General features: G+C 32.2%; 5 protein-coding genes across 6 annotated transcripts; all 5 read left to right on the top strand.

Annotated features, from left to right (window-relative positions):
• Window positions 1-8639: 8639 nt before the first annotated feature.
• Window positions 8640-81303, top strand: LOC134687092 (uncharacterized). 2 transcript variants are annotated; one of them, XR_010101725.1, is made up of 3 exons: window positions 8640-8694; window positions 12423-14759; window positions 81148-81303. XR_010101725.1 is itself a non-coding variant. In XM_063547070.1 (2 exons), the coding sequence occupies exon 2, from the start codon at window positions 12427-12429 to the stop codon at window positions 14107-14109; it is 1683 nt and encodes a 560-aa protein (XP_063403140.1). In that variant the 5' UTR covers window positions 8640-8694; window positions 12423-12426; the 3' UTR covers window positions 14110-14799. The 2 variants fall into 2 exon arrangements, 1 of the variants encoding a protein (XP_063403140.1); XM_063547070.1 differs by lacking the exon at window positions 81148-81303 and having other exon boundaries at window positions 12423-14799.
• LOC134687787 (uncharacterized) lies at window positions 27266-28537 on the top strand. The gene has a single exon (XM_063548244.1). The coding sequence runs from the start codon at window positions 27266-27268 to the stop codon at window positions 28535-28537; it is 1272 nt and encodes a 423-aa protein (XP_063404314.1).
• Window positions 37669-49281, top strand: LOC134686116 (charged multivesicular body protein 2a-like). Its single transcript, XM_063545791.1, has 5 exons — window positions 37669-37844; window positions 38952-39131; window positions 44656-44768; window positions 47168-47202; window positions 48832-49281. Exons 1-5 carry the CDS (start codon window positions 37671-37673, stop codon window positions 48927-48929), a joined length of 600 nt encoding a protein of 199 aa, XP_063401861.1. The 5' UTR covers window positions 37669-37670; the 3' UTR covers window positions 48930-49281.
• Window positions 56086-57765, top strand: LOC134687786 (uncharacterized). The gene has a single exon (XM_063548243.1). The coding sequence runs from the start codon at window positions 56086-56088 to the stop codon at window positions 57763-57765; it is 1680 nt and encodes a 559-aa protein (XP_063404313.1).
• LOC134687785 (uncharacterized) lies at window positions 73690-84227 on the top strand. Its single transcript, XM_063548242.1, has 3 exons — window positions 73690-73773; window positions 78879-79109; window positions 83415-84227. Exons 1-3 carry the CDS (start codon window positions 73690-73692, stop codon window positions 84225-84227), a joined length of 1128 nt encoding a protein of 375 aa, XP_063404312.1.
• The last annotated feature ends 29110 nt before the right edge of the window (window positions 84228-113337 follow it).

Below are 113337 nucleotides of genomic sequence, written 5' to 3'. Positions count from 1 at the left end.
CAAACATGGTGTTTACACGTCAGGAATATGGCAGTTGTTTTCAAATATTTGGTTGCAATGTTTGTTGGCAGTTGATTTTGTTGCACTTCATTGTTCCTGTTTTTGAATTGATTTCCTCTCACAGTTGAAGTGTTTCCCTCGGTTTTGGTTTGTAACACAGATTTGTTTACTCTCAATCGATTTATGACTTTTGGACACCGGGATACTACTATTGCCTTTTTTTACAAAGAAAGACTGAGAGGTATATCAATAAAAAAATATTGATATGTGAGAATAAACAATTATGTATTTTATATAGATCTCTCAATCAATACTGGTATCAGCTGTATTTTTAATAAAGCGATGAATAAATTCAATATCCATTATTATAGACGATTATTCATTTGAAACAAGAACAAAAACCATAAAGTTAATACGATTTCCGTTCCGGTTGATTGATCATTTTGACAGCGTTTGTCAGTTTTGATGGTCTCCACCTTTTAAAATTTACTTTGGAATTTGGCACTTGTTTCTTTGCCTGTTTTATGGTGCAAACGTTGTTTCTATATTTGACAAAATGGCAGTTTAATGTATGTGCAATCGTCCACACAGGTAGAATTGAAAAGCACTCTTATGCTTTACTTTCATCTATTGAATGATCTTTTCGATTCACACTTTTTTCATTACAAATATTTGAATTACTGTCATTATCCCATCACCTTTGAGGTATTTAAATACCTATTGCCTGACCAGAATAAAAAATTGTCAACACAATTTGTCCATTTAAATTGTACAACAGGTAATGTGAGAGCTCATCAACAGGTGGTCATTTACAGTGCTTATCCAGTGACCTTTGGGGTATCACATTTGCAAAGACCAAAACAGTTTACCAAATTGAAGTCAGATTTCTACTCCATTACCAACTAACTGATCAACTGGTAAAATATTTTAGCAGATTGCTCAAGTGAAATGTATTTAGTATGAAGTGAGTGCTGTAAAATAAAAAGTTATACTTACCATCCAGATCCAGTCAATTGATACCTTTGTCAATCATTTCTAACACAAATAATATCTTACTATAGTATGAGTCACTGAAAATTACTTGTAAATTTGTAAATTTGTGTGTTGAACTAGAAAGGCGATGGTAAATCCCGTTTTTTTATGCAATTGAAAATTGATAATTTATATATGTGTAAAAAATATAAACGATATGAAAGGGTAGTTGACTACAAATGAAACATTTTAAAAATAAACTGTATAAGTTGAAGAACAAAGCTTACAGAAAAAAACGACAAAAATAAAACCCATTATCCAGAAACTAATATAATAATTGAGCACTATGACATTTATCAGAATAAATAAATTCTATTTCATGAAATTTAATATCCAAATATCAGTTCTCAAGGAGCAAAAAAAGAGCAGGTGTCTAATATTCTGTCCGCAATTTTTTTTCAAGGAAAGAACCATGAGTAAAAGTTAAACTATAGGTGTAGAATAAAAATAAAACATGCAGTTTTTTCTTGATCGAATTCCAATTTCGAAAGTACAGCTTACTTTTTCTTCTTGTGTGATGCTTTTGTGTATCATTCATAATTACGAGAATACAATTTTGAAGTACATTTTTCTTCTCAGGTCTAAACATTGAAGATTATTATAGAATTGAAGAGTACAAGGTATAGAGAAGAAGGAAATACTGATGAGTGAAATAATAGAACAATGTCGGGGCTTTTGATGAACAAATAAACGTTATGGATTTTTTTCATGTTGGTGGCCTAATGTTTTTTTTAATTGATTATATCCATTTCATGCAATAAGGCAACTGCATGGGGTGTCACATTTTTTTCAGCGATGGGGTTTTCTTAAGCTTCTGTAAAACACTTCTTGGTCAAAGTCATTTAAATTTCAATATAAAAACTAGCGATCATGGACCTGGATTTTTTTTTCGTAATAAAACATTTAAATTCACGACATCAAGAGTATTTTATTTGAAATGGGAAAAAAAATTATTCCTTGTTGAAGAAACATTTTTTATGTAACAATAGAATTGTCTAAAATTCGACGATATAATTGCTTTTCGTTAATTAATACTTTTGACATATATTTAAAAAAAATAAAAAAAGCGGTGACTAGTTCATTATACTATATAACTATACACACAGCTATATAATTACACTTTACAATACGGCTATAGTATGACAATATACGCAACGTTTAGGAATAACACAGTCGATGATCTATGCATCGGAAAGTAACATAAATAAAACCCAAACCGATCTGTTTTATTTTGCTGGAATTCATATGTGGGTTCTGCTTCTGCCCTTATTTCACCCTATGCATTTGCATATTTCTTATTTTTTAATAGTCGTACATGTGGAAACTAAACAAAAAATGATACAAGAAATATATTTTCTTTATACCTAAATATCCAGCAAACATTATATCATGCGTTATCGTGTAGTAAATAAAAGAGGGTAAAGCGATCAAGACAGGGTATCTTCAAGTAAATTTTTAGAAACACGTGTACGTGTGTGAACCTAACAAAAAGAATGGGTTGAGTATGCAATACATCGAATAGCACCGAAGGATGAATAAACGCAATTCCAATATTATAAACGAATTTTGAAATATATATAGGATCAATCTGGTATTATCTAGACAGCTCGATATTTGATTTAATAATCATAAGTATAAGAACAATACACACATTAAAAAAAGATGTGGAAACCTGTCTTATCAAGAAAAGATGGCGTCAAAGTCTATACAGTAACTTTCTATCATTTGCAGTATATTTATTTACAAATTTGCATTTTTCGTTTGGCAGCGGGAATTCCCTTCAACATTTGTTTTACGATTTTCTTTTCAGCCATTTTCAATAATTAGGAAAATGCGTTACCCACACTCACGATTTGTATTACGATACTGTACGGTACAATGGGTATAAAATAACATAAGAGCAGAATTTGTGGTGACATTTAAGAACACATCAATTAGGTCGTCGAATATTTCTAAATTCCCGCAAAAAATCAAACCTCAAGAGGATATATCTTAAAAGTAGCACGGATAATCTTTGCACTAATGGATTCGTCGTTTATTTTTGAATCGCATTTCGATTAAAAAGAATTGTTGACCAACAAATTAGAAAATTATGATAAAGTAATAATATCCGCCGTTTTTCTTATGGTTTTCCCAATATACCCTTTGGATTTCTGTCGTATCATATTGTAAGTTTCAACAGCGTGTATCTGTAAACGAAAACAGTTAACCCTTTTTTATATTCTGATGTATTCTTACAAGCAGAATTCACACGCAACTTTTTAAGTCAATTTTTTACACTTCGCCTTAAGGACAAATAAATGATATAGTACTGTATATAGAGACGACCACTTAGGATGGTCCCAAATTATTGCAAGTTAGAATTGTTGGATAGTTAATATTGATTGTTTTTAAAATATTAATCCAAATCTGACCTTGAATTTAACAAAATCTCTTGGAGTATGCCAGTCTTCTGTTTAAGCTGAGGTCCTTTAATGTTTTTATACTGTAATAAGTTATGCAACAATTGTATCTTGATTAATCCTCGATGTCATCGTTAATTAGTTTTAATTGCTTGGAAATTATTATAAAATAATAAAATGAACCTATTTTTAGGTAATTGATATAAGAAGATGTGGTATGTGTGCAAATCAGACAACTCTCCATTCAAGTCACAATTTGTAAAAGTATACCATTACAGGTCAAAATACGGTATTCAACACGGAGCCATGTCTCACACCGAACAGCAAGATATAAAGGGCCTAAAAAATGTCAAGTGTAAAACAATTCAAAAGGGAAAACCAACAGGCTAATCTATATAAAAAAACGAGAACAAGAAACACGTATGAACCACATCAACAAAACGACAACTACGGAATATCAGATGTCCCACTTAGAATAGGTTCAATACAAATGCAGCAGTTTAAAACGTTTTAATATATACCAACCTTCATCTTAATCTGAAGCAATATTGTAATTTCACAACATAGGAAGACACATTATTAAATATCAATTGAAGTGGCTTAACTCGATCAAAAAGCATATTGACACAAGTGGACATACACTGAACAAATGTCTATGATATAATGTAAATACAAAATCAATAAAATAAGGGGTAAATAGATAAGGGCCACAGCCACCATATACAATTATATACACAGGTAAATGAAATATTTTTTTCGTAAGGTATACAGTTTAAATAGAGAATAGAAATAAAAAAAATGTGTTGTTAGGAAGAAGTGAAACACTTCTCAAATCTGATATATAGACGAGATATAACCCTGAATAAGTAAACATTAGATAACACAATAAAAAACATTGAGAATAGTATAAACAGGTCAAATACGTTAAGAAATTGTTATGATATAAAAAAAATACACTAAAAAGACCCCAACATTAACGAGATTTCTGACTTGGAAACGTGGAAGGAATTTTATTTAGTTATTTTTCCTTTAGAGTTTAACCATACACTATCTTAAGGTGCACAAGACTTCCGTATATACTTTTCTTTTCTTTCGGATAACGGATGACAAAATATCATAAGCAGAAAACAAACAAAAGTACAATTAGCAATTGTGTGCCGCATTTAAGAAAGCTCATAGTTATCGTAAACGACCCCAAAGTTATTCAACTATTCATAAAAATCCTCCAGTCTATGCATTCAGTTGTAGCAGTTTTCAATTTTTCTGTTGTTTTGTTGTTTTTCTTTGATAGTTGATGTGTTTCCCTCGGTTTTGGTTATTGACCCGGAGCTTTCATGTTTAGATAGATCAATTGATGACTTTCAAACAGCAGCATAGTACTATTCCCTTTATCTTATATTGACGATGCTGTACATAGAGAATTCAATACAGAAACGTAATAAACTGTACAGGGAAGTCGTTTACATACTTTAAAAATAAAAAGGAAAGGAACGTTTGTTGCAAAAGATCAGGTATTTAACAGTTAATCCTTAACAAATCTGATGCAGTGATTAAAAAACAACTGTATGACTATCAATTCTTCCAAGCAGAATATTAAGTCAAAGTGTATTTATTTAGGACAATGTTTTGTGAACTACATTTTTGTACCACCGTGAAAAATGTTTACTAGTTAACATCAGAACGTGAGAAAAATAATTCAGAGCTTTATATATATTCATAGAGTACACTTTGAATTAATTATGATAGTTTAACATCAAACAATATCTATATGACATCTAAAATACTTAATTCAATCTACCTGTAATGCTTTATGGCATGTTAGGTCATTTACACTTAATATAGCATACTACTTATCAATGTATTTTTGTAGTAAAATCTTAGTGTTTTAAATGATGTCTTCTTCTAAAAATAGGTTTATCTACCACATTCTTTTTTCTTTCAATTATCATTCCTTGTCCATGTTTTCACGGTTTGTCATTTTTGTTTTACCAGCTTTTGAACAGTTGTTTTTTTATTTGGAGTATCAACTAATTTGGCGGTCGAGCCTTATTGAAGAGACATTGGTTGTCAAAATTTACCTCCGGTGCTGTTAAACTGTCCCGTTAATGTTATAGCTTTCACAAGAAAAATAACTATATCTGATGATTGATTCCTAGGTATTACAAACCAGGTAGATAGTACTTCTGCACTGGTTTGAAAATACGGATAATATTGAATTGTAATTTGCTGTTATGAATTTTGAATATCGTTTCAGATGAAAGAATGTATCTCGCCTATGCACTGATCTGATTCCTAATCTTGGTTTGATCTAACATTTGGTTCTCTCAGCTCTTAATATAATTTTAGATATTCAAAAAATTTCAAAAATGTCGTTTTGAATCATCACTAAAGAGGAAATCAATGTCGAAATGCATTAAAACATTTTCAACAAAAAATAAAGTCGAGCATCTAGACGATGTGAAAGGTTATAATTCAACGATCGTGGTTCTTGTCTTCTTTTTGAAATAGTTAACATGTAAAGGATCTATTTCTTTGTCGGTTTGTAATTCAGACATTCGAATTCTCAACAAGTTGATGAAAAATTTTCAACTTTTGCAATCACTTGCCAAGTGTGGTGCTTGATCTACATACCATTCCAGGCCACCTGAGTCTTTAGTTTATATACTGTTTGTTGTGTACTGTTGTTTGCCTTTTCGTCTGTGTTAGTCTACTTTCGACATATATGCGTTTGAATGTCCCTTCTGCTAAACGGAACAATAAAACAATTGATAAGTGAGTACCATAGAAGAGGGACGAAAGACACCAAAGGGACAGTCAAACTCGTAAATCTAAAACAAACTGACAACGCCATGGCTAAAAATGAAAAAGACAAACAGAAAAACAATAGTACACATGACACAACATAGAAAACTAAAGAATAAACAACACGAACCCCACCAAAAACTAGGGGTGATCTCAGGTGCACCGGAAGGGTAAGCAGATCCTGCTCCACATGCGGCACCCGTCGTGTTGCTTATGTGATTACAAATCCGGTAAATAGTCTAATTCGGTAGGTCAAATTCATGAAAGGGAAGGGGATTGTAGTTACGACGTAAGGAACATATCCGATATCATTTGTGAAACGGTTATTCCATAACGGTCAACCAACTCGTGATGGCGTCCGTAAAATTTACGAAGGGATGATTTCAACTTCACCATTTGGAACTCTTGGTTTAATAGCTTCCTTGTGAGCAGTAACCCTCTATCAAGAAAATCATGATAGGAAATGCAAGCACGGGAATATCGTATCAATTGGGAGATATATACCCCGTATGCAGGTGCTGCTGGAATGTTGCTACTTAGAAATGGAAAGTTCACAATTGGAAAGCTGAAATCATCTCTTTTGTCGTAAAGTTTTGTCTTCAACCGACCCTCATTGTCAATTTCTAGATGTAAGTCAAGATATGAAGCCGACTTAACTGTATCTGTAGTATCCTTTATCTCCAATTCGATGGGATAGATGCGATCCACATAGTCACCAAATTTTGAATTGTTTAGTGAAAGAACGTCATCTATATAGCAGAAAGTAGAGTTAAAGGATATTGCTAACTTCTTATCTTTCTTCCTAAGAAGTTCCTGCATGAAGTCAGCCTCATAATAACAAAGAAACAAGTCAGCAAGTAGAGGGGCACAGTTTGTTCCCATTGGGATGCCGACAGTCTGTTGAAAAACACGTCCTCCGAACGTAACAAATATGTTGTCAATCAAGAAATCAAGCATCTTGATAATATCGGTTTCAGAGAATTTTTTGTTTGAATCAGAATGGTTCTTTACAAAGTATGATTTATCCCTCCCTAAGACAAGATACACCGTTTTGGATAATATTGATGGACTCATATACAGCCAGGAGATAATTATTACTCTCAGAATTCAGATTCTTTTCAATGACTAGAACCATGAACTGTTAATATTCTGGAGAGTTAAGAGACACCGATTACTTGTGAACCATCTCCTATCATTTGTACTTCTAAACAGGAGCATCTGTAAGATTATGCTGGTATTTGTTGTAGAATTATAAGAATTTCACCAAAAAAAATGTTTAAAAAATACAACCCGCATAAAAATTAGTTTATTTGAAAATTGACACATCCAAGACAAAAACCAAAAATGATAATTTGACAAACATAGTCTTCATAACACTATATGACTGAGCAACCTGAAACCCGCAAACCCGAGGTTGATTTGGAATAGTAAGCAGATTCTGCTTCACCTTACAGTCATTTCTTATTATTTAATTCTTAATTCCATTTTAAACCGTAGCAAACCATAAAAAAACCCGATGACGTCACGGTCACATGACTGAATTATGTCTTTAGGCTCATAACAAAATAACGTCAGCCAATCAGGAGACGCGTTACATCCAAAATTTAATTATTTAGAAATAATCACTTTCTTAATATCAGAACGTGAAGTGTTTTCGGAAATTGCATGTACCCCTTTGTGATATTTTTAGTGTGCTATCGAGTTGAAGGTCAGCTCAGTTTAAGGCACATCACGCGGAGATAACATAATCACATGCAAAATATGAAATAATATCACAAAAAGGAAAGATAACATATTCGAAACAAAGGAAGAATTGGGAGAAAAAAAGGTTCTTAAATATTGAATAGCATATAAAAATTGTCTGCACAAATAAAAATGATATGAAACAATGGACTAAAATATAAAAAATAGGAAATAATGGGCTAAAATATAAAGAATATAAAGAATAAGAAATAATTGGTTAAAATATGAAGAATAAGAAATAATGTGCTAAAATTTAATGAATAGGAAACAATTGACTGCAATAAAAAGAATAAGAAATAATGGGCTTAAACATAAACATGATAAATTAAAGTAAAAGGAAAAAAATCATAAAAGCTAAACAATATAGAAATGGCAGACATATACACATTCAGACCATCGTTTATATTTTCAATCATATGCAATAAATTATTGAAAATATATGTCACCTAAGTGATAATACATCTATATAAAATAATGATACGAATTTTAAAAGAAATTAGGTCAATTAGTTGTAAGAGTTTGTTTTTGCACTAGTATATAATACATACATTTGTACATAATATCTTTATTTAGTTTATTTTTAAAATCATTAAATGTCTCCACTGGCTTACTAAGTTTATTTATAGAATCATCTCACCTGACTTACAAACATTAAATCACGTGACCATTTACCTTCCTTATCAACAGACGTGTTTTATTTATAAGTCTTATCAAGGTATTTGATTTGTATCATTATTTCGGTGCTTATTACAATTACAATTTACACAGAAATCAACACAAACATGCACGCACACAATTGAACTTAAAATGTAGTAAGAATTGTTTATTTTTTGCGTTTTATTTGGAATAACGTTCGTTTCATTTCTTCATGAGATATGTCCAAACACGTTGAACTGTTTAATTTATTAATGTTATTGTTCGATTTGATTTTAGCGCTCTCACATTTTCATTTCGACTAAACGCCATTATTATGGCAAACCATTAGTCTGACAGGTCATTAGTCCGACGACTCATTGGTCCGAAAACCCATTATTACGTTAACCCTATAACCCAAAAATCCGACAACCCATTACTCCGACAGTACAATTAGTCCGAAACCTTGAACAAATTATTGCGCAGTATCAATATAAAATGAATTGTCTGTTTTATAACTATATGTTATGTCTGGTCTGGTTATACCGACCCTACAAGGGCTGTTTATACTACAAAAGTAAAAAAGTTTGAAAAGACCAGCTTTTGTCTGAATTTGTCTGAATTTTTACTCGACATTCTTAATTTGTCTGAATAATTTTTTGAATTTTTTGACATAGTATTAATTTGTCTAATAATTTTTGAATTTTCTTGACAAGTGTCTTGACAGTATGAACGTTGTCTTAAAAACTCTCGACACTTCCTGCATGTCCTGCATCATACCATCTGATCAGAGTCTTGATTAGTCTTGACCAATTTTTTACTGTCTTCACATATTCTTGACATTCTTAATAATGTCTGAATGTGTCTTGACATATTCTTGACATTCTAAGTAATGCCTGAATATGTCTCGACACATTCTTGACAGTCTTAAATATGGCTTGACACTATCTCAACCGTATCTATTTCGCCTGAAATGTGTACAGACTTATTCTGCACTGTTTATGCCATTCTATTGCTGTTATATACTCCTTTTTATTATGACTAAACTAAACTTTGAAGAACCATTAAGGATTAATTTGGTATAGTAAGATACTTTTTTTGTGCACCTAAGATGGAGTACCCTAAAGTAGTTAATTTTTGATTATTTTTATTAAACGTTTAATTAAATGTTTTCACTTGGAATATAAGTCAAAGTTACTGACAAACAGTTTTAAAATGTGACATGTGTCTCTTTGGGCTCCACAATTCATCTCTTGGGTTTGTGTGGCTAAAAAATGAGGAAAAGGGGGGGGGGGGGTTTGTGTAGGTCAAAGAATTTGTTTTCATCTTGATTCAAAAACTTTATTCATTTTTTAGAACAACACAAAAACATTTTTTATTCAAATTGGAGTGTAATTTATAATTTTACCAAAAAACATTTCTGATAACTCCTTTCTGAAAAAAATCTTTGGAATGGTCAACTGATAAGTTGTACGACTGCTTACAGGTAAATCAATGATTTCTACTTGACATATGCGTGTATTCTGGTGTGTGGAATACTTTCATTTAATTAGGAACATTCTTTCCATATGTAAAACTTAATATATATTCCAACAGATGACATTACACAATTTACACAAAAACTGGTCTTTTCAGACTTTTTGACTTTTGTAGTGAAATCCAGTCAAGGTCGTTAATATCTTCTATATGTTTAACTATATGCTATATACCATTTGTACAGAAAAAATTCCGTATATATATATAAGTAGTTCAGATACTTTTTATATACTCAATTTCGAAATCTGTATACTAGCATTCGTAAGAACAATTTATGTATAGGGTTAGATAATTCAATTATGAATGTTCGTGACTTTTGTATATACAGAAATCGTTTATGTATTTAAAGAGTTACATAAATGGATGTACATAAAAAGTAAAATCACAAAAATACTGAACTCAGAGGCAAATCAATTTGGAAAGTCCATAATCACATGGCAAAATCAAAAAACAAAACGCATCAAAAACGAATGGACAAGAACTGTCATATTCCTGACTTGGTACAGGCATTTTCAAATGTAGAAAATGGCGGATTAAACCTGGTTCTATAGCGCTAACCCTCTCACTTTAATAACAGTCTCATCAAATTCCGCTACATTTTATATCCGCTTATCCATACATAACTGTTTATGTATGGATAAGGACCGTGCAGTTACAATAAACATTTGTTTAACTCAAAGACACTGAGACACATATCCCGCATGAGAGAAGTTGGGTATTTTAGGAGAATATTTACCCATAAACTTCTGTCAGATGCATTGTCGGAATAATGGGATGTCGAAATAATGGGCTTTCAGAATAAAAGGATGTCAGAGTAATGGAATGTCGGAAAAAATGACTTTTAGACTATCTGGATGTACTCTACAATTCATGGCCAGAATTATATCAAAATAATAACATAGTTTTACATCAGCAGATTACGTAAGTTTATAATAGCAATATTTTAGTCGAGTTTGAATATCAATGCAAATCATTGCTCTTTCAAAGAGGAATGCACATTGGTATGTAAGTTTTTTAGAAAATTGCTTTTTGAACCTTTTAATGCATATCACGGGTACAAATCGTGCAGAAAACTGATAACATTTGCATCATGAGCATAGTCTGAACCATTTATTACCATAAAAAATTAGTTAAAGTGTTAAAGATAAATATAATCAACATCACCGTCACAATCACAATCATCATCACCATAACAATAACAATTACAATTACCATCACCATCACCATCACCATCACCATCACCATCACAATTACTAGTACCATTACTATCACCGTCACCGTCACCATAACCATCACAATCACCATCATCATCACCGTCATCACACTTACCATAACTACTACCATCACCATAACCATTACAATTACCATTACCATTATCATGACAATACACTTACCATAACTACTACCATCACCACCACCATCACCATCACCATCACAATTCAAATTACCATTACTATCCCCATCATCACAATAACCATCACAATCACCATCATCATCACCGTAATCACACTTACTATTACTACTATCATTACCATAACCATTACAATTACCGTTACCGTTACCATTATCATGACAATAACCATCACCATGAGAGCCGTGGTGTAGTGGTTAGTGCATCGGACTACTAACACAAAGGTTCCTGGTTCGATTCCTGTTTGGGATGAAAATTTCAGGAACTCAATTTTCGGCTCTCCCTTGACACCATCTGCGAGTATGGTCTTGAGGAAACGATGATAGTCCGTCGGAAAGGGACGATAAATGGCTGACCCGTGTTAAGAGAGAGCCACATCTCTTGCACGTTAAAGACACCCTTGTAGATTTCGAAAAAGAGTAGGCTAATGCCGCTACAAGGCAGCACTCGCACCCGCAAAGTGGAAAGGGATTTATATAAGTTGCAAAACTTGTTTCCCAATCCACTATAAATAAATATGTTTAAACTAAAACTAAACCATCACCATCAACATTACCATAACCATAACTAACATCATCATCATCACCGTTATCACACTTACCATCACCATCACAATCATCATCATAATCACCATCACAATGACCATTATCATTACCATTACAATCAACATCCCCATCACCATCACAATCACCATCACAATCGCCATCACAATTACCATTACCATTACCATCATCATCACAATCACCAATACCATCATCATCATCACCGTCATCATAACCATCCTAGTAGCACCCGCATTAGCCACAGCCGACAACGATTTGAATATGTAAAGTATGCACTTTTTTACATATAATCTATTGTAGGAGTATGGCAACCAATTCCAGTTATTGTGATTTTTGTGACAATCTTCAGATTAATGAACATTCAGTAGTATGGTGTTCTGAATGTGATGAAGGGCCCAATGAAGAGTGTAAGAATCATAACTCTGATTCCAAGGCGTCAAAAAGCCATGAAACCGTTTCTATTTCCGAATACAAAAAAATACCCACCGAAGTCATAAACATCGTCCAGACCTGCAAACTTCATAATGAGAAATTCGAACTTTTCTGTAGAGACCACGATTGTCCATGCTGTCAGAAATGTGTGAATTCTCACATCGATTGTAAAAGTTTAACAGACTTAAATGAACTCACAAAGAACATCAACACTTCAAACTCCTTTTACGAATTCGAACAAACCCTGCTGGAAGTCGTCGATAATATTAAACAACTCGGCATCAACCGGAAAGAAAATTTGAAATCTCTGGAAAACAAGAAAAAAGAAATTGAAGCAGTAATAAAACAAACTAGGAAAAATATAAATGACCACCTTGATAGACTTCAGGATGATTTGATTAAAGAATTAAAGACAGTTGAACAAAATGAAAGCAGGAAAATTGAAAAGTTATTGACTACTCTAAAAAAGAAGGAAAAAGAGATAAATAAAGTAATACATAACTTTGCCTGTATCAAACAACATGCGTCTGAACTTCAAATATTTTTAACCATGAAGGATATCGAAAAAGATATTGCAGTCGAAGAAATTTTTTTTCAATCGATTACCACAGGTGAATCCACAAAACATGTCAATATTTCATTCCAGATTACTCGGTCTTTACAGCAAATCTATGCAGGCGTACAGAAGTTTGGAGAAATAATTGTCAGTTTTAATCAAAGTGATTTTTCCATTAAAAAACGAAAGGACAGACAAGCCCAGATTATGGTAGCTCTTCCAACCAAAAATATTAACAACATGACTCTAACGTTCCGGAAACGTATCAGTACAAAGTTGACTAGTATCTATGGTTGTTCACTGCTTCCTGGTGATCGGATGGTATTCTCTTGTAATAAGCAAAATAAAATAAGGGTACTCAAGTCTGACGGATCGAAAGATTTCGAAAAAAAGAACGATGGTGACACGTTGGATGTGGTATTTATTGGAGGTGATTCTATTGCTGTAACATACCGCTATTCACGTCACCTTAACATTAATATAATCGACCTGAAGAAGCACAAATTGAAAAAATCGATCAACTTAAATGCATACTATATTGGAGTAGTATACAAAGACGGACATTTGCTGTATTGTAACGGGACAGAAGGAATAAAGATGATCAATTTGAATGACGAAACTATTACCAATATAGGCACTACCATACTTACAGATTTAGCGTACGTTACAACATTCGGTGACAGACTGATCTACACAAACTTTAAAAATCACAGTGTTACCTGTTGTGATTATCAAAGTAACATACTGTGGAAGTTTTGTGAGAGAAGTGTTCTTCGGACTCCACAAGGTATCTCTGTAGACAATGACGGCAATGTGTATGTAGCAGGGCATGACACTGACAATGTGGTCGTTATATCTACGAATGGACAATGCTACAGACAACTCAAATTAAGTGAAGATGGACTAATTAGTCCAAGCGCGGTGCATTACGACACGTCTAACAATAAATTGTTAGTTGCAAGTGTTTTCGGTGAAGCGTTTTTGTATGATTTTAAATGATTTGAAATAATTCCGACTTACCTTTTTTAATATTTTACATGAGTTGGATCAATAACAAAATTTAAAATGAATTATTTGATATAAGTGTGATTTGATATTTTTATTCTACAATGTATATGTTAATTTAGGATCTTCTTACCTTTCTGGAGCTCCTGATAGCGCAAAGTGCGGCCCCAATTGGTAATTTAAAGAAAATTTTGCCTTTTTTGTTATTATCTTGAATATTATTATACTTAGAGATAAACTGTAAACATCAATAATGTTAAACAAAATAAGATCTACAAAAAAGTCATCATGAACAAAATGGTCAGTTGATCCCTTAAGGGGTTATGACCCTTTTTAGTCATTTGTTTACATTTTTCATAATTTATGACAAATTTAACAAAATCATTTCCACTGTTACTACTGGTCCAAGTTCATTATAGATATAGATAATTGTAAGCAGCAAGAACGTTCAGTATAGTAACACTATTCTGTTATCAATCCATATGTGTATTTTGTTTAATATGCACATATACCAAGGTGAGCCACACAGGCTCTTTAGAACCTCTAGTTCTATGTTGCATTTACAATTATTTGATTTTTGATTTTATTGTTGTTTTGTTTTGCCATGGCGCTGTCAGTTAATTTATTTGATTTTATTTATTTAGGTATCTTTGCCTCCGTTACCAAAACAATCGTAATGCTTAAAATACTTAAGAAATAATTCATGGGGGCTTGAATATATCGTGATTTTACCACGGGTTGGCCCTTTATGACAAATATTTTACCCTGAGCGATAGCGAGGGGTAAAATATCGGCATAAAGGGACAACCCGTGGTAAAATCTAGATATATTCAAGCCCCCATGAATTATTTCGATTCTAATAGGTCAAATACGGCAATTCTTTTGGATCGAAGCGCTCTAGGTAGAGGCTGATATTTGCCGTTCCCATAAATAAACGCACCATTCAATTGGCGTAAAAGAACGGAACAAACTGAATTAATGACATGCTAAACTATTTACAATAATGCTTTTAGTTAGTTTTTGGGTGAATTTAATGATAATTTACTTATATGTCCTATATATTATTTAAAAAATTGGCTTATATCACATTTTTGCATCGTTTGTTTACGTTTTCTAGTTGTGATGATTTTTCGGTTTCACAAGCGTGTATTTTCCCATAAAATGCTTAAATTCTGACGTCGTTGTTCTATGACGTCACATAGCTCATTCATTAAAATACATATGACGTGGGAGAACAATAGGAACAGCCCTATCAATATATTCATATATTACCACGGGTGTGTACTCAAAGCGTTTGTAGGACGTCATGTTAGAATATTACTTTGAATCACAATATTTGTATTAGGTTGAAGGTCAAAAGAGATAAAAAGATCCTCTACACATAGCATATTAAAGCCAAACTGTTATGAATGCAAATAAAGATAACGATGAGAACCAAGATAAAAGTCTTTTTGTTGTGCCTGTATTAGTTTTGTTCATGTATTGATACCCATATCCTTAAGTATAAATAAAAAAGTGCACAAAATACAATTATACAATAGAAATACAGGGATTCCGAAACAATAAGAACTTATATAAATTCGTTTTCCTTAAAAAAACATGACAAAATTAGGAACATAATATAGTACATGAATTGATACTCCATATCCTGTTTTTCTATTAAAGTAATTATCATTTCTCCAAGGGAGAAATAAAAAATTTGCAAAACACATACTAACATTTTCTTTCCAATCAGATGACATACACAGGGAAACTTTAAAGTATGAAAATAGCAATCAGATCTTATACTGGATACTGGTACAAATGAAGTACAGTCTCATCATAATATATGGTATGAAGAAATTGAAATTTGGGATATACGTCAAAGAGACAAGAATCAAAGATACACCAATGACAATCAATTACAAACAAGATTAGATTCCAATGCTACGTGAGTGATGCAACAATCCATTAACAAAAGTACCGTAACAATGATAGGTGTTAGGTATATGTATATAAGACTGAACCATATAGACAAAATTTATTAAAAGAATGTTCACTTTTAATTAAAAGGTATCAGTTACGTATGTTAAGACAAAAAAGGCAAAAAGACAGATTAATATAATTGATAAATTGTCCAGTTTACGTAAACGAAATAACAATCCATCAAAACATAAATCAAAAGACATTTTAATGTAAAAAAAAACATATCAGCCATACGTATCGGAGACAGCAATTCATCTACAAAATTAATCAATTGACATATATAAAAAAGACGCCACTAGGTCATGTTTGTTTTAGAGTTGTGTTGTTGTGGTTATTGCTTCGGAATATTATCTCAAACGGTCCTGGTTTGATCCCCGCTCCGGTAGAAAATTTCAGGAACTCAATTTTTAGCTCTCCTTTCACACCATTTACGAGGATGGTCTTGAGAAAACGATGATAGTCCGTCGGAAGGGGACGATTAAAGGCTGACTTAAGTTAAGAGAGAGACATATCTCTGGCACGTTCAAGGCATCCTTGTAGATTTCGAAAATTAACAGGCTAATAACTTTTTCCCAATCCATTATAACAAAATATGTTGAAGCTAAGGTCATGGTTTTCTCTGACTGTTTGAGACGTCTTAAACTAAATCCATTGGCTCCTGGGTGTGTACTAATTGATTATGTAGTCTTGGTTGCATGATATTTTTATTAGTTATTAATGGGTTTGAACTAGCTGTCAAGAACTGTGAGTACTCTCAGATCAGTACGTGTCTTTTGTTGTTGTGATATACAAGTACCCGGCCACGTACACTCTATATGTTTTTGTTTTCTGTATTTCTATTTGATCCATCTGATGCGAGTCTTAGATTGTATGTAATATAAAAGTGCTTTGGATTTTTAAAGTATCCACACCTGATTCACGCCACCTCTAGAATAGTCAGTTTCCCAATAACTGTGGAGTCCGACTTTGATTGCTGATGAAATAGAGGTTAATAGTTTAGAAAGAGGTTTCGTGGAAGAATCAACAATATATAGTTGTTTGTAAGGACACTTAATATATAGTTTAGGTATATAATACAGTAATGGAAGATCCAGTTCATCATTTTTGGTTGAAATTCCAAAGGGAGATAGAACAGACCAATTATTAACAATGATTTCCTCTTTGGTTAGTGTTGTGAGGTAAATGTTGAGTTACCAAGTGAATTGTAAATACCTAATTCATTTATCAAGCAGTTTATGTAAAGATATTTACACACAAAAACGAGATTTTTTAAGCTTTATCTGCGGGGACTACAACATAATGTCATGGAGGTAGGACAAGTGTATTGCAACATTTGGGTCTTGAAAAATTGACGTAGCGTGGATATTGATAGACGCATTCAGTTTCTTATTTCGGATTTGTATCAACAATCTCAAAGTCGTAATCCATTCAGAAAGAGTATCTAAGTCTTCTTTCTTGCATTTAGCATTTACCAGTACAATACTATAAGAACGAACAAAAAAACACTCGTCAGATGGAGAAAACACATATACAAGTGGACATGGTAGCATCCAATCGACACCTCAAATCCAATGAGTATTATTTTTGAACAAAACGAGATGATGGATATAATTGTATGATATAGCAACAGATCTTTAAAATAAACATTGAGACAGTTCAATTATAACAAAAGAATATGTCCTTTATACTTAGGTGAGACAACAATCCATTGACAAAACATATCACAAGACTGTTCAATGTTATCATAGATAACGGGTTGACGTACAGGTATAGGAGATCCTTCAAAAACGTTATTATTCCTGAACAAAGTCCGATATCGTCAGAAATTGCCGTTTTGCGAGTAAGAAATATTGACAGTAGTTAACATGTAACGTTCTCAAATCAATAATATCGTTAGTAGTTGCCAAATGCCGATACAATTGAAAGTTATAAACAATGTCAATTTTGCCGTATTACGGTTTTTAGTTAGGCATATTATTATTGTCAATAATTGCTTAACGGGGGTCGCATATCAGCAACACCGTCAGTAAACGACCTTAGCTGGTCCTTAGTCAGGAATATCGCCAGCTGTTGATGGATGCCCGTACAAATCAAAGTCAGCAACTATTCTAAAAATTGTAGTATGCCGACCCGTAAGTAACGAATATTAACTGTAATTGCATTTTCCTGTCCAAAATCAGAAACTTTGCAAGTAGCATGCCGTTTACCGGTCCTTAATCAGAATCAACGTCGGAAAATGTTGCATGCTTGTCCAATGTATTCTGGTCACAAGTCAGTAATCTGTCGGTAATTGCCGTATACCGTATGTCGGTCCTAATTCAAAAACCAGCGTCGGGTTTTATCATAAAAGATACATTAATGAATATATAGATATAGGAAGATGTGGTGTGATTGCAGATGCATGAGACAACTCTGCATCCAAAAAAAATCATAAAAGTAAACCATTAGGTCAATGTACGGCATTCTACACGAAGCCGTAGCTCACACCGAACAACAAGCTATAAAGTGTCCCAAAATTACTAGTGTAAAACCATTCAAACGGGAAAATCAACGTTCTAGTGAGACTGTTAGAATATGTTTGTATTTAGAGTTTTTATGTTTTACGCAAAACTATGCATAGTCTTTTTAAAATCAGATCAGAACATCTCTTTAAAACATAATGATTAAGAGCTTGATATTTGACCTTGACATTCTGTATATTGATATGTTGACTTTTAAAAGTTTAAAACATATATATCTTACGTTTTAGATTGCGGTCTCAACCACGTTCATTCCAGCTGCTATTCATTCTCAAACCAACGATGTCCTAAAAATGACAAACTATTTCCAGGACCAGATGGATCTTACATGGGTTGACACAATAGATCACATAAAGATCAGAAAAATAAAGAAATGATAATTTACCTTAGTGATAAAATAAAGCAAAGGGAAGATGAACCCAAAAAACTAAAGAATAGATTTGTTTATTTAAAAAATGATCTGACTGACGGCGAGAAGGGGACAACAAAGGTTCTATAACCCGAACATCCAAGTATTACGGGATGCTAAATATTACAGAAAAATGGCGTAAAAATAACGAATGTTCCTCCAAATGACAAAGACCACTATCCAAAACCTTGTTTATATATTGAAAATGCACTCACTGCATAGCAAAGAATGCTGTCTCAAATCGTCTAATAAAAAATTATATAGAACCATAATACGGAACGGATAGAAAACAATGTCGACACATAGAGGACCATAGAGTGGATTGGTAGAATAAAATAAAATGAGAAAATCTATCGGAAGATATAAAAAGAATAGAATAATAAACGGGCTTACAAAGAAGAATAGGGAAAAGGTACCAAACTATTGAATATAGAAATAAGGGACCTCTACACATTTAGACTCTCATTTATATCTTTTATTTAAGTAACAAGTTAAAAGTAACAAGGTCAAGAATATGTGTGCAAGTATGTGTGTGCATTAGCATATATCAGTACTTGAGGAAACAGTATCTCTATTCATATAAAAAAGAAAATTTGGTATGATTGCCAATGAGACGAACACGTTGCTTTCTTATTTTTTTTTACTAATTTACTACTCGTTGGTCGGATTGTTGTCTCTTTGACACATTCCTTAATTCCATTCGCAATTTTGTATGTTGATAAAACTAAGAGTGGAGGAAGTCCAATAATTATAAAAGATTTGCTTTTAGAACCTAAAATAGCGTAGAAAGTAGTCTCTTATGGTTGTGGTCCGTTATTTATTTTTTCTATGAAGACATATTTCTGATGTCACACTGTACGAAGTGAGACGTATCGCACTGCATGGAGTGTGATATGAAAATGTGATACGAAAATCTGCGTTAATTTGAATGATTGTTTTAACCAGCTTCATTAGAAGATATTACTACATTTCCTTTGACAATAATTTTGGTCATTTTGACTTTAAAAGGTTCAAATGATGTATATTTTCTCCATAGCAAAAGACATTTGTCATGTCTTCAATTATATACAAAACACTCTTCCATCTAAATGATCTTCTCTTTGTCAAATATCATTATATTCTGAAGCATACACAAAGTCCAAAATGTCCATTATAAAGATCGTTTGACGTCATAAAGGCATGTACAAAAGACGCAATATCAACAATTGGCGGAATTCGTTTTTTTAAAACTGAGTAAGATTGTTGATCATAAGAGAATTAGGTTTAACTGTCTTCTTTTAATGTAAATAGTAATAATAATCTCTACGAAGGCGAAGTCGTTTTTATTATATTGAAATTAAATAACTCTAGTTGATATTAATCGAAATACCATGAACCGTCCTTAATTAGGGAACCTACAATTATGGGATAATACAACATATATTAAGTTTTAAAATAAGTACAGTGATGTCAAATCAAAGATGCTCTTTCAAAACAAATTTTTTTCTAAAACAAAAAAATATACTAACGTTTGCATGTCGTGTCAAAATCGTTTGTCACATCAAATTAGATAGATTTAATTATTGGTAAATATTTTTAAAACTTCTTTTTTTAATTTCTGCTTAATAGAAGACGTATAGAAGTAAAACAATTAAACGTTTACAATGTATACACTGGTCTTAAAAAGCCGTAAACAGATTATGACAGGCTGTAAAGACATTATATTTATTTACATTTCACATCGCTATATAAGTTTAAAATTTAAAAGGTCATAATTAATAATACATGAACTACTAGCCTTTTGAAACCTGCGAAGTAAACTGGTGTTTCTTCTCAACAAAATGTTGTTGCAGGTTTTGGCAATTCAAGTAACATTTTAAACGAAGGGATAAAATATCACCTAACTAATAGTAAGTTAAAACATTTATTGAAACATATATATAGCTTAATGTATTCAAGTTTTCATATTCTGAACATTTTCTAATGCCACGAAGTTATTAAAACCTCTAATAGAAGAATTACTGTTAAAACAAGTCCTCTAATTCTTTTTTTTTCTTTCTTTCATTACTTCTATAGTTCCTGATTATGTAATTTGATAAGTCACAATTTCTATATAAAACTAAACATTTTAGTGCTTGCCATTTGACATGATTCCTATTGTTTCCTGCAAGAATAAGAAGATATGGGATGATACTCATTAGAACAACTACCAATCAGCGATCCAATAATATAGAAGTTAACAACCTTAGGTTAGTAAACGGCCTACAAAAATGACCGAATCCATACCATATATTCATCTGATAACGGCCCTTAAATGACAAATTGAAACAATTCAAATCAGCAAATAACGGCTTGATTCAAGCACAAAACAATGAAAGAAAAGAAATATGATATGCAGCAAAGTATAACAACCACTGAATTATTACAGGATCTAGACTTGAGACAGGCACATGCAGTATGAGGCATGATTGAACGTGTGCTGGCGCTGGATACTCCCTTATCCTGAGACAGAGCTGTAACAACACACTATATGGCTGTGTTGCCCTCTGTCAGTTTTTCATTTTACATAACTTCGGATTAGACGTACTGTTTCCTGGAAGGTGTACTTATTAAGCACATCTTCTAGTTGAATTGTTTCTGTACTTGTATGCAGCAGAATGCATCCAGAACCTTCTCAAAGACAAATAGAAAAAAAAACACCTTTAAAAATTGATTTTAAAGGGCAATAATTCCTAAAGGGGTCAATTGACCATTTTGGTAATGTTGAATTATTTGTAGATCTATTTTTGCTTAACAATTTTGCTTTTTATAGTTTATCTCTATCTTTAATCAAAAACTTCAAAATTTCATTTAAGTCACCAATTTAGTGGGAGCAACCCAAACATTTTCGGGCAGAAAGAAAACCTGGTAGAGATTAACTCCAGATTTGGTTGGTATTAAATATTATTCATTACCCCAAATAATTATTTTATAAACAACTAGTAGTAAAATAGGCTACACGTATGACAATGTATGAGTTTAGTAATGTACACATGGTGTCTTTAATTTATAACAGATTTTTCTTAAAAACAAGTATCAAGTTCCAAATGCAACGCGCGTACACTGCTCAGCAGTAAAGCGGAGCGTTAACCTGCATAACGGGTAATAACAGTATATGAGCCCGACCGGAAATCGCTTGAATACCCGAAAGAGTCTTCTCATAGTACCTCTGGCAATAATTCTTTAAACATGCTGATGGTCAAGTTCGGAAATCAAATCAAAGTATTATTTAAAGGCTTGGACATACACAGATTTTATATTGCATAAATATTCCAGATAAAAAGTTATGAACAAATTATATTATTGGAATTTTTTTACACGAAACACCGCTAGTTAATAATAAAACATTTAAAAACAATCAAAAGGAAAACATGTTCCACACATAAAATAACTGTTCCATTTAGAAGAAAAAGTGTTCCCATAGGAGGACAATATTTCCTATAAAAAAAAATCCATGGCAAGACAAATCGTTCCCATCAAAATTTCGTAGGAACCTTTTATGATGTTGGAAAAGAAGAACAACACGTCGTATATTAGGTTTGTCAAATTTGTTATCTTTAGCCGGTAAAATCTTTCCAGCATGTTGAATGAATCTCCTTTTTAGCAATTTTGTTTACATAAAGAAGTAAACCTCTTACTAGCCTACTGCCTGTCGATACCTTTATCATAAAGTTTATGTTTGGCATTGCACAAGTCATGTCTTCTTTAACAGTCCATGACGTCAAAATAATAAATCCCGGGGATGTGTTTTAGTTGGTATTCGTGCACGATGCATTGATTTTACAAAATGGTGTATAAAGTTTAACTATCTGTCAGTACTTTTTTGTAATGTTTTTTGTGTATTAAAGGTTACTTATTCATGGTTATAATATCTATATATCTATATAAGTGTTTGAAATTATGAAAAATGATCACTTCTTCGTACTTTGAACACACAAGTTATTTATTTTGTGAAAAACATTTCTATTCCCCATTTAAACTTTATACCTTATCACAAAAATATTTTCATTTACATTATAATATCATGAATATTGTAAAGGTAAGTAAGTAAGTAAATTATTTATTATAATAAAATGTGTAAATATGTACAGATTATAAACATATATAATATATGATAAATAATAATACATCCGGCCTTATGATCCTTTAAGCCACACCACATGAAATCTATGTAAATGGCGACAAGTTTATTGTTTGTTTTAAATTGTATAACATCACACAGCGGTACACTGATGTTGCCGTTATGTATTCACTTTAATGATTTCGTATTTACATTGTATCATCGATCAAAGATATGCGTTAAGTTTATGTTCACTTGTGTTAATATGTATTTTGATTAAGTGAAGCAATTTTTATTGATATTTGACAGTGTGTCTTTGAATGTGATATATACTCATGGTTTAGAATAGGGTGAAGATTGGAACTTATTGAAACGTTTGACCTGTTGCATTTGTTTGCACCTGTCCAAAGTCAGAAAATTGATGTTCAGTAGTTGACGATTTTAAAAGGGTTCTTAAGTGTTTCTCTTTCTGTTTTTCATATATACTAGAACGTTGGTTTTCCCATTTGAATGGTTTTACATTAGTAATAGCTTGCTGTTCGTTTTGTGTCAATGCTCCGTGTTGAAGACTTTTACAAATTATGACTTGGATTGAGATTTGTCTCCTTGACATTCATAACACATTTATCCAAATAATACAAAAAAAACCTTCTATTTGAATTCTATCAGTATTAGTCCGGCGGCTACAAGCATATTTCAGACGAATTGTGCACACCCTGTTACAAGCATGAAATTTGGCATAGACCTTCCTCAACTATTCCTCTTTTATTTCAAATAGGGAGGCATTTGAAAAAAATGTGACACTTCCGGTAAAATTCCAAATGGCGGAGAGCTGATTTCCAACATTTACAAAGACTGTGGTATTGTTTCTCACATTCATAAATTCTGCAAAAACATATATTTTCTTGCCTTGTTAACCTAATCTGTTTCTTTTTTTCGATCTTCCAACAAAACCACGTATCGTTTCAATGACATTAAACATCAAATCCATATGGTGATGTTGGTTGGTCAATCATCATTCTAAATGCTAAAGTCACATCTTCAAACTCCTTTAATGTCACCAACGCAGTTCCTTTTCCAGCAAACGTGTTATCTTTTAATGCCTAGTGCATTTGAAAGGTCATTGTTTGATATATATCTTATACTTTCCCCCTTCCAAATGCAAACCAAAGTTTGTCTGCCCCTATGTCACGGAATAGCGTAACAGAAATGACATCAGTATCGACTGTTTGAGTCATAACTCAGTTAAGTCTATGTTTCACTGCATCAGACACATCTATCTTGATTCTAGTGTCAGTCTCTTCGTGTAAACATGGTGCTAAACTTGAAACATCATCAAGTGGTGGATAACACTGAACATCCTGAGCATTTGTTGCTTCAACTACCTTGTACTCAAAATTGTATTGAGCAAGCTACTGTGAATGAAAACTTAAAAGTTCTTTTTAATCCTGGGTTCGTCTGTGTATTCCCTTTTCCCTAATTGTTGCCCTTGCTTCTTTTAGCAGCTTTCAAACTACCAGTATTTTCTATGTTCACATCCAACACTACATCCACTGTTGTTACAGTTTCAAGGTGTTTCTTAACGAGTATGATGATTGGATATTATGTCCTTACCTTAATAAAATACCTTGAGACTGTAACAAGAGTGGATGAAGTCTTTGATGAGTATGGTAGTTGTAGCAACAAATGCTCAGGATATTCTATCTTTTTCACCATGTGATGTATTTTAAATGTAGCACCATGTTAACATAAAGAGACTGGCACTTAAATCATGGTGCATGTGTCTGATGCAGTGAAACACGCACTTAAACGAGTCATGATTAACAGTCACTGATGATGCTGTCAATACTATTTCGCTATTCCGTGACATAGGGGCAGACGAACTATGGATTGTATTTGGGGAGGCAAAAATTAATCTCTATCAATGGCCTTTCAAATGCACAAGGCAATGAGTGATCACACACGTTTATTTCTGACCCATACCTTATGACGGATTGTGATACTGTTCTCTCTTTGCTTGAAAAGGGAAAAAAATGACTGCGTCGGAGACATTGATGGTATTTGAAGATGTGACTTTAACATAAAGAATGATGATTGATCAGCCTAAATCACCGGGGTTGTACTGTACAAACTCATCAGTTCTAACATGATTAACGAAGCAAGAAAGTCAATTTTTGCACAAAAAGAAAACTCATTTTAAGTGAGGCTATTCCCACGACTTGTTCTAGTCTTTTCAAGCTTCATGTTGACTCTTATGCTACCTAGTCTTGTCACTCATGGATTGCGAAGGGACAAATAGGGTCCCTTTTAAAAAAACTCTTTCTGAGACCTCATCATTTTTTCAGAAGCTTGTACATTATGGATTTAAGAAAGGATGCCGTGATTATTTTTAATGTGCAAAATCGGGTCTCCCGTGCGCTGCCTTGTGTGCATGTGGTGGTGACTGCGAATAAGCATGTATTATTGGCCAAATAGTAATAATTTTAAATAATTTTTAGTATTATAGTGATTTTTGTTTGTTTAAATCAATCTATCCAAAACTCTACATCAAAGAAATAGATTGAGGACTCATCTTTGAAATTTACGTCATATTTTTACTGGAAGTGTAAACTTTATATCTAAACATTTACAACATGCTAGAATAAGTTGTTTTGGGGGTAACTTAAAGCCAAAAGTTTAATGACCAACACAAAATAAAATCATTTTCTTTACATTTTGAAAAAATTTGAAAATTTGAATAAAAAATTGATATTTCTCTGTCCGCCATTTTGGATACTTTCGGAAGTAAGGGTTTTTAAGACATATGTTTCATATATTGTCTCCGTCAGAAGCACCAAAGAAAGGTTCATACAAATTGTTATTATAGTAGCAATACGTTAAAACACATTTCAATTACCCACCCTAAAAAATAAGCTTATTTAAGTACGATTTTAAGCGGAAGTGGGGTTTCTGAAGTCATCTAATCTATTTAATTTATCAAAAAGTAGTAAAACACAAGGTCTGTACCAAATATTATGATAGTAGCATGATAACAGGACATTTCTACACGCTAGCCTTCGATATTGGGCTGAATTAAGTATGACGTCCGCCATTTTGGATTTTACCGGAAGTGAGACATTTTTTTCAAATGCCTCCCTATCTGAAATAAAAGAGTAATAGTTAAGGAAGGTCTATGCCAAATTTCATGCTTGTAACAGGATGTGCACAATTTTTCTCAAAGCCGCCGGACTATATCAATAAAGTATGCGAGATATTCTAATTGCAATACAGTTGTTGCAAAATACCAAATAGAAACATTTGATTAAAAAACATATCCAATATTTTGTACCAGCTTCAATGACTTGATACTTACTCCAAAATTAAGTAAAGCGTTTTGCAAATAATGATCTATATAACACTATACTGTATAGGTATATGAAAACCTATACTTCTCCCTTTTGCCTAAAATACCTGTGTTCAGGGGGAAATACGTGCGGGATGTTTAATACAAAACCACACTCGATCGAAACGGGTAGTCTAATACAATGAGAGCATATCATGGGCAGTTTAAAGAATCATATCACCAATTATTGGATGGTCTGAAGGTGACCTGTTGCGAAGCTATTTTAACGCCGTTTTAGATAAACATTAAGTTTTAGGCTTGACAATCCTATCCATCTACTTTACAGAAAGTACATTTTTCCTGTACTATTAAATTGTGCTTGTCCTGCACAAGCAAATGATAGAAATACATGTGTATTTCCTGCTCGATTGGAAGTTGTCATTCGTCAAACTGTTAGTTACACGCGAATTTCTCGTTATCTGATCATTATAACATTTGAATATAATAAAATATTCATTTGAGTACATGTAATCTATTGTAGGATTATGGCCACCAATTGGAGTATCTGTGGTGTTTGTGATAATCTACATGTTACCAAGCATTCAGTAGAATGGTGTTCCGAATGTGACAAAGGTCTTTGTGAAGAATGTAGGAATCATCACGCTCTTTCCAAGGGATCAAAAAGCCATGAAACTATCTCAATCGCCGAATATAAAAATATACCGCCCCAAATCGCCCAGAACTGCGAACTTCATAATGAGAAATACGAGTTGTTCTGTAAAAAACATGATTGTCCATGCTGTAAGGAATGTTCAAAATCTCACAACGATTGTAAAGCTTTAACAGACATAAATGACATGATTAAAAACGTTAAAACTTCAAACGCCTTTTATGAAATTGAGCAAAATCTGTTGGAAGTCGTAAAGAATATTAAACGTCTGAGTTCTAACCGGAAAGAAAATTTAATATCTCTAGAAAACAAGAAAAGAGAAATCGAAGCAGAAATAAAACAAACCAGGATTAATGTTAATCATCACCTTGATAAGCTTCAGGATGACATGATTGAAGAATTGATAAGGGTTGAACAAAACGAAAAACACAAAATAAAACAATTGTTTACTACTCTGAAGAAGGAAGGAAAAGAGATCACTGAAGTATTAGAAAACTTCGCCAGTATTAAACAACATGCGACCGAACTTCAATTTTTTGTAACCATGAAAGATACCGAAAAAAATATTGCAGGTACAGAACAATTTATCCAATCAATTATCACAAGTAACTCCACAAATCAAGTCAATATTTCATTCAAGATTAACAAGCCTTTACAGCAAATATCTGCCAACGTAAAGAACTTTGGAGACATAATTGTCAGTTCTTATCCATGTGATTTTTCAATTCAGAAACGGAAGGACAGACAAGCCCAGATGATGCTAGTTCTTCCAAACAAAAATATCGAAAATCTGACGCCGACATTACAGAAACGTATCAACACAAAGTTGTCAAATATACCAAAAAATGGTAGGATGGTGTTGTCCTGTTATAGGAGAGATAAAATAATATCACACAAGTCTGACGGATCGAAAGATTTCGAAATACAGACACTGGGTCCAACGTTTGATGTGGTATTTATCGGTGATGATTCTATTGCTGTTACATCTGGCAGTTCAAATCAGATTTATATAATTGACATAAGGAGGCGCATACTGAAGGAGTCGATAAAAGTAAATTCAAACAATGGTGGAGTAGTATGCAAATATGGACATTTGATATATTGTGTCCAGGAGAAAGGTCTGCAGATGATCAGTTTGAACGATAGAATCATTACGAAAATTTCCAATACCAAACTCCCAATATTTGCGTACGTTACAGCATTCGGCGACAAACTGTTCTACACAGATTATACAAAAAACAATGTAATCTGCTGTGATTACCATGGTAACACAATTTGGACGTTCTGTGATAGAAGTGTTCTGATGTCTCCATTAGGTATCTCTGTAGACAATGATGGTAACGTGTATGTAGCAGGACATTCAACTAACAATGTGGTCATTATCTCTCCTGATGGACATTGCTACAGACAACTCTTATCAAGTGATGATGGACTAAAAGACATACGTGCTCCATTATGACACGTCTACCAATGAATTGTTAGTTGCAAATCGATTGAATGACTTGTTTGTGTTTGATGTTGCATGATAAGAAATAAAGCTTGACTTTTCCAGCATTCCTCTCATCTCATTTAGGTTGACCTTTTTTAAACATTTAATTGATCTGGTGATGTTAAATAATTAGAAATGAAGGATTACTATTACAGAATTCGACAAACTTTTTTATGTTTACTATTTTTCAACATTTTTTGGGGGATTACTAAACTGATTTTAAATGAATGATTTTAATTTTGCAACTAGACATATACTGCATGTCACTATGAATATAAGGATATGTGGTATGATTAACAATGGGACAACTATCTTCCAAAGTTCAAATGAAGTGGTTGTGAGTAATCATAGGATATCGTACGACAATCAATGTTCAAAGAAAAACATCTATACCGGATAGTCGGCTATAAAAGGTTCCAACACGAAAATAGTTTATTTAAAAAAACTAGAGGCACTATTCATAACAAATTAAATTACAAAAATCAAATAAGACAGACATGAACTACAAGCTTCTGATTAAGGAAAAGCACATACAGAATTTTGTAGGGTTAAACATGTCTAAGAGCACTAACCCTAACAGCGTTGTTACAGTCAATGTAAGAACAAACTATAAAATCAATTAAAAAGGGCTAAACTCATTGAATCAATACAAAGACGAAAAACATGGACCGGGCTTAGCAGGGTATTTAGACATTCTTATAAGCAAAAAGACGTTATTACACATGCAGTTATTTCTTGAGTACATTGTTTAACTATAATATGTGCTATGAAGGCATAAGATGCCGGATAAACATCAATGAGTTAAAATCCCAACACAAAAACCACCAAAAAACAGTTTAATATGAATAAAAGAAGATTGCGGTTCTACGTAAACAATCCATCATCAAAATTAACGTAACGACATTTCACCATGAACAATATAAGGTGTCAGGTATACATTTATAGGACAGAAACCAAGCGACACCTTGAACCAAAAGACAGGTCAAAGTAGTTAAAGGAAGATGTCGGATATCCGTATATGAGACAGCAACACATCGATGAAATAAATGAAAAAAACATTTCAATACGAATAAAACAAGATGTGTGGTATACGTATCTGTGACAGCATCCCTTCGTAAAGTTTACCCCAATATAGTCCAATATGAATACAATATGTGTCAGTTATACGTTTTGAGGAGGCTACCGACATACAATATAACTATAAACATGATAAAGACAGTTCAAATTGAACTAAATAAGATATCGGATATAGGTAAATGAGAGAGATATATACCCATCGACAAAATTAACAAATTTGTACCTAAAGTATGTATCTCTGACCATTACAAGCCTATTCTTTAATTATGCTTGGGACACACATTTAACCTTCGTCAATTTTGAGATTAACAACATTCAATTACCTTAATTACAAATCATTATCAGATATAAAGCCGCACCAATTCAATTTATTGCTTTACGAAGTTTTTCACTCCTGAAATCGGGCTTTGGACGAGCGATCGATTTAACATTTGAATAAAAAAAACCCTACAATTTGCCATTTTGAGGCGAAGATTGAAAAGAAAAGGCGAGAGATTGTAGCTTTATTTGTCATAGATTCTTGCAATATAAATCAAAACAAGATGATATGAAACGTGATTTACCACTTCTACTTAGACATTTCTTTAAATAATCATATGTCGTAGGTCTAAAATATGTTTTCCCTTGTTAATCAAGACATCATACGCCCACTTTTTTTGCAGCATATCAATGACTTTTTATATTACTGTTACTTTGTGAGGACATCATATTTTGAACTTAATCATTATTCCAACTGCTTAACATGATCTCCAAAGAATTGTCAATGATGTCTTTCCTCCTTTACCAGACATGAATTATAAGTAGCAACACTACGAGTGTCTTAAAAGAAGGAACAGCGTAGTTCACAGCTAGTTTCGTGGGGTCTGTGCTTTTCGTTGATGTGTGTTCTTTTGTTTTGTTGTGTTAAATTGGTTGGTTGTATGTGTCTCTTACCTTTATGTGGTCTCTTTTTGTTCTTTGTCTTGTTGCCACTTTTAAATGAATAAGATGTGGTATGAGTGCCACTGAAACAACTCTTCATCTCCGACCCTATGTATTTCTAGTTAACAATTATAGGTCAAAGTACCGTAATCCAAACCATGCTGACCTTGAGGGAGGAAGTCGGATGGGTTGTAAATACATGTGTATTAAGCACCAAATTGTTCGATATTTTTCAACAAATTGGAGATATATACAAGACACCACAACTTTAAAAACAACATTACCTGTAGGGTTTGATAGACATTTCAACATGTGATATTATTGAAAAAAAGTTTTATGAGCACTCAAAAGAAAGAGAGAGAGCTTAATATTAAACCTAGGTATATTCATATTACAGGAGTCATACAAAACAAAAGTACATTTGATTTTATATATTTGTACTAGGTTGAAATGTTAAAAAAAACTGTTGGCAGTTACAAAAGGGATGTAATGTCATTTTCTGTTTTCGAAATTCTGTCTGATAAAAGCATCTTTTAATGATAAATTTAAGCGTGAAGTAAATGAAACCATTAACACAAATATCCCAGTGGTCGTTGTAAGATACATGGATATGTTTCAAAAACGAAAGGCTTTCTGTACACTCATGGCATAAAATACGCACATTTATCATATAAATCTAAATTGTGGTCAATAAGCATGTTAATTGACGAAAGAAAAGTACTTATATTTGTACTGCCTCAAAGTTTAAAAATAAAGTTCATGTACAGCAAAACATATATTATGTAAGTAATCTTAGAGTTCATACGTTACAATCGGTACAACTCGGTCATTCTCGACACACGTATTGTTGGCGTAGTGAGAATGGTCGAGAAGTTACAATTATAACGTTAATCAAATCATTGTCTTTTTTCAGGCCTCAAAATGTCGAAAGTTAGTTTTATACATTTTCCACTTCCGTCTTTTTTTTTTCCTGTGATCATGAACTTCATTCAATTTATAACTTTTGTTCGTTTATGCAAACACCACAGTTACTTTTAGAAGTAGACATTAGGATCCATCAACATGGGAACAAGATGTTATTGACATCATTGTATAAGCTTTAATTTTTACAAATGAAACATATGACACGGGTTATGTTCTTCTCATATATGTTATGATGGTATGATACTAAACCCCTAACGGGATGGATTGTGCCTGAAATTCATATCATGAAATCATAATCTTTCAATCAATTTAATTTAACTGGCATGTCAGTTAACTGCTTGTAGTCTGCTGTTATTTATGTATAATTGTCATTTTGTGTATTTTCTTTGGTTACATCTTCTGACATCAGACTCGGACTTCTCTTGAAATGAATTTTAAATGTACGTATTGTTATGCGTTTACTTTTCTACATTGGCTAGAGGTATAGGGGGAGGGTTGAGATCTCATAAACATGTTTAACCCCGCCGCATTTTTGCGCCTGTCCCAAGTCTGCTGTTGCGTTTTCTATGGTCGGGTTGTTGTCTCTTTGATACATTCCCCATTTCCATTCTCAATTTTATAATATAAAAATGAAGATGTGGTATGATTGTCAATGAGACAACTATCTACAAAAGACCAAAATGACACAGACATTAACAACTATAAGATCATCGCACGGCCTTTAACAACTATATTTGACTCAATGTACTTTTATATGAAATAAATTCAGATTCAGGCCACAGCAATTCAAAATTAAAAAAATTAAAAAGAATTAAAATGAATACAAGGCGTTGTATGATTGTCCATACAGAGGTGTGTAATGATTGTTAACACACACATGTTGTTTGATTGTCAATAACTATACGTGGAATGATCTTCTAAAAGGGTATGTGATGTGATCATCAATAATTAAAAACGTGTACATGGTATGATTGTCAATAAAGGGCTGTTGTAAGATTGTCAATTCGAAAATGTGGTATGATTATCAATAAAGGGCTATGGTAAGATTGTGAATAAGGAGCTGGGTATGATTGTCAACAAACATGACAAAGGAGGTGTCGTATGATCGTCTATGTGGAGATGTGGTAAGATTGTCAATAAGGAAATGTGGTATGATTGTCAATAAACAGACGTAGTAAAAAAAGAGCTGTGCGTGGTATTATCGTCAATGTGGAGATGTGGTAAGATTGTCAAAAAGGAAATGTAATATGATTGTCAATAGTACGTAGTAAAAAAATAAATGTTCGTGGTATGATCGTCAATGTGGAGATGTGGTAAGATTGTCAATAAGGAAATGCAGTATGATTGTCAATAAACAGACGTAGTAAAACAAAAGATGTGCGTGGTATGATTGTTCATAAAGAGTTTTTGCATTATCGTAAAAAAAGAGATGTTCATGGTTTGATTTTCAATAAAGAGACGTTCTAGGATTATCAATTAAGAAATATTTAATGATTGTTAATAAGGCGATATAATCTTATTGTCAAAAAGGAGATCTGGACTTGAAAAGAAAGTTATATGATGAAAATACTAAACTCCGAGGAAAATTCAAATGGACAGTCCCAAATCAAATGGCAAAATCCAACGCATAAACACATCAAACGAAAATATACAATTATCATATTCCTGACTTATAACAGGCTTTTTTATATGTTGAAAATTGTGGATTAAACCTGGTTGTATAGCTAACTTAACCTCTTACTTACATGACAGTCGCATTAAATTCCCTTATAGTGACAACGATTCGTGAACAAAACAGTATATATGGTGTAAATGTCAAAACTAGGGATGCATCAGTCAACATAGTGTTATAATCTTTATCACTGAAAACAAACAAATATTGAAAAAAGAAGCACACGAAGTCATATAGACAAAACACATTAGTAGAAATGAAAGACAAGAATACGAAAATTTCCATTATAGATCAAAGTTCTGTCGTCAACACAGAGCCTTACTTATCACCGAATGTTAAGCTATAAAGGACCCTAACATATGACTAGCATCTGATTACAATAAATTTGCTGAGGTTAAAGCAGATACAAAGAACATTTTGTGACATCAAGCAATTATAGCATGATTACCAGGAGTATGCAATTCGCCACAAATTCCGGTTTCGAGGTTAACAAATTTCCTTCGCCTTACTGCTCTGGGAACTTGTCTACCTCTTAATCTATATTTATTACATTAACTCCTAATATTAACTTCTTTAAAATTCTCTGAAAATAGGAAATCGTTAAATTTGTCAAATATAGATCTATGAGTGTATACGGAAACTGAGAGACTTCGTAATCAGAAATTACTAATTAAACAAATAATAATACCACGGACGGAAAACATATCAATCTATCAGTTCAGTAATTTCGTGTCTGCCTTTCCATTATGTGACTCAAGAAAATAAATCCAAATAATGAGTAACAATAGTATCGAAAGGAGAAAATCGAGTGCATCTTTTTATGTTAGGGCGTGTTTGAGTTGAATATTTTGTCTTGATATCGTACAAACCAAGCATATTTCATACATCGTCTCGCTTCATATTCTATTATCAATATATATCAAAGCTACAGGTTACTTTATAACATAAAAAAATCACAATACTTAAAGATGCAATATATGGGTCAAGTGAAATGCCTATCTAATGAATCACAAAACAGATTAGTTGGGTTCAAAAAGCCATTTTATTAATGAAAGTACTTGACGACAGTCTTTCAAGTTGGATGATGAAAATGCATATCTTCGAGAAAAAAAATATTTTTATAGTCTACAACCATTAAAAAAATCTAGTCTACCCTTCCACAAAATATTTAATAAGAATTTTTTTAAATGTTAATGAATTTTTGAAAATTCCACCTGACAACCGATCAGACAATAGTTTTAAGTTGAATCAATGCATAAAAGATCATTGACTGATGCTCATTAGATAGTTGATATATTTGTCTTTCAAAATACAACTGACATATGAGGATCGCAATGGTGCAATGTGGATAAATTTATCGGTTTCAAAGAGCAAAATTGGTAGCGCTTCATCCCTACAATGGCTTCCATTTCTACTATTGTGAAAATGAACTGGCGGAGATAGGGAGATAATTTTGACGAAGTAGAATCCTGACTGAGCAGGAGTACCCAGAGTGACAATCCTAGTCAATTGAAATTTTAGTCGAGTGCACCTGCCTTGTGCGGTATTCTGATGACTGGCTGGTGATACAATATTTCGACTACTTAGACCACTCGGACTATGAAGTCCCCAAGCATGACGTAGTTGTCTCAATAATACATTATGTTCATTTGTAACAGATATATTCCATAACTGATAACCAACTTTAGCACCAGGAACCCTTTGTTCAATAGATTACTTTTTAGCAACAACACTAATTTTCCATTCTCCCTGTAAAGATCATGTATAAAATCTGCATGATATGATTGTTTATTGAAAAAAAAAACATGAAGTCATCAATGAGATTTTTCTACTGAATCCGATATGTTTACAAAGAATGATTTATCATCCCTAAAAGAAGATATGTGTTTCTACGTTTGCCATTCTTTCATGTATTTATATTTGAACAAAGTAGAACAAATTCTTTTAGTCTTTAAGTTTAAATTCACCTGCAATGCTTCAGGAAAATCACTGTGAATCCCAAATTGAAAACAAAATCAAATTATTAATGTATTTTAAAGTATTAACGTCATATAATTTCCAGTTGATATGAGGTTCACTAGCAATCATACCAAATCTCTAAATTTTAATACAGAAAAATTAAATCGTTTGAGACATAAGGGGATACACTTATGTTCGCCGAAAACGGAAATTAATGATAGCCAACATTTTTATATTAGATATAAGATTTAATAAAAAAAAAACTTTCACATAAAATAAAACTATACCACTATCAACCGGACGTTCCACTTGTAATTTCCTTGAAAAAGATCAAAGTTTTTTTTATTGTAAGTGAATTGTGTACAGTTATATTGATATGTCTTCACAGTTTTATCGCAATTAAACGTATCCTTGAATGTGCATTATTGGAAGAAGGATCAACATAATTTATTATTAAGGTAATATTACATTATTTCTTATCGCCTGCAACAATATATATCCCACAAGGAAAGGGAGTCGATGGAATATCTGTCAATCAAATACGAACGACACATGTGTTCAAGCTGAATTTTTACATTGGGAAAAAGGGGAAAAAATTTCATGTTTTTATTTGTACCTCTGATGGTACCTTTGATGGTATTTTATATTGTATATATTTAAGAATTTTTAAGCCCTCAGTGGATAATTGATTTGAAACAAAATTAATAAAATAATATGTACTACAATGAGTGTTTCCATTCTTCTTTAGGTTTTCGTGCCTGTTGATCCATCTGTGTATGTTTTTGAACAGACGAAAAGCAGAATTTAGTTTAAAAAGCAAATACACAAAGTTTACAAAACAGTTATGTACTACGAAAAATCTCACAATAAACGGTAATACGTCATGTAAACAATGTATCTGCCTTGAACTTTAGCTGAATACCGCAAACATACATGTACGTACAGTTAATGCTTGATTTTGTATATCATGTGCAATCTTAGGTCATAAGTGGGTTCACCTATAGAAAATTCCCACGTCATGTCATAAAACAAACCAATATTTTGAAAAAATGTGAAAAACTAGTTTGAAGTCTGATTTTGATGAAACTTTTAATGTTAAACTAATAACTGTGTGCAGTTTTTTTTTGTTATCATGAATCAGTTTTTAGAACATGTCAATAATGAAAAATCATTATAAGTATATAAATATTGAATTTTAATGTCTATTTTCCCCATGTAGTCACATATTTTTTGTCGTTTAGAAATTTATATATGTCCTTTAATTATTATTATTAAAAATTCATATTTGTACTTTAGCTATTAATCCCCTAAGAAATATGAATCATAAATATATTTAAAAAAAAAGCAAGAAACTTGTATTTATTATAAATAAACTCATCATAGATACCATGAATTTCCTGGCAGTACATGGTGTCACAAAAAGACAGTAACATGTAGTCAGTCGAAACAATATCAATTCAATAAAAGTTTATTTGTTGGTAATCAACAAGTTGTTTGTAAAACTATTTAGTCCATTTTCACACCAAAATCCATGTATAGTGACATGTTTACATTTAGTTTAATGTAATGTACACTGGTTTCGCATTAAATGTACTCGCATGTATATACCTTGTTTAATTACCTGTACATAAGATTTGTTCACACTTGTGAACTATATATCATTTAAATGTTAATTACGTAGAACCGAGAGGATATTTTTTTCGGACAAATTTTCTAGTTCTAGCAATTGGACTATTTTTGGTTGTTGTTCAAAATCAACCCTTGATCTCCTACCCTAGAGGCAAACACTATTTTGATCAATGGTAAAATTTCAGAAAAAAATGTCTTCCTGTCATTAAATAAAAATAGATTACACTTAACCAACACAAGGCCTACATTGACTATCGACTGCATGAAGACAAATCATGATTTATAAAATTGAGAATGGAAATGGGGAATGTGTCAAAGAGACAACAACCCGACCAAATAAAAAAACCAACAGCAGAAGGTCACCAACAGGTCTTCAATGCAGCGAGAAATTCCCGCACCCGGAGGCGTCCTTCAGCTGGCCCTTCAACAAATATATACTAGTTCAGTGATAATGAAACTATATGTAAACATTGAGTTAAATCAATGGGAACGTAATTGTGTTTAGTTTAGGTGTAAGTTATACTAACACAACACCGAGTTTAGATCAATGTGAACACGCCCTTAGGCAACTCGGCCACCGATAGATGAGAATTAGTTTGCCTCTCTTTTCGTAGGTGTGACAACTAAATATTCAAATGAAACATGTCTAACAAAATACAGATTGGTCCTGTCTTTCATTTTACCATTTCCATTTATTTTTATTGCCCCTTAAAACAATATTTGACAAACCTTTGCTGAAGTGGTTGTCTTACAATGCCAATTGGTCAAGTGTTGTAGAAATCCCAGCCAAGACTTTGTGATATCTTCATTCAATTGAAATATGAGGGACTCTATTATGAACGACTACTCTCATTTCATAGGCTTACAATAAATCTGTTTTCTTTTTAATTTACTATGACTTTTCTTTTCCAGTGTTTTAAGATGTCGATGAAATGGTCATTTAAAAAGAAAAAGACGTCAGAGGAAAGGCTTTCAATTTACAAAAAAAATCTAAACGAAGCTGTGAGAGCTCTGGATAAGGAAATTTCAAGAAAAGAACACCAAGAGAAGAGAGTTATTGCTGATATTTTCAGAACTGCAAAGAAAGGACACATGGTTTGTCGAAATCATTGATATTATTTCATTTAATAATTACATGGTCCATTGGTTTACTAAGTATAATTTCAAATTGATGACAGGATGCGAATTTTTTGAAAATTTCCCATTTATGAAAATAGTGCTTGCCTCCAGGGTAGGAGATGGGTTGAAATTGAACACCAACCAAAACATTGACATTGGCATGCATTTCTGTCATCACAATTGACATATTGCCAACTTCGTGTAAACAGGAGACAATATTTGTATATACTTACTGAAGAAAAAACTAGTGGCCAGATAATCTCAAAATGTAAGAAGAAAAAGTACTACCAACCCATTTGACAAAATTTGTATGTAATAGTTAAACCAATCAAAATTGTTCTTGTATGTACTTTTCCAACTAATATACCATACAACTAATTATAGTTCACATTGATTAAGAAATAATTCATGGGGGCTTGAATATATCGTGATTTTACCACGGGTTGGCCCTTTATGACAAATATTTTACCCTGAGCGTTAGCGAGGGGTAAAATATCGGCATAAAGGGACAACCCGTGGTAAAATCTTGATATATTCAAGCCCCCATGAATTATTTCGATTCTAATAGGACAAAAACGGCAATTCTTTTGGATCAAAGCGCTCTAGGTGGAGGCTAATATTTGCCGTTCTCATAAATAAACGCACTATTAAATTGACGTAAAACAACGGTGCAAACTAAATTAGTGACATGTTTAAACTATTTAAAATAACGTTTTTAGATAGTTTGGGATGAATTTAAATCATAATTTACTTATATGTCTAAAATGTATAACAAAAATGGCTTATACCACATTTTAGCATCGTTTGTTTACGTTTCTTTGTAATGATGATTTTGGGATTCACAAGCGTGAATTTCCCCGTAAAATGCTTATATTCTTACGTCATCGTTCTATGACGTCGGATTCCTCATTCATTAAAAAACATATGACGTGGGGTACAATGGGAACAGCCCATGAAATATATTCATATTTTACCACGGGTGTGTACTCAAAGCGTTTGAAGGACGTCATGTTAGAATTAAGAATAAACCGCATTTTGTTTTATGAAATAAATGTCTATATGTTTTTTCTTTCTTTCTTTAAGGATGCTGTAAAGATTGTTGTGAAAGATTTAGTTCTAACAAGACGTTATGTAAGGAAAACTATTGTGATGAAGGCTAAACTCAAGTCTGTGTCCCTTCATATAGAATCATTACTATCAAATGATGCTATGGTCATTGCAATGAGGGGGCTAGGTATAACCATGCAAAGTATGGACACACAGGTAAGCCGACGTGTGTCCAATACCCAATGTTTTGATTTCCGATATTGTCAACATTACAATGTCTACTATATCGTGTCATTATTATGTTTACAGTGGCTCGTAGCTATACCCTGTGTTTTCATTGTATCGTATGCATACCTTATGATTACATTGCAGACGTTGCGATATTGACAACATCGAGTCAATATCGTGTTAACATCATGTACATTGTATAACAAGTCTAAACCTTTGTGTGTATATCGTTCACGTCGTAGACATCGTAGACATCGCGATATTGACAATAGCGAGTCAACCTCGTGTTAATAGTGTATACTAAGTATTTACCATTGTGTTTACATCGTAGACATTGCGTTGATAATGACGAGTCAACGTTGAGTTCAAATTGCATGCTTAGTCTATTCCTTTTTAATTACATAGATAGTAAACATCGTGTTTTATTTGTTTACTGAGTCTATACCTTTCTATTTACACCTTTAACATCGTAGACATAGAGATGTTCACAATACCAAGTTTACATCGTTCACATCGTCAACATTGCGAAATTCCAATTACAGATGGGTGCGATCCTAATCTTGACAAAAGTTAACTTGGAGCAGACTTTTTGATTGCTTTCTAAGTTAACTTGAGAATTTGAAAGCAGACAAGCACGTTAACTTCGTGGTTGTTGGACAAGACCTACGGTCTGCTTTTTTAGGACTGCTGCAGACCTTTCGTCAGGTCTGCTCCAGACCATACCTTTGGGCAAGTCTGCTTCTGACCAGTCCTGAGTTTTACTTTATGCGTTTATACGGTTGTATGAATCTTTTATTGTTTTTCAACTTGTTGGCATTGGATTTACTATTCTATTTTCCGCAGAATATTCTTACAAAAATTGTACAGTGTCCGGATATATACTGGCACCCTAATTTATGCGAACAACAAAATGATGTTATTGTATTGCAGTTTTGCTGTCCATTGAATTATACATTGAATTCTGACATAAAAAATATGGGTGATTAACTTTGCGGGTATATAAATTTACAAATTAAAGTGCACATATGGTCAGTTTTGGTTGATGCGGTCAAATACTTTTGTTGTACAAGTCAGCATGAGGTATCAAAACTACTGAAATTTTGTTACGTATAAATATTTTGAATAAAATGATGACATAATGGCACCCTAAATTTATGCGAACACAATTTGTTGTTATTGTATTGCAATATTGCTTTCCATTGTATTATATATTGAATCCTGACATGAACAATATTGCTGATATACTATGCGGTTATAAAGATTTACAAATTAGAGTGCACATATGGTCAGTTTTGGTTGATGCGGTCAAATACTTTTGTTGTACAAGTCAACATGAGGTATCAAAACTACTGAAATTTTGTTACGTATAAATATTTTGAATAAAATGATGACGATAATGGCACCCTAAATTTATGCGAACAAAAATTTGTTTTATTGTATTGCAATATTGCTGTCAATTGTATTATACATTGAATCCTGACATAAAAAATATGGCTGATTTACTAAGACGATATTTTTTTTTATAAAGATTTACAAATTAAAGTGCACATATGGTCAGTTTTGGTCGATGCGGTCAAAAAAATTGTATATGTCTGCATGAGGTATCTAAACTACTGAAATTTTGTAACGTATCAATATTTTGAATAAAAGGAGGACATGCTGGCACCTTAAATTTATGCAAACAAAAATTTGTAGTTATGTGTTTAAATGATGCTTTTGTTTTGTATAATAAATTCTATACTGAAATTAAAATATTGCTAATAGTGGCTACATAGATCAAGGATGTATAACTAACATATAATATACGTCCTTTCATATATATATGTTGTGTACAAGTTATCATTTTGTACAAGTTATCATTTTGTACAAATTATAATTTGAGGTATTTGTTTTTTTATTCAGAAACTTTGCAAACGTTTTATGAATGTGCATAACACTTAACAGAAATCTGTTGAGACAATCTTATTACTTTAAAAACAAAATAAAATTAGTTGGTGCAGTATTATAAAATCATCAAACCCAATGGCATTGAACCATCTATCATTTCACAAACAAAAGTGAAGCGGAACAAGTCATGTAAATCCAATTTTTTGATGTACCAATTACAAATATAAATTATCACTTGCTTAAGGTTTCACTAAAGTCAAAATATAGGACACTTCATAAACATCTTAACTTTGCCTGTATTTTTCAACCTATAATGAATAAAGTCATAAACTATGAGAACATATGTTCATTTAAACATACTTTATATATACACATTGTGTAAATTGTAAATAAACTTGAAATTGTTATGTTGTGGCCAAACTGGTTCTTGGGGTGAACACTAAATTTTCAAAAAAATCTACAGGCCTGCAAGACGACTTAATTTGCTTAAAATTGGTATGGACGAATTCTGTTACATGTAATGCAGGGCAAGCGGATGCTGATTTGTCACATACATATGTTTTAATGGCATATTTGTCCAATTTCTGTATTGTACCTTCGATATTCGTTCACTTAGATACATAAAATTAACTGAAACTCGAAAATCAATACATTTTATAAATAATCAACATGCGCTTGCTCTGCATTCCATGTAATAGTATTCGTTCATACCAATTTTAAGCAAATTAAGTCGTCTTGCAGGCCTCCAGATTTTTTTGAAAATTTATTGTTTACCCCAAGAACCAGTTTGGCCACAACATAACAATTTCAAGTTTATTTACAATTTATACAGTGTGTATATGTAAAGTATGTTTAAATGAACATATGCTCTCATAGTTTATGACTTTATTCCTTATAGGTGGAAAAATACAGGCAAAGTTTAGATGTTTATGAAGTGTCCTATATTTTGACTTTAGTGGAACCTTAAAGAAAGATTTGATTGTTTTCATGGACTTTTAGAAATAAGTGGCAACAAATCTTTTAAGATCCTTTTCACGATCATCAAAACGCTGTTCAAGATCTTTCAAGATACAAAATATGAAATTTTACAAATATAAATAATAATCGTTTGCAAAGTTTCTGAATAAAAAAACATATACTTCAAAATAACGATAAGATTAATCAAGCAGTACTATTGAATGATATTCATTTTAAAGAAAAAGACGTTTATGTATTAAAAATTTGAAAAGAAATCCTATTTGTATACTTTTATTATCTCTCAAAAAATTCGAAGATCAACCTGCCTTTTGAAGTTGTGTATAAACGGTGTATTATGTTAATAAGGTTTAGTGTGTGGTCAGTTAATTACAATTCTATAGTGTGAATCATTGCATTTTTCACCAAAATTCGTATTTAAAACTGTTGTACAAGTTATAAGTGAATTTTGGTCAAATGTTTTACAAATTGTAATTTGTACAGGCACGTTTTGTACAAATTATAATTTGTACAAAGTCAAAATACAAATTATAATTTGTACAATATTTTTGTAATGAATATTCAGTGCCCGTTATTATTGTAACCAAGATCGTTTTTTTATTTACAGATTGTCAGATTACACATAAATTTGTGTCACAAGCAAGGTTTTATGCTACTTTTACTGTTATTTTCGATGTTTATACTACGAAACAAAACTATTAAATTTTTTTTTTTTTTTAAATCGATGTAGAGCGGTCCTGGCAACAAGTTAACTTAGTGTTGAGCAGACCAGTCTAAGTTAACTTGGAAACAGGTATGGTATCGTCAGATTTGTCAAAGCAAAAGTTAACTTATGTTAACTTTGTAGCAGGACTGGTTTCGACGTTAACTTCTGTTTACTTATGACAGAACTGGTTCGAAGTTAACCTATATCAATAGAGGACCTGTTTCATAATTAAATTTTTGGCAGATATAAATACAAGTCTGCTTTTCAAGTTAACTTGATTTTGGTCCTATGACTGGTCAGAGCAGTCCTAAATCCGGTCACAGGTTATCTCTGACCAGTCCAAATGACTGGTCATCAAATTAACTTGCTGTACAGGGTAGGACTACACTCATCTGTAATTGCGAAATATATATATGTCACAAGACATACGTTACATTGAAAATACGATTTGTTAATGATTAAGGTTTCTGACATGTTTAACGGGGATCGACTTATAAGGAATCAGCAACAATCCCTTGACTAAATATTGATTCAATGGTTTAATCAATAATAATTTATTTATGATGTTGTACATGTACTTTTGAATTTAATTGTGTTCATTAGCTTTTGAACTGTAAAAGTTGTTTGCATAAGAAAGTAAAAAAATATCTTTTTATGCAGATGGGCGTTATGTTTTCTGGTCTATGTGTTCGTTAGTCCGTCCGATCGTCCGTTCGTCCGATCGTCCGTTCGTCCGATCGTCTGTCCATTCGTTCGTCCGTCTGTCCCTCTTCAGGTTAAAATTTTTGGTCGAGGTAGGTTTTGATGAAATTAAAGTCCTATTTACTTTAAACCAACTTTACAGGTTCCCTATGATAGAATCTTCTAATGTAAATGCCAAATTATGATTTGTATTAAATTTTTACGGTCAATTGAACATAGAAAATGATAAAGCGGATTGGTCATCCGTGTAGTAGGACACATTCTTGTTATGGTTATGTTTTGATTTGAAAGACAATCTATTGAATTTGCAACCCTTGTTTCCATGTGTACAAGCTTAAGTAACCATGAAATTTTAAGTTTACATAATAATCTATAGAAACACCAAATTCGAATTCAATGGTGCTTGGAAACACCCAAGATATATTTTTATGATTCAGTTTTTTTTTACTACAATGAACATGATGAAATGTAGGATTAATTTCATACAACTGTCGAATTCAAGGGAACATTTTTGTTCGACCCTTCTTCGTGCAACCGGATGTGACGTACCATAATTGGTTGAATAAAACCTTCACAAATATTACATAATGTCTACCTTATACTATTTTGGACTTTAAAGGACACAATGAAAAAAGGAATTGATTATAACTATGATTTCTGTTTACATTTTTATTGTATTAAAGATCAGTTGCAACACGCTGCCTAATCCAGATTTGCAGTTACACATCGTTAACTTTTATTAAGTCCTGTAAGTCGTGAATCAATTGAAAGCTACATGTTCGAGGTGTTAGAAGAGTTCTTTTGGTGGGCTTTCGAAGTAGAATTAATGACTGGTCAAAGATGTGGGTGACACTGCCATTCATCGAATCGATTATCAACGATCACAAAATTTACAACCTGTGGGTATTGAATGATCATACCCTACAAACTGCAAAATGTTAATGACTCATTTTTGGGAAACTTTGTAGAAGAAAGGTTAAAGATGCCAAACGGACATTCAAACTCATAAGTTGAAAATGAACTGACAACGACATGGCAAAAAAAAAAGACTAACAAACAAAGGTTCACAAAACATAACACAGAAAACAAAAGACTGAGCAACAAGACTCTACCAACAACTGGTGGTACAAATGAGTAAATACAATATACTTGTATTTGCAAATAAATTATCAACCAATGGAAATTGCTGTAAGAGAGTTTAATTGCAACTAAAGCAATATAAAATGTGTATCAATTTTGTAGTTAATGCTTACACATCTGAAAAAGATAATAATAGTGTTTGAGCAACAATTTAAGATGAAAGAAAAAGAAGAAGAAAGTATTAATGAAGATGACGAAGATGAAATGAATGTAAGGTATGTTGACATCAAAAGTATTTTTTATTTTACACTACGAATTTATAAAAAAGATTAAATAAAATAAACTTGAGAATGGAAATAGGGAATGTGGCAGAGGACATAACTCGACTTAGGAGCAGTTGACGGCCGCCAATGGTTTGTTTTTGTTTTTATAGAATATCAAATGCTCAGAAAATTACGACTTGCTTTGAAGACTCGACATTTACAATCAGAACACAGAACTACATAAAGATACTTTCAATATGTTCGAAAAAAATCCCCAAAACAACATTAGAAACCATTTGACAGAACGTTGCATATAATACTTATTGGGATTGTTTGTCATCACATTCTGTTAAATATACTATACCATCATTTTGATTTGATTATAATTTTTTGTTCGTAATTTGACAATTACTACTTGTAACCATTTTACAGAAAGCTCTTATACTTTGTAAGATTGTTTGCCCTCATGTGTAGTTGACAATGATATGCACCATTTTGATTGAACTATTTTTACAGTGATTATGGGACACTGTTTTTTTGGAGAATTAAAACCTTGTGAACACAACTTCTTTTATTTGCATAAGATTTAGTCACCTTTTTTTTAGTGTTGAAAAAGTTCATTGTCTGTATACCCCACAGCAAATTAAAAAGTCAAACTTCCATTAAAATATAGTATATACTCTTTGCAGATTCCATTGTACATCCATATCAAAATTAACTAATTGAAAAATGATATAAAAAAGGAGATATAAAAATTTCACTACACTTTCTAACATTGAAACAGTACGAAAATGGTCCGACCAGCTGAAATATGGCTTGATCCCAGTTCCAAAAATGCATTGTTAATGTTTGTGTCATTTTGTTCTCTTGTGGACAGTTGTCTCATCATTGGCAATCATGCCACATCTTCTTTCTTATATTGATTCGGAGATTCATGCGACAATGACACCTTGTGATTGCAACTCCTCTAAAACAGCAAGTTATCATGCTTGTTGAAAAAGTTATTATGATTGGACCATTTTTACCGGAGTTTTGAGACTTTGTTCAATCTCGGAAGTATTTACAGAATGAATACAACTACACTTATACCAATTGACAGAAATCTCACATACTTGATAAGGTTGTTTGCCACTATATGTTATTGGCCATATTGTACTTCCGTTTTGATAGTTATAGGACTTCGTTAATTTTTTATACTATAATACCACAATGTTACATTGCGAGCACAGCTCTTGATGATAGACTTTCGGACTTTGGATCGACTTTTTTTTATTGGAGTTCTAGAGAATAATTTTGTTTACTATCATTCTATATTGACACCTTCCAAAAGCAACTCCTCTAAGACCCTGTCGTCATGATTTCACAATTTTATGATAGAAAATTGGACTTTTGACTACTTATTTTTGTATTGTAGTGTATCACAATTCAGTTACACCATTTCTCCGCATGTTCTGTCTTTTTGGAGAATAGAAACCATACGAAAGCTCGAAACACACTTTTACAAGTACTGTTATTTTCCTTCCGTTTGAAGTTTTTGACCTTTTGTTTTGCCAACTATTAAGGAACTTTCTCCGTTTTGAATTTTCATTGGAGTTCGGTATTTTTGTATTTTTTTCAACCTTTTATACGCCCGTTTATAGGTCGTATTTTGGCACACCGTTGTCCCTCCGTCCGTGTCGGACATTGTCAACATGTCGAACAATTACTCAAAAACGCTGTAACAAATAAGCATGAAACGTTGGTGAATTGTTTATATATATTGACGTGAGCTTCATTAAGTTCTTAATACTTTTTGAGTTTCTGAATTATGGGGTTCTATTCATTGAAATAGAGGGATTTTCCAGTGATCAACCAATAAAATAAAAAATGCTTTTACCAATTTGCCAAAAGAATTGGTGAATTGTTTATATCATTTGATGTGAGCTTCAATTTGATTTTTATAAGTTTAAGATTTTTATACGTTTCCGAGTTTTCATTTACGAAAAGGGAGTGATTTTCCAGTATTCAGACAATATCTTAAAAGTGCTTTGTGCTGTGTTCATGAAACTTTGGTGACTGGTTCATATCTAATAAGACAACATCCCTCTAGTTTTGTCCATAAATTTCTGAAATGAAATTGAGAAGGTATTGAACTTTATTCCCTAGAAAGGCGATGAATGTTTCAGGCGCTCATGGCGCAGCTGTTTATTTTTATAATGTAATCTAGTATGTTCCTGTTGTATAACTCTATACTGCACACACAACTATATTCCTCAATTACACAGTAATGGGGAACATTCAGGATAGATATCTTGTTTAGATCTGTATATAAATCTTTGAGATACATCTTTTTTTCAAAAAGATCTAAGGCTGGTAGACTACACTACTAAATACTATTGTTCTAAACTATCAATGTCTTAACTTTCTTTCAGTGATGCCATAGTTTCTCAAGTTTTAGTTGAATTAGGTAAGTTATTTTAACAAAAATAGGTTATACAACTGACACAATTATTATAAGGTAAGTTCTATTGCAACGTTCCGGGTTTGTTTGTCAGGCTATACATTCTTAGTTAATTTTGTGTGCCTCCGGTGAAGGAACTTATTCACAACAGATACAGTAGTTCATTAAACACATGAATAAAGTTATCTTCATCATGATCATATAAACGAAGATACATTTTTATTCATAACTGCTATATTATAATTTCTATTGAACTTGGTGCAAGGAAATCTAGTCGGTCCAAGAAATTTAGTCGGTGCAAGGAAATCTACTTGATGCACACTGAGCAAATAATTTCAAATACTACTTCGTGCATGTTAAATGAATTTACCCTCATAATTTTATAAGGATCATAAAAGACTAATATTTAAATATTTAAAAGCTTTCAATTAAAGAAAAATACTTTTCACCAAGTTATTCCACTTGGTGCAGCACCGAGTTAATCTGTTTGACACATCGATTAAATAGAATCATTAGATAGGTTTAAGTACATGTAAACCACTCCTCGCATAAAGATACCATACGAGACGTACTCAGGGACGTCTGCATGGGGAAGAGGGAAACAGAGGCCACAAATTATACACGATGAAAAATACACGTTTAAGTTTATTAAATAAGGCCAAGGGCCAGAGCGTCACAATATAAATGAATTTGACAAAAAGAAATTTTGCGGGCGAAAAGTTTGAGTGGTTTTGATATTATTCAAGTAAACATATGTCTGTTGCCATGGAATACATTTAAATAGTCTGAACCTCTGAACGTCATCAATGACCTAACAAATAGCCAATTTAAATGTCCAAATATCATTGATATTTCCGATATGACTACCTCCTATTATAATGATACTGGTCAATGCACACATCAGCATTATTCTTAATGCCAAAATTAACTAAAAATTTGTCTTCTACTATCCAGAACATTGATGTAATTTGCCGCAAAGGTGGCCTATTGGCAACTTACATACTATTCTGCTCTAACTGGCGCATCTGGCTGTCCTTAAGGTACAGACAAGTTTTAGCGTTTACCTCAAGGTCTCACTTTGACTTTGTGATATAGAACAGCAGTGTCAGTTTCCATTTTACTGTCGGATTCTATTTAAGTGCATTTTTAGACAATTTTAAAAGCTTAGATTTAGAGATGTTTTAATGAAACAGTAAGAACGTCTTTACAAGGAAATACATCCACTAATAGTACACATAGGGTATTTGGTTGGAAATGACTACATGTCTCTATGGCAGCAACTGTGTTCTTTAAACAAAATCACCTTGTGTTAATAGTATGTGTTTTACTTTAAGGGACTTTTATAGACTAGTAAGACTGGTTTCTTTGACATAATGTATCTACCTAATAAAAATAATAAAACCATTTGGACAGGATATATCCATATTTGGTGGAACTCGACACATTTTACTGGACCATATTTCTATCTCAATAAATGACAAGTTTTCTTTATTTTAAGCAGAAAATAGGAACATACATTGTAATATATGGATTGTTCAAGTTGAAGATAAAATGAAAATAGAAATTCAGATTTAATGACATTTTGAAATAATTAACACATTGTTTATCATTAAAAATGCTATCTTTTTTTTACAGGTGTACCATCAACAGGGGGAACATTAGTCGCTGGAGAAACAAAGCACCACAAGCAAAGGCTACCGGCGGGCGACCTAACGATGCAAAACCTAATCTAGAAGCATGATAAAAAAAACTCACGAAGACAGTAAAACTTGGATAATAAATAGGCTGTGGTGTATGCAGTATATTATGTTTATTTGGTTTTGTGGTAGTTAGTCATTAGTAATAGACATTATTATAGTTTCCTTTCTTTTTCTTTTTAGACTCCTGTAATCATGAATGATGGTTTGGATTTAAGTTGATATATTAATCATGTATCTACTTGAGAACTCTTTTTAATAATTATTAACTACACTACAGTGTACATGAACAAGACATTTGTGTAGAACGAGACAGCTGTTCGTTTGAAAAAGGGAACACTTTTTCATTCATTATTCTTTCACATGCCCATTGTGTATTCTTAGCATGTATGGAAGAAGCTTTTCAAATGCATATAATATGTACTTGTCAGTTATATATGCAGATTGTATACAGTATACTTCCAGTCATTTCAAATATCTCCGCATAATTTGAAATAGCACTACTTCCCAAAAAATTATGAAATTACATTTTTGATACATGTAGAATAATAGGTAGTTTCGTTTTTGATACTTACTATATCATGTGGAATATCTAGACGAGCCCGTTAGGGAGAGATAAGATATTTTACATGATATAGTCAGTATCAAAAACGAAACTACCTGTTATTCTGATTATCGGTAATTATGACCTCACACAATGTATTGCCTAATATTTTCAATGATACAGCCAGTACGTTGATACTCTAAAATATTAGGGCAATAAGATCAAAGGGAAAATATACGAATTACCGATAAATGATATTATTAAATCTATTTAGATACCTCCATTGTAAAACATATAGCACCATGGTGATAGGAAGCCCAGAGGAAAACACTGCCATAAATCAAAACAGTGAAAAATTAGTATGGTAACCTGAATGTTCCTATGTTATTGAATTACATCTTTTCCTTCATATTTTGTGAATATGGTATGAAAAAGTAAAATCACAAAAATACTGAACTTAGAGAAAAATCAATTCGGAAAGTCCATAATCACATGGCAAAATCAAATACAAAAACGCATCAAAACGCATCCCTTTCACATTTAATACATGTCCAAAGCCATAACATTGATTGAATTTAAATAAAATACATTCTGTAATTACTGCAAACCTAGTTGTTGTACTTTTACTGTTTAATTAACATTTTGATGTTAATCGTATTGTTTATATATGACGTTAGTCTGCATTATTCTACAGAATGAAAACTTATCTTGTTCCTGTTATTTCTAACATGAGAAATAATGGGATAATAAATTTGATACATTCACCAATTTTGGTACTTGTCCATCTTCGGATCTCAAATGTTTGGCTTTGAACGTTCCAAATGAAGGTAAATCAAGAAAAGTATACCAAAATAAAACCTAGATCGTTTTTAAGGCTGTTTCTCTGCTGTAAACGGTTCTATGATCTTCTATTATATATGGTTACTGATAGATTGCCGCAAGTCATGTTCCAGGTGGCCTTTTGTCTTCCTTGTAGTTATTTAGGTTTATGCAATCTCTTAAACTTTGTTTACTGGGTACTTTATGTAAGTTCTATCAGTTAATTTATAAATACTCTTGGTGTTGATTCACTCTTTGTTTATATTTTCGTCATTTATAAAAAAAAAAAAAAAAAAAGGTGTGCGTAGACACTGGCTGAAAAATATTTATAGTAGGATCAAGTATTAGCAATCTTATCGTCATTTATCCTGATGGACAAATGGTATGTACGTAGACACTGACTGGAATATATATGTAATTATATATAGTACTACCAATCTAGTCGTCATCAATGCTATTGGACAAGGGGTATCTGTGAAGACACTGTCTGATCAAATATTTGTAGTGGGATCGAGTACTAGCAATCTAGTCGTCATCTATCCTTTTGGACAAGGGGTATCTGTATAGATGCTGGCTGAACAAATATTTGTAGTTGGATCGAGTATTAGCAATCTAGTCGTCATTCATTCTAATGGACAAGGGGTATATGTGTAGACACTGACTGAAATAGATATGTAATTGGATATAGTACTAGCAATCTAGTCGTCATCTATCCTATTGGACAAGGGGTATCTGTGAATAAACTGGCTGAACTAGAATCATATTCAAAACAGTGTGGTCCTGGCCATTGATTGACGATCTAAATTATCCCATTGACTGTGACAGATTAGGTGAACGTTTGTCGGTTACAATCACTGCTCACTATGTACTTGTTAAAGACACTGAATCTGTGGGGTCACCAAAGGTTCTCAACACCTAAATAAAGCAATTCGAAAAACGAATCCGGAATATTACGATGTGTTGATTCATATCAATAATATAAATCAAAACATAAAGGTTATTCCTGAATAATTTTTCGAATTATTTTATTATTAAAAGGCTTTAAGAACCTTTGGTGACCCCACAGTTTAAATTCTATAATATGTAAGAAGTGAGCAATGGTCATTACAGACAAACGTTCACCTAATCTGTCCCAGTCAATGGGATAATTAAGGTCGTCAATCAATGGCCAGGACCACACTGTTTTGAATATGATTCTAATATTTGTAGTGGCATCGAGTACTAGCAATCTGGTCGTCATGTATTTAAATGAACAAGGCGTATCAGTGTAGACGCTGGCTGAATTTATTTTTGTAGTAGTATCGAGTACTTGCAATTTAGTAGTCATTGATCCTAATGGACATGGCTGTAGACAACTTGTATCTAGTAAGTATGGACATCTCAGTCCGACGGTTTAGCGCTATTGCACATCTACGAATATCTATATGGATTGCTCTAAATTACCTAACCAGGTTTCTTTAGGGAAAAAGTTAATGCGTTTATCAAGATAAAAAAATGAAATGTTCAGTTGATGAAGAAGATTGAAGGACAGAAGTCATACAATTAGTATATGTTAGAGAATAACATGAAATTGTAGATTTTGAGGTTTCTTAATTATGAAGAATACATGTAAATCGATTTCATTGGGCAAGAGCTCTCTACTATATTTAAATCAACAAATGGAAGTTTTTAACGACCTTGACTGGCTATACAGCCCTTGCACGGTCGGTAATATTTAAATCCCCAAGAGATATCAAACTATAATCAACATTTTTAATACAATTATCATTAAAGTAATACTTAAGTGGGTTGAGAACACATAAGGGAAGTAAATCTTTAAAGATCAACTAAACGTTTTAATCGAACGTTATAACTAAAGAGACATCAAATTTCCCAACGATCAAATAAAGTGTGACAAATTAAACTGCTGTATATCCAGTGAAATTATTCCTGTAAATTGGGAGGTTACAAATTTCTTGATTTTTTTTTATATTTTTGTCATCAGTAAATATTTTGTAAATATTTTATAAAAATGAAACGTCCTAAATCTATCTTAAATCAAAGAATCATTAAAACTATGGGGAAAAAACTAATCCCCAGTTCGGATTTATAGTTATACAGTGTATTCATCCTTAAAACTTTGAATAATGAATATATTCATAAAAATAAAAAGAAAACGTTTTGTCTGTTTTGTAGATCTTAAAAAGGCTTTTGATTCCCTTTGGAGAATTGGAATGCGTTATAAATTAGCTAAAATGGGTGTAGGGAAACATATGTTTGAAATAATAAAACAACAGTTTATTCATACTGAAGCAACTTTAAAATATAATGATAAGCATTCTAGGTCCTTTCCCATTGACCGAGGAGTAAAACAAGGGGACAGTATTAGTCCCACACTCTTCAATTTATCTATTAATGACCCTAAAGGTTAATAAACCTTGAGAATATTAAATTCTGATATAGGAAGTCTTTTGTTTGCCGATGACCTTATAATTTTATCCGAAAGTAAAGAAGGTCTTCAAAATAGCATAAATAACTTCTCAAATTACTGTGACAAATGGCAGTTATGTCTAAATACAAAAAAAACAAAAAAACAAAAAAAAACAATGATCATTGAACAAATAACTACAAAACTGGAACCATACATTGTAAGGCTCAATAATGAAAAATGATAACGTCACTGAGTATAAATTTTTGGGCACTTTGATAAAAAATAATGGAAATCTAAATGCAAGTTTTACAGATTTAGCCAAAAAAGCTAGGAAAGCTCTGTTTTCATTAAAAACACATAAAATCTCAAAACAAAGATATAAGATAATTTCCAATATTTTGGTTAAGACTCCATTCGAAAAGGTTCATGTTAATTTCTGTAAATATATTCTAGGTACTAATAAAATTCTGCTAATTTAGGTGTTAAAGCAGAACTTGGAAGACAACCAATAGAAAAATATAAAAAAAACACAAGCAAATCGTTATTGGGCTAGATTAAATAGCTCCGCATAATTTGAAATAGCACTGCTAACCAAAAATTATGAAATTACATTTTTGATATATGTAGAATAATAGGTAGTTTCGTTTTTGATACTGACTATACTAAATTTCTTTTCAACTGTAAATGTTTACTGAAAACATAAACCCGATACTAAAAGAAAGTTATACATTAAGTAAACACCTTGATTCACAAGTAGTTTATACTTGGTCTACTTTTATAAAAGAATCAACACAAGAAATGAATATTGATATACAAAAATGTCCAAATATGGAACAAGTTAACAATCTAAAGACTTGGATTAAGAATATTACAAGTAAATTTTATTCAGAACTACTGGAAAATAAAATAAATAGTTTGAACGAAAATAACAAACTTTTTCTTTACCAAAATATTAAAGTCAAACAAGACTAAGAATTTTATCTAAAATATCAAAATTTTTAAACTAAACGTTTATTTACACAAATTAAAATTATAATTTGCTCATTGAGAAGGACAGATATCTAAAAATACCCCGAGACAATAGAACATGTCCAACTTGTAAAACCTTAGAAGATGAAAATCACTTTCTCCTCCACTGTCAAATTAATAATGTTTTACGTATAAAACTTTTTAATGACATGACAATAGATAATCCTATGTATCAAAATCTATTTGATACACAAAAACTAGTAATCCTACTATACCTTCTTATATAAACCAAGTGAAAAAAAAACCAGTTTCTTTTATAAAACAGTATATGACAAATAAAGATTATTATTTTAGTCAAAAGTAAAAACACAAAAATACCGAACTCCGAGGAAAATTCAAAAAGGAAAATCAAAAATCAAGAGGCAAAATCAAAAGTCCAAACACATCAAACGAATGGGTAACAACTGTCATATTCCTGACTTGGTACAGGCATTTTCTAATGTAGAAAATGGTGGATTGAACCTGGTTTTATAGCTAGCTAAACCTCTCACTTATATGACAGTCGCATCAAATTCCATTAAATTGTCAAAGTGTTAGGAACTCCCTTCCGTTTATAATAAAGTAATACGTGTAGTAGGACATTGACGAAACATATGTGAATTTTGAAAAATAGAATATTGTATGGGTTTGTAAGATAACATGAAAGATGGAAAACACAGATTGCCACAGTTTTCATAAATGAGTTCGTTGATTTTTTTCGTTTGAATTGATTCACATGTTTTTATGTCAGGGCTTTTAAAAGATTTACTATAATGAAAGAATTTCCGCCATTGTCGAAGGTCATACGGTAAAATAATTGCTTTTATCCACGTCAAAAATATAACATTGGCAATTATACCACATCTCTAAATTTTAGTACAGAGAAATTATGACAACTTGTTAGAAACATTAATAAGACACTTATATTCGTCGGAAACGGGAAAGAAGATATTGGATATGAAAATAAAACTTTTAATATTTTAACCGGAATTTCTATATATATGTATTTCCTAGAAAATATTGATTCATTTTTCCAAAGTAATTGTGTACAGTTATGATGATTTGTCTTCTTGTTTTTATCGCGATTACAAATATCATTGAATGTGCATTATTGGAATAAGGATCAACACACTTTATTGTGATTTGCTGAACATTCTTTCTTTAGGTAAGAAATATACAAATTTTGAGATATGTATGTAACTTCAATTGAAAATTTTATGGTTTATTTTTTTTAAACGGGTTTTTAATGTAACAGATACAGATAATATTTTGTTTCCAATTTATTCTGGACTGAACACTTTCGCTATACAAGTACAGGGTCGAGTTCTATATCTTAGCAGCTATATAGCGGTTACGTACATGTAGCTACTATCGATATCTATGGTTCAACTAGTATATAGCTTCACGTTCAATAGTCAGTAGCCGCTACGACATTGAACGCATCCCTGGTGTATAGAAAACGCGTTCAACTTAAATTGTTTGTATCTTGGCATTTAACAAAAGAAATGAAACGATTTGAAGGAAACAAAAATACTGTTTAGCCTAAATATTAAATGCAGGATTAACACTAAATCATATACTAAATTTAGTCCTGGTATCTATGATGAGTTTATTATATATTCATACATTGTAAGAAAATATAAAATTTTATTTTACTCGCTACAGAACAGGAAAAAACTCATAAGCTTGTACAAATGGGTTTTATATTTTCCTACACTGTACGAATATTGCATATTTTACTTTTAATTTTGAAATTAAATTAAACGAGCTATCTTTTCGTATTTTCCTTTTTCCTTTGCCTTTTATTGTTTTTGTTTTTCCCTTTTCACGCTTAAGTATTGTTTCCATAAAAAAAATAGCAAAAAAGATCTGTGACCCATATGTTTTTAAAAAATATTTTTTAGAGAATGGTATAATCAACTTATTGGAAATTTATTTAAAACATTTGATTGTTTAGTTTTATTCACTTACCTCACGTTTTTCATGTATTATTTTTATCTGTATATGAACCGTTTGTAATCAGAAAATTCTATTGCATTTGTAGATTCAGGGTGATCTAGACATTTGTAGTTTCTAGGTGATTAAGACATTTTAGTCTCTGTGTGATTAAGACATTTTTAGTCTCTGTGTGATTAAGACAGTTGTAGTCTCGGGGTTATTATCTTCTGGCATGCCATGAAACCAGGATAAGAAATAGGCAGTGTCTCTCCTATGCACAGTACAATGATATCCTAGATCCGTATGATTCAGAGAGCATAGTTAAGGGAGAAACCAGGTGATTAGATATACTCTTTTGGGTTAAGCGTAAATGATGCGGTGCATACATGTCACGTCACATGAAATATTAGACTTTCAATTATAAATAGAAAAAGTTCATAAACAGTAATCTATATGCAATCTGTTGTAGGTTAATGGCAACCAATTGGAATATTTGTGGTGTTTGTGATAATCTTCATATTACCAAACAGTCAGTAGTATGGTGTTCCGAATGTGACGAAGGACTTTGCGAAAAATGTAAGGAGCATCACGCTGTTTCGAAGTCATCAAAAAGCCATGAAACCGTTTCTATCTCGGAATATAAGAAGTTGCCGACCAAGGTCCTGGAAATTGCTCAGACCTGCAAACTTCATAATGAGAAGTTCGAACTTTTCTGTAAAAAACACGATTGTCCATGCTGTAAGAAATGTGTTGAATCTCACAACGATTGTAAAAGTTTAATTGACATAAATGAACTCATAAAGAATATCAAAACTTCAAATGCCTTTTACGAGTTCGAACAAAACCTGCTGGAAATCGTCGAGAATATAAAACGACTCAATACTAACCGAAAAGAAAATTTAACATCACTAGAAGACAAGAAAAGAAAAATTGAAACAAAAATAGCACAAACCAGAACAAACTTTAATATCCACCTTGATAAACTCCAGGATGGTTTAATTAAAGAATTAACAGCAATAGAAGAAAAAGAAAAAAGAAAAATACAAACTTTGTTGACTTTCCTGAAAGGTAAGAAAAAAGATATCAATGAATTTCAAGAAAACATTGCAAGTATCAAAAAACATGCGTCAGAACTTCAAACATTTTTGGCTATGAAACATATCGAAAAAGACATTGATGTCGAAGAAAAGATTATTCAATCGATTACCAAAACGGACACAACAAACCAAGTGAATATTTCCTGCCAAATAAACGAGTCGTTAAAGCAAATCACAGATAGCGTGCATGAGTTTGGAGAAATTAATGTCACTTCTTATCCATGTGATTTTTCGATTCAGAAACGGAAGGAAAGACAGGCCCAGATTATGGTATCTCTTCCAACCAGAAATATCGAAAATCTTATTCTGTCGTTGGATAAACGTATCAATACAAAGTTGTCAAATGTCCGAGGATGTTCAATTCTTCCAGATGGTATGATGGTATTCTCCTGTTATCTCCAACAAAAAATAAGAACACTCAAATCGAACGGATCAAAAGACTTTGTAATAAAAAGAATCGGTCAAACGTTTAATGTGGTAAACATTGATGATGGTTCTTTTGCTGTAACATCTGGTGGTTCAAATATCATTAATTTAATCGACACAAAGACTAAAAAACTGAAGAAAACAATTCAAGTACATTCAAACAATGATGGGGCAGTGTACAAAGATGGACATTTGATTTATTGTGCTAGGGAGAAAGGACTTCAAATGATCAGTCTTAGTGATGAATCCATTACCAATATTACTTATAACAAACTTTCTATTTTTGCGTACGTTACAGCTTTTGGGGACAGACTGTTCTACACAAATTATGACCATCACACCGTAACCTGCTGTGATTACCATGGTAAGATACTGTGGACGTTCCATGATACCACTTTTCTGCTGTCTCCATTAGGTATATCTGTAGACAATGATGGTTTTGTGTATGTAGTGGGAGGTGATACTCACAGTGTGGTCGTTATCTCTCCTAATGGAAAAAGCTGTAGACAACTATTATCCAGTGATGATGGACTGAACCTACCGCATGTTCTGCACTACGACCAATCAACTAACAAACTTTTAGTTGCTAATCACCTTGATACAGCGTTCTTGTTTGATGTTAGACGATAAGTAGTGGTGTTAAATATTGCTAGCATACATCTTAACGCTAGTTAGTCCAATCGGGGGAAAACAGTCACTTAGACAACGTCCTGTTTGCCAATTGCCAATAAAACGAAGGTCGCCAGTAACGAGCTAAGGAAGAATAAAGTAAAAAAAATGAACATATTAAAATTTCAATAGTTTTAGATCCAATTTTTGAAATAAAAATTGACGTCATAAAAATGCTTTTATTTTAAGCGTTTAATTTTTAATGTTAACAAATCTTGCAAAGTACATTGTATAAACAGGGTCCACGATAGCTTTAAGTGGTTTGTGACGAATTGAAAACAATGTATAAATCAAAAGTTATCAGGATTGAAATAAATATCAATAAGGTGAATTGCCGAACATACATAAACAGGTCAGGACCACTACTTTATATGGAAATGCATAAATTAGCATACTTATGTTCTCGCACATGTTATTGTTTATTTACATGTGACGCAATTAATTTTTACCTAGGTTTTTGACCAATCCACTAAATGAGTCACAATGCTTGATGGACTACTACGTGTTTACAATTAACCAAGAACACGTGTTATTTACTGAAATACAACACATTTTTTCGTGCAATGCGGGATTCACAATTTCGCTTAGTTTTTCATTTTGTGTATCCTCATTAATAGATCGTGATATAAAGTATTACTTCCATGCTCAGATTAACGAAGAGTTGTTTCTATGCAAAGAACAAAGGGTTTGATTAACCCGATATATAGCCATTAATATGTTTGATGATGGCACGGATATTTTATGAATTGTCAACCAGATAGCAACGAAACAACAGCAAAAAAACAAAATTACCCATGAGACAAACTTACTGGTGTAAAGTAAGCCGTCGATACCAGCCGGTGCTGATATTCACGAGTACAGCAATTTTCGAATAGACAATTAAAGGCAAATGTGTGATCCTTGAATTCTGTGTTCGTAAAAAAGACGAAGAAATATTTTACATACATGGCAGTGTTAACAAAATTTATAAGTATTTATTTTTGTCACATTTCAGTATATGGGACTTCCAAACTGTTCCCTTTGTTTTGAAGGTAGTGAAGTCAGCAACTGTAGTTTCAGTTTGTTCGTTTTTTAACAGGCTCGGACTTTTGCCAAACTGAATAAAGCATTACAGCTGATTTCTTATACCTGCAAAGTAAAACTTTGGTTGGCTTGCTTGCTTTGTTTGTATAGTTGTTTATACAAGCTTTGAAAATAAGATTGACATCTTTAAACAATATAATAATATTGGCATAGTTAAACTTGTATATTTTATATTTTTGTTTAATATACAAACAAAGCAAGCAAGGTAACCAAAGTTTTGCTCTACATGCATTAGGAATAAGCTGTAATGATGTTATCCATATGTATGTCCGACAAGAACTTTTGTGAAAATTACAGCGTTGGATCTATAATAAAAAAAAAAGATGTGGTATGATTGCCAATGAGACAGCTGTCCACAAGAGACCAAAATAACACAGAAATTAAAATTTATAGATCACCGAACAGCCTTCAACAATGAGCAAAGCCCATACCGCATAGTCAGCTGTAAAAGGCCCCGATATGACAATGTAAAACTATTCAAACGAGAAAACAAACGGCCTTATTTATATAAAAAAAAAAAAAAAACGAAAAACAAATATGTAACACATAAACAAACGACTACCACTGAAATACAGGCGCCTATACACTATAGTTTTTTTTTGGAAGGGATAGATTTCTTCTCCTTTTATATATTTAATTGGGCCGGGTTCTTTTTGTTGTTTTACACAAGTAATTGTGTAGTCATTTATAGCTTACTTTTCAGCATTGAACCTATGACTTACTTTACTGAATTATGTCATTGTTGGAAAGATGTCTCATTTGGCACTCCTAACTCTTCTCCTTTATTTCTATATACAAAGCACGTTTTAGAAGGAAAAAAAGGTAATATGGCACCCAATATGATCCAGAGACTTTTAATATTGGAGATATTTCACATATGTCAACAGGACAGCAGCCGAACGATAACAAACCTCTGAGGTATATTTTGTGATAAAATTAGCAACAAACGGATATTATCGATGGATGAAACTATAAAAAATGTATTGAGCAATATACCGTACCCGCTCCAAGAGGGCGGGGTTCCGGGGTGATCGACCTCCCTTCTTTTGGTCGATCAGTGCATTTGGATGGGAACATGTAGTTGTAACCCCCTCCCTTTTTGTCCAGGGTTAGGACCCCCCTTTTTTAAATGGCTGGATCCGCCCCTGTCGCTCTCATAACACTTATTTTTAGCATACTGAATATTATGATGTTCTTACTTTTAGTTCAGGTCCTGATACAAAAAAATTACACATTCAGAACAGAAAGAAGTGTTCAAGTTCAATGAAAGTTTTCGTGTAGGAAGATATAATTTTGGAATGACATTAAACCGGTTTAAAAGAGCTCAAATGATTTTCTTACTGGACAGTGGTCACTTCATTGGATATTTCACTGTTTCATGTCGTGAAATTAATGCAGGTTCAATTCATAACAATGCACAAAACCGGTCAAACTACTTTTGCAAGGCGAAAAAGAAAGTCGAATCGTGAAGCCAGTAAACAATATTTTTTTAATCTGAGCATGCAAATTGAAGATCACGTTATATATTTTACATAAAATATATTTGCAGATTAAAAACATTGGTAATGAGAGTCCCAGACAATATATTAGTTGACTGTTTTCCCACTAATTCCACGTGTTTTAAGTAGTAGTTTACTCGTAGTAGCCCACAATGCATTGTAGTTCATTGAGTCGATTGGTCAGTTTTTCAAGGCCATATCGGCCTTGTGTTTTGGAAATTACTATGCAAATATATTCTGACGTCAGAAAATCTAGAGTTCTCGACCTGATAAACATTACATTGATTTAGATTTCTGGCTAGATTTTAAAGTAATCATTTGGTGCAGTGAAGTGTGAAATATAGCATTTGTTTTTACTTATTGATTGATAGCGTTTGATTTTGTAAGTTCTTGTGGACTTCCCCATTTTGAATTTGGCGCAAAATTTGGTAGTTTTGTTATATTTATTTGTTCAAAAAATGTTTTAAACATTTATTGAAATACTAGAAAAACCTGTTATGCTACAACTTTGATATAAAGTGGACGCGTTGTTCGATTAGTATTTTTTTAAATACATTCATGTGACGATGATATGTTCTAGGTCTCTTTGATCATACAGCTTTTCACGTTTTTTTGTAATCATGTTTTACGTTATTTGCTAGTATACAAATAAGTTCAGCAGATTTAGAGAATCAATTAGGTTGGAATTCGGGTACATGTAAAAGGTACGCTTTCTAGTTTATTAATGTTACTCATTTCTCTAGCTTGAATGTGTGAAGTGCTGCGCGTTGCGTTCCGAAACCCACTCAAACTGATCCATGTTACCCTATTTTATGCAAACAAACAGTTAACATTTTTTTAACCGATATGTCTACAATTACAATGTGATCTGAATGATCTTTCGTATAATTGTCCAATCTTGCATAGGCTCGTATTTATTTATTGTGCTTAATAACTTATGTCCCAAGTGACATTGCACATAGTTACAGTTTTCTCACTTGATGATGTGCATAATTAAGGAATGAATGTAGTATGGTTTCTGTCTATGCAGAAATAACATTAAAAATGTAGTGCACACTGAATAACGCGCGTAGCGGGTTTTAACATTGTGCACCACATGCTTTATGTTATTTCGAAGACAGAAAAATATTACAGTCATTACTTATTATTTAATTCTAAATTCCATTTTTAACTGAAGTAAACCAACAACCAACGTTGATGTAGTCACGGTCACATGACTAAATTATGTCTGTTGTCTGATAACCAAAACAACGTCAGCCAATCTGAAGACGCGTTACATCCGTTATCTTGTGATATATGAAATAACAAAGCTTGTTAATAAGTTTGATTCTACGCTATTATGGATTTTCCCACTTAACCCTCTTGCTGCCGACCGTTTTTCAAGGTTGCATTTCATATGCCGGAAAATACGACAGCTCAACGTCTGTGACGTAACATGCCAAACAACAACGTCATTCGATATATGACGTCACGACAAAATGACCACAACATTTTGGACCAATTGGAGAAAAACATAACCCTGTTTATTCTTCCGTATTTTAATTGAAAGAGATACAGCATTGATAAGAAGCTTGCATAAATTTATCCATGGACATATGTGTCCCTCCGGCACTGCCGGTTTGGACATATGTGTCCCTCCGGCAGCAAGAGGGTTAAACTGATGCAAAAGTTAAATGTAAACAGTCGGAAAGCAAGCTCTTTCAAACGACTGTTGTTGCGTCTTTCTTAAGACAACAATGGAACTGCTACCAAAACCCGCCATTCTGAAATTACATTTATTTCGCGGAAAAAAATAATTTTGCGCCAATTTTTCTTTTTTTTTCTGTTTCTTACTTGCCATTACGGCCAGAAAAAGATTTCTTTCGATTTCTTAAGCATGGATCTTATTATTAAAAAAAATGGTACAATAAACATGTTAAATTGGCCGTCTTTCAAAGTTAACAATAACTTAACGCCTCTACTTGATCGTCATTTATAAATTATACGAAATTGTCTGTTATTTGTTTTCATTTTCACAGATAAACAAAGATTATTACATGCTATATAACATCAATAATACGTATCTCAGAGTTAAAAAAAAATATAAGCCTAACGTTCTATCACCCCTAAGGAAACCCCGTTCGAACTAAATTCCGAACGAAAGACATTTTTTGACATTTTAGTTTTTTGGTCTTACACATCGATATCAACTTTAATACATCTGAAAACAATGAACAACTATTTAGTGTGTTTATTTGAGAAGGAAGAGCGAGTTCAGCTGTGAATATTTGACTGGATTAATAATTCTCTTTAAGTCAGTGAAATGTGTGACTCAACTAAAAACAAGGTAAGGAAATTTTCTACTGTCTTTACTACACAACCTTAACGGATTAAGATGACTAACACAAAACTCATTCATTGTTTATAATAATACAATTTGTTTTTGTGATAAAGGAATCATGCAAAAGTAAATGAAAAAGTTTTACTCTTTCGGACTAGCATTTTAATCAATCTTATCCAAAGCATGTTCATACTGACATATAGTGTGACTTAATCTTGACTTGTGATCTAAAACATACTTGTTACAAATATAAACACGCATAGGTATTTTAAAAGTTATTATTTCTTTTCAAAATATTACTGAGTCTTTTTTGTTCTTATTTATTTGCAAATTCATGATTAGCACCATGTATATATTGGTTTAGCGTTTTTTTTTTATAATTTGAGTTAGAACTTGCAAGGAATAAATGAGACAAAATGTATTGTTATATTTATATTAGTTGTTCATACAAGGATTGCAAACGAATGTCCTATTGTTTGTAATAATAAAGATTTTACGTTTAGAATACTTTCGTTATGATCTATTTTAAGTTTAAATGAAAAAGATAGGACCAGGTATCAGTAATGAAAAAAAAATCCTGTTTTTGGTTAATTAATCCTGTTCTGATCCATTATTCATGAATATTTTGGCTACCCCTTGTATTAATGTAGTAGAAATTTATTTCTGTGTTGAAACATTTGGTTACAGCAGTAAAAGTACTTACCAAAATATAAATATTAGATTAAATCTTGGAATGATAAATTAATATTTAATTATTTTCCCTATTATGGCACATAGGGACACATAGGATAATCATAGGGCCTATTTCACTGGGACTGAGTTCTGAAAGGTGATAAAATGTGTATCTCTATTTTATTTGCACATATCAGTATCAAAATATATCTAACAAAGTTATTTTAATAATATCCATATGAAAATAACAGCATATAACAATAGTTTGTTCATGATAGTGTCAAACAAAGAGACGTAACTCTTAAATTACCGTCAGTCCCGCTTCTGCAGGAATGTCGACACATCGAAGTTGCACTTTTGCGTATAACGGCGTATTAAGTGCCACAAATTCGACTTATCAGAGTCCAAGTTAAGTTACATAACATAATTTAAACTCAGCATAGCTTACCGAGAAGGTAAGTAAGAAAATAACGATTTTAATTTCTTGTGACCACATTTTTTGGTCAACACCTTGACATTGAAGACACTTTTTAAGAGAAAAAAAATGATTTTAAGCCATAATTAAGTTGATCAATATATTTCTTATATGCAAGAATGTTCACTGAAAAGCAAATTTGTTTTAATTCATGCAAAAAACTACAAATTCAAAAATATATGGTAATCACATGACGTCGATTGTTGCTCTAAGAAATGGGGTCAAACCGGGGTCAGCTTTCCGAGTCTATCTTTAAACCTATCAATGATCTATCGAAGTGCAAATGTAAAGAAAGGATAGAGTTTGGTTTAAACTTCAGAAATAAATAAACTTATCATATATACCAGGATTAAATTTTATATATACGCCAGACGCGCGTTTCGTCTACGAAAGACTCATCAGTGAAGCTCGAATCCAAACAAGTTAAAAATCCAAATACAGTACGAAGTTGAAGAGCATTGAGATCCAAAATTTCTAGAAGTGTTGCCAAATATAAGTTTGTTTAAGTTATAATTAGAACACAGACGCGAAATCGCGGACCTTTAAAGCTAGGCCTAAATTATGTAAACGGTTGTATTGAGGATTTTTTAAATGTTATGTCTGGAGAATTTATAGAAAGGGAATTAAAACTCATAGATACATGGAGACAGGACAATTTTATAAGCCCTCTTTCTTTTTTTTAGTCCTTTTTTTGTATTCTGTTAAATTCCATTATTTTTGCGTTTCTGTATACTATGAACATACGTATACATACTATAAATAAAGTATATATGCTATTAACTATCAATTTCAAGTTTCTTCCCCAAGGCGATCACTTTTATCATGGTTATATTATGTTTATAGAGAGTCATTATCATTGTTAAAATTATTGTCCTGTCCCCGAGTATTCGACCTTCTTCGATTCGTCTGACTCGGGTTGACTCGAGTTAAAGGATCGTGTGCGCAGCCTTTCCCAATCGATGTCAGAACTCTTTCTTCGAATTGGCTATCATACGGAAAGTGATAAAAAGTATCTACTGAGCATTAAAATTGTTTTATGATTAGTAATTGTTAGTGAAAAAAAGTCGTTCTGAGAAAAAAAAATCTGTTTATTTTAATAAACATCACCGACAGTTGATACACACATGAAAACTATTTTGTTTATTCAAGAAAACAGTCAAAAATACAAATTTCCCTTGTCAGCTCCTTTTCTTCTGCTGTATTTGTTTAAAAGTCAGTTATTTTGTATCAATGTTTTGTGTTTCTATTGATTGAAAATTATGTGCAAGTTTAAAACCGGAAGTCTTGTTTGACTTATAAGTTGGTCTGATGACGTGAACAATATCCGGATGCCTTTTCTTTCGTTTTTTCTCCCCCCAAAAAAAACAAACTGAATAGTCAATGAATGACAAATGCGACTATTCATGGTACCTATAGAACACAGAGGGATGATGAAGAAGGAGGAGAAGCGACATACAAAATGAGGTCTTCTCGTTTAATAGTCTATATAAAGTGGAATGAAGGTTAAAAGAGATTATATCATCTAAAGCATCTGATAATTAAGCTATTATTACTACTTAGCAAAGCAACACCAATATTTTCAATAAAGAGATAAAATCTTTACAAAACATGTACGATTATTATTTTACTGTTTTGTTTAGATACATTGATAGATGGCATACAAAGGGAAGTTGTATCTGTTGGCTACAAGAGAACTAGGTGTCAAAAATCGGAAAAAAAAAGGAAATAAATTTTGATCTTTTTAAGATAAAAGAAAGCAACCTCCCATTCATTTGTAACTCGTATAAAGTATTTCTTGTTTTTTTAAAAAGCAAATTGTCTAATCTCTGTTAGTACTATGAATAAACGGAGATGTAAGGTATGCGTCAATCGCACATCAAATTAACCCACCGATAAAAGTATTCAAAATACAGTTTAATAGGAAAAAATCCAATGTCAGGTAAATGTATATGCCAAAATTGAATAATCACATGGACATCGAACGCTAAACAAGCCAACAAGAGAGGCATTCAAAGATACTTGACTTAACTCCAGAAATATTGGAAGCATCTTTTATGAAACTGAGTTACAAGGACAACTTACTTCTTTATGAATTGTCCGATATTCTTACCCAAAAAAGAAAATTTTATGATGGGATGTTGGATTGCGTATTTTGTCCTTTGCTTTGTTCGAAATAAAAATAATGAAAGATTATGTACCATTGTGTTGCTTCAATGGTAAACATATGGAAATTTTATAGAAAATCGACAGCCCCTTCCCATGTACTCTCATATTTGGCAATTCGTTACTTGATATAGAGGATTATTGCATGCAGTGCAAGCAATGATTTCCTTAAAACACGTTTATAAATTTAGATATTGGTTAATATAAATAAAAATATAGACCAATTCAAGTACACCTTCTAGGGTGCGCTCGACTTAAGTTACTCAGCATGAGGTGTTTTGGAATTTAAAGGTTGTTTAGAACTTTTTATAAACAATAAACGTTAACTGATCATAAAAAACAAGTGAGTAAAGTATGTTTCAAGTTTTATAACAAAAATCTCTATATTACAGTCTGCGGATTTTCAAAAAAATTCTTGATTTAATTTTCACCAAATTCCTTTTTTTTTATTAAATGCAATGCAACAATAAATAATATTGCTTTGAAATAAGTTTCCCCTTTGTGTATGTACCAAATGGCCCGTCTCTAGTATTCGTTATCTTTGCTGTTGTGATAATATTGCAGTTTGAAAAATATATAATTCACAGGCCACAGAGGGGATCATAAACCTTAAAGAAAATTCCTTATCGATTTCAAGAAAAGTGAATAACAACGACTTCCAGACACAAGTACATAGACGAAGTTGCTTTTTAACCTTCCACTTAATTTTCGAATCGTTATTACAAGATTTACAACAGGTGTTGTACCAAGGTTCACATTTCAGCCGTACTCTAAAATCAACATCAATAAGACGACTGTTGACCAGCAATTTAGAGTGATTATGTAGTCAACAGTCTTTATATCCCACACAAGACAAATCATCCATTGAAAACAATGTCATATCAACTGAGGAACGAAAAGAACTGTAAAAACAATACCAAACCAAAATGCTACAAGTGCTGCGATACAACAACACACACATGTCGGGATAACAATGCGTGCATCAGTTTCTTCAAGTGCGGTAGTAAACAATATACCACTGCACTACTCATTAGAATGATGTAAACTGAAATAAGTTCGGAATCTAGTTCGCCTTGAATATTCTACAACGGGAAGCAGGCATAATTTGACTGTTGCAAAGACTTCATGAACATCCCTAGAGAGCGAAACCTTGTAATAACTTAATGAATGTGAATGCGTATCACATAAATACTCGGAACAAAGCTCACATAATTTACACTATAACAGATGACCAGACGAAATTACCCCATATCTTGTCAGAAATCTTTAGTATGTTTGACGAATGAAAAAACCCAAGAAAACTACATTCTATCAACATGATCCTGCAGAATAGTTACTTCCAGTTGAGCGGAATATTCTGTGACGGAATCAGTACATAGTGACGTACCATTCGAGATCTGTCTAAATTAATTGAATGTGATCATATTCCAAAAATTAGGACCGATATTCTAACAACTGAAGACACGTTGCATTATCCGCACTTGAAAGAACTCGTCGAAATTCAAAGCATTCCACCGTTTGATGAACAGTGCAAAATTCTACCAGTAACTGGAAGAAAACTTATTGGGGCACAGCACGTCCTATACAAACGTCTAGGACCACTCCGAACTCAACTTGCATAAAAGTTGAAACTTCGCTGGTTCATAATTTAAGAGACCCATATTAATAAACACAAAATTCCTTAAGAAATAAACACTTAGTCAGCAAACCCCAATACATTCTTGCTTATATATGTGTTGTAGACCAAAAAGGACCTACTAGGAGCAAAATAAACATATTTGTTTAGATAATGATTGAAAATGAAATTCAACTGTCAAGATGACAAACACGCATGCTACACAACTATCTGAATCGGCAGAAGTATTTCTTTAAATGAACAGCACTTGTATCGTGAAAGACCAATTCATTGATTTCTATGGAGATCTTTTCAGATTTCGCAAATTTCCTTCTAGAACCATTACGACCTGAAGTTAACGGAGAAAAAATATATTGCATTTGCAAAAGAAAAACCTTTCAAAAACAATTAAGGAATGACTGTAATATTTTTTTTATGTTATTTCGAATAGACAGAAACAGTAGTATAGTCATTTCTTATAATTTAATTCTAAATTCCATTTTAAATCGTAGAAAACCATGAAAACACTTTGATGACGTCACGGTCATTTGACTAAATTGTGTATATGGACTGATAACAAAATAACCCCAGCCAACCAGAAAACGCGTTACATCCAAAAGTAAATAATCACTCGATGGCTAATCTCATTCCGCCTTATGACATTCAAGGACTACCCCAGGTAGGAGGCCATATCGTGGAATTTCTTGAAAAAAAACACATTATGTTAAACTTTCCTATGTCAAAATGAAACATCGATGTTGCCACTTTTAGATAGAGCAAATAAATCCATGGAACGGAACGTTGAAACAAACACTTGATTTTGTCTCATCCTCATAATTATGTGACATTTCGCAAGCTCAACAACAACATCGAAAAATTTCAACCGATAACATCGATCTTGCCAAAGACATCCATATTCTAATGGAAAAGAAGAAATGTGTTGTATCAAGTTCACCGTAGAACTAATTGTGAATTTTTCTATGAAATTCTAAAGTAATGGTAAATAAGACTTCACTATATTTTCTATATCTGGAATACGTTATTGCTACATTTCGGACTACACTGTTGCTCCATGCCAGATGATTTATTAAATTTAATGATTATTTAACAAATTGTTAAAATTATAGATTTTCTTTTGTATTTTAAGACATCTACAAATGTCTGATTACAAGAATACAAGTCAGCACCAGCTTCTTTATGTCTTCTTTATCCCAAGGACTCTGATATAAGAATAAGCTGACTTGTCGAGCCAGCACAGGAGTCGACTAGTCATTTGGATCCATTCATTTCAAACATTTCATAATTAAATTAACAAAGAATGGATAAATTCTTAAATAAAGTGAAAATCTGTAATAAAGCATTTTAAAAATGGCAATGTCCGTCATCAGTCATGATTTTTTTTAGTTGCATCAAAGGTTTTGTCCTTTCTCTAATGTTTTTATTCTTTTTGTCTGTTTAAAGATTTGATGGTGACTTTTGATAATCATCTTGATACTACCTTTTAAGTGTTAAGTTTTTTTTACTGATTAGTGGACGTATACTTTCCTCATGTCAGGAATATCTTCAGTAAGTGCCGTATATCGGCCAAAAGTGTGAAATACTGTTAGAAGTTGTCGTATGCCGATACAAAGTCAAAACCATTGTTAGTCATTGCTGTATTCCGGTCCCATGTCAGAATATCGGTATTGCGGTATTCCGGTTCCAATTCATAAGTACCGTAAATAGTTGCGATATGTTGGTCCCAAGACAGAAGACAAGAACTGCTTATGCCTTTACAATGTCTGACACTGTGTCAATATTTTTCGAACTCAGGTCTTGCGCCAGGTATATAGTCAGTAGTTGCCGTATGCCGGTCCAAAGTCAGAAACTTTGTCAGTAGTCGCCATATGCCAGTCTTTAGTCTGAAACCTTGTAGTATCCGTATTCGGTCCAATGTCAGGAATCTCGTCAGTAGTTGTGGAATGCCGGTCAAAAGTCGAACAGTTTTGCTGTATACCGATTCCAAATCAGAAACATTGTCAGTAGTTGCAGTATGGCAGGCCCAAGTAAGAAATATTATTTTCAGTAGTTGTTGTTTGTCGATACCAAGCCAGGAACCAAGCCAGATGATGCCATTCCCCAAGTCAGGAATCTCGTCAGTAGTTGCAGTGTGCCGTTTCTAAATCAGAAATATCATCATTAGTTGCAGTATACCTGTATCAAGTCAAACAATGTGTCCATGGTTGCCGTATGCCGGCCTTAAGTCAGGAATGTAGTCAGTAGTTGATATATGCCGATACCAATGTCGAAACCTTGTCAATAAATAAAGGCAACAGTAGTATACCGCTGTTCAAAACTCATAAATCCATGGACAAAAAACAAAATCGGGGTAACAAACCAAAACCGAGCGAAACGCATTAAATATAAGAGGAGAACAACGACACAACACCGAAACCTAACACACACAGAAACGGACCAAGCATCAGACAAAACACCACGAGAATAACAAAAATAACATGAAAACCAAATACATGAATTTGGGATAGACCATATGCCGGTCCTATGTCCGGAATATCGATTAGAGTTGCAATTTTCCGGGTCTAAGTCTGGAATATCATCAATAGCTGTTTTATGCCAGTCACAAGTCAGAAACCTCGTCAGGATTTGATGTATTAGTTTCAACTAGGTAAAACTCAACTACATTGATTCATTAAATCATTTTATTTCATCTTTAATAAAAAGGGGGATGTCACATACCGTATTAGTGACATATCTTAACTGGATACGATCCGGACTTTATTCCTATGTTTTTTTTATACTTATTGTATAGAAGGTTAATAAATACAGCTTGTTGTTGTTAACATGTCTTCGTACTTATTTAACACCCTGGTTTATAAACATTAAATCATGTGACCATTTACCTTATTTTTACAAAGAAATGATCTATCTATAAAATGTATTAAAGTATGTAATTTCTATCATTGATTCTCTGTATATATCAGTCAAAATTTACGCAGACATCTGCTAAAAAAAAGATGTGTTTACCTTTTTTTATTATTTTTTTTTATCAATTTTGATCAACTTTCGTTTCAGTTCTTTAAAAAAATTGATTAAACACGATGCATGTTTTACTTTCTTAACCAATCTTGTTTATTTCTACTTTTTGTAAGCCTCCTTTGATTTTGTATTGGGTTTTATCTTTACTTTGTTTGTTTAGTTATAATATTTGTAAGTCATTAAAAGAGCACACGGAAAATGTATCGTTGTTGTGCCTACCATGTATACCAAGTAAAAAAGGTTTAGCAACATTTGTTTTCATTACAAAAACTATGGACGAAAAGCTTCAAAAGTTGAAAAAAATAATTTTACTATCCAATTTTGTCAGGTAGAATTTGATTATTTTTTTAGTTCCGAAACTGTATTTATTCTTTTTTTTTATTGTACTAAAAATATATTGCATTTTTGAAATATAAGACTAGAAATATCTGTTTCTTATCTTTTATTACATATATATTTTTAAAATACGACAATTGTCAAGTGATAAAAAAAAATGATTGTAGACGTCGTGCTTTACTCTGATCACAAACCAGTAGACTTAAATAAACTGGTATTTGCTGCTAATTCGATATTATAGCTTTTGACAAAAATGATAGGTATTGACTCGGAGCCAAGATCGCGTGTCGTCAAAGTATGGCAACACTTCTTACATTAGGTCTTTCAAGTTTTGAACTATAGCCCGTAAAAAATCTCATCAGAATGTCGGTCTAATACATAACAGGAAACGTGTAGTAATTACCTTTGGACGTTAACATCAACTCATCAACATACACTTTTATTTATTTAAGATTTTGAATCGCTTTCATATTGCAGAAAAAATTCGAATGATACTTTTAGTAAGCGGTAATATAAAAGACCATCAATATAAATTCAATCATTATCAAGAAAGTGTGTAAAAAGTAAAAACACATAAATACTGAACTCCGAGGAAAATTCAAAAAGGAAAGTCCAAAATCAAAAGGCAAAATCAAAAGTCCAAACACATCAAACGAATGGATAACAACTGTCATATTCCTGACTTGGTACAGGCATTTTCTAATGTAGAAAATGTAGGATTGAACCTGGTTTTATAGCTAGCTCAGCCTCTCACTTGTATGACAGTCGTATCAAATTCCATTACATTGTCAACGATGCATGAACAAAACAAACATACTCAAAGAGTAAAAATGTCACTATAAAAACAACAAATGTAACCAAGAAGCACAAAAGGCATACATCAAATTTAACATACTGAATTTGCTTATCTTATATAAGTACGACTTTATTTATCTATGTAAAGTCAACCCGTAAAGGATGAAAGGTTTGCAGTACTGCTGTAAAATTACGCGTTTAAAATTCGCAGAGATATAACACTTCCCTAGGTATCACAGCTCCCCACAAAAACAATAATGACAATATTTACCACCATATGTCTATCAGATATATATATCATAAATAGTAAAATACTTGCCGTTCAAAAAACTTTAGTGTGATGTTTATGCATAACTATTTAGAACGTTAATATCTGCTTGCTTAACTATAATATACACCATATATACAAGCCTGAACGTGTGTACTGCAAGACTTTAAAATTTGAGTACAATGTAGAACTAACTCAAAAATATATCATTGCTTATTAACAGAGATATTAACATTAGATAGACAATCTTCTAAATGCATAGTAGTTTTGGCTTGCTCTACTTGGCTCCCACATGAATGAAGACCTTTTAATTCATTAACTCTATCCAGTGAATTCAACAGCCAAAATAATTAATTGATCTTATTTAACTAGACATTGCTTTTATCGCCGTATCTACATCCTGGATAATGAATGGGTAATCCGTGTATATAATATGTACATTTCTGTAAATAACTTTTGTGCATGTGCAACTTTCTGGTGGAGGATTTCATTACAATTTGGAATAATTTGTGAATATGTTAACTTTTTAAAAACTAATCCGTTAAGGAAACACAGCTAGCTGTGTGTGCTCCAACGCTGGAGGGATTTACATAAAGAAGAAGAAGAAGAAGACGGCATGCATAAACGCAGAGTCACGTAAAGTAGATATAACAAAAAAACAGTTAAAAACTGATAAAAAAACTCTTAAGAGTAAGAGTAATAATAATAAATAAAATGATTGTGTGGTTCAAACTATGACGGAATACAAAATTTAATGATTATTTAACAAATTGTTAAAATTATAGATTTTCTTTTGTATTTTAAGACATCTACAAATGTCTGATTACAAGAATACAAGTCAGCACCAGCTTCTTTATGTCTTCTTTATCCCAAGGACTCTGATATAAGAATAAGCTGACTTGTCGAGCCAGCACAGGAGTCGACTAGTCATTTGGATCCATTCATTTCAAACATTTCATAATTAAATTAACAAAGAATGGATAAATTCTTAAATAAAGTGAAAATCTGTAATAAAGCATTTTAAAAATGGCAATGTCCGTCATCAGTCATGATTTTTTTTAGTTGCATCAAAGGTTTTGTCCTTTCTCTAATGTGTTTATTCTTTTTGTCTGTTTAAAGATTTGATGGTGACTTTTGATAATCATCTTGATACTACCTTTTAAGTATTAAGTTTTTTTTACTGATTAGTGGACGTATACTTTCCTCATGTCAGGAATATCTTCAGTAAGTGCCGTATATCGGCCAAAAGTGTGAAATACTGTTAGAAGTTGTCGTATGCCGATACAAAGTCAAAACCATTGTTAGTCATTGCTGTATTCCGGTCCCATGTCAGAATATCGGAAGAAGTTGCGGTATTCCGGTTCCAATTCATAAGTACCGTAAATAGTTGCGATATGTTGGTCCCAAGACAGAAGACAAGAACTGCTTATGCCTTTACAATGTCTGACACTGTGTCAATATTTTTCGAACTCATGTCTTGCGCCAGGTATATAGTCAGTAGTTGCCGTATGCCGGTCCAAAGTCAGAAACTTTGTCAGTAGTCGCCATATGCCAGTCTTAAGTCTGAAACCTTGTAGTATCCGTATTCGGTCCAATGTCAGGAATCTCGTCAGTAGTTGTGGAATGCCGGTCAAAAGTCGAACAGTTTTGCTGTATACCGATTCCAAATCAGAAACATTGTCAGTAGTTGCAGTATGGCAGGCCCAAGTAAGAAATATTATTTTCAGTAGTTGTTGTTTGTCGATACCAAGCCAGGAACCAAGCCAGATGATGCCATTCCCCAAGTCAGGAATCTCGTCAGTAGTTGCAGTGTGCCGTTTCTAAATCAGAAATATCATCATTAGTTGCAGTATACCTGTATCAAGTCAAACAATGTGTCCATGGTTGCCGTATGCCGGCCTTAAGTCAGGAATGTAGTCAGTAGTTGATATATGCCGATACCAATGTCGAAACCTTGTCAATAAATAAAGGCAACAGTAGTATACCGCTGTTCAAAACTCATAAATCCATGGACAAAAAACAAAATTGGGGTAACAAACCAAAACCGAGCGAAACGCATTAAATATAAGAGGAGAACAACGACACAACACCGAAACCTAACACACACAGAAACGGACCAAGCATCAGACAAAACACCACGAGAATAACAAAAATAACATGAAAACCAAATACATGAATTTGGGATAGACCATATGCCGGTCCTTTGTCCGGAATATCGATAGGAGTTGCAGTTTTCCGGGTCTAAGTCTGGAATATCATCAATAGCTGTTTTATGCCAGTCACAAGTCAGAAACCTCGTCAGGATTTGATGTACCGTATAGCGGGTTATTTTCGCGGGTGTAAAATTTCGCGATTTTCATTGAACAAGGTATACGAAATATTTTGGCGGTTATTATTTTGGCGGATTAAAAACCTGTATTCATACCTTTGTATGTACACCTTTAATTTGGCGGAACTTATTTTGGCGATTTTGTTCTATCCGCGAAAATAAGCGAAAATTTGCACCCCGCGAAAATAACCCGCTATACGGTATTAGTTTCAACTAGGTAAAACTCAACTACATTGATTCATTAAATCATTTTATTTCATCTTTAATAAAAAGGGGGATGTCACATACCGTATTAGTGACATATCTTAACTGGATACGATCCGGACTTTATTCCTATGTTTTTTTTATACTTATTGTATAGAAGGTTAATAAATACAGCTTGTTGTTGTTAACATGTCTTCGTACTTATTTAACACCCTGGTTTATAAACATTAAATCATGTGACCATTTACCTTATTTTGACAAAGAAATGATCTATCTATAAAATGTATTAAAGTATGTAATTTCTATCATTGATTCTCTGTATATATCAGTCAAAATTTACGCAGACATCCGCTAAAAAAAAGATGTGTTTACCTTTTTTTATTATTTTTTTTTATCAATTTTGATCAACTTTCGTTTCAGTTCTTTAAAAAAATTGATTAAACACGATGCATGTTTTACTTTCTTAACCAATCTTGTTTATTTCTACTTTTTGTAAGCCTCCTTTGATTTTGTATTGGGTTTTATCTTTACTTTGTTTGTTTAGTTATAATATTTGTAAGTCATTAAAAGAGCACACGGAAAATGTATCGTTGTTGTGCCTACCATGTATACCAAGTAAAAAAGGTTTAGCAACATTTGTTTTCATTACAAAAACTATGGACGAAAAGCTTCAAAAGTTGAAAAAAATAATTTTACTATCCAATTTTGTCAGGTTGAATTTGATTATTTTTTTAGTTCCGAAACTGTATTTATTCTTTTTTTTTATTGTACTAAAAATGTATTGAATTTTTGAAATATAAGACTAGAAATATCTGTTTCTTATCTTTTATTACATATATATTTTTAAAATACGACAATTGTCAAGTGATAAAAAAATTTATTGTAGACGTCGTGCTTTACTCTGATCACAAACCAGTAGACTTAAATAAACTGGTATTTGCTGCTAATTCGATATTATAGCTTTTGACAAAAATGATAGGTATTGACTCGGAGCCAAGATCGCGTGTCGTCAAAGTATGGCAACACTTCTTACATTAGGTCTTTCAAGTTTTGAACTATAGCCCGTAAAAAATCTCACCAGAATGTCGGTCTAATACATAACAGGAAACGTGTAGTAATTACCTTTGGACGTTAACATCAACTCATCAACATACACTTTTATTTATTTAAGATTTTGAATCGCTTTCATATTGCAGAAAAAATTCGAATGATACTTTTAGTAAGCGGTATTATAAAAGACCATCAATATAAATTCAATCATTATCAAGAAAGTGTGTAAAAAGTAAAAACACATAAATACTGAACTCCGAGGCAACTTTCTGGTGGAGGATTTCATTACAATTTGGAATAATTTGTGAATATGTTAACTTTTTAAAAACTAATCCGTTAAGGAAACACAGCTAGCTGTGTGTGCTCCAACGCTGGAGGGATTTACATAAAGAAGAAGAAGAAGAAGACGGCATGCATAAACGCAGAGTCACGTAAAGTAGATATAACAAAAAAACAGTTAAAAACTGATAAAAAAACTCTTAAGAGTAAGAGTAATAATAATAAATAAAATGATTGTGTGGTTCAAACTATGACGGAATACATAAGTATAGTTTCACGTTATATGTATATCATAAAAAACAGACTTAACAGAAAAAGTATTATTATTGAATAAAATAGTTTTGTCATTCAAAGTATGTCAAGATCCATAAGTAAAAGTAATATTAATAAATGAAATAATTTTGTCGTTCAAAGTTTGCTGTTTGACATAAGCACAGAGGCACGTCAAATGAATATCTTAAAAAAACTGACTTAACAGTAAAAGTAATATTAATAAAGACAAATAAAAGAATACTATAACACGTTATTAGGATGATAACCAACGTCAGTACGCAAAATCTATACTTCAAGACAATCTTGTATCTTTTGTGAAGTTGATACGGAATATTTATCAACAAGTTCTTGGTATCTTCCGATGAACTTTTTTTTAGAAAAAGGACGAGACGTTCTTTATCATACCTCTGGTTCATCAACTTTTCTGCTCAGACACTGGTGACGTTTTACAAAATCTGAATAGGAGCTGCAAGCTCTTGAATACCGAATAAGTTGGGAAATGTATATTCAATATGAAGGTGAAGTTAGTATATTACTACCAAGGTGGGGGAAATTGATAATTTCAAAATTAAAATCGTCTCGTTTGTCATAGATTCTGGTACTGAGATTATTGTGTATGTCAAATTCGAGGTTCGAGGTTCTTAAATGAGGCAGAGGAAGCCGTGTCTGTAGTCTCTTTAATTTCTACTTCTGGTGGGTATATTAAAGGAACCCAATCAGAACAATTCAGATTGTTAATGGAAAGAACATCATCAATATATCTGACAGTGAAATAAAATAATCTGGCTTCTTTGATCTTCTTGTTTTTGACAAGTGTCTGAAGGAACTCCGATTCATATGAAAATAAGAAGAGGTTGACAAGGAGAGGCGCACAGTTCGTTCCGATAGGAATGCCGACAATTTGTTGAAACAGTCTACCTCCAAATTCAACAATTATGTTGTCAACGAGAAACTCCAGCATACTGATCACTTGTCCATCTGTGAAGTATGTTTTACCCTTTTGTTCCTTATTAACAACATATGCCTTATAGTATCCCAAAGTGATAAATTTATAGCGTATGCTACCATTTTTATGATGAAAAGCATTGTAGATTTTTTAGACAGTTTTTCAATTTCACACGGGGAATGCTTGTATACAAGGTTGAAAAATCTAAAGTTTTAATAGAACTAATTTTAGAAAAAGACCGAGATTTAAAATTATCCAGAAGTTCTTTAGAGTTTTTAAGCATCTACATACGGTTAATACCACTACGCAGGTAAACAGTTTTACAGTATATCTGAAGATCCTCTTTAACTGCGGACAGAGTTTTAGTCAATCTAATGGACAATTCTTTAGTAGAACTTGCACGCCAGATGAGCCGGCAATGTACCGTTGTTTGTACGGAATTTTGTTAGACAATTGTTAGCTTGATTGTCTGTACCCGATGTTTCCTACCAGCCACAATGACTCTCGGTGACTTACGATGCTTACTTCAACTTTAGATATAGTGTTTTACGCATAAACCAAATGTATTTTATAGTTATATGAACACCTGTACTAACCCCTCTTGTCAATAAGACGAGAAGATCATTTCATGAACAGGACAGTTTAAAGGGTTATAACACCAATTATAAGGTGCCATAAAGTTGACCTGCTGCAAGGCTAAATTTGTATGCTGTTTTAGATATAAAATCAATTATTGGCTGATAATTCTTATCCATCTTTATTACCGAACTTACTTTTTTTCCTGTATGATTAATTTGTGCTTGTCCTGACCACTCAAGAGTTACATATGTTTTCAATTTGATGGGAAGTAGTCATATGACAAACTCTCAATAACACGAGAATCTCTTGGTATAGGGATTATTTTCAGATGACGATTTTGAAATAATTAAGTATTCTTTGAAGTACATGCAATCTTTTTAAGAATAATGGCCGTAAATTGGAGTATCTGCGGGGTGTGTGATAGTCTTCACAATACCAAAGATTAAGTTGTATGGTGTTTCGAATGTGACAAAGGACTATGTGAAGTGTGTAAGAATTATCACGCTGTTTACAAGGCATAAAAAACACAAAACTGTGTATGTCGTCGAATACAAAACGATACCTATCGTAGTCCTGCAAATCGTTTAGAACTGCAATCTTCATAATAAGAAATACGAGATGTTTTGACAAAACACGATTGTCCTTGCTGTAGGAAATGTTTGGAATCTCACAAAGATTGTAAAGGTTTAACCGACATTAATGAAATCATTGAAACGTTAAAATGTCAAACGCCTTTTATAAAATTGGGCAAACCCTTCTGGCGTCGAGAATATTAAACGACTTAGCAATCATCGGAAAGAAACTATGAAATCTCTAGACTACAAGAAAAGAGAAACAAAGGCAGAAATAAAACATGCGAGGACCGATATAAATCAGCATCTTAATAAACTTCAGAATGATTTGATTACAGAATTAAAGACAGTTCTAGAAAATGAAAGCAGCATAATAGAAAAATTATTAACTACTCTAAGATAGAAGGAATCAGAGATCAATAACGTATTATATAACTTTGCATGTATTAAACAGCATGTGTTTAAACTTCAAATACTTTTAACCATGAAAGATATCGAAAAGGATTTTGCAGTCGAAGAAAAAAATATAATATCGATTTCCAAAGGTGGATCTACAAATCATGTCAAAATATCATTCTAGATTTCCAAGTCTTTACAGAAAATATATGCAAGCGTAAATAAGTTTGGAAAAGTTATTGTCAGTTCGGATCAATATGATTTTGCCATTCAGAAACGGAAGGACAGACGAGCCCAGATTATTGTAGCTCTTCCAAACAAAAATATGAACAACATGACTCTAACGTTCCAGAAACGTATCAGTACAAAGTTGACTAGTATCTATGGTTGTTCACTGCTCCCTGGTGATCGGATGGTATTCTCTTGTAATAAGCAAAATAAAATAGGAGTACTCAAGTCTAACGGATTGAAAAATTTCGCAAAAAAAAGAACGATGTTCCGTTGTTGAATGAGGTATTCATTGGATGTGTTTGTAACATACCGCTATTTACCTCACCATGAGATTAAGGTATTAATACACAGTTAGAAGTTTAGTTTCGCGTTATGGCCCCTGTGAATTTTTTAGATATGAAAGTTTCTGTACAACAAAATTGATTTTTAGATAATTGAAGAATAATATAGCCTTCTTAGTGGGGTTATATGAACATTTAGATTGATTTTAACATGTTTTATAGGCCATTTATATGATTGATAGTCCGTATTTCCCTATCCGTACCGTTCATAGGTCCATAAATTATTGTAGTGTTTATCAACAAAGATTTTGCGATCGATCTTTTCAATTCCATTTATGGAAAAACCGAGCAAAAATGCATATGATTTTTTTTTACCACTTGATAGATATACACCTATGGATTAAGGAAAGGTTTCACTGTCATTCATTGAAATTTTCCTTTAGACCAAATTTTGCAGACTTTTGTGAGATGTTCACCCCCCTTTTTTGCTATATTTTGTATCTAAGAAATGCAGATTGTTGCCATGGTTACACCCAAAAGGGATTATATTTCACCCTTATGACCATTAGAAATCAAATCTATGGAAGATTCTCTTTCTATACATGTAAGTATATACATGCATAACACACATATAAAGCCTTCTTTGTTAGACAGGAGGGGAAAGAGGGTGTTTAAAAATTATGAGTGTCAATTATAAGTTTTTTTCCTAACTGTGTATTGCTACCTAATATAATCGACTTAAAGAGGCAAAAACTGAAAAAAATCGATAAACGTAAACGGCTTCTATGCTGGAGTAGTATACAAAGACGGACATTTGATTTATTGTGACGTCCCGTTTACTTTATTATAAGGAATAAATATGATCAATTTGAATAACGAAACTATTACCAATATAGGCAGTACAATACTTACAGATTTGGCGTACGTTACAACATTCGGAAATCTACACTGATCTACACAAAATTTTAAAATCACAGTGTAACCTGTTGTGATTATCATAGTAACATTCTGTGGGAGTTTTGTGAGGGTAGTTTTCTTTGGAATCCATAAGGTATCTCTGTAGACAATGATGGTAACGTGTATGTAGCAGGGCATGACACTCACAATATGGTCGTTTTCTCTACTAATGGAAAATGCTACGGACAACTCGCATTAAGTGAATATGGACTAATGAGTCCAAGCGCGGTGCATTATGACACGTCTAACAATAAATTGTTAGTTGCAAGTTTTTTCGGTGAAGCGTTTTTGTATGATTTCAAATGATTTGAAATAAAGATTGACTATTTCAGAATTCCGACTTACCTTATTTAATGTAGACCAATAACAGAATTTAAAACGAATTATTAAATATAAGTGTATTTGATATTGTTATTCAATATGTTAATTAAGATCTTCTTACCTTCCTTTCTGGAGCTCCTGATAGCGCCAAGTGCTGCCCCAACATTGGTAATTTAAAGAAATTTTGCCTTTTTGGTTATTATCTTGAATATGATAATACATGGAGATAAACTGTAAACATCAATAATGTTCAACAAAATAAGATCTACAAAAAAGTCATCATGATCAAATTGTCAGTTGATCCCTTAAGGAGTAATTACCTTTTTTAGTCAATTATTTTCATTTTTCATAATATTTGTAATATTTTATTACATTTCCACTGTTACTACTGGTCCAAGTTCATTATAGATAGAGATAATTGTAAGCAGCAAGAATGTTCAGTATAGTAAGATCTACAAGCACATCACTTTCACCAAACACTATTCTGTCATCAATCCATCTGTGTCTTTTGTTGAATATGCACATATACCAAGATGAGCCACACAGGCTCTCAAGGGCTTTTAGTTCTCTGTTGCATTTACAATTGTTTGAATTTTGATTTTATCGTTGTTTTCTTTTGCCATGGCGCTGTCAGTTAATTTATTTGATTTTATTTATAACTAGGTATCTTTGCCTCCGTTACTAAAACAATCGTAATGCTTAAAATACTATTACTTTGAATCACAATGTTTGTATTAGGTTGAAGGTCAAAAGAGATAAAAAGATCCTCTACCCATAGCATATTAAAACCAAACTGTAATGAATGCAAATAAAGATAACGATGAGAACCAAGATAAAAGTATTTTTGTTGTGCCTGTATTGGTTTTGTGTCATGTATTGACACCCATATCCCTAAGTATAAATAAAAAAAATGCACAAAATACAATTATACAATAGACATACAGGGATTCGGAAACAACGTATGGTATATATTTGTTTAGGGGCAAGCTGAAGGACGCCTCCGGGTGCGGGTAATTCGCGCTACACTTTAGACCTGTTGGTGGCCTTCTGTCGTTGTTTTTTTCTATGGTCGGGTTGTTGTCTCTTTGACACATTCCAGATTTCCATTCTCAATTTTATTATATAAATTCGTTTTCCTAAAAAAAAATGAACAAAATTGGGAAGATATATAGTAATTGGTTAAACAGTAAACAAATTTACAATGTATGCACTGGTCGGAAGCAGATTTATGACAGGCTGTAAAAACACAATATTTTTAACAAAATTTCACATCGATATCTAAATTTAAGATTTACAAGACTATAATTCATAATACATGAAATACTATACAAATAGTATATCTCCTGAAACTGCAAAGTAAAATGGGGTTATTCCTCAACAAAATGTTGTTGCATAGTTACTGATAGTAAGTTAAACGTTTATTGAAACATAATTTTTTATCTATAAAATTTTCATATCTTGTGCATTTTATAATGCCACGAAGTTATTGAAATCTCTGATAAAATAAATACAATTAAAACGTAACCTCTAATACTTTTCTTCTCTTTCATTACTTCTAAAATTCCTGTTTTTAAAAGAATAAGGAAACGTGGTATGATACCCATTAAGATAACTCCCAACCAGCAATCCATTGAAATAGAAGATAAAAACCTAAAGTCACCGAACGGCCTGCAACAATATCGAATCAATGTCATAAAGTCAGGTAATGACGGCCCCTCAATGATAATTCAAATGAGGAATATAACGGCATAATCATGCAAAACACAATGAACGAATAGCAAATATGATAGACCGCAAAAAATGACAACCAATGAGTTACAGGATCCAGACTCGAGACACATACAGTAAGAGACATAATAGATAAGTATGCTGGCGCTTGCTCCCCCACTAGCATTCCAGTACCGTCATTGTCATAATAGTTGTTTCAACTGGTATGGTGAAATTAAGTGTATGTAGTTAAAGAATACATAATCGTTACACACGTGCGTCACTTTTTGTGATGTCCTTTGTCGTCTGTCCTTGATGGAAGATGGAGATGGTCGTTGTTGTTCCGCAACAGTTGTTATCATATAGTTCGTTTTAATGTATATGGTGTTTGTTTTTGTTGCACTTCAGTGTACCCGCTGTCCCTTTGTTTTCTTTTTATACTTGATGTGTTTCCCCCGGTTTTGGTTTTGTAAACCGAATTTGTTTTCTCTCAATCGATTTATGACTTTTCATTAGTGGTATACTTCTTTTGTTCTTACTCATTCAAAAACATAGCCGATGAAGTCATATTTATAGATGACACATATATAGAAAATAATAGTTTATTGGCTTGACATATCAACGATATAAGGATGAAGCTTAGAAACGGGGAAATGTGAGGCTCTACCGAGGGTTTTCCCGTTTTGTGCCGTTAAAACGTTTAAACTTCAAACGCCTTTAATTAAATTGAGCAAAATCTGTAGGAAATCGTCGAGAATATTAAACGACTCAGTACTAACCGAAAAGAAAATGTAAAGTCGCTGGAATGCCGGACAAGAGAAATTGATGCAGAAATAAAACAAGCGAGGACCGAGATAAATCTGCATATTGATAAACCTCAGGATGACTTAATTTAATACTGAATGACATTTGAACAAAGTGAGGGCAACAAAATTGAAAAATTGTTGATTACTTTGAAAAAGTACGAATTGAATATAGCTAAAATACAGGAAAACTTTGCTAGTATTAAACATCATGCATCCAGTCTTTAAACATTTTTAACTATGCAAGATATCGAAAAATATATTGCAGGCGAAGAAAAATTTATTCAATCAATTACCAAAAGTGCCATTACAAATTAAGTCAATATTTCGTGCCAAATAAACAAGTCTTTACAGCAAATATCTGCACAGAAGTTTGGGGAAATTAATGTCGGTTCTGATCCATGTGATTATTCCATTCAGAAAAGGAAGGATAGACAAGCTCAGATTATGATAGCTTTTCCAACCAGAAATATTGATAACCTTACTCTGAAATTACAGAAACGTATCAATACAGGGTTGTCAAATGTTCATAGTTGTTCACTGCTTCCTGGCGATAGGATGATATTCTCGAGTTCTAGCCAACATAAGATAAAAGTACTCAAGTCTGACGGATCGAAAGATTTCCAAATAAAGAAAATTGGTCCCACGTTTAATGTGATATTTAGTGGTGATGATTCTATTGCTGTAACTTCTGGCTGTTCAAATCAGATTAATATATTCGACTTAAAGAAGCACAAACTGAAGAAATCAATAACAGTGAATTCATACAACGCTGGATTAGTATACAAAGATGGACATTTGATTTATTGTGCCAGACAAAAAGGAATACAGATGATCAGTCTGAATGATGAAACCATCACCAATATTAGCGATACCGAACTCCCAGATTTTCCGTACATTACAGCATTAGGTGACAAACTGTACTACACACATTATAGAAATCACAGTGTAACCTGTTGTGATTACCATGGTAACACACTGTGGACGTTCTGTGAAAGAAATGTTCTGATGTCTCCATTAAGTATATCTGTAGACAATGACGGTAACGTGTATGTAGCGGGATTTGATACTAACAATGTGGTCGTTATTTCTCCTGATGGGCAACACTTCAGACAACTCTTATCAAGTGAAAATGGACTGAGATTGCTATGGGTTCTACATTATGACAAATCTACCAATAAATTGTTGGTTGCAAATCGATCTAATAAAGCCTTTTTGTTTGACATCAAATGATAATAAATAAACCTTGATTTTTCCAAAACCCGTATTTAATATTTTGTTGATCTGGATTACTAACATGCTTTTAAACCAATTATGTACTAAGTCTTATGTGTGATTTGTTTTTCACATTTAGTTGTCAGATATTTTTTTCACATTTCGTCGTCAGATTTTTTTTTACTTATAAGTTTGAATGTCTCTTTAGTATATTTTTTCTCTCTTTTTGAGACTGGTATAAATAAGTCCTTGTTTCTTTTCGGTGCCACTATTCATTCTTTGATGGTAAAGTCGCAATGAATTAAATAAGAGTGCCATGAATTTCAAAGCTTTTGGATTGAAAAAAATACATTGCAGTTGCTCAAAGTAGAGAAAAACAGGATTTGGGTCTATCGCACAACATCAATACATGCATGAAATTTTATTTAGTAGAATCAATTGCAAAATGAATTCGGATAGACTTTATAAGATCTGACACCACAAAATTGGCATGGTCGAATGATATTTGGAGAATAGTACGTATTTAAAACAAAATAGTATGTTTACTCATACCATTACATAACCTGACACGACGAACTTCACCATACAATGTCATATGCAAAATATTACTTTATTCTGCGAAACCATATGAGACTGTAATACAATTGAGAGGTTTAGCTTGTTATAAACCCAGAATTAACCTACCATTTTCTAAATAAATTCGAGTACCAAGTCAGGAATGTGGGAGTTGTTATTTGATTGTTGAAGTTCATACATTTGCCTTAATTTCTTATATATCCACTTCATTCGAACTTTTGTTGATAGTAATAATACCACATCTCCTTATTTCTATACTTGTGTTATACAATAAATAGAGGTGAAACAGACAGACGAACAAAATGGGATTAACCCGACCTGATAATAGATGTCGTTTCAAGCACTAGACAAGACAAGTTTAGCAAGACTTTTCAAAAACTTGCTTTCGGCTTTAGGACCAGCTAACTAACAATGATACCAAATATTTCAAATATAAAAACAAGGGTGTAAAACCCAAAAATGTAAACCAAAGTAGTCTGTTCGTATTGTTATATGTTTGTAATTCTACATTGGCTTGAAGTATAGGGGAGGAATGAGATCTGAACAACATGTTTTACACCGCAGCATGTTTGCACCTGAAGCTTTTGGCCTTTGTAAGTCTTGTTAGTATGATTTTAAATGTTAGTTTCTTATATATATTTCGTAGTTTATTATCAATGAACTAGCTATCATTTTTGTTTCGGGGACAGCTTAGGTACGCCTCAGGTTGCTCGAATTTCACGCTGCATGGAAGACCCATGCGTAGCCTTCGGCTGTTATCTGCTCTTTGGTTGCGTTTTTGTATCTTTGTTTCATTCACCATTTGCATCATTCAATTTTATCATTCTGTCCAAACAATTATTATGCAATAACGATGTGTAAACAGAAAGGTTGATGCATATTTTAGCACCTCAAACTTTCATACCATTTTTTCAGAATAGACAGGTAACACATATCAACATTGACAAATATATATGTACAACGGGGTACACTTTATGTATAATTATATATAAAGGGAACAAAAAGAGGTAACTTGAATCAGAAAAATGTCTGAGGCCAAGGATATCTATGATAAAAGAATTTGGTGAGTACATTTTTTATTAAACAACACACAACTGATAAAAACAATGTTATTTAGCTTTATCGTCTCAAGTACATGCAATTCACCAAAATTCTGCAATTAAGCATTGCCTTTATATTGATGTTCATGTTTTGAATTTCAAATGCGACAAGATTTAAACATCAAAATGGACATTTTGGAACGGAGGAATTCTTACCTGGAATATTTCGAAACCTTTTCTGCAAAAAACTCAATATGACACAAAAAAAATCAAGGACATTTTTTATTTATCGATATGTCAACGCCTCTGAGAAACTGAAATGCGAATGATAACTAGAAGACAAATACTGCACAATCATAATTTTCCAATCTAGCTGTCTGATTGGTTGAGAATGATGAAATTTTAAATTATTATGCGAGGTTTGTTATGTGACTTATGTTAATGGATGATAAATGCTAAACTTATCAAACTAATCATAATAAAAAAAAATGACACACAAACATTGAACTATGACTGTTTCGAATGTGTAGTGATAACGAAAAAAATCCCAAGAAAAACCAATGATGAATAGAAAAACAACCAAAGTCTTTAGATCTAAAAGGTTTTGACTCAAAAGCGCAACATCTATTCAAAATCACACTCAATATATCTAAGTAAACCAAAATACTTTACAATATAATATGAATAAAAATGACGGATGGAAAAAAAAGATAAAAACATCGAAAAGACAAATTACCATTTACAATACGTAAAAATGCTATAGACTGAACAACATTGCTTCTTAAATCGTTGATTATTACCATTCGGTTTTGTGACAATTGATGTTGTACTGTTATTCAACCATTTCATAACGACATCAGCAACCAATTTGAAGGTATGAATTCTGTTAAATAATGAGACATCGTGGCTCAAAAATTATCATATGAACAGCCACCTTCAATCAAGATAAGCATTAGAGAATTCAAAATCTCTTGAATATCGTTTTGTATTGTAGAAGCTTTTGTTATATTGCTACATAATAACGAAATGCTTACATTATAAAGTATGATGTCTTCCCGTTTTTCAGTAAACCGACGTGCAAAAATAACACATTAGAAAATAACATTAGATTAAGGTGGTATGGATGTCTTCCTCCATCTTGGATTGTGAAAAACAGTGAACCAAAGGTCCACATTTTCTATCAAGTTAGCAAAATTTGATGTAGGAATGCAGATATTTGATATGAATTATAAGATATAAGAACCAATTTATAAGAATATAACTTATAAATATTGATATTTTTGCAAATGTTGATTATTTTTGTTTGTTTTTATTTATTTGTTTAATTGCAATTTTAAGGGGAGGTAACTCTAAAATAGTGCATTTTCTGAAGGGTTCTACATGGAATTTTCCTACTCTGTATTCTAGCCGAAAAAAACTCACGGTGACCCTATCTTTTCTTTTGAAATTCTAAAAGCATTGTCTGAAAGCTATATTTTCCTCAAGTATTGAACAATTCTATCATTTTGTTTAGTTTCTTACCACAAAATGGTGTTTTTTGCTGTATAATCCTTACCAAATGTGTCATTTTGTTGCGACCTGTAGCTTGAGAAAATGCGCGGTGACCTATCATTTTTACTATATATTTCAACATATATCAATAGATACTACGTTTTGGCAAAGTATGAACACATTCTATCATTTTTATTTTAGACTCCCATACCACCTTAAGCATATCGTCTAGTTAAATCTGTAGTAAAATACATTAAAATCAACATTTAAGCGCATATTCTAATACAAACAAAGCCCTAATATATTATTGGATCTATGCCACTTATATTGTTATATATATAATTAAAAAAAATGTTTTGCTCCATATGCTTTTGTACATTATAACAATCAAATCATTTATTGTGCGATAGATGTCTCTTCAGTTTCAGCAGTTTCTGCATGCGCTTCTGTACTTTTAACATACGTACTATTCGTATCAATAGAATCATCACCCGTCCAATCAATATAAGCAATATTCCACCATTTTTCATCCATTCCAATTTTTTCATTAAAGTTCTTCTTGAATACTCCTTTTACTATTACTTCACCATTTTTAAGTTGATGTGAATTTTCTTGCTCTGGAACGATTGTTGCAGTTGTTTTATCGTCGATCTTCTCGTTATCACCAATTCCCCCTATAATTATTTCTTGCAGTGATTTCTGTAGTTGTTGAACATTTGAAAGGATAGTTTTATTTGTGATCTCTTCATCGCTAAAATATCTATTCACTAGTTCATTCGCATCTATTTTTTCAGCTTCAGCAAATAATATATTTGTTTTCATTAAAATGAAGGGCACGACTCCTCCGGCGAGTGTCGCTAACAACTGATTTGAAAAAGATACGTTGTATGAATCTCCAAACGCTAATACAACAAGCGTCACGAATATTAAGAACATAAAGATTAAACTCAAACGCCTCATTGCTACACTAAAGTGTTTGCTTAAAGGCCCTGGACCATCCGGTATTATCTTACAAACATTGAAAAAGAATGTTTTCGTTATGTATTGTTTATCAAACTTATCTAACAACAAAATGACACCATTTGTCCTGTATTTTAAAACTCTATCATGGTTATCAATTTGAATTTTTTGTTTATTTTTCTGTTTACCGATATTATAATACAACATTCTTTCTGAATCTTTAACCTTAAAAGCCATATTCTCTTGTTCGTTTATTTGTTTTTTTGCTATGTTATCCACGTGTTGCTTATTTGCTCTGTACATGATGCACTGTACAGCTTTATTGTAGCTCTCATAAATCTGACAAATTCCACCAAAACATCTATGGTAGTACAACCATGCTAATGAAATTGTCGATATGTACTGCATGGCATGTGATGAATTTAAAATTATTCCTACCATTGTGTAGACTCCTATCTTTATCAAAAATATTACAAGTTCAACTATCAACAACAGAGATGACATCATTAAACACAGTATAATAAACATTAATCCAATTTCTATAGTTGAAACTGATAAACTTTGGTGCATTTTGTTATTTTTTTCAACAGAGCAGAAATCTCGTAAATTGAAGCAAGGAGTACTCTTTCGTGAGAATTTTAATTTCCTCAAATTGCAACTAAACCTACAAAAAATGTTCAGAATCATACTTAAATAATTCACTGAGATGTAAACTGCCGGAAAAAGATAGTAGGTAGAAATGGCAACACTTATAGGAACAGTGAATATCCAGTTTGGGATAACAAAGAATATTCCAAAAATTCCCTTTTCACTGAAGGGGCGCAATAAAACCTCTATAAACCATCGGGTAGATCTTTCTGAAGACCGACAACCGATCCCATGAAAACACTTCGTTAAAATATCTCGGACTAAACTCTTGACATTCTTGAGTAAATATACACTGATGAGTTCAAGAGAGATATAACCGAGGCAAATGAGAGCATACGACAAAATGAAAAGAATATGTAACGGTGTTGCATAATAGGCTATACTGTGTTCTATACTAAAAAACAAGTTTCTGGTTTCTGCTGCCTTGAGTCGTATTTCACGAATATCATTTTCGTAAACATAGAAAATACTAATACGAATGATCCACGGTAGGCATACAGTTAATGATAAAATTATTCGAAGGATAAAACGAAATAATTTATACCATTGAAAGTTTATCCTGTTTTCTAAGCATTTTCCAAATATATTTGATTCACAACATGTGGCAACGCCTTTCTGGTTTCTTATGCCGCAGTTTAAGAATAGATTGTATAATATTTTAGAAAAACTGATCGGGTTTTCATTTGCGCTCAAAGTTCATCGGCCGTGACGTCGAAATATATATTTGAGAATTTAAGTTCATGTGTTTCTTCGTCATTTATTGTTTTAATTTTTTCTTTAAATTTCTCCATACCGTTCAACATGTTGAATTTAGTGTCTGACAGAAAAGTGCGTTTTCCATTTGTTTTTTCGTCAATATAAAATCCGGGTTTTGGACTCTTTTGTTTCTTCACTTTGAAGGAGTTGTCATCCTGAAGACAAAACCTTTTGGGACAAAGATCCGAATCATACAAAGATGACGGAACCAAAAGAGGACAATACAATACAACAATAATAATTACAATGTAAGTGCAATACTCTAGAGCTATCATCCATTTGTTCTTTAAAACGGGATTACATCGCATGTTTCCATTGTGGTCATAATGACAACATTCGTGATAAAATATTGCGCCTTGGTCTCTTTTCCCGATATGTTCGTTACATATTTCTTCTTTTTCTCTAGTAAAGTTGAGGAAAAAATTTCTAAAAACCAGTTCGTATTCTTGTTCATTTAACTTTTCCAGGCACTGTGCTGGTTTAGCTTGTAATGTTATTGAAGTTTTTTCTGTTTTATAGCTCAAAAGCGACAGAGAAAGCATTTCGAAGAATGGTTGTAGTTGCAGTAGTCCTTTACCCTGAGTTCCCGATATACGTTTCCATTGTAGTGGTTGAATTAAATCACTATTGTTAACCACGCATTCTGGAAGGTTTGTGGATTTTCCTAATTCAACTGTTATAGTCAATAGCCTTGCAGTTTTGAATAAAGACTTATTAGATTGCTTTGATTGCTTAAACATCAAGGAACATTCTTTTGTCTTCATTGAATCTGAAAAAATATATTTTTATGAATCACCGGAACCAAAATGTCATATATCTATATTTTAGAGGAAAAGTACTTTCTCGCGAAATAGGTTTTATCGAATTTTATTAAAATTAACATGCTACATATGAAACGTTCAGTTTTTTTTTGTTTGCTTTTATTTTGACTTGTGACAGGTAGGAGTATTTCATATCAGATTGAAGGATTTTGCCCTTTACACAAAGTCACATTATTTGTTTAGATAAATGTCTCATTTGCAAATATGTGACCAGCCATGAGATTTTCAGGCTTATGGAGGTATTACAACCAAAATTAGTTTTTTTGCATTTTTATGAAGTACACATAGATACAAAACACCCAGAAAGAGTTTTTGGTCGAATTATCAAAATTAAAAGAATTATGGTCATTTTTGTGAGATGCACTTTAAAAAAAAAAATAGTACCACTTTGCAATATTTCTAAGGTTTATCTAATTTAGTTCTGCTTGCAAGTTGACGTATCGTTGTGTGTTTGTTTTTTTTTAGTCTTAAAAATTATCAGAATGTAACTAAAGTGAACCAAATTTATTGATAAGTGAATTTGAGTTAAATTAAGCAACCATTCAGTTTCCATAGCAACCATGGATCTACTTTTCAAATGAAATCACTCAAAATTTTTTTGGTGCTTTTTAAGTAGAATTAAAATTCGTATGTCACTCAAAATATGTGAAAACAGATACTGACACAGAGATTGCAAAATTAGTCATGTTGAGCATCTCAATACTTGTATTTCTGTGTATGGAACGAAAAAAATGGGTCATGTCAAAAATTGAAATATACCGGTTTTGTCATTGTTGTTTACTACTCAATCACCCCGTTTCGTCTATACAATGTATATTTCACCCGTTGTTTATGCCCACCTACGGTAGAAGAGGGGCATTATGTTTTCTGGTATGTGCGTCCGCCCATTCGTTCGTCCGTCCGTTCGTTCGTCCATCCGTTCGTTCTTCCGTCCGTTCGTTCGTCCGTATGTCCCGCTTCAGGTTAAAGTTTTTGGTCAAGGTAGTTTTTGATGAAGTTGAAGTCAATCAACTTGAAACTTAGTATACATGTTCCCTTTGATAAGATCGATCTAATTTTAATGCCAAATTAGAGAATTTATTCCAATTTCACGGTCCACTAAACATAGAAAATGATAGTGCGAGTGGGGCATCCGTGTACTGTAAATTCTTGTTTATATATTTTTTTAAACCAACAATACATGAAAAGCAACGTTAACACGGATGTGAACATTGTCTTTCGAAAGAATTAAAATATATTTTTATTGTAAAGTAAACTTGGTGTGTTTAAATTTATTTTAAACGGGCACCTTTGGACGTAGGTAATTATAGTAATACACATTTTCCTAATGAAAGGCGTATCCGGTATTTCACTGATCTTGAAACTAATTTTAAATGGAATACAAATACTCAATAGCAAACACTGATATCTAATTATTTTATAACATTATGATATTTTTTCTATATAGGTTCTGAGATACAAATGTACATCACAATATGTCACCCCCACCCTTTTTACAAAACAAACCTAAATAACGCTTAATAAACAAAATTTAAAACATCACCAAAAAGTATGCAGAAGTTAAGATTTATATTACTAAGAAGTGTGTAAAGTTTGATGCAATAATGACAACTCGTTTTTGAGATATAGCGCGACATGTTAAAAAAAACCACACTCCTGTTTTACTTACTAAGTCCTGTAACTCAAAAAGATTTAATTTGATTTTCACTAAAAGGTTTACAGATCGTTTGACTTTTACAAGCAATAACTTTGTTAAGTTTCATGAAAACTGGATAAGCTGTAACAGTTCTTAAGTTACGGTGCGACATGTTTACGCTGGACAGAAGGATAGACATTTAGATAGACGGACAGACGGACAGAATGACTGATAGATGGAGGAACGGACGGATGGAAGGGAGAACAGACGGACGGACGGATGTTTACAATCATACTTCCTGTTAAAATTGTGACGGGCGTGTAAAAACGCAATGAAATGAGAAAAAAACTCTAGTTAATTAAAGGTCAATCAGTTTTATAGGGATATTGGCCAAGTCGATTTATTTGTATATCTTGACTTCCTAAGTCATGTTTGCTATATGACTTTTATATGTTTGAAAATAATAGATCGAAATTGATAAAAAGAACTTCAAATTCTTAATTTAAGGGCAATGCAATAACTCCTTTAAGAACTTATATGAGAATTTTATAGTTAATGGACAAATGGTAGAGCTCAACATTTTGAAGATAATCATCTGGCCCTTTTCGACTTTTCTATGTCACCGGCTGTTTTTAAATAATTGACATCATGCACATGCATGTCCCCCCTTTATTAATTTCTTAGCCATGACGGCCATCTTGGTTGACACGCGGGATCACAGTAATCTTTTTAAAACTAGATACCCTAGTTATAATTAAAAAAATACATGATTTTATATAAGGTTTGTTAAATACAGCCTAGTAGTTTTAGATGTGAAAATGTATGTAAAAAATTGTATTGAAAGATAATGAACGACGGTCGGCCGGTGCCAATTAATAAAAAAAAACTTTTCCTGTTGGGTCAAGTGAGCTTAAAACAACCAAGAGTTCCAAACAAAATTGCACCGTTCTTGAATTAAAAAAAATGTGTAACTAGTGTTGCCAACGGTTAATCGGTCGAATGACCGAATACCGAATACCAAAAACGCTAACCGGTTAACCGGACTTTTTTTTTTAATTTCTATAGATTTTATATAAATTTGTATTGAAAATCAAATCATTAAATAGTTATGTTTTATTTAAAAATAGTCGTCGTGGTAATTAGTTTGATAGATCAATTGTCCAGTATATTGATTGCTATTGTTAATCCTAAAAACATAAAATAATTACTAAGAGTTCGGGGCAGGATCTTAAAGAAACATAATTAATAAACAATAACTTAAATCCCGATCAGTAATGAGATTTAATTTTACTAATTACTTCATTATTGGCCTTTCGTTTTCGATCTAATAATGTGTAAACCTACCTTTAAATGTGAAAACTCCGTAGTGCAAGTGTTAGTCTTACTTTGAATTCAAAAATTGTGAAATGCAAACCAATGTGAATGTTCTCAATGTATACGTGAAAGTACGGGTAACATGCTTAAAGAAAAAGGCAAACACAGTGACGAAACAGGTCGTGCAGCATGTACAATGACCTATAGTTGTTAAGTTCTGTGTCATTTTGGTCTCTTGTGAAGAATTTTCTCATTGGCAATCATATCACATCTTCTTGTTTATAATTAATCATTTCAAATTGAAACACACCCCATTATTTTCAGAGACAACAAGAGAAAAGGAAAGAATAATCGGTTTCAGACATATGACATATTCAAATCTACGAGATTAAGATTTTTTTTTGATTTTTTAATCTGAAGTTGGTACAAACGCTAAAGTTGATAACGGTGTATTTGATAATGAAAAGTCAAACTTCGCCAGGAATCCTCACAGACAAGCCTTATAATGCTAATAAGGATTAACTTCAATTCTAAAAGCGTATTTATGACTTGGATGAAAAGTTGTCAAATTGACCCTCCTACCACATCTTTTCTCTATGTGTAGGGTTCTATTGATAACGCTTCTAAACACCAACTTAAATTACCGGTTAACCGGTTAATTGGTCGAACGATTATCCGAGTAACCGGTTAGGAAAAAGAGTACGATTTGACAACACTAGTAACAACTTAAGATTTTAAATTTTCCCGAACGAGATAACTTGGACATAGCAAACAACTTCACTGGCGTGTTTTTTTCTTCAATAAAACGAGGTCAATAGAAAAAAATTGTTAGTTCTGTGATCCTTACTTGTATATGCTGCTTTGAATTCGAATAACTTAGTCTGGCTTGTTTAAAAACATCAATGAGAATGTTTATAATAAACATAATCAAACTCGCTGACCTATTTCTTTCGTTCCATACTCAGAAATAGAAGTATCGAGATACTCGAAATGACAAGTTATTTAATCTCCGTGTCAGTATCGATCTTCCCGTACCTTTCTTTCCGTACAATGTGAACAATTTAACGAGAAATTAAACAATTTCGAGGCAAGGTTCTCTCAATTCGTCATTTTGACGTGCATGTTTACTTATTTCTCCGTTAAATAATATAAAACGGTTGTAGAAAATATTGCATATCACAATACAAAATATTTGTATATGTATATATATTCTTTGATATCATAAAGAAACCTATCTTTCTTCTGTCTATTGATGTTCCGTCATTGTGCCGGATGTTAGATACCATCGAGTCCGAACAAATTTTGCCGGTGTGGTTTAGACACAGTGCACTTGTAAATTCATTTTTATCTTCAAAGTATGTACATGTGTACAAAATATATTTTGTCTTCTATGTTTACATTTTCCTTTGTTGCCTAAAAACAGTTTAAAGTGAGTAGTTCCCCTTGATGAAAACCTGGAGCTCAAATAAAACTAATACGGGAAAGATAATAATTAATTTACGCATTTTATAGTCCTTCGCTACTATTTTATTTTTACGATTTATCTTCAATGCTACTATAAGTTATAGATAAAAACCAAAGCCAGTGGCGGATCTAGAAATTTTCATAACTGGGGGCCCACTGACTGACCTAAGAGGGGGCCCGCTCCAGTCACGCTTCGGTGATTCCCTATATATAAGCAACCATTTTTTTTCCCAAAAAGGGGGGGCCGGCGCCCCCCCTCCCCTAAATCCGCCCCTGAAATCCCTTTCAATGATTAAGGACAAAGTTGTCAACATCAAAGCTACAAGTTGCGTTAATTAATCATGTCGCAAATCTATACACGGGAATTAAAAATTCTATTTTACCCCGTATGATTAAATATTGTTCGTAAAAAATCTTCTGTTTACATATTCGAAATTATATTCAAGTCTTAAAGAGAAAAAAGGGCAATTTTAGATAAGTTTATGAGTTAAACAAATTGAACATTCAATAACAGGTGCTCCGATTACGTTACGTAACTTTACATCAACGTTTTCTCATTATGACGTTTACCTCCATAAGCCTGGAAATAACATGGCGGGTCACATATACTGACAAAAGTGACGGTAGCTGGTCCTCGATGAGTACCGATTGATATTTTTGTAAAAGTATGGAAAGATTCAGTGGTTGAGTAGAAAATCTTGCATATTCTCAAATTAAACCACTGTAACCATCACACTTAAAATCAATGAAAATATTTATTTTTTATAATAGATATGAACAAATATATCATCATAATAAAACAAATACTGCACATTTCTGTTGGAGTTATCATTAACTTTCATTGAATATAATAAGTCGAATACACTGCTGAAATTATTATGATTAGACCGAATGTTAAACTTGAACGCAAAACCGTTGTGTTAATTGCATCATGAACTAGGATGAAAACGTCATGATTTATCATGGTTGCAGTGCCATTAAAACGGTTCTTCAGTTAATTACCGAATCCTACACAACAGCACACCAAAAGAATGAACAATAATGTGCCAACACAGGTTTGATAGAACGTTAGCAATGGTCAATCCCATAGCAAAAACGATCAGCGTGTCCAACACGATTGCAAAAAACCGCAATGATTTGAAGATAACTAATTATCAAATACAGATATACAGACATCAATGTACACAATACCGAATGCAAAGATTAATGTAAAAAGGGGGCTCAACATAATATATTATTTACAAATTTACTGCAATATGTATATAAATGCCCATGCTTTATAAAAGGAAACTTTCAACATGCCAATTTAAGAAACACTGTTTTATTTTATTAATTAACACTGCAAAGAATGCATCAAACCGTACTTGAATATGATAAATGAACATATACGCAGTCAAGGATAAGAATTTAATTTAAAATTCACTTCTGAAAACAAGTTATTCTATAGACAACTCTCCATCTAAGTCATAATTTGTGAAAGTAAACCATTATATGTCAGCAAGTTATAAAGGGCTTCAACATGACAAATAATACAGAAAAAACAATTTTCTGATCGATATAAAAACAAGAAACGAGAAACACTTATTAACTTCATCAACAAACGACAACCACTTATCAACAAGTTCCTGATTTAGGACAGGTGCAAACAAAAACTATGGTTTAAAACGTTACAACAAGTACCAACCTTCACTCAACCTGAAACAGTTGTATAACATTACAACATAGAAAGATACACAATCACATTTCAATGTATATGACCTTTTATTCGATCAAAAAGAAATATTGACAAAACAAGTTAACATACACAGAACGAATAAATTGGAGCTATGGCTTTATTTGTGGCATATTTCATTGTAACAGTGAAATACACAAACATTTATCATTGACCACACACATCTTTAATAGTGAAAATCAATATTTATATCCAAATCAATAAAAAAAATGTTATTCTTTTGTAATACTTTTATGAACGGCAATTCTTCCGCATGAATGTACAGATCCCTTTGCCGATTTTCGATGACCTTAATAAGGCCAGACGGCACTCAGAACCATTCATTATTAATACAAATCGACAAATTGTAGCTAATTCAACAAAATTATATAAGTCATTTGTATAAAAATATAATCTGATAGTATTTCAATTTAAAAGGACGATTGTTAATATTTAATTAAAATTATCAGATATAACTTCCTAAGTCAATCTTTGTTTATTTGTATAATTGTATCTCTCAGGTGTTAATACAATCAAATCTTTCGACGGTAGTTTACAAGAATTATTCCTTTAAGTCTTTCATATAAAATGTTATTAAATCAGTCGTCAAAATGTTCTTTTCATATATGCGAATGCAGTTACAAACTTAGTCACACTATCTTGGACATCAAAAATTATCAAATTAGATTTGTATGACTGTCCGAACATACTCTCAGTTACAAGAAATTCTATTCACACTAAAACAGGCATATAGCAAGACCAAAACATCGTACTGCAAACGCCTTTGGTCAATATTTTCTAGCTGAATTGACATAACCTATGAGAAACAAATACACATATGAATGAGGTAACCAAATACATTGTATAACAAATGTTAAATCATATTCTACACTTGGTATTGGTCCAAAACTGCGATTAAACAGACGAGAAAAGTTCGGAGGCCTGTATTTTATATGTCAGCAAAGATAAAAGGGATTTCGCGAAATGACAAAAGACATCATCAAGTTCCAGACTTCAACAGAAGTTGAATGATGTACTGCTACTATCCAGAACATACGCGGTGGCACTTATTTGTGACATCGCTGAAAAATATTTTAAACAGTTTTACATCGTCTTTATTTCAAATAGTTATCAAAGGTACCAGGATTATAATTTAGTACGCTTGACGCGCGTTTCGTCTACATAAGACTCATCAAAGTCAGTTTATATTTTAAACACATGCCGAAATGACGGAAACTTCATATCCACGAACAGTCGAAACAGTTTCTTAAACTCGTAAATGGACGACAGTATATGGACTCTATACTTTAAACAAGCAAATGTTGTAGGCAAAATCAGGGATGTATGCATGCTAATGGCTATCAAATTCAAAACAGCTTTGCAATGCATTCAGCAAGAAATTCGAGCGTCAAAAGTCGATCTCGATAAGGGATATTTACCTCTGCTAAGATGATTGGAGGAGTTTGTTAAGCACATGAATTAAGTTTAAAGCTAACCCACCTGCTTAGTTTACTTAATGCATGTTTCAAATCAACATTGCTACGTTTTTCGACAAAAGGAGGAAAACTACTACTAAAAATATGGATAGCAGATTTATACTAAAACTACCAGTCAGGCGAAATCCTTGCAAACAAATATACAAAGTAGTTACATGAACATGATGAGCTATGTTGTATTGAAATATCGAGATATTTAGTTACATGATGACATTGTTTTATTTGGTCTTCAATAATCAGCAACGCTTCTCGAAAGGAGTACATGCATCGGTCAGTCATATATACCAGACATGTGTATTAGAAATAAATTGGCATCAACATTTATAAGATCAATTGCAGCAACGTTGAATTCAGTCAGCATTTCCATAACTTGAGTTGATGATCGCAGTATTAGGATTTATATTAGCATTATCAGTTAAAATACATTAGAAAATAAGATAACATGACAACATGATCAGTCTGTAATACTAGTAACTTGTTTTTCATCCCCACGATCATTTATAACGTAAAACGTCCCCCCGCCCTCCTCCCCAAAATCTTTCACGTAAAATTGACCAGAAATACTGATGTCAAAATATAAATAACAATAACTGTTTGCAAATAATTCGATACCGAAAGATCACACTGATCAACACTGTGAGCACGAATAACATCATTATATTATAGCGCCCTTTCGTCAATTAATGTGATGTTTGGTAAATCATTGCATAATTTTCTCTGCTTGAAATCTTCGACTATATAAAAAAGAAGATGTGGTATGATTGCCAATGAGACAACTATCCACAAAAGACCAAAATGACACAAACATTAACAATTATAGGTCACCGTACAGCCTTCAACAATGAGCAAAGCCCATACCGCATATAGTCAGCTATAAAAGGCTCCGATAAGACAATGTAAAACAATTCAAGCGAGAAAACAAACGGCCTTATTTATGTAAAAAAATGAACGAAAAACAAATATGTAACACATAAACAAACGACAACCACTGAATTACAGGCTCCTAACTTGGGACAGGCACATACATAAGTTACAAGTGTAATTATATCATGTTAATTAAAGATTCTGGAATTGATTGGTCATTTATGGTAACAGCACAAACAGTGCATAATAACAATAACATGATTGTTGAAGGCCGTACGGTGACCTATAGTTGTTAATGTTTGTGTCATTTTGGTCTTTTGTGGATAGTTGTCTCATTGGCAATCATACCACATCTTCTTTTTTTATATAATTGAAACATCATAACTCCCAAATATTCTTGTGGAATAAAACGTAAGAAAGCTTGAAAAGCGATATACTCAGTGTGTACTTACCCACTGTTAAAAATACAAGATACAACAAGGTAATATTCAACATTGTCAATGAATTCACCTCCAGGCTTTACTAAAGTTTTCAGAGGACTTGGCGCAGTAAGGTAATTACACCTTAGTTACATGTTTAAATCATGATAGGGTTTATTCCAGGAATAGAAACAACTTAAAACAATGATATGTCTGTATATGGGATACGATTATGCATTTAAACCATGAATCAGTCTATTCCCAGAATTGAAAGCACCCGTGGGTAAAATGTGATAACTAATTCCAAGTATCATTTGGCTTATTTTTTTTTAGGAAAGGTTACGCAAAGAAATACAGATATGTTAAAATAAATACCAGATACACTTCTGTACTTAATTATTTGATTTTTTTTGTAATTAGTGATGAATAAGATAGTGGGAGCATTGTAAATACCAAATAAATCATACAAAACATTTATTGAAATATGACACACATCAAATCAATATATATCTCCAAGAAAATAAAATACTTTATTCTTTGTATTCAATACAAAATCGTCATAATTAGTTAAAACTCTATTGCATTTCACACTAAAATATAAATATAAAAGTATGTCAGGTTGCTTTTGATAATATATATTGTTCGAACATTTGAATATTATAATTGTTTATATCTTTTCATGCTCTTCATTGAGTTGTTAAAACTTATTGTTGTTTGATGTTCACACGGATTAACATACACTGAGATTAAATGCCTTAAATCATATATTGAATGCGTTTTTGATTTGTATCACTTAAAAAGAAGTCGTAGGGTCAAGATTTTTTACAATAGTTTTATATTCAAAATAATGTTATGAAATAATGTAAATCTTAAAATAGATCTGAATTATTAAGGTAGACCTTCATATGTTTATCGTCAAAAGAAAATTTAAATTTACAGTTTATAAGTACTCATTTCATTAATGTTTACTTTTTTGTTTAAAAAAAGTAGAACATAAAACACTTCAGTATACATTGAAAAGTAAAATCACAAAAATACGGAACTCAGAATTCATCACAGAATGTCCGTAATTAGATAGCATAATCACACTCAAATACGTCAAATGAAAAGATAACAACTATCGAAAATGGTACGTGGTTTAAACCAGGTTATGATAACTATTCTGGATTTTATGGAAATTTGGAAGCCACAGACTTTTCAAACCAAACCTCATTAGTAAAGACGAAAAAGAGAAAAGATCTTTTCTTAATCTTTCCTTTGCCAACAAAGGTCTCGACTTCGTCAACTTCGGCAATATCCTTCATCATAAATTAGTTCAATCGAAAATACCTCCTTATTTCAAAGATCAGTCTGTACCAATTATTTCTTATACCTATAACAAACCTATTGCAACTAAACTTTCAATTACAAACACGTTTTGCAGGATCTTAATAATAATTTAAACATATTTTATTGTTCAAAAATGACAAATGGATTAGACACAAGTTTTTCAACTTAGTAACGTCTTTTCAAATTTAAACATATATATACACATAAATAAACATTACATAAATCTGACTTTAACCAATTATTATTTAAGCATGAAGATATGAAAAAAATACATATAAATTTTAAAGAATCGAGTCGATGGATATTTAGCACATTTTAAAAATGTTAAATGCAATCATTCAAAGTGTCTATTTTCAGAATAAACAAATACAAACACACAGAACTGTGTCAAAATAAATATGTTAGTATACATGACAATCATTTGTGTGAATTTGATTAAATGGAAAATGCACACTCATGGTTTATATTCACGATTTAACAGTAAAATGGAATAAATATAGACGTAATTGTTAGTATCAATTCTGTTTTTACTTAAATCCATTGAAACGTTTCAGAATACAAAAGTCAATCATAAAGATCATTCGATTATCGAACCCCTAAGAGCATCAATTGATCACGTTCTAGTAAGATCTGTTAAAGAATAAGGTTGTCAAAGTTAAGAAAAACGCTTCGTTTTTTTATATACTTTTGTACAGATAGAAAAATACTTTAATTTCCTTCAAACCTCAAAGACTCATCGCCAGAGAGCAATGATTCAATATTGACAGCAAAAACATTCATTTCATTTATCATGTAAAGCCTTTGTGATGAAAAGTTGTTACAATGTAATGTTTAATAGCATCTTCATTGATGAAGCCACATAAACGATTGGCATCTTGTACTAAGTTTGAATTTTCGCAACCTTGCATGCTATACAGAAAGTAAGCGGTATCCAGAGTAGGAATCGCTCGGAGTTTTTTTTATTCTTAAAAATAACATTTGTTATTTGATTTTAAATAGTAAAAATGAAGGACTCTGTCCTATAATAATATCTAAAGTGTTCCACGATGTAATTGATACTGGGAAATTAGATTTTTTATAAACAGACAAACGATTCACTGGAATAGTGATATTGTGTTTGTTTTGTAAATTGTAATAGCTAATTTCAGATACAAATTCAGGAAACAAGTCATGTAGATAATCTAGAGCCTGATTATCAATAACTTTATTAAACATGGGCAAGTTTTTAACGCCCGCCTACGCTTAATTTTCCCCATCCCGTCTCTCTGTAAATAGAATTTTTTTCCCCCAAATATTCCCCTCTTACACAATATTTTAGTTTGTGTAAAACAGTAAGCTGCTTTCTTCTGCTAATATTGCTAATATTGTCATTATTTATCGTTTTGATACATTTTTTCCATTTCCGTTTCTTTTTTCTTATATTAAGAATTACAATAAGTTATAATTATCTGAGTGATATTAGATGATGACATATAATAAAGACTTGTAAATTGCCAGTATATCTAATATACCAGATATCCTTCAATGATTTAAATAAAATTTAAAAATTCATAACAATTAATATGCTCAGTTTTAAGACGTCATTATCAGGAATGTAAGTCATTGTTGTTGTGTTGTCGTTATACCATATACTTTAAGTTTGAAATATTTATTTTTCGACGAACTTTCTAAAAAGGGTTGTCATCGAACTTGATGAAGAATTATTTTTCATATTAAAAAAAGATGACCCGGTTTTTCATTGTTCTTTATCATTACTTTATTCATCTTAAACGGAGATCACTCTTCAAAGGTCGTAAAATCGACCGAAATATCGGTCCCAAATAATATATTTTACAATTCGTTTAACGGTATATTTTGTAATTTTATATTAAGATTTCAATTAGATTTTGGTTCAATTTCTAATTGATTGATTATTTCTTTTCACTTTATCAGATATATTTTGCTAATTAACCCTGACGGCCTTTGTTAATGAAATGAACAAAACCAAAAGAAACTATGACAATTAAAGTTAGCAAAGCGTTAACTTATTTGTATATTCTACATTAATTCATATACATTGTTAGATTTTCTCTGTCTTCTAGGTTGTTAATGTTTTCGGTAAGTTATATTTTATTTCATATTTAGATTCAAGAAACCGAATTCCTGGTGCGTGATATAGCCTAATACTAATCTTCAGAAAATTATTGATTTTTAAAATTAATCAAATTTTAGGCATTTCTTATATTTTTATTTTCCCTTGTTTCTTTCTTTTCTTGTATACAATTAAAGGGAATAGTATAAATATTAGTGAAAATTCATTATTCCCCTCCCCACATAACTTGGTTATCTTGATTTATTTATACTAGTGACGCTATATATTTCCCAAAATTCATGTTCAGTCTTTACCTAACTCTATCATACTTGAGGGTCTTTATGGGGGTACTTTCAAAATAAGCAAAGAATAGGAAAAAAATGACATAGAAAATTAAGGACTCCCATACAGACCCTTAAGCGGGATGGGAATCCTTTGTTGTTTAGTCATTTTCCTCTATGCTTTAAATTGTTTGCTCATTTTCCTCTATTCTTTATATTTCAGCATTCGTCCCCATAATTCTTTGTTTTTTAGTTTTTTTGTTGATTCGTCTATTCATTTCACCCATTATCATCTATTCTGCATATCAAAACCCCATGAAGTCTCTCATGATAGTATTAAATACTTATCCAATCAAGAAATTATCTTTACAACATTAAGTCTCCTCACATATAAAAAAAATTAAAATAAATTACAACATGTTATATTTTGTTGTTTTATCATAAGCAATAAGTTATTAGTGACATACATTTAGAATCACTACCGTGACATTTATGGTCGAAATCTGGTACAGTTAGATTGGTACCATGCTATCCGTGCTATGTATATGAATTACAAAATTATAAAGTCACTAAGGTTTCAACTTTTCAGTTATTCAAAGCTGGATATGATTATTCCTTCCATGTCCCTGTTTGTTATATATTTTTACGTTTAAAAAAAGGGATATTTTGCTGTCGTTTTTTTTTTTAATTTTGAAAAACACTGAGCATGTTAAAGAGATACTCATTATCGCTCTTCTTATTCCTGTTAAATATTTCAATCGATAAATTAAAGTTCTGAGTAACTAGTACATGTACATCTTATACATCGTCATTAAGTAACAGCTAAATTTTCAAATAAGCTTAGGTTATTATAATTTCTTGTTTGATTGTATGTATTTTAATGCAAATACAGTAGTCGGCGTTTCGTTAAGCATATAACATGAAGATGTTATATTTATCTAAAAAAATGCATTGCATTGATATTTTTAATATTTTATAATATTAACTATACCAAATTTACTGCAGCAGATAATTTCAATGTTAGACTTTTAGCCATGGCTTTGTCAGTTTGTTTTAAGTGTACCAGATAATATAGTTTATCCAAATAGTATGACGGTAGATTTTGTATTTTACATAGAGATCTGAGAAAGTGTATGCTTCAATTTTTTTTGATTGAATTTCGTTTTCTCATTCATGAGATATTATTTAATAGTTAACCTTGACGAACTTTATAAATGGAATAAACAAAAACAAAAGAAAATTTTACACTTAAATTAGCAAAGCTTGAAGAAACAGTATATTCTGCTGTATAATCATGTATATTGAAATAATTGCCCCGTCTTTTTATGTTGTTACTGGTTCCGGTAAGTAGTCCTTTATTTCATTTTTAGATTCAAGAAACACGTATTCCTTGTGCTTAAAATCGCATAAAAATATTTTTTAGAAAAAACTGTATTAAATTGTAGGCATTTTTTGTTTTTTTCCCATTTGTTTCTATATTTTTCTGTATAGAATTGTAAGCAGAGTGTAAATATTATTGATCAATTTTTTTTCTAATTCCACTCAACTAATCAATCTTGATTTATTGACATTAATAATGATGTATATTTTCCGAAGTTCATGTTTAGTTTTTCTAACTCCTATTCCACCAGAGAGTCTGTATGGCGGATTAAACTTTTTTTTGGAAAAATAGGCAAACCTTTAAAAGTATAGAGAAAAATGAGAAAAAAAATTAAGGACTCCTATACAGATTTTCAATCAGGATTGGAATTTTAAATTTTTTGTGTCATTTCCTATGTTCTTTATTTCAGCACCCCATTATTCTTTATTTTCGATTTTTGTTGTTTTTTTTGGTTCATATTACCCATTATCATTTATGCATATCAAAACCTCTACAACATAAGTCACTCACAATAAAAAGAATTAACAACATGTTACATTTTTGTTGTTTTGTCAAAAGCAATTAGTAATTAGTGACATACTTTTAGAATCACTATCGAGACATTTATTGTCGAAATCTCGTACAGTTAAATTGGTACCATGCATGTCATTGCATAGTTTATGAATTACAAAATTATGATGTGTTGTCACTAAGGTTTCAAATTTTTTGTTTACCAAAGCTGGATATGATGATTCCTTCCATGTCCCTGTTGTAATATATTTTTTTGCGTTTAAAATAAAGACTACTTTGCTTTCGTTTTATCATTGTTGGAACACATTCAGCACGTTTAAGAGATTGTTATTATCTTTTTTTGGTATTTTCTGTTCAACATTTCAAATCGATAAACTCAAGTTCTGAGTAACTATTACATCTCGTACATCGTCATTAACTAACAGCTAAATATTCAAATACACCTCGGTTATTGAAAACGCCTGAAGTTTTAAGAGTAAAAACACAAAAATACTGAACTCCGAGGAAAATTCAAAAAGGAAAGTCCAAAATCAGAAGGCAACATCAAAAGTCAAAACACATCAAACGAATGGATAACAACTGTCATATTCCTGACTTGGTACAGGCATTTTCTAATGTAGAAAATGGTGGATTGAACCTAGTTTTATAGCTAGATAAACCTCTCACTTCTATGACAGTCGCATCAAATTCCATTACATTGTCAACGATGCATGAACAAAACAAACATACTCAAAGAGTAAAAATGTCAAAAATAGGGATACAGCAGTCAATATTGTGTTATCATCTTAATATCACTATAAAAACAACAAATGTAACGAAGAAGCACAAAAAGGCATATATCAAATTTACATACTCATTTTGCTTTTCTTATACGACTTAATTTATCTATGTAAATTCTACCCGTAAAGGATGTTTGATTGTATAAAGTACAAATACAGTAAGCTGAGTTTTAGGTATAGGTCTTAGCTGAAGATTTAAGTTTTTGTTTAAATAAATTTATTTTGCATTGCTTTGATATTTTTTTTAATTTTTAATAAAATTTACTGTACGAGATTTACTGCAGGAATATTGAACTTTGAGCCACGGTCTTGTTAGTTTGCTATCGTGTAATGGGAAAATTGTACCTCATTTATAGAAACTCTTTGTTATGAACAGTATGGAGGCATTAAACCATAGGATATTCCCTGACCTAAAACATGAATAACATTCTTTCTTTTCAATCAATTTTACAAGTGCATTAGTCGAGAGCAGTTTATGATATCATTATCTTAGTCAAAGTTAAAATGAGCTCTGGTCATTGCATACTAAATTAACATATACAGGAAAGTTACAGGGATTATTGTATGCTTGTATACAAACGTGACTGTTCATGCTTTTTGGTGTTTAATAGAAGTCATTCCATTTACTTAAATTTTTTTCACTAACCGCGATTTAAGTGGGACAGGTCACGTTATGTTTATATTACTCGTGTGATGGAAGAAGTTGTTATAGTCATCGACTATTTCAAATTATTTATCAATTTTAATTTTATGGCTGACAAAAGAAAAGCGCTATGGACTAATTCAATTCGTTGAAGAATACATACAGTCTTGCTCAGCTCGACAATATATATAACCATCCTTCCATCACTTAATCGATTGATAGATAAAAGAAGATGTGGTATGAGTATCAGTACACATCTAATGGGTTAGGATAAAGATATTGAAATAGTCTGATAATATTAAATGTTCTATTTGGCCCGGTAGGTATCATTTCGGAAATATTGAACTCAAGTGAACTTAATAACTATAGTGTATCCAAAGTGCTGATTTACCAATTTTAGCCATTACGAAAATTGGCTTAATCTATACACATTTTGGCTTAATCATGTTAATAGGTTTTACATTAAATATTCATCCCTAGTTTTAGCTTTAGACTAAATTGATATGAATGCTTGGCATTGTTAATATAGAAACCATTAGGGTAATGAATTAGTAGTTTTGTTACCATTACTTAGAAGAATATACATAATAACAAATTTCGAATTTATACCCATTAAAATAAACTAATCAAAATTTTTGTCAATAACCTTGTTTAGTCTATTGTTATGAACAAAACGTTATGCTGGCGTCAAATTTCAGCCTTTAAATTGTAACAATAGGTTTAGATTTAAATGCTATAGTTCCATCATACAATGTACGATATACAATTGTATGATACAGTTCATTAGATAACACTCATGACTTCTACATATGATATATTTGGTTTAATAAAGACTGAAGTGAGCCAATGTGTAGCCAATTTAAATGGATTGTACTTTGAGATAAGGCACCGACTATTTATTTAATGTTAGTCTATAAAATAGAGAAAGGAAATGTGGAATGTGTCAAAGCGACAACAACCCGACCATAGAGCAGACAAGAGCCGAAGTCCACCAATTGGTCTTCAATTTTGCGAGAAACTCCCGCACCGGAGGCAGTATTCAGCTGGCCCCTTAAACAATATGTATACTAGTACAGTGATTATGGACGTCATACTTAATTCCGAATTATACACAAGAAACTAAAATAAAAAATCATACAAGACTAACTTTGTTTCTATCTTCACGCGTGACATACATTTATGTTTAATTTTTATAGAAGCTATTTCATCCCTGAAATGGAGGACCAAGAAGAAAGAAAAAAAATGAATGATTTAACATTTGAATAAATGGAAATAAGACTAAGGTATCCGTATTAATTGATTGATTTTGTTTGCTTAAAGTCAAGGAGCAATCATTTCATGCATTTTCAGGACAAATCAAAGACTAATGGTTGTAACTTTCTTATAGATGAATTCAACCTTACCATTACATTCATAAGTTTATGTTACGAATCCTTATAGAACCAGTAGTCTCCTTGTATGTGAATGACGATAATCGAGAAAATAATGTATAGAAAGTAAAGTTTCTTCTAGAATGATGGGTCTTAAAGATTACAGTTAGAATTAAAAATTTTGCAATGGTCTATAATAATATATTTTTCATTCAGACATTTTTAGATTTAAAGGGAAAAGGTTGAATGATAAAATGTAGTGTAGTAAAAAACTCATCATAGATACCAGGTCTAAACTTTGTATAAACGCCAGACGCGCGTTTTGTCATACATTTCCTCTAATTCTATGGAAATTTATCCCTTTCCGTACCCATTGTATAAAAAAAAATATTCGACGTGTGGTTGCCGATAATCTCAAAAGATCATTGAATGATTTTAAAGGTCATAACCTTTTAAGCTAACTAGATAAATCAAACTATGCGAACAGGTGTTAATGAACAACCTAGGCTCGGACTTAAAAATTGATAATTTATCTATCTCGATTGGATAAATCCGATAATCCACTGGTATCAATGTAAGATTCTATATATAGCGCTTGATTTTTGTTATTCTGTCTTTTGGTAAAATATGAATATAGATTTAAATATTCATTTAAAAAAAATCACAATTATCTTTTGGGGAAACCTTTTTTGCTTCGCAAATATCAAAAGAAGAAGTGGTACATTTACCAAGTATACAAATCTGAACCATAAACCAAATGAAAAACAATTGGGTAATTGCCTTATGGACGTTAAGCTCAGACAAAAATATAACCAACGTTGTGTTGAATACAGACGACCAATCTTTTGAGGATTGAGGAAAATATTTCGGGTTAGAAATATAAATGCCAAAAATGCTAAGTAACTACGTGCTGTAATAAAGAAAGGGTTGTTAAAAAAAAAGTCCTGTAAAAAGTCGTTCAAATTAATGATTCGAAACGAAAAGAAACAATGGCGAGACATAGGATGAATTTGTAATAAAAAGGACCTGAACTAAATTGACAAAGAACAGTTGTCTACATTAAGCGGTAGAATAGGGTATGGTGAACCTCAACATTTTAACACATGAATATGGAATAGAGACAATGGCATCAGAACTAACGTTTTTAGAAATGAAAAACATGTATAGATTCAGAATCACATATATCTTTATGCAAAACATGCACTTTATTAATAGAAAAGAGAGGCTTAAGATACAAGAGGGAATTCAAAATCATAGATCGGAAACAAACTGACAACGCCATGATTAGAAACGAAAAACTCAAACAATAGTACACAAGACACAACATAGAAAACGAAAGAGTAAGAAACATGAACCCATACGAAAACTGGGGATAATCTTATTGAAACAGATATGTTGCTAAACTTTACTGATAAAACAAATAGTGCATGGGTTTTTATAAAGCTGTTCAGAATAATCTGATTGATGAAGGTATCTGATACAGTTCCGCGTTCAAAGTAAAATCAGGAGTAAAACAAGGATGGATAATGTATGTTTGTTTTATTTCTGTTATCCATTGACTCTGCCATGAAGCAAGCAATTAAAGACCATGAAACAGAAAATAGATGGAAATTTGCGTTTAATCTAGACGACCTTTATTCTGCTGACGACAAAGCACTATTATCTTCCAAAATTCAACAGATACAGCTGAAAAAGGAAAACCTCAAAACAATTACAGCAAACTCGGACTAAAGATAACACATCCAAAGCAAAAGTTAAAAGGATGAACACCACAAATAACAACCCAGTAATGTCAATCGAGAAAGACATAGAGAAGGTCGATACATTCACTCTCCTCAGGAGGAATAGTTACAACAAAAGTTGTCCGTGTAAACGACATGGACAACAAGTTCAAGACAGCTAACAATCTCTGTACAGCGCTCGTTTCCGTTCCGTATACTTAGTTCACTATAATACAATGACATAATATCAAGTGTGGCGGAACGAACTAAGTACGGAACAAATGTGAGCTCGGCGCCAGAGATTTGAAAGCTAAAGGCCAGCAGGTTAAGAAAACTACGGAGATCATCAGTACATTCATATAGACAAGGTCAGATAATCTAACAGCGTAATCATACGAGCCATACTGTATGGATGTGAAACCTAGAAAACAACTCACCAAGGCAAAAAGAAACTATGCACTTCTCTGACAGATACTGAAAATAAGATAGCCAAAAACAATATCAAATAAAAACCTCGACATTAGAGCGGACATAAAGAAACGTAATAATGTCATTATAGAACGGCGTTCGATATGGATTGTCCATGTACAAAGGATGGATACCAACTGTATATGCTCAGTTGCACTGCCATGGAAACCAAAGAGGAAGCAGGAAATGTGGACGTCCCAAAATCACGGACGGTTGAGACAAAACGAACGTCACTTGGACGTTACAACTGTGTTACCAAAAGAACAACAACGAAAAACAATGTGAAATAGGAAAAAGATGTATCAAGGCCTTAAATAATGACCGACCGGCATGAAGAGGATAGGTGAGGTCAGGTAATACACATATAAAAAAGGAAACCATGCTAATCAGTGGTGTGTGAGGTTTTTTTAGGACCTAGTCATATAGTATATACAAACAATATATGAGGAAACTATCTTTTTCAATGGATTTAAAAATTATGTCCATTGACTAACACACATTTAATGAATGTAATTTCTGATGACTGACAGTGTTTTGTATATCATCCCATGGGCATAATTCTGTCATGTGACCGTGCCGTTATCAACGTTTTTTCGATTTAAAATAAAGTTTTCATTGAAATTTAGAATTGAATTATGAGTAATGACTGCAGTATTTTTTCTGTCTTTTCGCAATAACATAAACAAAATGTGATTCACAATTTGCAGTAAGCGGCTACGCAGTTTATTCGTTGATACACATCAGAATTAAGAAACTGAATTGGCCCATCAATGCCCATGCTACGTCAATCTTTAAAGACCCAAATGTTGCAAAAGACCTATCCGATCTCCATGACAAATATGTTGTTGTCCCCGCTGATAAAGCCCCGAATAACATCGTTTTGTGTGTAAAAGTCATAACATTAACTGCTTTTATAAACGAATTAGGTATTGACAATTCACTTGGAAACTCAACATATACCCTCACAACACTTACCAAAGAGGAAATCCTGAATAATCATAGGTCTGTTAAATGTTCCTTTGGAATTTCAACCAAAGATGAAGAACTAGATTTTCCATCACTGTATTGGATACCTACACTACATAAGTGTCCTTGCAAACAACGGTATATTGCTCGGTCTTCCAAGTGCTCCACGAAACCTCTTTCTAAATTATTAACATCTATTTTACCAGCAATCAAAGACGGGCTTCAAAGTTGTTGTGAAACTGCCTATTCTAGAGGTGGCGTGAATCAGATGTGGATACTTGAAAATTCCAAAGATCTTTTAGAGTACATACAATCTAACTCTCTTTCATCATGTAATAGGTTTAAAACATTTGACTTTTCTACTCTTTACACTAGTATTCCACATTCCAAACTAAAAGACAAATTGAAAGAGTTGGTCTTACTTTGCTTCATAAAAAGGAATGACCAACGGAGATACAAGTATCTTGTCTTAGGGAGGGATAAATCCTACTTTGTAAAGAATCACTTTGATTCAAACAAAAAATTCTCTGACACTGATATTATCAAGATGCTTGATTTCTTGATTGACAACATATTTGTTACGTTCGGAGGACGTGTTTTTCAACAGACTGTCGGCATTCCAATTGGAACAAAGTGTGCCCCTCTACTTGCCGACTTGTCTCTTTATTATTATGAGGCTGACTTCATGCAGGAACTTCTTAGGAAGAAAGATAAGAAGTTAGAAATATCCTTTAACTCTACTATCCGCTATATAGATGATGTTCTTTCACTAAACAATTCAAAATTTGGGGACTATATAGAACGCATCTATCTCATCAAGCTAGAGATACAGGATATTACAGATACATTTAAGTCGGCTTCATATCTTGACTTACATCTAAAAATTGACAATGAGGGTCGGTTGAAAACAAAACTTTACGACAAAAGAGATGATTTGAGCTTTCCAATTGTGAACTTTCCATTTCTAAGTAGCAACATTCCAGCAGCACCTGCATACAGGGTATCTATCTCCCAATTGATACAATATTCCCGTGCTTGTATTTCCTATCATGATTTTCTTTATAGAGGGTTGCTGCTAACATGGAAGCTATTAAACCAAAAGTTCCAAATGGTGAAGTTGAAATCATCCCTTCGTAAATTTTACGGACGTCATCACGAGTTGGTTTGCCGTTATGGAATAACCGTTTAACAAATGATATCGGATATGTTACTTACGTCGTAACTACAATCCCCTTCCCTTTCACGAATTTGACCTACCGAATTAGAGACTATTTACAGGATTTGTAATCACATAAGCAACACGACGGGTGCCACATATGGAGCAGGATCTGCTTACTCTTCCGGAGCACCTGAGATCACCCCTAGTTTTGGTGGGGTTCGTGTAGTTTATTCTTTAGTTTTCTATGTTGTGTCATGTGTACTATTGTTTTTCTGTTTGTCTTTTTCATTTTTATCCATGGCGTTGTCAGTTTGTTTTAGATGTAGTCCCTCTGGTATCTTTCGTCCCTCTTTTATTCAGTGTGCACCACATTTTTTTGTAATGTTATTTCTTCATAGACAGACAAAAATTTACAATCATTCCTTAAATGTGACCCTTCAACTTCATTTTCTATGGAACTGTTCTATTTATAGGCATAATTTAAATTTGTTACCAGTGTTTACATCATTGTTTTTCTGTATAATGCAGTCACAATCAATACAGACATCCACAAGAACACAAAAACAAACCAGTTAACTAAATACTGTAATATGTGTTAACTTTTGTGAATTTAGTCTTATCAACTTTTGTTTTAATTTCTTTTGTGAAATATGTTCGAACACATTGATTGTTCTTATAGCCAATGATGCCTATTTCAACCATTTTTAAATATTATTCCCTTCGATTTGCATGGAGTTTTCTCTTTATTTTGTTTGTTTGGTTAACAATAGTATTTGTAAGTCATTTTAAAAAAGGGGACAGAAAAACGTTGTGTTCATTATGCATAATATATAAAATAGATAAAGTTAAGCAACATGTATGTTTAAATTTGAAGTAAGTTTTATAATAGAATTTTTCGTCGAATAATTTGAATCTTCGGGTAATTTTTGTTTTCAAAACCATATTTGTTATTTTTTTGTAAACAGAAAATAGTAACTGTTCTCGTTTTTGGAAGTATGAATCTAAAAATATGTGTCTCTAAACTTGTGTTTTCGTATATAATCCAAGAACGCCAAGTATGCAGCGATAAATAAGATGATTGAAGACGTATTGTTTTACCTTTGTGACAACCACTAATATTTTAAAACAATTCTGGTATTTGCTACTTATTCGATAAGTATAGGACAAAATATGGGACTTATAGACTTGGTGTCAAAATATCGTGTGTGTTTATAGATGTAAAAGGATGTGGTACGATTGCCAATGAGACAAATT

The sequence above is a fragment of the Mytilus trossulus genome, chromosome 10 (assembly GCF_036588685.1).
Source record: "Mytilus trossulus isolate FHL-02 chromosome 10, PNRI_Mtr1.1.1.hap1, whole genome shotgun sequence".
NCBI classification, from domain to species: domain Eukaryota; kingdom Metazoa; phylum Mollusca; class Bivalvia; order Mytilida; family Mytilidae; genus Mytilus; species Mytilus trossulus.
The sequence above is the reverse complement of the archived record's forward strand: the minus strand, read 5'-3'. Positions and strand labels throughout refer to the sequence as shown.

Excerpts from the sequence above, each read along its gene's own strand:
- LOC134687786 (XM_063548243.1), top strand. The coding sequence starts at position 56,086 with ATGGCAACCAATTGGAATATTTGTGGTGTTTGTGATAATCTTCATATT.
- LOC134686116 (XM_063545791.1), top strand. The coding sequence starts at position 37,671 with ATGTCGATGAAATGGTCATTTAAAAAGAAAAAGACGTCAGAGGAAAGG. Across the intron at positions 39,132-44,655 it reads TGCAAAGTATGGACACACAG|TTAATGCTTACACATCTGAA; the intron begins GTAAGCCGACGT and ends TCAATTTTGTAG. Across the intron at positions 47,203-48,831 it reads TCAAGTTTTAGTTGAATTAG|GTGTACCATCAACAGGGGGA; the intron begins GTAAGTTATTTT and ends TTTTTTTTACAG.
- LOC134687785 (XM_063548242.1), top strand. The coding sequence starts at position 73,690 with ATGCCGGTCAAAAGTCGAACAGTTTTGCTGTATACCGATTCCAAATCA. Across the intron at positions 73,774-78,878 it reads TTGCAGTATGGCAGGCCCAA|ATTTCCAAGTCTTTACAGAA; the intron begins GTAAGAAATATT and ends ATATCATTCTAG. Across the intron at positions 79,110-83,414 it reads TGCTCCCTGGTGATCGGATG|AAAAGGAAGGATAGACAAGC; the intron begins GTATTCTCTTGT and ends TATTCCATTCAG.
- LOC134687787 (XM_063548244.1), top strand. The coding sequence starts at position 27,266 with ATGATTAAAAACGTTAAAACTTCAAACGCCTTTTATGAAATTGAGCAA.
- LOC134687092 (XM_063547070.1), top strand. The coding sequence starts at position 12,427 with ATGGCAACCAATTCCAGTTATTGTGATTTTTGTGACAATCTTCAGATT.